The sequence below is a fragment of the Dermacentor andersoni genome, chromosome 3 (assembly GCF_023375885.2).
Source record: "Dermacentor andersoni chromosome 3, qqDerAnde1_hic_scaffold, whole genome shotgun sequence".
Taxonomy (NCBI): domain Eukaryota; kingdom Metazoa; phylum Arthropoda; class Arachnida; order Ixodida; family Ixodidae; genus Dermacentor; species Dermacentor andersoni.
Window position 1 is genome coordinate 87,151,137 of NC_092816.1, and position 144,179 is coordinate 87,295,315.

Consider the following 144,179-nt stretch of genomic DNA (forward strand, 5'->3'; position numbering starts at 1 on the left):
GAGAAGTGGACAACACTCGGCGTTCGTGTTGTCCACTTCTCTACTGTTGTGTCCTGGCGGCACGCCCCAGCTCTATTTTTTGCATAATGAATGCTTACCAACTAGCTCGGCTTTCTCTCGTTCTAAACACCTCTCGCCTGTGTTTTCGTGGTTTCTTTCTTATAAATGGACCAAAACAATAAATACCGACGAAGGATATTGAATCAAAGTAAATTGAAGTATTTCACGCCAAGCTACTACGTACGCCCGCTACAACTGTACAGTCAAAGCCCACCAGCCTCTCCACCACTGGCGAGAGGGATATTAGTATGAAGTACTATAAAACACTAACAACACAATTGCTTCCACGTTGCAATAGTGATAGCTTAAATCACTATTATCACCGGATCATTTGGTTTTCCGTCATTGTGAGAGGTAGGTAATACGCATTATCTGTTTAGTATATAACTGTTTTGCCAGTATACGCAGGCTGAGCTACCTAAGTGCTGCTTTCGGCGTAAGACATAACGCTGTGTAATATGGTTAGCTATTGGTATACAGCATAATGCATCTTGAAAATATGAGAAATGAACGCTGGGCGATGTAGACCTAAAACGTCGCAGTGGTCGCAGGAGTGTCGCTACAGCCAACGTTTCCACAAGTGGGCTTATCTTCGTAAGGGTCCGTAACACGCGACAAAGACAAGCCCGTTTGTTAAAACATTGGCTCCAACGACATCAGTTGTTTTAACACTGGTGAATGTGGCCTATAAGAAAAACCAAAACATAACCTAAAGCATCCCTTACGCCTTCCCATGTCTTCTCTTTCCATAGATATTGTCTCCTCATGCACTGGAAAAAGTAAAATGTACATGGTTGTTAGCAACGCAATATCGTCTAATGTGAGGTATGACAATTATTGCAATAAAGTGGCACAACCAACAAGCGACAAATCACCATGTTAGCTACTACTAACGTAAAACATGTAGGTCACTCCAATGTTCTGCTATTATCAGTATACCTCCAAGCTGCAAAACGCATTACAACACAACCGATCACTCCATGCTGGAAAGTTTCGCTCTGTTGCTTAATTCTCATTCATCCTGCTATAGCGTCATGGTATAGATAACGCTCTTGGCCGAGAAAGTGTACCTCAAAGGGAGTGGTACCGATTGGGGCCGACTCCGGCTGCATACTTGCATGTGAATGTGAGGTTCCGCATTTCTTTTATGAAAATAGTTTAGGCAGGTGCTCCACCGTGCCGTAACCATCAAAGCTTGTTGCATGGAAGGAACACGGCATGGCATATTATTTTCTCAATATGCCGTATTTGGTTACACAATTAGTGACATCTAATTTGCAAGTCATAGGAGTTTCAGCTTTCATTTTGCTTACGAATACCTGAAAGGCGGAGCCACCATTCACACATTTTTGGATTGAGTTGCTGCTAAGCAACGCTATGTCATCAAGAGTAATCTCAGGGTTGTTCAATACTTTGCGTCTGGCCGTGTAACATCGCCGAAAGTTTCATAGAGCGACAGAAGCTGGCACCAGAGACGCTGGCGTAAGTAGAAGGTTCTGGCGCCATGTAGCTTGGGGCAATGTAGCTAGGCGCAATGGAAAAGAAACCTGCTATGAGTAACTACTTAGGAGGAAAAAGCAAAAACAGGAAAGAAACAATTTATGATAACTCAAGGGGAAGCTGATTATTTTTCGAAGCAAGATCACGATGCCTCAGAACACGCGTTTATAAAGCGACATGTAAGAAGGAACAAGTAGCATGTGCTTGCTGTGGTAAAGGTGAGGAAACGATGTACCATGTTTTATTAGAATGTGAATATTCCCAGTGGTGGATTTAGGCACCTCTGGCCTCCTTGAAGGTCTCGGGTTCAGCGAAAGCCGGGGGAAAGTAAACAAGTCCGCAGTAGAGATTAGTAAGGGGCGATAGGAAGATTGGTGGAAGAAAAGTAGGGAAACGACAAGAATGGAGGCGTACAAAAACAAAGTTCACAATAGGCGATCAGAAAGTTTGCGTATAGGAATTGTTCGTGGGTTCTTTTTTTCAATTTCTTTTTTTTAAACATACGCAGGTCATTAGGCAATATAATAACTGGAAGGTAATATTGGCGCAAACCACCGCCCCGTCCCAAAGGAGAAGCTTATAACGTCCGTCCGTCTGTCCGTCCGTCCGTCCATCCATCCATCCATCCATCCATCCATCCATCCATCCATCCATCCATCCATCCATCCATCCATCCATCCATGCATCCATGCATCCATGCATCCATGCATCCATCTATCCATCCGTCCATCCATCCATCCATCCATTCATCCATCCATCCATCCATCCATCCATCCATGCATCCATCCATGCATCCATCCATCCATCCATCCATCCGTCCATCCTTCCATCCATCCATCCATCCATCCATCCATCCATCCATCCATCCATCCATCCATCCATCCATCCATCCATCCATCCATCCATCCATCTGCCGAACAACCTCCCGCGCCAAATGGCCGGGCTGCGCGATCATGCAAATCTCTCACGAGAAAAGCCGCCTCTCCCAAATTTATTTAAAATGTTGTAGAGGGACCATGCAACTGGAACTTTCGGCTAATTATTTTAATGTGCTATGCGCTTGTGTTTAAAATACACACGACACCGTTTGATGATTCACGTCGTCCTCCTTCCCACTAGTAGCCTTCCTTGCACGAACTGTTTCGTTCGGCTGTGGCTATTCGCACTTTGTCCAGTTAGTTACTTGGAAAAGTCAGGTATATTTGGTTAGCTAGTTCAGTGTGTCAGGTATTAGTTGATTACTTAGTAAAATATCTAAATTTGCTTAGTTGTCATAGGTAGGTTAGTAGCGAATAATTTTGTTATTTCCTTTAGACAACTTGGTTAAGCAGCTAGCTTTCTTAGTTTGATTAGTTAATTGGTTTTGTTAGTTACCTTATTTATTTATTACCGCATTACGTATATTATTTATTGTGTGATTACTTGTGTCTTGTTAGTGTAGTTTGTTACGTTACACATAGAGTTTGGTCAGTTAATGTAGTTGTTAGATTACTTACTAAATTATGTTGTTCAGATATTAGTTTGATAATGAGTTAATAATTACCTATTTAGTTAGGTAATCAGTTGGTTAACTGTGTCAGTTTATTTATCAACATTATTGGTTAGTAATTATTCTGGTAATTATTAGTGATGATTTAGTTATCAAATAATTTAGTAATGAGTAATAAATTTAGTAATTTGGTAATTTGTTGAGTGATTATTTCGTAAACATTTGGCTACGTTTGTTGCTTTAGCAATTACCTATTTGAATGATTTGTTAAATAGTTCGTTATATTTGGAAGTTTGAAACGCAGGTTTCTAACGCGCAATTACATAAAACTGCGACCTGAGCTTGCTCCGTAGTCGATTTCTAACAAGCCGCTGTTGAGAACGCAGATGAACCTGGAAATCAAACAAGGCGTTGTGGTTGCTTCGAAATGGCTGGCGTTTATGTTCCTCAACGCTATACTGAACGATGCCGGCGATTTGCACGTTGTGTCGACAATATTCGGACGCCGATACAGGGAGGAGATTAGCCTTGCGAAATAGCGAGCGTACGCACAGAACACTTGTGGCGTCTGTTCGGTGTCCGCTCCAGTCCAACTTCTACTCGCCCCAGCAGCGCGCTGCGTCCACTGCGGGCGCTATACGAAGCTCTCGCGCAGCATTGTACGGAAGTTTCGTGACCAGATAGAATGTATTGAAGGACCCTATATAGAAATCGGTAGCCCTCCACTAAGGCGTTCTCCCTAATCTACCGTTACTACAGTTACAAGTTAACTTTGTTGTCTTAAATTTAACAAAGCGAATGCGATTGCGTTGGCCTAGATCTGGAAAGCTCGGAAAAACGTTTAATAGCAGCGAGCACAGAACGTATTTCGCAAAGTGCAGCTAAAATTATGTGCTGCCAACAAAGAAAAAGGTTACGCATGTCGAAAATATGACAAGCACTACATACATCACACGCTGTGCTTGACACAAGCATTGCTGATTCCTGTAGATTTTATACCATTAAACGATACCATTCACCTTCGAAAAGCAAAAGTATTGCTTTTATATTTCTGTTTACGTTTATGTTACGCGATAAACTATGTGCGGCACGCGCAGATGCCGCAGTTGTCGTGCCACGCATAATAGAATCGGGGCTAAATATACTGCTTTAATCAGCGTAGAATGAGGCGCGTTTTTCAGCTGGACGTTTGCGTAGCCTAGCCGAATTGGTCGCTCATGACAGAGTTGACTGCTGCCTCAGTAGGTAGAATTATAATCCGTGAAACTCAAATCTGTGCTCGTAAGGTGTTATAGGGCCTTCGAATGTGCAAGTTTTAGCTGAAATTTCATGCTTGCTTGGCGACATCGTCCTAGCGTTCGGCACGAAGGGTCCACAAATGGCTTGAAGATGCTCAGGCAGCAAGACAGAGGGATGCAAATTTTGCGCCTGCCAGCTTAATGACCATGGTGCGCCCACTACGAATCGAAAGCGAGCATGATTGCGAGATTACATCATATGACGCCGCACTTGCTGCTTCGTTAGTTAAGCGCGAAAGCTTTCTAATACGTGAATAGTTGTCGTAGGCCTTAAGTTTGGTATAGTTGTGTAGAGGAAAGAAGCGATTTGTAGTAGAGGAAATGCAGTTCAGCGAACAAGGCTTACGTGCGGAGGCCGAAACGTCTAACCACTTCGAGAACAGCGTTTTGGTTGGCGTTCTGCGAACTATGTTTCTAATAAGAATCTGTATTTTCCGACCAGATGGGATGGTGTGCAAATATTAATTTCAATGGAGCCGTTATGCAGTCACGCATGTGTTCCGTGTGTACTCTGCGCTGTTGTCGATCTGCGCAGAGCTAAATTAGTTTTGAAGAAAGACTCTCAAACATCAATGAAGATAAATGGACTGGCAAAGGGCACAAATGTATGTACAGCGAAAGCGTCGACACAATGGAGGACGATGTCAAGAAAATTTCAGACAAGTAGATGGCGTTTGAAAGTGTAGTTAGTCAACGAGGAGTCATCAAAAAGAAAGTGAAAGTAACAGATACAGTAAATTGTATGCAAACGCCGGAAACGAAGGAGAGCATGGAGATTTACAAGAGTAACCAGAAATGAATTAGAAAGGAGAATCTGTACGATAACTCCAAGGGCAGTGGCTTGCTAGATAAGTCTCGAGCTGGTTGCCTGAAGACAAAACCATACCGGCGCAACCGAATGACACGCGTATCTGCTACGGCAAAGATACTGAGACAACTCAGTACATTCTATTGTAATGCAACAGTATTCATTCTGCAAGACCATAGGTGAAACAGCTTCGAGAAGCGCTCGTTTAAAGTGGATAGAAGCATTAACAGGTCAGCAGAAAATTTACAAACAATTAAAGTATTTCTGTAAAATAAAAAGAACATGAACCATTTCATCCTTTGAAGGTGGATAACCAGCGAGGCAGTTGAAAACCACCCCTCCAACTGCTGAGGGTGGTATGCAAGGCTTTATGGGTTCAGAGTAGTGGTAGTAGCGCTATGTTAGAGTAATCGTAGGAATGCGAGTAATCGTAATTCTGACAGCCCGCCGCCACCCATAGTGGTGCTGCAACAACACTGAAATCAGTTGCTTGGCCGGTTATTTTATGTGCGAAAGGCTAGTTACATCATAGCCCATGTAGGAAAGCTGGCGTCGCCGCATCATCTTGCGCAACAGGAATCTTTACCGCGAATCGTTTGCGGGGAGAGCCACATACTTCGAATAGCTATTGCGAGCACCTTTTCATCAATTATGTGGATCGGATGCTTTATTTAGCTTGTTACTTATTGAAACGTGTGCTGTTCTGTATGATGTACGCGTGATTTTCTATGTTTCCGCCCCTCCTTTCTGAAGAGTAGGCAGGCCTTGTGCCCCTTACGTTGGCAGTTGCAAGCCTACTCCTCGCTTCCCCTTTCCTGTCAAGTATATAAATGTTATCAAAACAAAACAAATAATATGCACTGTTCGCTGCACTGTGCTTAGTGATTGTAGCCTCTGCCTTACGGGGGTATGAGCCATTGTATTTTTGCTTGCTTACGAGGGTATGAGCCATTGAAGATGACAGTTTTCGACACGTTCTTCTGTATGTTATGTGCGTGATTCCAAAGAACGTAAGCACTGTTCGCTTTCTATTGCTGCGTGCTTGTAGCCTCTGCCTTAGGGGACTATGAGCGATAACACAAGCAGCGAACTAAATGGCTCGCTAAAAAAGCACGCCCGCTACGGAAAGGCAGTGTACAGGACTGCGAAATGACCGTACGATTGTCACAAGCTGTAACATAAGCAAGAGAGGTAACATTTTTTAATGCGCGAATGAATCTAACTAGTGTATGCCGTTACCCGGTTGCTGTACCTGAGTGCCCATGCGCCGTCTATCCATAGTCTGCCCGATTACACTGTGCCTGGTCATCCTTTCGCCTATACTCAGTATCAGGCCACAGTATACTCTAGCCTAGATGAATTATCCGTGTTGTTCCCGCCGGATACGCAGCGGTGGCGTAGAGGTAGAACACCCGCCTCGCGTGCAAGAGGTCCGTGGTTCGAATCCCGGTGCAGGCAATTTTCCACCGGATTAAAAAAAAAATCCGCGTGTTGATAAAATTTCATAAACAGGCCTGGAGTGTGGCCTGATCCCGGTGACCAGAACCGGTAACGCACTCCCTCACAAGAGCAGGATTGGCCACCCTGGTGCAGTACTTGGCCACAACCTCCTATATGAAGAACACAATCAAACCCCGGCCCTCAGTCCCCAGCAGCTGTGAAGCAACTGACCACGGCGGCGGTCAGACCTGCGACGCAGCAGAGGGTGCTAAGAATCACTGGCTCCGGACAGGCCGCCATTGGAATATGAACCTGGCAACGTTTAACGCTGGAACGTTATCTAGTGAGGCGAGTCTAGCAGTGCTATTGGAGGAATTAGAGGGCAGTAAATGGGATATAACAGGGCTCAGTGAAGTTAGGAGGCCAAAAGAAGCACATACAGTGCTTAAAAGCGGGCACATCCTGTGCTACCGGGACTTAGCGGAGAGAAGAGAACTAGGCGTCGGATTCCTGATTAATAAGAATATAGCTGGTAACATATAGGACCTCTATAGCATTAACGAGAGGGTGGCAGGTCTTGTTGTGAAACTTAATAAGAGGTACAAAATGAAGATTGTACAGGTCTACGCCCCTACATCCAGTCATGACGACCAGGAAGTCATCATGACTTCCTGGTCATGACCAGGAAGACGTGGAATCGGCGATGGGTAGAGTGAAAACTAAATACACTATACTAATGGCCGACTTTAATGCCAAGGTAGGCAAGAAGCAGGCTGGAGACAAGGCAGTGGGGGAATATGGCATAGGCCCTAGGAATATCAGGGGGCAGTTATTAGTAGAGTTTGCAGAACAGAATAATATGAGGATAATGAATACCTTCTTCCGCAAGCGGGATAGCCGAAAGTGGACGTGGAGCAGCCCGAACGGCGAGACTAGAAATCAAATAGACCTCATACTCTGCGCTAACCCTGGCATCATACAAGATGTGGACGTGCTCGGCAAGGTGCGCAGCAGTGACCACAGGATGGTAAGAACTCGAATTAGCCTAGACCTGAGAAGGGAACGGAAGAAACTGGTACATAAGAAGCCGATCAATGAGTTAGCGGTAATAGGGAAAATAGAGGAATTCCAGATCAAGCTACAGAACAAGTATTCGGCTTTAACTCGGGAAGAGGACCTTAGTGTTGAAGTAATGAACGACAATCTTGTGGGCATCATTAAGGAGTGTGCAGTGGAAGTCGGTAGCAACTCCGTTAGGCATGATACCAGTAAACTATCGCATGAAACGAAAGATCTGATCAAGAAACGCCAATGTATGAAAGCCTCTAACCCTACAGCTAGAATAGAACTGGCACAACTTTCGAAGTTAATCAACAAGCGTAAGACAGCTGACATAAGGAAGTATAATATGGATAGAATTGAACATGCTCTCAGGAACGGAGGAAGCCTAAAAACAGTGAAGAAGAAACTAGGAATTGGCAAGAATCAGATGTATGCGTTACTAATATGGATTACTAATATGGATGAGATAGAACAAGTGGCTGAGGAGTTCTATAGAGATTTATGCAGTACCAGTGGCACCCACGACGATAATGGAAGAGAAAATAGTCTAGAGGAATTTGAAATCCAACAGGTAACGCCGGAAGAAGTAAAGAAAGCTTTGGGAGATATGCAAAGGGAGAAGGCATCTGGGGAGGATCAGGTAACAGCAGATTTGTTGAAGGATGGTGGGCAGATTGTTCTAGAGAAACTGGCCACCCTGTATACGCAATGCCTCATAACGTCGAGCGTACCGGAATCTTGGAAAAACGCTAACATAATCCTAATCCATAAGAAAGGGGACGCCAAAGACTTGAAAAATTATAGACCGATCAGCTTACTGTCCGTTGCCTACAAACTATTTACTAAGGTAATCGCCAATAGAATCAGGAACACCTTAGACTTCTGTCAAGCAAAGGACCAGGCAGGATTCCGTAAAGGCTACTCAACAATAGATCACATTCACACTATCAATCAGGTGATAGAGAAATGTGCGGAATATAACCAACCCTTATATATAGCCTTCATTGATTACGAAAAAGCAATTGATTGATGAAGGCACTACGGAATCAGGGTGTAGACGTGCCGTATGTAATAATACTGAAAGATATCTATAGCAGCTCCACAGCCACCGTAGTCCTCCATAAAGAAAGCATCAAAATCCCAATAAAGAAAGGCGTCAGGCAGGGAGATACGATCTCTCCAATGCTATTCACAGCCTGTTTACAGGAGGTATTCAGAGACCTGGATTGGGAAGAAATGGGGATAAAAGTTAATGGAGAATACCTTATTACCTTGCTATTCGCTGATGATATTGCTTTGCTTACTAACTCAGGGGACCAACTGCAATGCATGCTCACTGACCTGGAGAGGCAAAGCAGAAGAGTGGGTCTAAAAATTAATCTGCAGAAAACTAAAGTAATGTTTAACAGTCTCGGAAGAGAACAGCAATTTACAATAGGCAGCGAGGCACTGGAAGTCGTAAGGGAATACATCTACTTAGTGCAGGTAGTGACTGCGGATCCGGATCATGAGACGGAAATAATCAGAAGAATAAGAATGGGCTGGGGTGCGTTTGGCAGGCATTCTCAGATCATGAACAGCAGGTTGCCATTATCCCTCAAGATAAAAGTGTATAATAGCTGTGTCTTACCAGTACTCACCTACGGGGCAGAAACCTGGAGGCTTACGAAAAGGATTCTACTCAAATTCAGGACGACGCAACGAGCTATCGAAAGAAGAATGACAGGTGTAACGTGAAGGGATAAGAAAAGAGCAGATTGGGTGAGGGAACAAACGCGAGTTAATGACATCTTAGTTGAAATCAAGAAAAAGAAATGGGCATGGGCAGGACATGTAATGAGGAGGGAAGATAACCGATGGTCATTAAGGGTTACGGACTGGATTCCAAGGGAAGGGAAGCGTAGCAGGGGATGGCAGAAAGTTAGGTGGGCGGATGAGATTAAGAAGTTTGCAGGGACGGCATGGCCACAATTAGTACATGACCGGGGTTGTCGGAGAAATATGGGAGAGACCTTTGCCCTGCAGTGGGCGTAACCAGGCTGATGATGAAGACGCTTTTCTCGAAGTATTCCGGTGGCTTCCGTTTCACGAAAACTATAAGTCATTGCACGACACGGCCTAACAGGATAGAACACATAAAACGTCATGAGGCATTCCACTATGTGAAGACGTTTGACCAGCGAAGCTGTTTAGCACACGTCACAAAGGTCACACATAATTTAGAACAAAGGCGGGAACTCATTTCTTGTCTTTATGGGTGGTCATCGTAACGAAAGGCATGCACACTCATTTATTGTCTTGATCAGTGGTCATTATTTCACTCGCAAGGGCAATCGCATTCTTTGATAATGTCAAATGGATTGACGTACGCCGCTGGGTGTTCAGTTGGACCGGATCAGTGTGGCGTCACAGGGGATATGTCTGCAACATGGAACGCATAAACCGCTCCTCTTTCGGTACTGACACATCCCCATTCAAATCACCAACAACGACAACAGGGGCAGTGTCATCGCAGCTAACTCACGCAAAGTGAGTAGCCATGAACCTTACGGCATTCTGAGTCATTGAATTCTTTGCTTGCTCACGGGGGTATGAGCCTATGATGATGACAGTTTTAGACGTGCTGTTCTGTACGTCGTATGCGTCATTATAGTCATTATAAGCACTGTTCGCTACACTTTGCAGAGTGCTCGTAGCCTCTGCCTTACGGGCCTATGAGCCGTTGCATATTTTGCTTGCTAACGGGAGCATGAATGTTAACGGGGGTATGAGCCATTAATGATAATAGTCTTCATTCACGGAGAACTAAAACTGCACGCAACCGCAGCCATATACAGTTTCACTTTAAAACCAGTTGGCGCAGGCGTGGCGTACACACAGTGGAAGAGAGACGTTAACCAACGCTACAGATCAGTTGGTTGCCACTTCTTTTCTATGCGACACTATCCAACGAAAGTACAAACGCTGCCTAAAGAATATTTTCACTGCGACAAATACAAGCTTTCCAGGGAATCATTCCTGTTGACCAACCTGCTGTCGTACGCGTGTCATCTACACCATCGGAAGCAAGCCGCCATAATCAACTGTTTACTCCATCGACCATCAGTGACAGATCCGTGACGTCACCTACCTATGCCGATATGAGAGGGCATCTTCATAATTTCACCTTCAATTGGCACGGCGGACATGGCGGAAGCATGGTTCTAACAAAGTCGTTCTTTTACCTTGCACAGCTTAGTTTTGATTATTATTCCATTCGTAGTGACTGCCGTTTTTTAGTTGTACTGCTGTGCCCACACATGTTTTTGATGGCAGTACCAGAGCGTTTCCATGCTCTTAAAATACCTTTGTGTGGGAATGTTGAACTTAACACCGGTCCTACATACCCTGATCTGCTGCGAAAAGTTCTTGATGACGAAAAGGCGCTAAGGGATCAAATAGCTGAACTTACCGCCAAAACAGATGCAATGATCACTGATTTTTCACGCTCACTTAGAAGTTTGGATGATGCTGTTAAACATTCTAAACTTCCATGGCTTATCAGGCTCGTAAGCTAAATGATATCAAAAATAAAAGCAGACGCTCGAACCTTATAACTTATGGGCTACCTGAGGAGTCAGGTGAAACAAAGGACGACTTCAGGCATAAGGTAATCACTGATACACTTGAGGGAAAGATTGAGGTGAAGTGTTCATCTGATGGCCGCCTTCACAGAGTTGGAAAGACGGCTTCGAAAAGACCTGTCATAATCTTTCTTCAAAATTTCAATGAAAAGGCAATAGGAGTTCATGTGTGACATAATGCAAAATTAGTTTTAGCATTACTTTTGCGCATGTATATAGTTGTGGCGATTTCGCAAATAAAGATCAGTTGAAGTCAGCGCCTATGTTGTGTTCGTCCTTCAGTCCTCGTCTTTCGCGCTTTGCAAACATGTCGAAAAGGTATTCGTTTTTATGAATGATGGCAAATTTAGAGGAACACATATTTTTCTACAGAATTTCTATTCGCGTAATACCTTTAGGAAAAGGAGCCGGCTTTGCGAGAATGCTCAATCAGACAAACGGAAAGGCAAGAAAGTGTCACGGATGCACGAAAAATTGCGGATCAATGGCGTCTCGTTTTTCTGAGACGACACAAAGAATAAGCGTAAGAATGTTTCAATTGGTCATGCAATAGCATGGTCTTCGTCAAATTCTTCTCCTAATAACATCAAGAATATAAATCTCAACGCACGTAGCCTTATTAATAAAACAGACCAGCTTGAGGCGGTCCTTCTCGCTCTCTATCCACACGTCACCCTCGTCGCGGAGACTTGGCTGCACAAGGATATTTGTGATGATGTCTTGATTTCGCCTTCACACAAAAGATACCGCCATGACAGACCATCTAGATGTGGCGGAGTTGCTGTAGTTGGGAAATATAGTATTGGGTGTATTGGAATACACGTAATTGCTGATGCTGAATGCTTACGCCTTAAGTTGAACCTCTCTGGTACTGTTTTTGTCTCTTGTGCTGCGAACAGACCCTGTGATTCATCGCCTGATGTATTAATTGCCTGACAAAATTATTTACTTCTACATAATAAACACAGAACCATATTTGTCGGTGACTTTACCTTCCAACAATAAACTGGAACCGCTTGCCTTACAATAAAAAATCTGCATGTAATGCAGATGTTATGTTTGATATTATCATTGATGACAACCTTGTGCAGATTGTCGAAGAATCCACATGAATTGCCAATATGTCATGTTCCGTTCTGTACACAGATTCATTTGAAACGCAGGGCCAAACGTTTCAGAAACCAGTGGTCTGTTTCACATGCATTGCAAGAAGTTCCAACAACACTCTCAGGCCCTTCAAAAACACCTTTACTTCACCACTATTTTGCCCAATTTTATTAAGTATAATCCTCAGAAGTTCTGAAGGTATATTAAGGCGCGCAAGTAAGCAGTACATATTTCGCATAAAAATGAAACGCAGGATGATTCGCACATTGTTGCTGATGATATAAATGTTCAATTTCATAGTGTATTTTCTGTCGCATCTATGAATAACTCCGCTGGTCTCTCATCAAATCTTTTTGATGTTAATCTTGTGTTTTTCGAAGGCGCGTTGAACATGCTGTTGAAACTAAAGCCAAAGTCGTCACCCGGAGCGGACAGTATACCCAACGCCTTCATTCCCCTCTACGCTGAACCATTAGCAAAATTTCTCGTATTTATATTGAAATCTTCCTTAAAAACCTCTCACGTCCCTCATGATTGGACTTTTCAAACGTCCCTCTCTCACGTCTCTCACGTGTAGTTCCAATTCTAAGGAAAGGAGATCCGTTGTCAGTTTTAATTACCGTCCCATATATATACCGTCTTCTCGCTGTAAGCTTCTCGAGCATATTGTGGCCACTAGCACAACAAAATTTTTAGGCGCCGATAACATATTATCATCACACCAACAAGGTTTTAGAAAAGGCTTTTCAACCTCTACTGAGCTGGCTTCTCTTGTTAATTTTTTTGGCTCACAATATAGGAAGGACGGGTCAAGGTGTAATCTTAGATTACAGCAAGCTATTTGATCGCGTTTCACACGACAAATTAATCCAGAAACTACATATCATTGCGTTTCCGGATTTCCTTTTTGCTTGGTTTCCGCCTACTTAAATGATCGCAGGCACTATCTTGAAATCAATGAAAAATAAAGGGCCCTTCACTCGGTGAAGAAGGATGACAAGCGAAGCACTGTATGTTAAACCCTTGATGGCGAACTGCACCTACGCGGCGGGTCGGCCCGGCATTGCACAATCTTCGGGTTCGGCACACGTATGGGGAGTGCTTAACGCCTGCTACACCTCCGCCGTGGGTCGGCCCGGCATTTCAGAATCTTCGGGATCGGCCCACGTAGGGGAGTGTTTAACGCGTGCTTCACTTCTGCCCCGAGTAGGGCCGGCATTGCAGAATCTTCGGGATTGGGCCACCTATGGGGAGTGTTCAACGCCTGCTCCACCTCCGCCGCGGGTCGGGCCGGTATTGCACTATCTCCGGGATCGGCCCACATATGGGGAGTCTTTTGCTTACAACGACACAAAAGTTTCAATGGATGGTAGAGGTACGCAACTTCGCTGTAAAAAATTCAGGCAATCTTCCGGTATTGTAAGGGGTGTCTCAGGGCCATGTCCAGGGGCCACTTTTGTTGTTTATTTACGTGAACTATTTATTCGCGGTTGTTATTGAGCCCATAAAGATCTGCTTAGTCGCAGATGATCGTGTTCTTTATATTGATATTGGTGTCGCCGGCGATCAAGTTGCCCTTAACATGGCCTTCTATAATGTCCTTACCCTGTGTGACGAATGCGGTATTATACTGAATAATAACAAAAGTGTGCTCCTTTGCGTCACAAAGCGACTTAGCCCCCTCAAATTATCTTATTTCATAGGTTCTAAACCCTTAACGGAGGTACGTGAGTATAATGACATAGGTGTCACACTGACAAGCTCCTTAAGCTGGAACAGCCATAAGGCAGGACACACTCTCCTGCTCCTCGCATACTATGCTTTTTACGTCGCAATGTTAAAAATGCACCACCATATATAAAATGTCTGGTGTATGAGCATTTGATTCGGCCTAACCTAGAGTATGCTTGCATTATATCGAATCCGCAGACTAATCTAAGATTACTGCAATTGAAAAAAATCCAGCGAAAGGCTGTGCGATTTATTTTCTCTTTATAAGGCCACCAGGATTGCGTCTCGTCAGTTATGGGGTGTGATCAGGTTCCCTCATTACAATCCTGGTGCAAAGATCAGCGTTTAAATTTTTTGTATTCATTATTTATTCGGAAGCTCGGGCTCTACCCAGCCCCGTACTTATCCCAACTTACTACCCAGCGTCATATGCACCCACTTTCTCTAACTCCTTATGCCAGAAAAATTGTATTGAAATTCTCATTTTTTCTGCAAACAATGACTGAACTAATCTGTCACCTGGCTGCCAATTTGCTATGTCTAATTAGAATCCCTTGTCTTTGCCAAATTTGCCACTTGATGATGTTACTATTTTGTACCACATTGTCTCAGTATTTCTTAGCTCTTGTGATAAACTGTTAGTTTAAATGTTGCAATTTATTTTGCCACTGGGACACGCGGTCTGCCGTATTTATGTGAATAAAATAAAATTAATTAACGGAATTGATTGATTTGGCTAATTTCAACCATTTTTATTTCTCGGGCTTCCCCAAACACGGCTGATTGCGGCGCACATTCGGCGCCCCACAGAAGCCCTCTGTGCGTCGTTTGTCGAGATGCGCGGTAATGTATATTTCAGCGCCATTTATTTGGAAACACATATCATCGACTACTTTCACTGTTCTTATGGCATTCAGACGGCCGGGCTTTCTGAGGTAACACAGTTTATTTTATGAATCAAAGAGCCCTAGTTTTTTTTAAATACTGAATTCGCTATGCTCTCTCAACAAGAACGGGCCAACATTTCGTTCTTAAAATTTTCATGAACTTGGCATCTTTGAAATTCTGTGGCAAAGGTAGCAGACGAAAAATGAGGAGCAACTGCTCCTAAGCGCATATGCTATTGGGTCTGGAGGAGAATCCCATCGCTGTCCCCCAGTTATTGGATCTTGCCGTTGAGTGCGGGAGTTGGCCGATGTTGAGGAGGATTTAGCGATGAAACGGAAGGTTTATTTACATTATTTACAGAAAAACATGAACTAATCAACAGTCCTGAAATCATTGATGGCCGGCAGCATGCCGGACGCTGCGGCCCTTGGCAAGAAGCACGAAAGAGATGAATGAATGAAGGAATCTTAGCCCTGCTCCCTGTCTCTGGCTTTTAATCCCTCCAGTTCTCGTGGCCACGTCACTTTCGGCGAATCGTCGAGCCCGCTCAGGTGTCGTCATTTTCGGCCAATGATAGGCGCCCGTGCAAGTGCAGTCACATTCGGCTCAGGGGGTCGCTCCGAGTGCTCCCTTGTTTGAGGGATGACTTGCCACATTTATTGCCTCCAGGTCTGCAACTGCCGTCGCAATGGGCAGATGGTGTGGCTCCGAGGGCTTCACGGTGACTTGCACCCGCGTTGTCTTGGTGTTGCATCCCCGTGTGAAAGCGCGCAGCTGGAGAAGACCGGTTGTTTTCCAACGAGCTTTCATTGCTGCAAAGCAGCTTTGCTCGGGTGCAGGATCAACTACCTGGAACCGTGCAGGCTCCCGTTGCACTTTCGGGAAGAGTCAAGCAGTGTGACAATAACTCCACGTGCGGCGCGTGAGGCGGGGGTCGCCAGCTTGTCTGGACATGCGACGCCTCGGGTAGGGGCCTCCCACTTGTCTGACAGGTCCGGGAACGTGTTAGACGCGCTTCTGTGCACCTTTAATTGGGTGCGACGGCAATTCGATGTGGTCTGGTGAATTCGAAGGATGCCAGGTAACGGGTCCGTATCTAACAATGGCTTACTAGTCCTTTGAACTTTGACACGTCTTTGTTTTTGCAACAAAGCTGTGATAAGTTATGGCTGTACGCCTTATATAGTGCACGCGAAAACTTTAATCTTTTCTCGTTTTTTTTTTCTTTCTTTTTTGTTTTCAACTATGACGATGTGGCTTGGCTTTCATTCGCGCTTTCGGGTTTGAAAGAAAAGTGTCAGTTCTGTAGCAGGACGGCAAGTGGACACGTGTTTTGGCCATAATGAAATCACTGTATTCGCGCAAATTCATGTTAGGGCTACCACAGGGGAATCTTGAAGCTGCAATGCTTGAGCCATCACTCGAACTAGGGTAGCAGATATATTGTTTTATGAGGTGGCAAACGATTAACCAAAAAAACGCGTTGAAGTCATTTTGTTGCAGGTTTATTTCTGTAGATATATAGTCGAAAATATGGAAGAGCACCATTTCAATGCATTAAATTTAAGTGGAGAAGCGAAGAACGACACTTTTTGAATACGCCTCCGCCTATATCTACAATATGCTTTCCAAGCAACAATGGCTAATTCGTTATAGCTTTATATATTGAAAAGGAAAAAAAAACAACCTATTTCTCTTAAATGATCTCAAACAGTGCATTGGTGGAAGGTAGAGACTAAATTAGGCTTACGCATGTTATACACGAATGCTGGGACACAAAACGCGCTTTATGAACGCTAATGTAAGGCTAGACAGCACAGTGGGAAGCCAGAAGGACGAAGTCAGAAAATGTGTTTAGTTCTCATTATCAATCTTTTTCATGAGCAGCCCTACTGGCGGTACACAGATACTAGCACAAAATTTTTCTGCAGTTCTTTTAGGACGAAGCATTTTGGGAACATAACTGTCAACATGCCATTTTGCCAGCTTATCAGGTTTATTCCACTGAATGAAATGAGCCAAGCACCAGTCCGGGCTGGCGTGAACGAGAACGAAAAATCTACTTACCAGCTTCTGAAATTGAGTAAAGAAGGATATTCGACAAAATCAATATATTATTTAGCCGTATTCTCGAGTGCTAAAAGCAAATACATGTAATTCACTTCAATGATGGCACAAATGTTTGGCCTTGCGACTCAGGTCGAAGACAACTTAGAGACGCTCAAAAACTCTCTCGAACCATGCTATGTTACAAAGAGTTAGTTGGCAGAAACAGAACGCGGAGAGACGCACTGTGTTTGTGGGTATTCAAGGCATGGATAAAGAAATTAATTTTGTTAAATTAAAAAAAATGTGCGTTTGACGAACCTTTTCACGAACAGTTGAACAAGTGAGTATGTGTTAATTAATCGCCACAATTTAAATCCACTGCAGCCATAACGCCAAAAGCCTGTACACTTGTTGGATAGTGACTCCCTCGCGCCGCTACCATATAGAAAGAATGAAAGAAAGAAAGCCTGCAGAGATTTCTCTTTCGCAACACGATTAGGCACGCCTGAAGACGCCGAGACAAGCCACGTTAACCTCGCGTAGACTATCGCTGCCTAACTGCCGCAGGGTAAACGTTATGGAACCTCAGTTTTATTAAAATATCCTTATAATTTATTCATTCAACAGGAGCTCTAATATTGCCTGATACATATGTGTTACTGCGCTGCTTTTACTGCGCATGCTGCATTTGCGAAGTGGAATAACTGTAGCTGAATCTGAAAATTCCTGTTTTATTCTTTTGTTCCCAACACCACTACTGTATTTCGAGGACTGATGTTGGCACATCGGCGCCGAGTGGCCTCAGCGTCTTCTTTCGAAGCACATTGCCGGTGAACTCATTTTACACTGTAATGCCCGATGTATCATATATAGGCATACCATGCTGATTTCGGTACCTCAAGAGTGTGACTTAGGCACGGGAAACCTAACACATACCCTATCGTAGCGTGTTTGAAGTGATGGAGCAACTTTTCAGTCAAGCATAGTTCCGGAAGCCACAACTTAATAAATATGTTGCTGTACAAATTAGACTTTAGCGCTCATTAACACATCGTTGTCTTTATACGAATGTGCTCTCCGTTGCCACTTAAAAGGGTGAACAAGTCCTTTTGATTTTCCTTCATGGGGAACTGGCTTTCGCAAGTACACTTTTTTGCCTCTTTTGCCATTTTTCATGGTGCGTGGTCGGCGGCCATACTTCAAGCGTGTTCCCGCGCAACCCACTTTCGGGGCGCGTTTGACGCCTAACGTTTGTGCGAGTGCTCTGAGACGTCGGTTCAGCTGCCGGGATCAAGCGCTCATGGAGGCATATCAGGCCTTTCTTCGGCATTTTTAGTAGACAAAATGGTGTCTGCAATAACTACATATTCGCTTTCATGCTTCCAGAACACGCCTTAGTTCAACCTTGAAGTTCCAGACGCCAACGTGCACTTACTATCCTTTTAATAGTTCGAATTTTTAAGTTATGAGCGCGAAACCCAACACATAGTCCGCGTATAGTCTAGCGCATTTGATACGCAGTAGAGATATTTCAGTAGCCTATAGATGCACAAACCATTAACAAGGAATATTTCCTGCACTAATTAGGTTACAGCTATACTAACACTTCGTTTGATGGTTTTGTGACAATGTACTTTCCATGACCATCATGTACCGCAATTGCACTATTCTAACGCGCACCTTTTTTGATCAAGAGGTGCGTTCAAATTTCCATGCGCGTTACAAACGTAACCAATCCTACTCAAAATAAAAACTAAATCGACAGTGACTAAAAAAAAAGCTCAATGCAAGCCACGCTGAAGAAAGCGACGCTGCGAAACATCGCAACGTGGGTCCGTGGAGAGTGAAAGACACTCCCGCAGACAATGGTTGCCCGCGCCTTCAAAAAGTGTGGCATTTCTAATGCATTAAGTGGAACTGAAGATGACTTTTTGTGGTCGGTACACAGCGAAGAGGAGGCGTCGTAGGAATCCGATAGCGACTAGCCGCTTAGATTCAGCTGCGTGCTTGTCTGTGTGCCTTTGTAGGTTCCATAAAATCGTTGAAACGCGGTACGCGTCGACTCAGGTTTCCTTACTTCATGTGCGCGGTAGAATCGACACCAAGTTTTTTTTTTATATTGGGCTGGTAATGTAACTGCGCGTTACAATCGGTGGCGTAGTAGAATCGTGCAAATAGTAGCTGAGTGTGAGATTCGAATTCTCAATTACGATGAGCCCACATAAAAAGTTAGTTGAAAAGTTATTTTATAGAATTTTCGTAATTAGTAACTAATTAAGCTCTATCACCCTTCGCGGCGTGGTCACCCCCACTGACGGCATATTTCCGAAGCAACTGACATTTTATTTCAATATGGCTATTCGTAAATGTCACTTCATGTCTACGTAGAAACACACTCTATATTAGCTGCTTGTGTTGTCTCATGTGCCTTGTAGGTCAATGTTGTTCTGCCTAAGCTGAAATCAAATCGTAGTAGCAGGTCCGGCATAACGCAAGGCTATTCCACTATGTTTTTGTTACAAATCCGCCATCAGCCCTGTGTGTGGGGTCAAAATGGCTCGGGTTGTGCCCGTTTCGGCGTGGCGCCCGCCCCTTATGGACTCGACTCGATCTATTCTGACTTATCGCGGAGGGCTAACGGCGAATTTGAAATCAAAATAGACTGGAATAGTTTTACGCTATACTGGTCCAGATATATATTTCTGTCGGTGCACACATGTCTTTGCCGAGCACTGCCATCAGCCATTCTCGTCTCCAACAGCGCTTCTTCTGAGAGGCCGTCGTTGAATGGGTCTTTCCAGATATTGTACGCGATATGTCTTTCCCAAAAAGAACGTCCGGAATTGAAATTCCTTAGACACTTACGTCTAGGTAGCAATTGTAAAGGTACAGAGGCGCCGTGAAGAACTCGTAGGTGACGACGAACATCTTGATGCAAAGTCCCCATAGCATCATATTTAGGGATTTCTGTAGGAAGGAGAACAAACGCATAAACATAAGATTTGGCTCTGAATATACAAGGTTCAACGTAGATACACATGAAATAACAGAAGTTAGCCATAAGGAAATACACATGCGAATGGCTGGCAGCATGGATGTCGGTCTCTATGTGTGTGAGCATCTGTGTGTGCGCGCGCGTGTGTGTGTGCCGGGACCTTGTGCTATTAACCAGTGCCATTTGTTGTAGGAGCGGGATTTCTGCGCTCCGCTGAAGAAACGCCGCACCGAAAGACAATACCATGGCGACTACGCGTGGGAAAACGATGGCACAGGATGGCACCGTGAGCATAGCTGTATTACAGTTCGTTACAGCAAGCAAGGCTGTATAACCTGAGGCTTTAGAATACACCTGCTGCTGTGCATCAGTCTGTGCTATAGGAGCAGCAGAAGCTTGATGTGGGCGAGTTGGTTTTGCATACTTGATGAAAAGAGCGCTACGAAGACGAGGACTAAAAGAACAACATGTACGACGGACAAGGTGCTATAGCGCCTTGTCCGTCTATAGCGCCTTGTCCGTCTATAGGTGCTATGGCGCCTATATATAACTGGCCACCCTGCATACGCACTGCTTTATGACCTCGAGCGTGCCGGAATCTTGGAAGAACGCCAACATAATCGTAATTCATAAGAATAAGAAGCGGACGCCAAAGACGTGAAAAATTATAGACCGATCAGATTAGCGTCCGTTGCCTACGAAGTATTTACTAAGGTAATCGCTAATAGAATCAGAAACACCTTAGACTTCCGTCAACCAAAGGACCAGGCAGGATTCCGTAAAGGTTACTCCACAATAGACCATATTCACAATATCAATCAGGTGATAGAGAAATGTGCGCAATATAACCAACCCTTATGTATAGCTTTCATTGACTCCGAGAAAGCGTTCGATTCAGTCGAAACCTCCGCAGTCATGCAGGCATTACGGAATCAGGGTGTAAACGAGCCATATGTATAAATACTGAAATACTATATAGCGGCTCCACAGCCACCGTTGTCCTTCATAAAGAATGCAAAAAAATATCCCAACAAAGAAGGGTGTCAGGCAGGGAGATACGATCTCTTCAATGCTATTCACAGCATGTTTACAGGAGCTATGCAGAGACCTGTATTGGGAAGAATTGGGGATAAGAGTTAATGGAGAATATCTTAGTAACTTGCGATTAGCTGATGATATTGCCTTGCTTAGTAACTCAGGGGATCAATTGCAAAGCATGCTCACTGACCTGGAGAGGCAAAGCAGAAGGTGGGTCTAAGAATTATTCTGCAGAAAACTAAAGTAATGTTTAACAGTCTCAGAAGTGAACAGCAGTTTACGAGAGGTAGCGAGGCACCGGAAATGGTAAGGGCAGGTAGTGACCGCGGATACGGATCATGAGACTGAAATAATCAAGAATAAGAATGGGCTGGGGTGCGTTTGGCAAGCATTCTAAGATCATGAAGAGCAGTTTGCCACTATCCCTCAAAAGAAAACTGTATAACAGCTGTGTCTTATCAGTATTCACCTACGGTGCAGAAACCTGGAGGCTTACGAAAAGGATTCTACTTAAATTGAGGACGACGCAACGAGCTATGGAAAGAAGAATGATGGGTGTAACGTTAAGGGCTAAGAAAAGAGCAGATTGGGTGAGGGAACAAACGCGAGTTAATGACATCTTAGGTGAAATCAAGAAATATCAATGGGCATGGGCAGGACATGTAATGAGGAGGGATGATAACCGATAGTCGTTAAAGTTACAGGCTGGATTCCAAGAGAAGGGAAGCGTAGCAGGGGGCGGAATAAAGTGAGGTGGGCGGATGAGATTAAGAAGTTGGCAGGGACAACATTGCCACAATTAGCATGTAAACGGGGTAGTTCGAGAAGTATGAAAGAGGCCTTTGCCCTGCCGCGGGCGTAGCCAGGCTGATGATGTATATATATATATATATATATATATATATATATATATATATATATATATATATATATATATATATATAAACGGGCGGAGACATAAGGCTAAATGGGACTGTGTTTACTCTAAAGAAGATAGAAGATATGGCCGGTACAACCAGTGTGGCCGAACCTAAGGTTAGCGTCGCTACATTGTCTCTTTTGTCTTGTTAGCGATCGTCGGCTTTGCCGCTCTCATGGCACCATGACAATATATATATGTGTGTGTGTATATTGGCACGCACTAGTTACGCTAGAGGTCGAGGAAGAAGTGTGCGTGGTAGCTGCTGCAAACACGAACTGTAAACGGCTGTTCGCTTAGAACTGACTGACTGGCTTTTCCTCTCGTGACAAACTGGTGGAGGTGCTGGGTACGCGTCCATCGTATGCCTACGGGTCCTGAACCAGAAGCTACCGACGCCAGTACCTCGGGGACGGCAGAAATCTATCGAAGCAGCCGTCGCCTCCAAGGTCTTCCACCGCAATACAGTCCCCTGGCAAGCTCCGTGAGGAAGATGTCAACAACTACCGCAAGCCAAACCGAGGTGATCCCAAATGCTCCCGTACCATGCATTCTCAACGCGCCTCGCACGCCTAACCCGTTCCATGGCGACCCCTTTGAGGACGTCGAAGACTTGTTGGACCATTTCGACCGGGTCGCCGCCTTTAATGACTGGGACGATCGCCGTAAGTTGAAGAACGTCTACTTTTCCCTTTTAGACGCGGCGAGAGTATGGTACGAGAACCACGAAGCCTCATTTACCAGCTGGCAGGAGTTTTACCGACTGCTATGCGAAGCCTTCTGCACTCCCGAAAGGAAAGAAAGAGCCGAACAGGCACTGTCTTCGAGGTTCCAAATGCCAAACGAAACCGTCGCCATGTTCGTCGAAGACATGACGCGATTGTTCCGTCGGGCCGACCCACTAATGCCAGAAGGCAAGAAGGTGCGTCTGTTAATGCGAGGCGTAAAGGAACAGCTTTTCGCGGGCCTCGTGCGTAATCCTCCTATAACAGTCTCTCAGTTCGTTCGTGAGGCAACAGTCTTGGAACGTATGCTTCGGCAGCGGCTCTCGCAGTATGAACGCCAGACCACCATGACTGCTGCATGCTCTCTCGTACCTGCAAATGATGACAGGGAGTCACTTACCGAGCTAATACGACAAATTGTTCGAGAAGAACTGCAGAAGTCCTATGCATCGGCTCCGACACCTCCCAGTGCCGCGGTTCTTACGGATGTCATTCGAGAAGAAATCGGCAAAGTGGTTCATCCCTCGCCACCAACACGACCCGAACCTCCCACGTTCTCGTACGCGGATGCTCTTCGGGCTTGCGCGCCGTCTACGGGCCGTTTTTCGCAGCCGCCTGCTGGGATTTCTCGACGCTTCCCAAGTCCGATCCACCGCACGAATCCGCAAGCACCCTTTCATCCTGGTCCGCGCAAATCTACAGTATGGCGCGCCCCCGACAACAGTCCGTTGTGCTATCACTGCGGGGAGGCTGGTCACATGTATCGCGATTGCCAGTACCGACGGATTGGTCTGCGGGGATACCATCCGGACGCCCGTTGCCCGCGCTATGGCGAACGCCCGCACGAAATCGAGAAATACTTAGAAAGTAACCGGCTTCCTCCTGCCCAACAGCGAAGACAGTCACGGTCGCCTTCACCTCGTCGGTACGCGTCACCGAACCGTGCTCGACCCGCCTTTGATTCCGCTGGAGTCAACGGTGGAAGCCCGCACCGGGGAAACTGAAAACGGCGACCTCCGGGGGTGAGGCCGCTGTCATGCGAACCACTCAAATATCCTCCGCCGACGCCATCCCCTCGCGACGTACCACTGACGCCTTCATTCGCAACTGCAAAAAAAAAAAAAACTTCTGCTGCTATTACTGCTTCAATCGACGGTTATCTAGTAACTGCACTTGTAGATACGGGAGCTGACTACTCGGTTATGAGTGCCTCACTGGCGACTCGGCTACGCAAGGTGCTGACAGCGTGGGACGGCCCACATCTGATTACGGCCGGAGGACACCTCGTGTCACCCATTGGACGATGCACCGCCAGACTTGCAATTTCTACTTCGACTTTCGTAGCGTCTTTCCTTGTGCTGCCCAAGTGTTCTCGGCTAGTTATACTGGGCATGGATTTTCTCCAGGAATATGGGGCGATCATTAACCTTCGTGACTTGTTCGTGACTTTTTCTAACTATGTTTCTTCGGATTCGTATGTGGCGGATGATGAAAATATATATATGTATATATATATATATATATATATATATATATATATATATATATGTGTGTGTGTTTGTGTGTGTGTGTGTGTGTGTGTGTGTGTGTGTGTTTGTGTGTGTGTGTGTTCGAAACATCATGGCGACCAATGGTCCTGATGGCACATATCGGCCCTCATTTCTAGGCTGCAAAATCTCCCGGATCGTCCCACAGGAAGAAGCTCAATTTTGCCTTTAAAATGTGGTAGTACCACCCGAAGGACGAAGCAGTGACGTTGATTGGAAGCTGGGACTCCGCGAGCAGTGTTCCGACTTCACGTGGTTGCACGGTGGTTGTCGCGAGGCAGCACGCGAGGCAACTCCTTCTGAGTGGAGAAGACAGCGTCCTGGCACCAATAGCCACCTCAAAATGCTTCTCTGATGCGTAGCGTTGCCGTTGGAGGGGTCGCACCCTTAGGGTGTAGGAGCTGCGACCACTGGGAAACTGTCGGCGTTGGATTAGAGCCCGATGAAGTATTAAGCCTTCTCAGGTGCGTGAAATCAGTACTTATACATATGGCTCGTTTTTGCTACACTTTTTTCCCAAATGAACTGTGATTTGTGTCGCTTGATTGCAGTGCAGGAAGCGACAGACGGGGTGAGTAATGGCTGTGAAAAAAAAATTATATCGCCGCTGCCGTGTCACTTTCATTTATGTGTGGCACGGCAGAATTCTCTTTCATCGTGCCATGTAAGCGCGTAATGACATCTGAATGTTCAGATTTCGCTGGCTTTCTTTATGACGCGGTAAAATGTTTGCATAATTGCGAATTTCAATGCTCCTGAATGGGGTAGTTTCCAGAACGCTGTACGATCTCCTCATTGGAAGTTTGCCTGTAAATGTTGTGATATTATGGACGGTAGGTAAATATTATGGACGGTAGCGTCTTCATTTGCACATAACCATCACCATCGCTTCGTGTCATCTTCGGGTTGCTACCTGGTGATTTTACATTGAAGCTGTTTATGCGGACCCTGTGGCGTCGTTGTAGGACTTCGCTAAAAAGGGGCCACGTGACCTAGCGGGGGAGAAAAACAAGATCTCAACAGGGAGAAAAGGCTTGAAGTGACCCCTTTCTCCTTGTGAGAATGCAATCTTATACGCAACTCTTATACAGCTGTGACAAGGCGCATTTTCGGCGATTAAGCCAGGTGGACATAGACTTTTTCAACGATTGATTCGACCCTGCTGCGAAAGAAACAAATATTGTGCTGGCGGTTTGCGGTCAACGAACAGCGCCCAGCGATTTGAACGCGATACTAGGAGCGCGTGGCTGCCGGCACTTCTTGCGCTACCAAGAAGTGCCGGTAGCCACGTCAATCGTCAAACTAATCCAACCAATCGTCAAAACAATTGCCGCGACCGCATTTCCAGTGGTGGGCCTCGCGCGCAATATACGTAGCTTTGGATTAGTGGTTCCGCACATTCCAACGTAGGTACCACTGAGGGAAGACACCAACTAGTGCATACTCCCGAGGAAGAAGCTGCCTACCGCCTTGGCGAAAATTAGGCGAAATAATGGTGCAACAATATATTTAAAGTATAGACTGCTTACGAAGTTTGACTTGCATAGTGTAACACTCGGTGAAACTAACAGACCCCCGATATTCTACCATCTTCACGGACTGCAAGGGGCTGTAATTTTTTTTAATAAACGTTGCTTCAACCGTACTTTTGCTCAAAAGGGGGGTTGGGGGGGGGGGGTAAGTTGAGCACTGCAGAAATGCGAGTCGGGATGCGTGCCTCGTTTGTTAATAACTTGGCTCAGAAATTTATTCTTTGCAACAGTGAATCGGCAGTTCTCGTTCTTTAATTGAAGACCACCATTTGATGGCACGGAAGCACTTCGTTGAGACACTGCAAATGCTCAGTGAAAATAGAAGAATAGACGATAGTGTCGTCAATAAAATATGGGCAGGTTATCCACTTGAGGCCACGAAGAAGAAGGTAAATTATTTTTTCAAGCGTGGCGGAACCATCATATAAGCCAAAAGGCATTACGTTGAACTCGTGAAGGCCATCCAGAGTAGAAAAGGCGGTCTTTTCTTTGTCAGCTTCGGGCATTGGAATCTGCCGATAGCCACAACGAAGGTTTAGGCTGCAAAAGTATTGAGCCCCTTGCAATATAGGAATCTGGAGGTGAATAATAGGATTTGGATATCTATGCAAATAACGAGAGTGCAGAAATTTCGTAATGTATTTCTTACGAGTGCCTGTCAAGGCGCTTTTCTTGTCGCGTCTTCCTACATTGCCCCTCGAATATCTATTTTTCAAACCTTGACTGGCTGAGACGACATTTGTGCAACAGGGTGTTATAATTCCGAATGCATTATATGTCCCAGGAGGCAGAAAATCTGACGTTGTCCGCACCAAGTGGTAACAAACATCATCATCATCAGATACGTCATTATAGTCTTGTATGAGGTCAGTAGTAATTCAGAATGAACATTAGAACAAGTTAGAATAAGGTGGAGCAAAGTGAATTAAGGTGAAGTAAGGTGGATGAAGGTGAAATAAAGTGGGTTAAGAGTCGTTCAAACTAGAGCATGGTTGATTGCGATGTATTAAAGTGTATTAAGTTTAGTACGAATTTGAGCAAGGTTGATTCAGGTGGATTAACATAAAATATGGTAGGTACAATGTAAAGCAAAGTGGATTAAGGTGAGTTAAAATGAAACACGGTCGGTAAAAATTAAACCAAGGTCGATTAAGATGGCGGATTAAGGTAATGTCGTGAGGGACACGTGAGAATGTATGACGTCGCGTGTAATGGCAGTAACCAGTCAATCAGAGAAATCATCATGCGTTCGCATGCAAATCATGTATGAATAATTAAGTAACTCGTTTTTTTTTCGACTGTGTCATGAAAAGAGCAAACTTGATACATTATCGTGGTTTGGAAAGGCTATGGTGCAACGTGATGAGAGCGGTGTGACTGAACTATGTGAACGTCATGAAACATTCTAATCAACACCCATATACTTCCTGCATGAATGATTTTGCTATGCGAAAAATGTATCAAACCTTCGACAATAAGGTTTATGTCAACTCTTGGTCTCGAACTGTTGGCAAGAAAACTCAAAGGAAAAAAAAAATAAAATAAGAATACAAGAAGTGACAGCTGTTCCGCTCACGCGCCGCCTGCAGGCAGGCACCTAATTCGAGGAATTATTATGTTTCCAAAATTGTCATGTTATTCTCATTGCGCCTGATTAATCTCTCAGGCTCTAGCATCGCTAGGTGCTGATGTCTTTTAATGTCCCTCTTTCCTAAAATCACCCTATTTCTACATCATGACTTTCAAATTTGAAGAACAGAAGAAATCCCTGAAAGCGAATGCTAGCGAAGCTAATCAGTTCACATCAAGTCGATTTTGTGCCCGCGTACATAACTCTCTTGAGAGGAGCTCATCTCATGCTTCTCCTGAGGTGACATGAATGGCTGAATGGCTCTCAATAAAACTTAGAGCAAGTCTCATTGTTAACTCGAGAAAGGCGACCTGGCGAATGAAATAGACTGGAAAAAAGTGTAACTTACATTCAATGAGCCGCCAATGCCCATCGCGTTTATTTGAGGGCCCTGCGCAAAATGAGAATATACATCGAATTACATTGCGCTGCTTGTACGCCGTGAACGTGTGCAGCACACCAGCCATCTTATACAATTCAACAAGTGACAGCAGCGCCGTGCCACGGAGCTACCGGCAAAGGTCGTGCCGGTGCAAGAAAGGTCACCCGCTGACAATGGATGTGTTGACTTCGCATATTATATATATATATATATATATACATATTAGTCATATCATAAGAAGCCAACAAACTAATAATATGACTAATAAAAAATCGGGACCCTCGGTTAACCCCCTATCTTCACGTTTATATATATATATATATATATATATATATATATATATATATATATGCATATATATATATATATGTGTGTGTGTGTGTGTGTGTGTGTGTTGTGCGCGCGACTCCTGATTGACTCTTCATCTCCACACATCATCATCCCTTGTACAAATTCCTCATCTGTAATTATCATCATCAGCCGCACAGCTTGTTCGTCGTAGCGCGAACTCGGCTGGATTAAGCAGTTCTTCATTAGTGGTGGAAGGTGCTTTTCGTTCCTTGCGACCTTTCGCCCTTCTCACTGCAGCTCCGCTCGGCTCACCGCTTACCACCTATTGCCATGCTTGCTCAAGACAATCCGAGCACGTCGACTACTTCCACCCCAGACAGCCTTCGCCATCCGTCATGGCCATCCACAACCTTCACCGTGACCCACCAGTCTTCGCTGGCCTGCGGGGAGATGACGTCGAGGAATGACTCTAAACCTACACCCTGGAAAGCGACTTCAGTTAGTGGGATAACTCACAGAAATTGCACAATGTCCCCTTCTACCTCACCGATGTCGCGAAAACCTGGTTTTGGAAGCATCAACCTCATCTCTTCGACTGGGAAACGTTCACACAGCAACTTCATCAGACTTTCGGCCTTTCCGTTGTCCGCACTGAAGTCGCGAAGAAGAAGCTCGGTGAGCGCGTCCAGTTCTTCGGGGAATCGTACAGATCCTACATTGAGGATGCGCTAGCTTTGTGAAAACGTGTCAATGCGACCATGTCCCAAACCGACCCCATACGGCATATTCTTAAAGGCATAAACACCGTCGCCTTTAGCGCACACGTCACACAATATCCTACCACCATCCAAGATCTAATAGCCGCTTGCCAGCACCTAGAGGAACTTCAATCTCTACAGCTATACACGGACAGCACAGACCATCGTTTGCCTTCAGCAGTAGAATTTCGCACGATCATACATGTTATCGTTCGGGAGGAACTTCACGGATGGTGCTCTTCCTGTGCGCCAGAACCTTGCGTCGCCTCTTCTCCGACCGGGTTACGCGAGATAACATGGCAAGAGATCGCCTCTGCGGCGCGTCTAACGTGCTCCGACGGCCCCTGCACTCAACAGGTGCCTACATATGCCAATGTCGCGCCACTCCCTCCGGTCACCGCGGCGCCTCTACAAACGGGCCACTATGTCCCTGTGGCTTCATTGTCGCCGCCAGTGTGTGTACAGCCTTACCGCTCCGCTCAGTTTCCTGCTCAATCAATTTGCTATTACTGTGGCTACCACGGGCATATGTCCCGGTTCTGTCAACGGCGTCAACAGGATGAGCAACGTGGTTAAATATCCGAAGAGCGAACACGCGTCCGTCGTGCAACGGGCTACAAGAGAACCTCCTACTGCTCTTCGTTTCGCTGATCAGCCTCTCCTCAGTACCCTACCAACACGCGTCTGAATTCTTGAGAATTTCGCCGCAGGTCGCCTTCTCCACGTCGTGGTTCCGTATCACCTTTCCGACCTGCTCCTGATCTGTCCGACGCACACTCGGAAAACCCTCCGATGCAGTTTTAGGAGGGGAAGCTGCATCCACCGGATAGCCTACAAATCCTCCAGAGCGACCGTCCAACCTGATGTCAGTGGTTGCGGAAGGTGTGCCCGTCGAAGCTCTAATGGACACAGGTGCCGCCATTTCGATTATTCTGGCAGACTTTTGTTTCCGCCTCCGTAAAGTGATGACACCTTACTGCGGCCCGTCTCTTCGTGCAGCGGCCAACGCCGTTCTTTGTCCCACTGCACAATGCGCAGTTCGAGTATTCACTGACGGAATACATCATCACATTGTTTTTGCTGTGTTTCCCGATTGTTCCCAGGAAGTTGTTTTAGGATGGGATTTCCTTTCTTTTGCGTCCACTGCTATCTCTTGTTGTGAGCGACTGACTGACCTGAATACTACTGGTTACTTCCTTCCTGATTTCAAGGACGCATGCGCCTCGTCACCTCCTCCGATTATGTTCTTCGGCCATCAAGGAAGGAAATTATGTGTCAATCCCAGTGACATTCAGAATGGCGACGCTTCATTCTTCCCTATGGTCATACGCTATCTAGAGGAATTCTTATTACAACTGGCCTTGTGTTCGCTGCTCTCATCACTCTGCATTCTTCACCGTGTTAAACCAAACTACATAACCTCGACTGCTACCCCATGGATCAAGTGTCACTTGCGCTGTGACAGCGTAATGCAGTTGTTGCCCTTTCGACTGTGATACCAGAGCCAGGTTCGTCGCCACCCACTGCCTCTTCTACACCGCTATCGGCAACCATAAGCACTGACGTGACCCCTGCCCAGAGTGGCGAGCTGCTCGAACTATTGTAAAAACACTTGGTTCCTTGGTCGGCATCAATTCGCCAGCCCTGGATATGACGGCTGCTGCGACTCATCGCCTACACACTGACGGATCCCGCATTGTTCAACGGCTGCCATATCGCGTGTCTCAAAGGAGCGCGAAATCATCGACGAAAATGTATTGGACATGCTTCGTCAGTATAGAACACGACCTTCCTCGAGCCCCTGGTCCTCTCCAGTTATAGCGCAGAAGAAAGACGGTTCAGTGCGTTTTTGTGTCGATTACCATGCCCTGGTAGGAAGGTTTCGCATACTGATGAAACGGCGCTGGCATTTGTGCGCACGGAATGACCGGTACGGTTACAAGTCCATACAGATATGTTATTTACAAAGTTGCTTGTTCGCTGATTGCGATAAAACAAACTTCTATAGATTTCGAAATCTAAACGTGTTTATCTTTCATATCAGTCAGCTACCTTTCTTTTATATTGGAGCACTCCTAATTGGAAAGCGATAAAAAGACGTTTAAACCGTTATTTATGCATCAATACATGCCTTTGTTTGCCTAACCGGTAGCTATTTAGCTAGTTAGCACTGATAATTGAGCGGACGCGTAAGCTAAATATCAACTGTAACTTATATAGTATTATTGCTCACCAATAGGCAATACTTTGTATAAGTTTGTTTCCTTTTTAAAGCTAAGGTTTCTGTATTTACTGCAACGTGAAAATAAATCTTAAGACGTTTCTGTCAGGTCTTAAGAAAGAACGTACCTGAGACGCGGCAGACGTGAGAAGCAAGAGGTCACCACAAAGGCTCAGTCCGGTAACAGCGATGTCGGCGAACTTGAGGAGACCTGACAGAGCTGCACAGGAAAAAGAAGATGCAACCCAATTTAGAGTGTTTCATATTCGGATCATGAACATACCGTTAGTGCATCGTTTCTTGCAGCAGAGTGTAATTTCACGAAATTTCAAAAGGAGTGGAGCACATTCCTTCAATCGTTTGAATAGACGTTGTGTTTCGGACTTCTTATATATAGCGCACAGAACACGAGCGCCAAAATAAAAAGAAATAGTGACATACCACGCGCTGACTTTCAACAGAAATTTATTTCACGACAAAGCTTGTGCGTGTGCACACGCAAACATACATATGCATGCAATCACACACACACACGCACATACATACATACATACATACATACATACATACATACATACATACATACATACATACATACATACATACATACATACATACATACATACATACATACATCAAATTTATTATTACATAAAAATAATACACAGATACAAGTATACAGAAGGAGATCCCATTGTTAAAATTACATACATACATACATACATACATACATACATACATACATACATACATACATACATACATACATACATACATACATACATGCATGCATGCATACAGACAGACAGACAGACAGACAGACAGACAGACAGACAGACAGACAGATAGACAGATAGATAGATAGATAGATAGATAGATAGATAGATAGATAGATAGATAGATAGATAGATAGATAGATAGATAGATAGATAGATAGATAGATAGATAGATAGATAGATTTAGCCGCCTTTGATTACCGTATTCAGAGCTTCAAAAAAGCTATCTTTTCTGATTGTGCGATAGATGGATTTGACACACGTCTATAATCTGTCTGATCACCTGGTTACGGTTGCTCTCGACAATGATCCCCCCCCCCCCATTTAAATATGGTCGGGAGCCACAAACTATGTATTGAATGTCAAGAAACCCTGAATTTGTCTTGCTGAGGCGTTCATCATGTTCACTAAGCCGATCTTAAACGCATGTAGCTGTTTTGTCCACATAAACCAAACCACATGACAAACGTACGGGATAAATGACCGGCTCTGCTCAACCAATTAATTTGTTCTTGTGAGCTTCTTCACAAATGTGAATAAGGGGAAAAAGGGGACGTAGTGTAGCGGGCATTACCCCTGTAGCTTATTGGGCGCTGAGAATACGATCTTCGATGAAAGCGCACTGCAAGATTTTTACCTTGCCAGACACGAGGTGAATAAGAATATCACGGCGTATTCTTTGGTTTTTCTGTAGCTGTAGGCGGATCATAATTAAGTTTCCCACAATATATCTCCAAAAGAACTTGTGATACGAGGTCTGGGACGTGATCATAATAACTTGCACTAAATAAGAGTGCCATTTTTCTTCGAAAGAAACACGAAGGAGAGGTGAATATAATTTTTGAAAAGCATTCACGAAACTCAACCTAACGACGGCTCCTTTTTTTTTTTTTTGCTTCAATTGGGCTGCCTCGTAATGCAACAATGGCTTATTCGAACCTTGCCAATGGCTTGGAACCTATGTAGCATATATATTCATCTTTTGAAATTAGTATTGCAGTTCCGCAAAAACAAATCGCCATGCACATAGATAAAACTTTGATTCCATTTGCCTGGTCCATGAACGCAGAAATGTCTGTTTTAGTTTCAGCTAAAATGAACTTGTTGCGGACGGGTGCCAAGATAGAAACAACAGACACTCCTTGTTTTTGAAGGTATGTCCAGCCGTCCTTCCGAATAAAAGTTGTCAACAGCTAAAAACCTTATTAGTTGTAGAATGTTCGCATTTGAAATCCATACTATTCTAGCAACGCGCAAGCAGACAAATATGCCAAGACCTGCTTCAACATATCTCGGCAACCCAGAGTAAGTTAACCAGTAGTAAAACTAGGCCACATCAAGCAGAAGCGTATGTAAGTCGCTGTTGTTCTGCGTTCTCAGTAAGTCTAGAACTTCAAAAATCCTTACTTGAAGAATGGATAATGCTAAGTTGGCCCACTTTCTCGCAGATAAAGCGCAGAAAATTTTTCGATGTGTGGTTCACCGATATACTGTCCTTTAGCCGAATATCGACTTTTTGTGTTTTCGCACTGAAGAAAACGTCGAGCCGATCACGACGGATGTTCTCTATGTCACAGAAAATTCCATATGGTTTTATAATCCTGCAAAGCTCCTTCCGCAAAAACTATGAATTTCTAATTCTTTAAATTGGTGTTTATCAGTTGATTCTGCGTGGTGTCCTTCCACCGTGGACGAAATCTCAACCACGGATTTGTGTCCAGAACCCCAAGGTTTCCTTATGTGCTGGCAGAATATACATTGAAAAGAGCACATAGGGACCTCGTTTTTGATGCACTACTATATGAAGTCAAGAAGTACCAACTTGGCCAAACCACCTGACTTGTGAGGCACTTAAATTAAGTCAACTAATCAGTGTTTGCTGACATTTGCTTCAAGGACGCGACTTTTCTTGCCCTAGGCTCACCCGCCCAAAAATGAAAAAAACAGCCTTTGCATTGTCATCGTTCTCGCCACGTAACTTCTTGAAATGTCAGTCAGTCAGCGCCTTATATATAAAGCGAATTCTTAATGCACCAATTTTAAGACCTATACTTCCACTTGGTTTTCGTTGGGAAAGTGTGCGTTGCAGAAGAAGTCGCAGTTTCGCAAGGCGAAACACCGATTGCGATAGAAAATTAGCAGACAATCATACGAAGCACCTTTGTTGGCCGCATGAGCTGGCATAACATTCGCTTGCTAACAGAAAACGTAAACATACAACACTCGGTGACCGCAGACACTCGCTGTTGAAACGCTGGCGTGAGCAAGCACGGCAGCAGCTGCCATCGAAGCGACCTTCGTGCTGTCTAGCGCTTCAACGCAAGCTGAGCGCGGAGAACACTGAGCACGCACAAAGCTACGAGCCGTCGACGCACCTAAGCTCTGCCCCCGACGCAGATCGCTCTCAACATACCGCAGCGCGCAGTCGCCACATAAGCAGTTGGAGACGGAGTCGAACGGCTCCAACCTAGCTGCCCTCACCTGGTGCCTCGCAAAGTTGGGTGGTTGCGCGAGGCATGTCTAACTGATAGAAGACGGCACTACTGTAGGTTAAATGAGGCATAGCATTCCTGACTTCCTAGAGCATAGGCCAGCAGCGTTCCCGGGAAACTACGGGGCCAGTTCCCCCCTCCCCGATTTCTCCCTTCTCATTAGCTGTAGTATAAACGCTGTACAAAGATGCAGAAAGCCCGAAGTCACCTAGAAATTGTCAAGGTCGTCTGCTTTGCGCGAGGGTTAGAGCCGTATTGTTCTGCGCGGCCCGTCTCGCCGCTCTTAGTATTTACACGGGAGTGCAAGTTTCGGACGGCAAGAGCGAAGCAGACACGACAACAAGCGGACGATACGCGGCTCTGGGTTTCTCGGTAATCACGTAAAACTTTTTTTCCTTTTTCTCATTTTTTTCACACAAGCTTTAAGCGCTGTCCAAATTCGCCGCAAGTATATCGCGTACCTAGGTGCGTTCAAGGCCGCATGCGTACTTGAGATTCGGGCAACACGATTTTAGGACCACTGAGAATTGACACTGTATCTTGCAATCTATGACGCAGAGGGCGGACACCGCAGAGGGAGGACGAATCGACGGATCTCTTAGGCATGTGGGGCCCTCTGGGTTGTACTTCGCGGCGAGGAAGAGAAAAAACTATGTGAATCCTTGCAGTATCACGCAAACAATAAGAAATAAATAACGTAACCTCAACAGTTGCAAAGTTCACATACAGGTTTTGATCAAGTAAAAAAAAAAAAGAAAGAAACTTGTAGTTCGCGTCGAGTTATTTCTTCTACATTTTCAACTTATAAGCGTTTTCGCGGGTTCCCGTTTGTACACCTGTAGATCACGAGCATGTATTCGTAACTGTCAATGGTTGTCGGTACGCCTCTAGGGTTTGCCTAGGCGAGTTCGCGGCCGTATGCGCACAAGCCATTCCGGAGCTACGAGGCCAGGACCCTTTAGAAATCCTTCTATATTGAGTTACTCATCGCGATCAGGAAAACACACCTATCGCGGATAAATCAAAGAAGTTTTTGGGCATGTAAGGCCCTCTGGGCTGCACTTGTGGGCGATAAGGTAGCCTCACTGCCTGCGCTATTATCTGACTGAGCTATGTCTAATGCTCGGTTGCCATAGTCGGAAGTTCCAATCCGTCTATAAGGATTTTGTTTGACGATGCTGAATTTGAAATTCACCTCCTTCAGTTCACAACATCTACAGGCTTGTAGTGACGCCTGTCACCGGGAAAAGATGCCGAGAGCGGGTGGGGCAATACTAATCCAGGTACAACCAAGTTAGCAAGGCCCACAAAGCTTCAACAACCTAATCCAGGTACAACCAAGTTAGCAAGGCCCACAAAGCTTCAACAAGACATAATTCAACCTCGCCATAACAGGAATTGGCCTCCCTGGTGCACTATTCGACCGCTCTCTCCCTCATGATTCCTACAATTAACCAATGGCCCTGAGCTCGCAGCAGCTGCGGAGCAGCTGACCAAGGCGGCGGTCAGACCTGTGACGCAGCAGAGGGTCCTATGAATCTCGGTACTCGAACAGGCCGCCAATGGAAACTTACCCTGGCAAACTTTAACAGCCGAACTCTGTCGAGTGAGGCTAGCTTACGAAGACTCTTTCAGGAACTATCAAATATTGCTTGGGATATTATTGACCTTCGCCACAAATGAAGAACTGGTGAGGCTTATACAGTGCTGACATACGGCCATGTCCTGTGCTATAGGCGTCTCGCAGATAAGAATCAATACAGGGTAGGATTCCTTATCCATGAGGACATAGCAGGCAACATTGACGAATTATACAGCATAAATGAGTGGGTAGCAGTAGTCGTAATCAAACTTAATAAGAAGTATAGACTAAAGGTAGTACAAGCCTGCGCTCCAACATCCAGTCACAATGATAATAACGTACACCAGTTTTATGAAGATCAATTAGCGATGAGAAAAGTGTAAACTCAGTATACTGTAGCAATGGGCCACTTCAATGCAAAAGTGGGGGAAAAGCAAGCTAGTGAACAAGCAATTGGCAACTACGGCGTCGAATCTAGGAACGCTGGAGGAGAGATGCCGGTAGAATTCACATAACGGAACAAGCTTCGAATAATGAATACCTTTTCCAGGAAGCGTAGCAACAGCAAGTGGACCTTGAAAATTCCTAATGCTGAAACAAGAAATGTAATTGATTTCATACTTTCTGCCAATTCCAGCACACTGCAGGATGTAGAAGGGAGAGGAAGGGTAGAGTGCAGTGATCATAGGTTAGTGAAATCTGGTAGTGAAAACTGGTCCAGAAGAAACAAGTCAACCTCGAGGCAGTAAGAATGAAAGCAGTCAAATTCACGCTGGCACTTGCAAGTAAATATACAGCTTTAGAACAGAGCGATGAAGATAACATAGCGGTAATGAATGGAACCGTAACTAGGGTGGCTTCAGAGGCAACAATTGAAGTTGGAGGCAAGGCAACAAGGCAACCAGTAGGCAAGCTCTCCCAAGTAACAAATAAAATAATAAAGAAACGACAAAGACTGAAAGTGACCAACTCAAGATAGAATTCGCGGAACTGTCAAAACTGATCAACAAGGCGAAAATAGGTGATATTCAATAAGTGATATTCGAAATTCTAACGTGAGTAATACTGAAAGCCGTAAGAAATGGACGCAGCCTGAAATCAGTGAGAAGGAAACTTGGCACAGCACAAACCAAAATGTATGCACTGAAAGATAAGCGGGGTAACATCATCAGCATCTCGAAAGTATAGTAAAAGCAGTGGATGAATTTTATACTGATTTGTACAGTACCCAGAGGATTCAGGATAACTCCATTCGAAACAGTAATAAAGAGGATGCACAAACTCCTCCTATAACTAGCGATGAGGTCAGAAGGGCCTTGCAAGACATGAAACGGCGAACAGTGGCAGAAGAAGGTGGAATATCAATCGATTTAATCACAGATCGAGGACACATAATGCTTGAAAAACTGGTGGCTCTCTATACGAAGTGTCCATCGACAGCAAGGGTACCAGAAAACTGGAAGAATGCAAACATTATACTAATGCAGAAAAAAGGGAGACGTTAAAGAATTGAAACGTTTATAAGCCCATTAGCTTACTCCTAGTATTATATAAAATATTCTCCAAGATAATCTCCAACAGAATAAGGGCAACAGTGGAGTTTAGTCAACCAAGGGAACAGGGAGGTTTCAGGAAGGAATACTCAACAATGGATCCCATCCATGTCACCACTCAGGTAATCAAGAAATCCACCAGAGTACAATCAGCCTCTCTATATGGCGTTTCAGAGATTTCGAAAAAACATTTATTCAGTAGAGATACTAGCAGTTATAGAGGCATTACGTAATCAAGGAGTGCTGACCACTTACGTAAATATCTACAGAGATCTACAAAGATTCCACAGCTACCTTAATTCTACACAAGAAAAGTAGGAAGATACCTATAAAGAAAGGGGTTGGACAAGGGGCCCTATAACATAAAACTATTCCAATATGTTTCTATTCCAATCTCTTGACGTCAAATTTGCGTAACCACCGACGCAAGCACCGGGCGGTCACCCGCAGGGTTGTCTGAACAGACCAATCATACGCTCTCTTCGTTCATAGGAGGTCACTTTTGTTTGCTTGAAAAACGAATAACATTACCTACACTGAGCGGCTTGTCGTATCTATTTGGCTGACAAGAGGCGAGGAGAACGCTCAAGTGGAGAGGGATTCACTGGGGCAGAGCCAGTGCACTGAAAATCGATAACCGGATGAAGAGGGTGGTGCCGGCGTCTGCGATTGGTCGGCTTTCCCTTACTTAGCTTGTGGTGGCCGGTCGAAAATTACGGCCGCATGCAACGGAAGCTTAAGAATGACGCTAAAACTGACCCTCAGCAAAGAAGAGTTGGCAGAATGAGGTGATAAACGTGCCGAAGGGACTCGAAAACTTTACACGGCCACGCAAGAAGTTTTATTATACGCAAATACACCCATGCTCTCCGGCAGGTGCGAGTAGCCAGCGTCTCAGCGATCGGCGGCAGCCAACTTTTATTCCTTTCGGAACGGGGTAGCCTGCGGTTATTCCGAAGAAAATTCAGTTTTGTTCGACATATTAATGCATCTTTATCGCGTACACGTCACTTTGACGCGGTCAGTTTGTGCGGTTTTTTGACGTCGCGTTACAGGCAGGTGAAGTGGGTGAAGCCCGAAAACATTTTACCAATAGCCGAGGGCTAATGCCGAAAAGGGGTCGAATCAGAAATAACTTTTCCTTTTTTCTGTCAAATCATGCATAATCAGTGTGTACACATCATATCAGATGGGGAGGTATCGCAGTTTTCGTGACGTCGCGTGACAGACAGGTGAAGTGGACGTGGTCGAGAAAAAGTTTTCGACCAATCGTGGAGGGCTGATAGCCGAATTGGAATAGAAAAGTTTGGAATAGTTTTACGTTATAGCGCCCAAGGAGACACAATTTCGTCAATGCTATTCGCTGCGTGGTAGGAAGAAGTATTCAAGCTATTAAACTGGGAAGGCTTAGGAGTCTGGATCGACGGCGAATACCTCAGCAACCTTCGGTTTGCCGATGACATTGTTCTATCCAGCAACACTGCAGACGAGTTACAACAAATGATTGAGGACCTTAACCGAGAGAGTGTAAGAGTGGGCTTGAATAATAATATGCAGAAGACGAAGGTTATAATGGATAACCGGGCAAGGGTACAAGAGTTCAGGCTACCCAGTCAGCCTCTAGAGTCTGTGAAGGAGTACGTTTACCCAGGTCAATTAATCACAGGGACCCCTGATGATGAGAAGGAACTTCATAGAAGAATAAAAATGGGTTGGATGACATACGGCCGACATTGTCAACTCCTGACTGGAAGCTTACCATTATCATTGAAAAGGAAGGTCCACAATCACTGCATTTTACCGGTGCTGACATATGGGGCAGGGACTTGGAGACAACAAAGAAGCTTGTGGAGAAGTTGACGACTGCGCAAAGAGCGATGGAATGAAGAATGCTAGGCATAACTTGAGATACAGAAAGAGAGCTTTTTGGATCAGAGAGCAAACGGGCTTAGCCGATATTCTTATTGACATTAAGAGAAAAAAATGGCGCTGGGCCGGTCATGTAATGCACAGGTTAGATAACCGTTGGAAATTAGGGTTACAGGATGGTTACCAAGAGTAGAGAAGCGCAGTAGAGGATGGCAGATGACTTGATGGTGCAATGAAATTAGGAAATTCGAGAGTCCTAGTTGAAAACGGTTGGCGCAGGGCAGGGGCAATAGTCGGTCACAGGGAGAGGCCTTCGTCGCACAGTGGATAGAAAATAGGTGGATGATGATGATGATGATGCGCGGGAAGGAAGACGGTGTGCTTCCTTCCCGTTCTCCTCTCGCGCGAAGGAGACTGAGCCAGGATCATTGGCTCCCCTCGCACGCTTTCACTCGCCCATACAGCGTAGGGAGCGCGGTGACGGTGTTATTGCTCGGACTTTATACGGAACGGCAGAAATGCAGCTCGAGTGGCCATATAACTGCTGTCGCAATAGAAAGTGGCGAACCTGCAACAAACACTACGTTCACTTAGTGTCATTCTCTTCCACAGTGCACAATGGCCATCACTGAAGCCAAGCTTCGGGTTTGACGTTATATCACGGATACAAAAGGTAAATTTTATCCGAAATCAGTCTTTCGTAAATATGACTCTAGGCGACGGCTGCTGGTAGGCAACTACATGGTGCCTATAGCCTTGGAAAAATTGAGACACTTATATTGCATTACACATTGCTTACGTAGGTTCATTGCATCTGCACGAAGCGAGACTTGTGATGGCGTGGCTGAAGAAATCCTCCTGAGATGAGGCATCTTCATGTAGTCGAGCAAGAGCAAACATAAAAATATGGAAGTTTCCTAACCAACGTGCAGAGGAATGTTCCATTGAACCTTTCAAATTTGGCGACCTTACGATGTAAAGCTACAAATTTAGAGTGCGTAGCTCTCTATCCATATTGGAACTTCAGCATGACGGAATAACCGCATCAAATCATTTGGCTTTGAACTCGTGACATCTATGGGAGAAACTTTTCTTTTTTGTTGTTGTTGTTGTGTCCACTGCGGCAAAATCGAAAAACGCTCGTGTACTTTGGCATAGTTGCACGTTAAAGAACCCCAGCTGGTCTAAATTATACCGAAATCCTCCATTACTGCGTGCTTCAGAATCTCATTGTGGTTTTGGCTCGTCCAAAAACAAAATTTATTGTGCGTGCATGTTGTAAAGGCAGAGCAAATAAAATGGTATGCGAAGCAGCAAATTAACTGGTAAGATAAAAATTTCGTAAATTATCTGCTTCTCAGTAACATGGTTAGTGCGTTAGTGAGTGCGCTGTTGGCCGGAATTATAAAAACAAACCGCAGTTTCGCCCCAAACGCGAAGCGCTGATAGCGATAATAAATTATTTAGCTATAAAATGTGAGGTTCGTAGTTATATCGGCCGCAGATATACTTCAGTAAACATTCGTCTAATATATAGGTCTACAAGCACGTTGTGACAGGCACATCGCCGGACATGAACACATCTCCCTCGATGACCATCGACTCTCGCTGTCAAAGTGTTAGCGCGGTAAAGAGCGAACTTCAACGCGAACTCGGCGTCCGATAACACAGTTCAAAAGAAGCCATCAGGCATCTCCGCTTGCCTAGTTTATGAGCCCACCACAGATTACCTTCAAGGGGGCCGCGGCCGGAGAAAAGAGGAGTTTCTTGCTGACCAGCGCTGCATTATTGGAGATATTCCTTGCTTGAAGGTGTTGTACAAAGCCGCACTTACGCCGTCAGGGTCAGGTGACTTCCCGGCATTTAGGTCATCGATCGCCTTCTCTACCTCCCCTATCGAGATTGAGAGTTTTGATCTAACCTTTGTGTCGCCATCTTATTGTGGCATGAATGACAATACTTCCCTTTTGAAATGGTCGCTATCTACCATACGTAACGAAAACAAAGCACTATAGTACTCGCAAAAGGCTTGCTCAGTCTCACCTTTCGCTCTTGTCACGACACGGTTATATACGATTTATGATATTGCATTACATTGCGTGTAACTTTTTTCCGCGCCTAGTGCGCACTTTGTAGGCCTTTCTGTTATTATCGTTTTCTCTGCTTTCGCTCTTGCAAGTGCACCTCGAAATCTTTCAATGTCTAATAACTCCAAAGTTTCTTTCACCACACGGATATACGAGGCGTTAGACTCTCTTCTTTGACAAGAGTTTGCAAGTTCGTAGGTAACAGTTTCTCATGAATTCATTCTCTTGTTTCAGTATGCTGCTTCTTTCTACAGCTTTCATTTTAATATTTTGCTTACATGTTTCCCAATTCCACCCAATGTCTGAGGGATTAGCTTGGTACAGTTCTTCAATGAATCCCAGTTAAATATTCCTTGTCTTTCTTTTTTACTGCAAATGCTCAACATCACGATGTAATGGTCAGTGAAGGAGAGAGCGGTTACGCAATAATCTTTACACAGAGGCAAAATATCCATCAACACATATGCGCGGTTTCAGCGTGCGTGATTAGAACCTTGATAATGTGTGAATTGTTTGTTATGCCCACTGGAATTACATTCTCCGACATCTTCGAGAACGAAGCCGTTGATGACATCTATTAACGTTACCTTTCTAGTATCACGATGCTGCGTACTACTCATTTTGTCTCGTGATGAGCATACACAATTAAAATCGCCGAAAAGGCTAAATACGCCATCAGTGTTACAATACTCATTAATTTTGCAGAAGAAACCTAAATGTTGTGCAACGTCAGTTGAAGAATACAGACAAACCACGCGCCACTCATTGTAGGCAAAACCAAAATCACCGACTACAAAGTGGCCCATTGGACAGCCTGTAACCCAATGTATGACGATCCCTAAGGAACTACGTACAAACAGAACACACCCTCCTGACTTCCCAACCGCATGACTGACGCACATATAGTAATGCACCCAGAAAGGGCGCAACGTACCACCGGTCTGGTCTTCGCCTTGAACTTTTGTTTCCTGCATTGCGACTATATCTAATCCTTGTTTTGTCGCAATACGATACAGCTGATTTTTCTTCCTTTAAGTCGTTAATCCGCGGACATTCATTGCTCCTACGTGCAAGGACCTTTCCAAGGAGACATTTTTCTTGCTGGACGAGAACGCCGGCAAGACACGCGCATCACCCATTTGAACCTTTGTGCACACGCCGTAGTGGCGTCGAAAGGCTGGCCTCTTTTGCCGCCCCTTGTAAGGGATGATGCGCGAGTCCGAACGGCTCTGCGAGGTTTATTCTTCACCCCATTCGCATCCAGCGATGCTTCAACCGGTCTCAGACGCTGCTCCAGCGACACCGCCACCACATAATCATGGCGACGCTTTGCCGGGGTTGACTCCGTGTGCCTCCGTGTTGACTCCGTGTATTTCCACTGCATTTTCGTCGACTACTGGCTTTGTGCTTGCTACCTGCTGTGTCTGAGAGACGCTAGTCGTGTCCGTGGACTTTCTCGTTGGTTCCTCATCCTGCAGCACCGGAACGACGCCGGCCAGGTTCCCTGAGCGGTCTCTTGGTGCTCACCACCGCCGAGCCCGGTCGTGGCCGACGTTTCCAGCCCGGAGGCGCTGCCTTCCTTGTCTGCCCTTGAGCGGTTCCGCTCTTGTGAGTTGTACTAGGTGCTGCAGCTTTCTCTGGCTCTTCCCTCGTCCTTGAGAAGCCCACTTTGACCTACAAGCGCAGATCTGCCGACAGCTTTGGCGTAGCTGCGAGTGTATGCCTCCTCACCGTGGCGAAACGCGTGACATTGGACGCACTTCGGAACCCTACAATCTCGCCGTATATGACCCGTGTGCTTGCAACGAAGGCACAGAGGGGCTCGACCTGGTGCCACAATAGACACTGCACTGCTGTCAAGACGCATTGGGTGCAGTATGTGGTCCAGTGTGATAGCCTCCTTCAAAAACAGTCAGCACATTCGAAGCGCTCCGCTTTCCACCTATTATTGGTCACCTCCTTCCCTCCACGATATTCACTGAATGCCCTCCGAACGTAATCGTTCTTGACATCCAAAGCCACCCAATGCAACTCCAGACGCACCTCTTGCCTGTTAGTGGTCATGACGATGCAAAGATGGTACTTGACGACCAAGTGTCATGCTTCTATAGGCTTCTTTTTAGCTCCATCCGCCGGTAAGTTAATGAGCCAGACGTGGTAAATCTGGTAGGCACCTATCCCAGCAACATCCTTAATGACGCCGACGTCTTGCAGGGGCTTTAGGAAGTCTTCAATGCGATACGGACGACCTGACATGTCGCAGTGCAGCATGACTGCACGCTTCATAGCTTCACCTGATGAAACAATGGGCAGGATAATCGTTTTGTCCTTGTGCACGGAAAAAAGTGGGCGACCACGGCCGTTGACGAGCGCTGTCGCAGTTAACTCGGAGTCAATCATCCTGCAAGCATACGCGTCGGTGACCGCATGAACACGGCCGCTGTGTGGCATGAAGAATGCTTTCGCCCCAGACGCATGCATCGGCAAGCCACAGGAAACGCCTTTATGAATTATTCGCAGGCAAGCCAGGGCCTTGAGGTGCTTGGCGCGTTTCGATTTGGTCGCCTCGAGACGCTGAGCCGTTGCAATTTGTAGCGATTGTGCGTGTTCGCAGCGTCTTCTGCACTTCGAAAAATGTTGGCTCCTCTGAAATTTACGACAATGGATGCGTATAACGCGCAATAAAACAAGCCGCATGAACATCTAAACCTACAAGCATGGAGATCAGACAATTCGAAGTACTTGCCATCATTTCCACGTTGGTTGAATGATTGCAGCGCCAGAATTCCCTCTAGTCATTATTGTAATAAATTGTATGGCCCGGAGTGCCCATGTCATTGCTAGCGCAATAGAAAAAGAGTGATGCACTAATTGCGATAGCAATTGGTTTAAGGCGGCACTTTAACACCTCGGATAGTGTTTTAACTATATCTTGGGTGTCTTTCCTTTTGCACGTCAAATCACTTTACTGAAGCAGATAAGGCCAAGGTTCGAACTTGTATTGCGGCGAGCCGCCAGACGGGTGCGCTGCAAGCCGATTGGAACGGTTTGCGAAGCTCCTGGCGAAAAATGGTCCATAACCAATTGTCAGCCACCCCAACAAGGGCCGTTATGGGAGGAGTGAATGACGCCCAACTATTGATCCTTTTCACGAAGCAGTTTGCTTTACAGAAACGGGATGGCGCTTTCGGCGGCGCGGCGCACGTTGCTTCGGCGAAAGCGCTGGAATACGAAATTATTACGTCTTCTGGCCTGCTTCTGTGCGATCAGGGGCGGGAAATGCAGCTGGATTTTCGCTTACGCACTGCTCCACACCTGCTACAAAATATAGAGCGATGGAGTGACGACGTGGGCAGTAGCGGGCTGCAAAAATTGTCATTGGCATATTAGGGAATGAAATGAATCTGTGTGTCCAAATTCACGGACCTCTGCTACATAAGGACTGCCTTTGTTGCCGGCTCTTCGCGATGAACAGCTTCAGCCTCGAGGATAAAATAGTTCGCTCATCCGCCAGCGTTGTAGGCTTAACCTCCAACGAAAGGACTGCAACATGAGAACGTCTGGATGAGTGATTACCGGTCGTTTTACATAAAAAAAAGTGATAGTGTAGCTTCTTGGCAGCACGAACTAGGCGCAAGTTTCTCGCACGTTTTCTACGCATATCCACCCCAACTCACAATCAAACGTACGCCTACCCTATGGCGAGGTTATTAAGAACAAGTGAACGGGCGCACTGTTGCTTTAGTGTTCCGAAGCATGGGTGGCGGTGACTACACCGGCCGTACACTAGTGTTCGAAGCTGAGCGTTTCGTAACGGTACACACATTAAGCGGTTCACACAGTAAGCAAAATACTAGCAATAATATGTATTTGATACAAGCTATTACGATGCACAAGACATCTACGTTACAAACCTTGTGTCCACCAAGAACAATTCTATCGTAACTCAGCACAGCCACGTGCGTTAGGGGGAAAGTAGGCACTCTGAGAGTGACCGCACAGAGGAACGTTACTGAATCAGGAAGATGACACCCTGCTGCTTCAAAGTGTTTGCAAATAAAGAATGATTGATAGTCATTCAATTCATAAACGGAAAGGTATGATAGCTTCGGTTACATTTTGGCCCCGCTTTAATTACAAGCATCGTAAAAGCTGCGCGCGCCGTTTGGATAAAGCGTGCCCTTAACGTGTCCTTTGAAACTAGTCAAAGCTTCGCGTGGCGTCCAGCTAGTCACCGCCTACGATATCGGCCGAAACAGAAGTTTCCATAGCCGCACTGGCATCCTGTGCATCCATTGTAAAGACAGAAGTAACGGTGGCAGTTGAGGCAAGCAGTGGACTCGTCGCCATGTGATCAAACATTGCAGCGCCCACGGGATCGCCGTGAAAAGGGTTGTTAGGTGAGGTAGGAACAAACATTAGTGCAGAAAAACTTATTTTTATTAAAGAACAATGCACAACTTGAACTTAATTAAATAAACAATATGCCTAGTGAACTTTATATGGAAAGGTGACAAGGAAATTAAAAAAAATTGTAAATGTTTTAGTTACGAATGGATACCTGTTTTAACCACCCTCCCCAAGAAAGGGTGTTTGCGCCGCCATCAGTTGCAATTCCATGTAGCTTGTGTAATTTGGAGAAAGACACGCTCCTAAAGCTTTGCGCTTTAAGCTAAATGTATTCCAAACTGCTTCTATTTAATTTCTCAATCAGACCTCGATGATTGTACAAAAACTGTTCTGGATCTTCCCGCTTTGCATCTGCGTCATGCGACGTCATGAAAACTGTGAGAACCCCCTTAAGATATGTGTTCGCGCTGCTTATGCATTATTAGACCGAACAAAGGAAGAATTATTGCTTCCGATTGCAGACGAAATCCACCTTTAGCCCTCCGCGATGGGCCACAAGGTTTCGGGATGCGCTCCCTTCGCCTTTCTGCCTCGCGACGTCACGAAACCGCGAATCAGCCCTCGATGATTGTTCAAAAACTGTTCTGGATCTTCCCGCTTTGCATCTGCGTCACGCGACGTCATGAAAACTGTGAGAACCCCCTTAAGATATGTGTCCGCGCTGCTTATGCATTATTAGACCGAACAAAGGAAGAATTATTGCTTCCGATTGCAGACGAATTTCACCTTTAGCCCTCCGCAATGGGTCACAAGGTTTCGGGATGCGCTCCCTTCGCCTTTCTGCTTCGCGACATCACAAAACCGCGAATCTGCCCTCGATGATTGTACAAAAACTGTTCTGGATCTTCCCGCTTTGCATCTGCGTCACGCGACGTCATTAAAACTGTGAGAACCCCGTTAAGATATGTGTCCGCGCTGCTTATGCATTATTAGACCAAACAAAAGAAGAATTATTGCTTCCAATTCCAGACGAATTTCACCTTTAGCCCTCCGCGATGGGCCACAAGGTTTCGGGATGTGCTCCCTTCGCCTTTCTGCCTCGCGACGTCACAAAACCGCGAATCAGCCCTCGATGATTGTTCAAAAACTGTTCTGGATCTTCCCGCTTTGCATCGGCGTCACGCTACGTCATGAAAACTGTGAGAACCCCCTTAAGATATGTGTCCGCGCTGCTTATGCATTATTAGACCGAACAAAGGAAGAATTATTGCTTCCGATTGCAGACGAATTTCACCTTTAGCCCTCCGCGATGGGCCACAAGTTTTCGGGATGCGCTCCCTTCGCCTTTCTGCCTCGCGACGTCACAAAACCGCGAATCAGCCCTCGGTGATTGTTCAAAAACTGTTCTGGATCTTCCCGCTTTGCATCTGCGTCACGCGACGTAATGAAAACTGTAAGAACCCCCTTAAGATATGTGTCCGCGCTGCTTATGCATTATTAGACCGAACAAAAGAAGAATTATTGCTTCCGATTCCAGACGAAATCCACCTTTAGCCCTCCGCGATGGGCCACAAGGTTTCGGGATGCGCTCCCTTCGCCTTTCTGCCTCGCGACGTCACGAAACCGCGAATCAGCCCTCGATGATTGTTCAAAAACTGTTCTGGATCTTCCCGCTTTGCATCTGCGTCACGCGACGTCATGAAAACTGTGAGAACCCCCTTAAGATATGTGTCCGCGCTGCTTATGCATTATTAGACCGAACAAAAGAAGAATTATTGCTTCCGATTCCAGACGAATTTCACCTTTAGCCCTCCGCGATGGGCCACAAGGCTGCCCCGTTTCTAGTGGAATAGAAGTCTGCCCACCAATCGCTTTGGCACTGGCTGCTTGAAGCTACGGGGCAGAACGGACTTATTTACGCATATTTAACTTTTTTTTACGTGGCGATGAAACGTTGCCAAGCCCTTTCGGCACGCATTTAATGTGGCTCTGCCAATTATTCTCCGGTGAGGATCCGTATTAGCGGCACTTTTGACCTTCAGTTACACACGGCCGCGATTTTTTCGAGCAGCCACCGCAAGCTAAGCAAAGGGAAGCGTACCAATCTTAGACGCCGCTCCTTCTTCCTGAACGGCCCTCCTCCTCCTCATCCCTCATCTTTAATAGGTTGTCAACTTTCACGCTCTAGTCAACCTCACTGAAACACTCGCCACCTTTGCGCGCTCCTCGCGTCTTGTCAGCCAATTAGATAAGAAAAAAGGTGTAGTGACGTTTGACTTCGCGAACGCGGGTGACACGCAAGCGTATGGATGCAATGGCGCACACCAAGCTATCGGCCGTCGATGCGCCTAAGTGCCTAGACTGTCGGCATCGCAGAACAACTTCAATATAAGGCTCGCGCCGCCGCGTCATACGCCGCAGCCTCTGGAGTAGAACGCCCCTCCCCCACACCCCAGCGGGCTCAGGCACACATGAACACATACTCGATGACCGCGGTCACTCGCTGTCAAAACCCTAGCGTGAGGAAGCGAGCCAGCAGCAGGGAGCGAAGTGACCTTCGTGGTGTCATCGCTTCAACGCAAACTGAGCGGCGAGAGCATAGCACGGACAACATTATGAGCCGTCGGCGCACCTATACTCTGCCCTCAACGCAGATCAATTTCAAGATTAGGCGCGCACGACCGCGCGGCCTCGCAATGCGCATTTGCTGCCAAAGTGCAACACCGCGACCCCGTTGAGAAGACGGCGCGCTTTCTCCCTGCTTTCTTCACTTGTGCGCGCGAGATTGAGCCGCCATCGTCGGGTCCCCTGCCGTATCCCTTCACTCCCACTATACAGCATATATCGTGCGTGTACGGTGTTATGAATCGACGAACCCGGTACGTTCTTCCCGCAGACGGCACCCGTAGCGACTGCAAGAGGAGGTCTACCCAACACGCAGCTGCCTACCCTCCTCCTCCGTTACGCTTCGCGTCTTTTCTCCTACCCAGCTTCGCTCAACGCCACGTGGACTTTTTTCCTGGACTTTCCTCTAAGTGGCGTTGCTTTCCCGCGCGCGTGCTCTAGCGCGCTGGGATTCGCGCCTGTTGTAACGAATCTGGTATAGAACAGTCCATCGCGTCACTTCGAAAGTTTGCCCTTTTATGTTTTCCAATTCGATGGGTTCTGAATCCTTAGCTGAACTAGGTGGGAGAAGATAATTACCTAGTTGCTACTTGTACAACAAATTAAGCTGGAACAGCCACATCGCTAATAGATGTAATTGATGCCTTCGCAATCCTCCGTGGTTGCTCAGTGGCTATGTTGTTGGTCTGCTGAGCGCGCGATCGCGGGATCGAAGAGAAAGCGTCTCAGATAAAAGAACAACCGCATCTGCGAAATGCATGGAGTGATTTTTATAAGACGGCACTATTTCCGTAGCGTCTGCAAGTATTGCCCGCGAAGTATGAAGCGTAATAGAAACCACGCACAAGCTCGGGGTTTTCGCAACAGAGTTCTGTAGTTTGTGAGGAGCTGTAGTACGGGCGACCACTTACGCTTATGGAGCCATCCCTTGCTCGAAGTCTACAAATACGTAAGCCAGGGACATATCAGAAAGTGATTTTTTTTTTTGATACCACATCCCCCCCCCCATTTCAGGATATTGCTTTCAACTGAAGAGTTTTCTCGGCCGCACGTTGTAGTATTAGCGCGCCTAGAGGCTGCATAAGAAACGTGACAACACGACAGGTGCCTCTTGCGCCAAGAGACATATCGATGACAGTGATACGATGAGGTGACTGACGGCCACTGTCAAAAAGTAAAACAATGCATGCGTGATAACATCGTGCACTGACGTATTCACTGGCTGCTCAGGCATGGCACAGACACCACGGGCAAAAGCTGCGTGGGTGATGTCGCTTGAAAACTATGCATACAGCTCCCTGAACTATTTCCATCGTCCTCGCACTACGTGCAAACCAAGTTTAATAATGGGCTCTGGCGTTTCAGAGTGAACGTAGTGCCAGGGCGATCAGGGCAATGGACAAGAACGAGAGAACGTTGAAGGAATACGACACTGCAACATGTTTGAAGTCAAGGGTCTGACGGAATCCCGTCTGCTCGGTATGGTACATGACGAAAATTAGATAGCACCGACAAAAAACCGAATGACGTTTCGGCTCCCCTACGGGAGCCTTGTTCACAATGGGCTGGCACCGACCAAAAAAAAAAAAAAGTAAGGATGGAGTGACGTTGCGTTAATAAATTTTTCCTTATTTTGGTTGCTGCACTCTAAAAACAAAGAGTTCCAGGCACTCTCTTTGAGGGAGTATCTGCTTGTCCCATATTTCACTCTCTTTTCGAAAGTAGATTGACCCTCTATGAGAGAGAGTAGGTCAACTCCTCCCGACAGAGTATAGTTACTCCACCGGAAGGGAGTGCTAGTACTCTTCGGCAGAGTGCTAATACTCTCCCCACATGGGTAATAGCACTCCCCGAGACCGAGTACTTCTACTCCTCCAAACCGAGTACTTCTCCTCCAAGCCGAGTTTTTATACTCCGCCTATTAGAGTGCTAGTAATCTTCCCAATAGTGTGAAATCACGATGTAGATCCATGGTCCCGTTAGAAGGGAATCTCAATACTTACATGAGGGGAATACTTGATTCCTTCAAAAGCAGCTCCTGCACTTGTGCTTGGTGAATGGCATGTAATCTCTAGTCGCCGAGTAACTCAAATGAAAAGTTTTCTCTCTTTAAAGGTCAAAATATTTATTGATCAGTCACAAGACAAACTGTATATTATTTTAGGAAACGCACTGACAAACATATAAAATCATATTACAATGATGTCCATGAACTTTAGAACATATCTTGTAAAAAACATAAGTAAGTTCTCTAAAGTTTCAGCAGAATTACAGTGTAGAAATATACTTTAATTTCAACTGGCTCCTTCCTTTCAAAAATGAAGTGTACAATGGAAAGTTAAACAGAACAAACGTGTGCAAACTCACAAGGAGTTGACACTGTGATCGAAGAGAAATATCCACCACAATTACTGGTCAGCAAACGCATTCCTGGCACAAAACGCATGCACGTATATGGCAGATGTTACCAGATGAGCTGCTAATCATGGGGCTGGTAATGTAGATAAATTCTAAAGAAACGTTTTGCGTGCTATATTCTAAGACGGCAGCTCATTTGATAACGTCCTGTACAGCGTGTGGATGTTCCTGAGAGTATAGTGCATTGAGAAATGTGTTGTATATTCTCATGTAAGGCCGCATGTCTAGCTAGCTTGGTGTGACATACCGTCTATTGAAAGTTTTCTTGACATTTAGTGAAATATGGCATACCCATTATACCTACATTCTAGTTTTCTCATCCAAATTGCATGGCAGTGTATTTTGATTCTTTGGTGTGCGCTCCTCTCCACTACGGGCAGTCGCGCTGGGCTGGCTCTTTGACATCCTTGTGTCCTTGCAACTGCCTTGTTGCGTTATAGAAAGCGGGTGCCTGAAAAATATAATGTGCAGAAGTGAACACGAGGACAAGGTGTAAAATGTTAAGGCAGTCAAGAAGTAAGGTCATTGCACTAAACGAAAGTCTTAGCTCTTAGTCGCCCTACTCAAATGCATGGAGACATCTAAATGGCTGCGACACTCAACTGCTAAACTTCAATCTTAAATTTGATCAAAATAGAAATAACCGACAGATCGTCCTCGTTCAGCACCAATGTTAAAATACTACTACTAATAAATAGAATATTGGTCATTGTCAGATGTCGTAAGTCTGTCATTAGTCTGGTGTGTCACAAACACCACTTGTGGCACATCCTAAGCACGTGCCCAGTGTGCCCCCGCACCATCTCTCGTTTCACTGCCCAAGCCATAATATGAGGATCATATCTGCAAACATGATGCTCAGTAGGGATGAAAATATGGTCTTCAGTTCAATGGATATGACTGGATGTGCCTGTAAGAAAGGGCAACAAGGCTTGTTATGGCAAGCTTACCCAGATTTCAATACCAACAAGAAAGTTCACTGCGGCGTGAATCTATGCTACTAAAATTCATGAGCTTATTTTCATTTATGAGGTGCCCAATGAAGTTCATTTTTGACAGACTCGACTACTGCTGCAGTTTGAAATCTAGTATTTTACATTCTTGACGGCATGTAAAAGTTGCAGTTAGACCACAGTTAGTCTATTAGACCAATCTTTGTCTTTGTACGACAGACGACTGGTTATACGGAACTAAAGCAACGTTTTATTTTTATACTTTATTTCTCCACTACATTAAAGCGATAAATACATTTTAATCTGCCATGCGCATTAGCAAGATGCACACATTACGCTTGTAACCCCAGAGGAAGGCTGATTTAGCGGTTCATATGATATAACTCTGAAAGAGCAACTCATATTGGCAAATGCACAGGCATGTCCAAAACAATAAGCGTATGCAATGCGGCACTGCAATTGTAATTCCACACAGCAGCCGTTATATTCGATGCCGATGCATAACTCGCTGCTTAACAATTGACAGATTTCGTAGACATAATCACACTTTCAGATTCGCACCGTGCTTGAAAACCGCAACAGGAGACAAAATCAGACGCATAATCACACCATTTCAATACATGAGCAAACACAGTTCCGTCTTGGAGTTCAACCCCATGAGGGAGATTTAGTACGCGACGGCGACGAGCGACGGCTTCGAGCGACAAAACGGGCCGTCGCTCGAACAGATCGCTCGGTTCTGGAAATCTCGAATTCGTCACGCGTTGCCCGGAGGTGCTATGAGCGACCAGCCCATAGCGCGAAGCCGGAATTGGATGTACATAGCTTAAATACTACCAAGTGTCGCGCCGAACAAGCAAACAATAGAATTATTATGCGTGTCAAGGATAAGAACCTACTGCGAGTCCTTCGGAAATATTTTATGCTACTTTTTATAGTAAAATACGCCAACTTAAATTACTAAAGCACGTGTCGCGTACGCTAGTTTTGACGCATATTTGCAGCCTTCATACCGGCAACACCGGCGAGACGTCGCTTAAAATCATCGCTCGCAAGGAGTACGGCTTCTTGGCGACGAGCGAACACGACAGTCATCTCCATGGCATCGCTTGTAAATGTCACGAGCAAGATCGCTTATATCGGATTTACACTTTATTCAGCATAAAACATGGTTTCCGCATGCGTTCTCAGTAAGTTCAAGATAACGCGCCCAACTGACCTCTTGCAGCATGCAGCTGAATGCTTGTGGCAAAGTTTCTAACACTGGCGCTGCACGTAACTTCAGAGGTCGCAGATAACCCATGGGCGAGACACCGTCAAGCGCGCAGCTTATTTATAACTAAAGCATGCCGCCAGCAAAATGACGCCTTCTGTTATGTGACTCCTTAATTCAACACCTTTGTGTACAGGGTAGACTGCCAAATTGAATAAATTGAAACACACAAAACGCACGCCAAGCACGCTCTGCATAGGCTCTGAATCATGGGCTGGTGAACAAACCATTTTAAGTGTCCTCTCGCCTCACGTCTTCTTGAACATACCATGGTTCTGGCAGCGATTGCGATTTTCAAAGCTCTTACCGATGGCGGCAAATGATAAAATCGCGTGCAGTTATCGCGACGATTGGCCTTTTCGATATACATCGAGAGAAATAGCGCTTGCCTAGTCCGTTGTCAATCGCGTCGGCTAAGAGCCGCTACGACTTCCTAGCGATAGCCTGTCATATAGGCAGGATGTGCACTTAAGTTAGAATTCACTTACCGTGGAGCATTTGTTATATCCAACGAATGACGAACGACTGTCGTATTTTCGCGACGACGCGAGGTGGCTGACACATGATCTCCCTTGGATGGCTTTCGTTGCTGCTTGGACGGATCACCTTTCTCCGGTGCTGTGCTATTCCGCGATGTTGAGCGCTCACTCGGTGGAGCAACTCCGATTGTAAAAGTAGAGCGCTCGCTCCGCGTTCCTTTGAACTGTGGCTGCCAGTCCTCTTAGAAGCAAAACGGTGTGTTCTTTGCTCAGCGTGCGTGAGTGATACATCGCCATGTTTGGGGCCAGCCAACTACAGTGGAAGCAGAAGCTTACGCTACGTTTTGTTCTCTATTGCCGCAAGAACAGGCATTCTACTCTCTCTCAGAAGGGCGGAGTGAAAAGCACATTTCACTCTCTCCTTGCTGGCGAAGTCAGCAATGCATTTCACTCCATGCGACATTTTGCGAGAGTGAAACAACACTTTGAAGAGTAAATCGGCCGCTTCACTCCTGCGATACCCTCCCTAGTTTTTAGAGTGTGCTACCTAATTTTTATCACACTGGAACATAATATTATGGTACTGCTCTTTGCTTCTGAAAACACTTTGGCGACAAATCAGATATGACGTCGACATGTGCAGGTATAGATACTTACGGAAGTCATTAGCAGCAATACTTGGCAGAGATGTGAATATACTAAGTGCGTTCATTACCTGAAACGACAATAATAAAAATTGTTCAAAAATTTTGCAGGAATCGCTGACGATCAAAGTAAGCCAATGACAAACGGTTGCATACGGCTATTTACTTTATTAGAGGATTGACGCGGTTTATGGGGCACATTTGCTGCAGTCAGAAATATATTCAGGAAGTATTTTTAATTTCACCGCGTAATTCCGTAGAACACAGTCTCATTTGAAGTGGCGGTACAGGTGGCTTTACATAAAGCCAATTTGTCATGTGTGCGATGTGTCAAGCGGCGAACCTACCCATCCTACCCGCATGTTTTTGTGTCTTTAGAAGAGCCGGTCAGGCGGTCAGTGCGCGAGTAACTAAGAAGACCCAAAAAGCATCAGTTGAAAAAATGACTTGAGGGGCGTAGCATCAATGCGTCGGGTAATATCGCATCAGGTAACATGGCGACAACGAGTCTGGGTGAAATGCGTTGGGTAGCTAGAAGGCAGCGGCATGATCTTTCAAGGGACGTTAGCGCGAGTAGCTCAACGTAGGTGTCGTCACGGCGGTATACAGATGTGGCGATACCCTGTGTGCATAGAGAAAGAAATTCAACGAGAGGGGACACTCGGCGAAAACTGGCAACAGGAAACACGTCACGCCTAGTGTTAATCCAATCCATTAGTTGACGCGAGCATCGGGAAAAAAAATGTGAAATGAACTTATAGAGAACGTTTCATATTTTTGATTCTTTCCCGCTAAAACTAAACAGTTTTGCACATAAATGAACTTATATTTCTCGGCCTATTTTTGTTGTGTTACCTAGCAACAAGCTAGCGGCGCGCCAGACGCGCCACATGATGCGTCATGCGCAGCAAGACGTGCCACTGAAGCGAGCGATGCCGGCTGCGCATGTGAAGTTCGTCTGTTCGGCGACCCGTCCATTTTGGATGTAGCCCGTTTCATTTCATTTTATTACCTTAAACACCCCACTCGGGGTATTACATACGGGGTGGTTAACATGTGGACACAAGAAAAGGCAGGTGTTACAATGAAATAAAAGTTTGAACACTTTCGAGAAATTGTGAATGACATGTGACGGCTGCAACATTGAAGGGTAGGTCGTTCCAGTCCTTGCAGCTCGAGGAAAAAATGATTTAAAGGTGACAGTTCGTGTTCGAGGATGAGACACTTGGAGTTGATGGCTGGTGCGCTGTGACATCCGTGAAGATGATGGGATGACGTAAGGTGAGCGGCTTAGTGAGCTGTAAAAAGTTGTGATAAAAAGAGAGCGTGGCGATGCGATGACTAAAAGCAAGAGATGTCAAGCTAGATTGTGCTTTTAAATGTGAAATGCTGATCTTATATGAATAAGAAGAATGGATGAATCTAGTCGCACGATTCTGAACTGACTCGAATGCATTGATGATATATGTTTGATCAGGGTTCCCGATGGCGGCGGCATATTCCAGTTGTGGTCTGAAAATGATTTGTATGCGAGTAGTTTGACGTGCTGTGGAGCATGACGAAGGTGACGCCTCATGAACCCACGGATCTTGTTCGCTGACGAAATTACGTTAGTCGCATGCGCATTCCAGGAAAGGTTGTGGGACAGGGTTACGCCTAAGTACTTATGGGCACGTTGCAAGTGCTAGGTGACGCCTTGTCTTTCGGATCCCTAGCGCTATCTGACGAATAGTTGCTCGAATGCGGTAGGATTGCTCACGGCGTAAGCAGCTCGCGCTGCGTGTTTGGAGCCCTGTCTGACGGTAGTGATGGCGCGAAATAGAGTGCCGATATTAATTTTAGCCGGGTTTCGGGAATTACAAGATCTTGACAACCTTTTTCGTGAAAAAAATTCACAGAAAGGAAGTCGTCTATTCGACGTGAGGGAAGTGTTGAACTCGCACTTATCGGAAGTGACTGCTAGGTGTATTCCGCAAAGAAAAAATAACGCACCAGCGAGATGCGTGAAGCTCAGCGTAAGTTACTTCGTTACCTACGGTGCGGACGCATGAAATTATACGTGACATTGATTCTTGAAGATCGGCGATAGCAGACAAATCCTAGCGGGGAGCTGCGATTGCCGTGCGGGCATCGCAGGGAAGTGCAAGCACGCCGCGGTAGTTTCCCTGTACATACACGACAGCAAATGCGAATCCAACACATCGCATCCAAGAACGTCGTATTTTTATGCTGTTGTGATTTTTCAGTGCGTGCAAAGGAGGTTCCAATAAACCACGCCGTCAAATATTTTGGTGATCTCAACTGCCCCTTAGTTGATATGCTGGGCGCAGAAGGGTGCATGCCAGCTGAGCCAGCTGTAACCCCTCCTCGTAGCTCTCAGCAAGAACTGGCGCTGTTTGAATGGGAGAAGATTGAGAAAGAGTTCCCCAGCTTCGCTGCAGTACAGTGAGGAAACAAACTACTTTGTTTGCTACATATCCTGGTGCGCACTGCAGGTGTCCGGTTGCGTCCATCATTGCTGTAAAAGCAACGAATTCAGCGTTAGCGCACTTGGCATAACGCCGGAACATTAAACAGCCGTCGGACGAGCGCGATCCAGTGTTGACGCCGTTCTGCTTCATACGTTCGGCTCGTGAACCTGTAAATTTTGTTCCTCCTGAGTTGGTGTACGGGCTGTTGCAGCTCACTGCGCAACAGCTCGGGTTGCACTTCGGCATATTGCTCAGAAAAGGCAACACCTACGCGCGAAATAGTGCACAGACAGGCTTTCCGAACGCAAGCGGGCCAGTCGTATCCTGCCGAGTGCGTGCTCGCCACCGCGAGGGGTGGCCCAGTAGGCGCGGAAACTACGTTCGCAACCTGCCTATAGGCTAGAACTGATTCTACTGCGACGTTTGCAATTGTGTAAATAGAGAGATAAGGATTACGACGGCGGGAAATCGAAATAAATTTGTACTTATTAGGGTTCAAGGCCACTTGCCAACGGTTGCACCAGTCCTTCACGTTATGAGGTCATTCTGGAGATATGCTGGGTCAGAGGTGTTAGTCACAGACCGATGAATCACACAGTCGTCAGCGAACATGCGAATATGTCAGAAACCATGCGGTGGAAGGTCGTTAATGTATATTAGGAAAAGAAGCGGTCCTAAGACTGAGCCTTGAGAGAAACCTGAAGTGACAGGGAAGGGTTCGGAGGAGACGTTATTGACAAGGACGAACTGGGAGCGATTAGTAAGGAATTCTTTTCCCCATTGTACTACGTGAGGATCCAAGTTCCATCTGGATAATTTTAGTAGCAAGTGGTTATGAGGCACTGTGTCAAAATCTTTAGAGTAGCTTAGAAAGATGGCGTCGGTTTGAACGTTATCAAGATTAACGTGGATATAGCTAGTTGAGTTTCGCATGAAAGCCCTTTACGAAAACGATGTTGAGAAGGGTGAAATAAGTTTCCCGAGTCTGAAAAGTTCATGATATGTGAATATACGACATGTTCCATGATTTCGCAAGGAACACTAGTTAACGAAATGCGGTGGTAGTATAAGGGGGATCTTTGCTACCTGCTTTGAATACTGGAACGACCTTTCCCACTTTCCAATCATCCGGTAAAGTACCTGTAGACAGTGATTGCGAGTACAACAGAGTAAAACAAAGAGTGAGGCATTGTTCAATGTTATTTGCCGGTTTGCACGATGGTGTGCTGGAAGTGTTCTTATAGCTAGTACAGCCTTCAGTATTAGACCTTTAGGGATTGTATTGTTCCCTGTACAGACTGTGTAGGTTTTCAGAAAGGAGGTGTAGCTCGCACGATTTTTGGTAAGTGTTCTAGCCTGTAAGAATTCGGTGCTACGTGGCAGAGAAGAGTTATTGACTTGCGATGGCTGTCACTTATTTGCCTTTTGCGGATAGATCTGCGTGGGGTGTGTTTCTGTTTCGAAGGTTTCTTGCAGAATGCGTCGCTTAATTCCAGCTCGGTTTCTGTTTGACTTTGTGCGTGTACAGGTGGGCGTGCGGGTGCCTGTGTGAACACTTCGGTTGTGGATTTTCTGTTGACTGTTAGAGTTGTGTTTGTTTAAGTTTGTGTCGTTTTCGCTGTAGTGTGTGTCTTGCGACTTCTTTCACATTCCGCTTTCTGTGTTTCGAGGGTTCCTGAGGTGACTGTCGCGCTTGTGTTGTTCGGGGCGGCCCGGTCGGCAGAGGCGGCGGGGGTGGTATCTGTGGTAGATTTAAAGAATGCTTTTTCTGTACTTCCATGTTTATAACCTTTATACCAAAGAAACAACGAAGGAACTCAAAAGTGTGTTGAAATGTATTGAAACGGCATTGAAATGTATGTTGCCCATGGAAGACGAGTGTATTCTAGATCGTTCAGACAAGAGACTCGCAGTGTATTTGAAGGGGAAGCACAACCCGCTACCGTTAGCCTAGGGGTCGCCGCAATGTGATACAGCCCCACACATCTCAACTTTCAGACGCAAGGAAGCTTGACAGCAGCAGCACTCAGTCCTCAATGCATACAAGGTGTCCCACGCAACTTGCGCCAAACCTTTAACATAAGCAAATGCCACGCAGCTGGACAGAACCAAGGTAATATTGTTTGCCGTCGCTTGAAGATACTCAGATTACTTCTCAATTCTACATAAATAGTTAGAATTACTTAATAAACTTCTCAAATATTATAATTAGATCAATAGTGTTAATGAGAAAATAATAGAGCAACATGAAACACTCCCGATACAGCTTCCTTTGCTCAATACGTGCTACGTAAGTGTTTTTCCGAGCGTGAAAGGAGCCCGCGAATACATTCAACGTGCCGCGAGTGGCCAGTCGCTCGGCAATTTTGCGTGCATTCGCGGGCTTATTTCACGCAAGGAAAACACTTTTATGCAGCACGTATTGCGTAACAGAAAGCTTTGTAGGGAGTTTCTCATGTTGCTCTTCCAATTTCTCATCTACACTTTTCATCTAATCATAATACTTGAGAAGGTGAAGAAAATAATTTAGACTAAATATCGAATTAGGCCGAATGAAAAAAAATATAATCTGAGTATCTCCAAGCGACGACAAACATTACGCTGGTTCTGTCCAGGCACGTGTCATTGGCATATGTTTAATACTTGGCTAAAATTACGTGGGACACGCTGTATAGTTGGCGTTCGGCTACAAATGTGCTTCGCCATTTTGCAGTGCGAGACCAAGTGTCCCTATCGTAACAAGTCCGAGTATGAAAATGCGAGGGAAAGAGCGATACAAGCCAAGGATACCAACTCGACTCGATAAAATAACGATGCGCTTCCCTACGTATGTATAGCGACAATATTTAGGTTGCGTTTCTCTCATTGCAGTATGCTGTAGAGGTCAGAGCCCGTGACTGACTGGTCTGTAGCTGTAGCACACGTGGCTATAGGTGTACGCCGAATCAGTATATGTCTGCTGTTCTGTGTTGAGCAATCTCATGCAATGACGTTGTTTTCGTGAAATGAAAGGCTGCGAGAGACTACGTGAAAAACAACTCCTGGGTAACACAAGCAAACGCATCGAGTGCTGATGCATCTTTCACGCATGCAGAGTGTTCGAAATTTAATAGCACAAAAACTGAAGAATAGGTTAAGAAGCTGTTGATGTAGGATCATGAATTTGTTACTGGAAGACAAACAGCGGCATAGCCTTTCTTTATCTTTTTTTTTTTTTGCAAAGCTTATTGCACAGAAGGGTACGCTATGGAAATGGTAGAGGGACTTGTAGAGTAGTTGTTCCATACAAAGCTTGGGAGGACAAACAAATTCAGGGGCACCTCCCTGAACAGGAACTCTCCCAGATATGTGTAGCATTATATGGCGGTTGGCATGGCGCATAATGTGTTATGCGTGTTAATATGTGTGGGGGTTATACTGGTGTAGTATGGGTTATTTTCTCATTGATGCTTGATTAGTAACACCATACAGATGTAGAGAGAAACGTTGTGGCTGTTGCTAGTCCTGCTTGACGTGTGCTCGTAGTCCAGCCTGGCCACTACACATAACTCGGGCGGCTTCTAAGGCGTCTTTGTCGTTCATATTGCTGTTTTGTCATTTGTCGTCGTCTTTCCTTGCTCTGTCGGTGTTAGTTGGTCTTCAGTGTGTATCAGGTTTTTTAGGGTGACCCACTCTGACTGATGCTCCGGTTGAGCACACTTTTTCTTCGCATTGGTTCGACGCATCCCCTCGGTTTCGGTCTCTTTAGTCACCTCTCAACCTCAATGGTCGTATGTTCACCAGGGCGTCCCATAGTGCTTGCTATCCCCTTTTTAGTATCGGCTTAAGCATTTACGAAGTTGGTGTAACGCTTCTTTTCTACTGGCGGCATACGAAGAACGGCGCATACGGACGTTTTCGTGGAATGTTCTGCGCCGGCGCCTCTATTGCTATGGAGGACAGTGGTTTGTCTGTCAATGTACTCCGGATGGCAGCTATCAACCGTGCACAAGAATGGGCTTAACCTGCGCAATCTCGCCCTGTTTTGGGAAAGAGAGCTTTGTGGCTTTAGATGGAGTGTTCTGACCAGCTGGCCATATAATGCTACGCATAAAACGTTCCAGATTTGAGTGACCTGGCATATTCTCACTGCCCAATTTAAGACCCCGCCGTTTCTTTGCAGCAGTTGCACCAAAGCTTCAGTTGCTGAAAATGGAATTCAATACTCTATAACCATGTCTGCGTTTGTTTCGCCGTTTGAAACCTTAACCACATGCCACGCTTTCAAAGACCTTCATAAGTTTTTTTTTCTTTTATTACAGAAGGTTGTTTTTGATCCACACATAATTGAATTCGCATACAAATCTGCTATAGCATTCTGTCGGGATTTTTGATCTCGGAGATATTTATTGCTTTGCTAGGGAAAAATACGAAGCTATGCATCTTTCTTAAAACACTAATAACGCCCAGGGTCGCTTTCTTATATTGACACGTGTACTTCGTTATCTTTCTCGGGTGACCGCTTTTCAACGCCTAACAATTGTTATCGCACAGTGCAGGACGCGCCTGCATGTATCGGAAATTTCACGAATGTTATCGGTCGTTCTATCCGCTGTGTGTTGTCACCGAATCTTGTATAATCTGATTTCATGTAGGCACTACGCGAATGGTGTAGAACTTTCTGGAAGACACGCGAGCACCATCGATTACTCTGGAGCGTTCGATGACTGGTGTATGAAAGCTGATGCGTTTGACCCGCGGATCAGATTTCCACGATCGCCGAATGTGTTCACTGCTATCGTTGCGTTTTGAGCATAGCCTGTTTTTGTAGGCCCAGCGTCGCCCAATAAAAAGTTATATTCACCATTCACAGTTTCATCATTGCTACTGTGTTCTTCACCGTCACTACCACGTAGGAATATGAAATTTACTTTTAAAGCCGTAGCTTATCCACATAATTCGAGCTTCGCCTACACGGATTCCATAACGTGGCTCAAATTTTCATGCAAAGTAAGCAATGTGCTTGAATAGTTTAGCCAAGACGCCGGACATCACGGAACACGTCATATTTACGCAGTATATGAAGTAATGTAGAAAAAGTACTGTAACTATTAAAGGAGAATCAGACATCCAACAGTTCATAGCAATTGCTTCAAAGGAAACCCACACCAGTTGCTCGAAAGACTTCAGTAAATATTCACGAATTTGTCCCGGACCAGGACGAATTTTTTGTCAGCTGTGAGGCTTTTCTTTGGAGGAACCCGTATTGGTTTCCTTTGTAGCAATTGCTACGAACGGGTGGATGTGTGATTCTCCTTCATTAATTACTTCTCTCCACCTTTCGGGTTTCCGCAGAACTATCACGTCAAACGCTTGCCTTTGCTTCGAGTTGTTCACAAATTCGACTTCGCCCTGCCATCGGCTAGCCGCCTAGTTAGCTTAGATGGTAGAGCGGCTGCCCCGGGAAGAGGGTGGTCCCGAGTTCTTTTCCCGCACCAGGACGCATTTTTCTTCAACTGTACGGCTTTTCTTTCGAGGAACCCGTATGGGTTTCCTTTGCTCCAATTGTAACGAACGGGTGGATTCCTGATTCCCATTTATTAATTACTTCTCTCCACCTTGCGGGTTTCCGCAGAACTATTAGTAGGTCGAAAAATACTGTAATAATCTAGGTTCAATAAATATTTACTGTGTTCCTAATTATTGAACTAACATTAAGGTTTCGCTATACATTACACCTATAATGATTCCTGTTTCAACCAAATATAAACTTGGCGTAACGTAGAGATCGCTTCAGATGCATTTTTCAATTCCATATTCCAATTTTTCAAATTTCAATTTTTCAAACTCGGGGGCATTTGTATTTGCTCCAGGGCAGCAGCGTAAATCTCGTGCAGCTCATGAAACAACTTCAAAACGCTCCGGAGTGCTTGAACCCGTATAATACTGCTAATACCCCCACATTAACACACTACATACTTTGCCTTCTTTGTATTTCGTTAACAATTAAAAAGACGCTCCAAGTGATCTTTTTGCCGATGCCGCCGCCGTCGTTGGCGGCGTCGCCGTAAGGTTCCGTACATATTTAGGCGAATGTATGCGACATGCCATGCCATGCTATATCACAGGCGGTGTATGCCGGCTATATTGGCACACCATCCTATTGTTAAGTTGCTCATCATCATCATCATCATCATCATCATCATCAGCCTAGTTACGCCCACTGCAGGGCAAAGGCCTCTCCCATACTTCTCCAACTACCCCGGTCATGTACTAATTGTGGCCATGTTGTCCCTGCAAACGTCTTAATGTCATGCGCCCACCTAACTTTCTGCCGCCCCCTACTACGCTTCCCTTCCCTTGGAATCCAGTCCGTAACCCTTAATGACCATCGGTTATCTTCCCTCCTCATTACATGTCCGGCCCATGCCCATTTCTTTTTCTTGATTTCAACTAAGATGTCATTTACCCGCGTTTGTTCCCTCACCCAATCTGCTCTTTTCTTATCCCTTAACGTTACACCTATCATTCTTCTTTCCATAGCTCGTTGCGTCGTCCTCAATTTCAGAAGAACCCTTTCCGTAAGCCTCCAGGTTTCTGCCCCGTAGGTGAGTACTGGTAAGACACAGCTGTTATACACTTTCCTCTTGAGGGATAGTGGCAACCTGCTGTTCATGATCTGACAATGCCTGCCAAACACACCCCAGCCCACTCTTATTCTGGTTATTTCAGTCTCATGATCCGGATCCGTGGTCACTACCTGCCCTAAGTAGATGTATTCCCTTACCACTTCCAGTGCCTAGCTACCTATCGTAAACTGCTGTTCTCTCCCGAGACTATTAAACATTACTTTAGTTTTCTGTAGATTGATTTTCAGACCCACCCTTCTACTTTGCCTCTCCAGGTCAGTGAGCATACATTGCAATTGGTCTCCTGAGTTACTAATCAAGGCAATATCATCAGCGAATCGCAAGTTCCTAAGGTATTCTCCATCAACTTTTATCCCCAATTCTTCCCACTCCAGGTCTCTGAATACCTCCTGTAAACATGCTGTGAATAGCATTGGAGATATCGTATCTCCCTGTCTAACGCCTTTCTTTATTGGGATTTTGTTGCTTTCTTTGTGGAGGATTACGGTGGCTGTGGAACCGCTATAGATAGCTTCCAGTATCTTTACATATGGCTCATCTACACCCTGATTCCGTAGTGCCTTCATGACTGCTGAGGTTTCGACTGAATCAAATGCTTTTTCGTAATCAATGAAGGCTATATATAAGGGTAAGTTATATTCCGCACATTTCTCTATCACCTGATTGATAGTGTGAATATGGTCTATTGTTGAGTAGCCTTTACGGAATCCTGCCTGGTCCTTTGGCTGACAGAAGTCTAAGGTATTCGTGATTCTATTTGCGATTACCTTAGTAAATACTTTGTAGGCAACGGACAGTAAGCTGATCGGTCTATAATTTTTCAAGTCTTTGGCGTCCCCTTTCTTATGGATTAGCATTATGTTAGCGTTCTTCCAAGATTCCGGTACGTTCGAGGTCATGAGGCATTGTGTATATAGGGCGGCCAACCTTTCTAGAACAGTGCTCCCACAATCCTTCAACAAATCTGCTGTTACCTGATCCTCCCCAGCTGCCTTCCCCCTTTGCATAGCTCCCAAGGCGTTCTTTACCTCTTCCGGTGTTACTTGTGGGATTTCAAGTTCCTCTAGACTATTCTCTCTCACCTTATCGTCGTGGCTGTTACTGGTACTGTATAAATCTCTATAAAACTCTTCAGCCACTTGAACTATCTCATCCATATTAGTAACGATATTGCCGGCTTTGTCTCTTAACGCATACATCTGATTCTTGCCTATTCCTAGTTTCTTCTTTAATGCTTTTAGGCTTCCTCCGTTCCTGATAGCCTGTTCAATTCTATCCATATTATAGTTCCTTATGTCCGCTGTCTTACGCTAGTTTATTAATTTAGAAAGTTCTGCCAGTTCTATTCTAGCTGAAGGGTTAGAGGCTTTCATACATTGGCGTTTCTTGATCAGGTCTTTCGTCTCCTGCGATGGCTGACTGGTTTCCTGTTTAACGGCGTTACCACCGACTTCTATTGCGCACTCCTTAATGATGCCCATAAGATTGTCGTTCATTGCTTCAACAGTATGGTCCTCTTCCTGGGTTAAAGCCGAATACCTGTTCTGTACCTTGATCCGGAATTCCTCTAGTTTCCCTCTTACCGCTAACTCACCGATTGGTTTCTTATGTAGCAGTTTCTTCCGTTCCCTCCTCAAGTCAAGGCTAATTCGAGTTCTTACCATCCTATGGTCACAGCAGCGCACCTTGCCGAGCACGTCTACATCTTGTATGATGCCAGGGTTCGCGCAGAGTATAAAGTCGATTTCATTTCTAGTCTCACCATTCGGGCTCCTCCACGTCCACTTTCGGCTAACCCGCTTGCGGAAAAAGGTATTCATTATACGCATATTATTCTGTTCTGCAAACTCTACTAATAACTCTCCTCTGCTATTCCTAGAGCCTATGCCATATTCCCCCACTGCCTTGTCTCCGGCCTGCTTCTTGCCTACCCTGGCATTGAAATCGCCCATCAGTATACTGTATTTTGTTTTGACTTTACCCATCGCCGATTCCACGTCTTCATAGAAGCTTTCGACTTCCTGGTCATCATGACTAGATGTAGGGGCGTAGACCTGTACAACCTTCATTTTGTACCTCTAATTAAGTTTCACAACAAGACATGCCACCCTCTCGTTAATGCTATAGAATTCCTGTATGTTACCAGCTATGTTCTTATTAATTAGGAATCCGACTCCTAGTTCTCGTCTCTCTGCTAAGCCCCGGTAGCACAGGACGTGCCCGCTTTTTAGCACTGTATATGCTTCTTTTGGCCTCCTAACTTCACTGAGCCCTATTATATCCCATTTACTGCCCTCTAATTCCTCCAATAGCACTGCTAGATTCGCCTCACTAGATAACGTTCTAGCGTTAAACGTTGCCTGGTTCATATTCCAATGGCGGCCTGTCCTCAGTTGCTCATACCAGGTCTTAGAGATTATTAGCCCACGAAGAAATGTGAGGAAACAAAAGACCGAAATCGCATGCCTTTTACCTAAAATCTTCTCAAGCATGAAACATTAAAAGTATGAAACAATAACTGAGCTCAAATGGAAAAATTATGTAATTTTATAGGTGCAGCTGTGTACTACGTCGAAGATCGGCCCAGCAAAAAGATTGTAACATACCCGATGCCGAAAAGTGGTGGTAAAGTCGCTTAGAAAGAAATTACCTTTAATTAATAAACCTAAACGAAATTACCTGATGGTAGGAATACAACAGAGGACCACTAGCACAACAGATCGCTTTTACTCAGTCAGCTTACGTCTACTTCAATTCATATCGCCACTGCAGCCGCGAGTCTTACACTTAAAGTAATACTTAAACACGTAGCTATCACATTCATTGATTCATCCTTGCGGCGAAACAGTGACATTTTTGTCCATAACATGACCCTTATTTTCAACAATTATGAAGAAGCTGCCTCAATTTGTTAGCCAAAAACATTGGGGAAATCAATTACGAAGCTTTCTTAACGCATGAGAATACGCAAAATGCGAGGCTTCGGCAAATATTCACGAAGCTTCCGTTCAAGGTAGGAAGGTTAGAGTTTTTCCATATATTTAACAAATACACGCCCCGTTTTTCGCGTTGACAGTTTCGCCGCGAAGCAACTACGTTGTAAAAGGCTCAGAGCTAGGCTTTACTGACTTAACAGATCCTAGGACGATGGCTCTAGGTGGTGTCGAAGGACCACACTATTTTCGTCGCCTCAACAGCGTCGCCTGCCAGGTTCGCAAACGGAGTGCACTGGCCAGATGCACGTCCGAAATGTTGTAGGGTACACTCAACTCGTAACGCTGCCGTTTCCTGGATGATCAGTGATCCCACGAACACGACGAAGGACGGGTTCATTTTTTTAATCATGTTTGTTACGGCTAGAAAAGAACTCGGCTACTGGACACTCCTATCGCTGTCGATTGCACTTTCTCCCACATCTCTCCTCCTCGTCTCCTAGTAACTTTACATATTGGTTTATTAAAAACCGTCCTGGTCCCCAAGGTTGATAGATTTGGGGGGGGGGGGGGGGGATATTGCTTGAGAGCAGTTAATGAAAGCTAGACATAATGAAGAAGAGCTCAAACTTGGTACAATAAAATTAGTAGCAGGGAGTGAACATCTTGCAATGGCCGGTGGCATAATCCTCACGAAGCTTATACATTCCTAAAGGGCCGTATTTCAACATCGGCGTAATTACCATGCAAACCTAAAGATATATCGGAGTATAAACGCAGTATCAATAAAATAAATAATGAGCTACTTAAAATGCCTAAATAGTCATTGCCATTCGTGTTACTGTAACGTTCAAACAAAACGCACAAAGAAAAAAGAAGCAAGTAGTACAAATGTTGTCTCATATTTCCCTCTTCACTAGAACATACGCCCAAATATGTTGCCGCCGCGCAGACAATGAAGGAAGCACAAGCGAGTAGTACACCATAGGAAGAATGAGCAGCCGTAATCTATTCCTGGTAGAAAGAAGACCTCGACACCGCTAAACGCGGCAGCCCAGTGCACGCGACAAGACGTTATGAAATTGAGTTCCTCGCTGGTCGATGCTTGCTAAAGTGAGCAGCGAGCGGCCCATATTGATATGAGTGAAAGGACATGGACTCGCCGGAAGAACCCAGATGCCGCGCTGCAAGGCTACTTTTACTCCTCAGCGCTTACCGCGGTCAGTGTTGAATTTGATTGTTTATTGAGTACTCTGCCATGAATTTACAATCGGGAGGTCAGTAAAGGGATGTACTGTACACGACAAAAGGGTACTCTTGTATGTTTTGTTCCATGCTCGCGAATGAAACGAGGTGGAAAAGCTGCCAAGTCGTGAGGGATAGTGGAGCCACTCATATGCGCTCATGAATCAACAGAATATGAAAAAAACAGCGTTCTCCTCCTGCGTCCGCGTGAGACACCACCAGCGTTCGTGTCGTTGAGTATGCACCGTGATTGACGCGGTCCTATTAGAATGAGACATCATTGCTTTGGCCGATCCCGAAGACAGTGCGGCGGAGGTGAAGCCGGAGTTAAGCATTCCCCATACGTGGGCCGTTCCCGAATATTGTGAAACGCCGGGCTGACTCACGGCGGAGGTGAAGCAGGAGTTAAGCATTCCTCATACGTGGGCCGGTCCCGGAGATAGCGTAATGCCGGGCAGACCTGTGCCTGAGGTGGAGCAGGCCTTAAGCAATCCCCGTACACTCGCCGATCCGGAACATAGTGCAATACCGGGCCGAGCCGCGGCTAGGGTGGAGTTTGCCATTAAGGGGCCCACATACATAGCTTCGCTGGCCATCCTTCTTCGCAGAGCGGAAGGGCACTGAGTTTTTTTTTTTTTATTAACCTGATGCCGCGTGTCATTGGTCTTGCCTGGTATTAGTGGCTTAATAAGTAGCTATAACTTTCACACCGATTATTTGTCCTCGCTGAGCACTTCTGCGGGACATTTTATTAAGCCGTTACACCGAGCCTTCCAGGTGATCCACACGTTAGCGTTCATATACTTCGAAGAGCTATGCAAATCTGAAAACTCGCAGGTTTCCTTGCAGGCTGTAGTTTTGATTCTTGTTGGCAGCGAATGAGAACTCATCGATACCGAATGAATAAGTACGATAAGCTTACCGCACAAAAGCCGGATATTCCCGTCACAAACGAAGAGCCGGCCATGTTGCTTCTCTCCCTGGGCCTTCGTTTTCCTCTTCGTCTTTGTCGTCTTTGCTGTCCTGCAATTCGTCCAGAATAAACTGTCATCTTCCTAATTCGGATAGAATTTGAGGATTTCGTGAATATGAGCGAAAACGTGAAGCAAAAGCTGTTTGAGATTTTTTATGTCAGGACGTTCGGTATAAGCATCTGTTACTTGCTGATACGACCTTTGTTATTGATTACAACCGGTTGTGCTTTTCAAACTATGATAGAGGCGGACAGTTCGTATATGCTGTTTTGATGGGGATGGGCATGGATTTCTTTACAAAGCCTAAACGGCGACCAACAGCGCACGATTTTCAACCTCTTATTTTTTAGCTCCCCCGCTTGATGCGGCATGCGAAATTTTCCCAAGCGGCAGATGAAAGTCGCGGAATTCGTTAAAAGGGCCTATCTTTGTAGTGCCTGAAACACTATTTTATGCCTATTTCTATGACCACTGCAAGACGAAGGCCTCTCCCTACGATATCCTATTACCCCTGTCTTGCGCTAGCTGATTCCACTTGCGCCTGAAAAATTCCTTATTTTATCAACTCACCTACTTTTCTGCCGTTTTCGACTGCGCTTTCTTTCCCTTGGCCCTCATTTTGTGACTTTCTGGTCCATCGGTTATCTACCCTAGACTCTCTGGTCCAACGGTTATCTACCCTCCGAGACAAGAACTTGGCAAAGCTTTACAAAAACTGGACGATCGGCCGCTTTCTGTGCCGGTACTGCTGGAACACCGCCCACATTGCCCGTCGGCCCATAAAGCGGTGAAGGCGCTTTTTTGCTTCTTAAGGACGACGGGCTTGTGCGACCATCTGTGACTATTAATGCCATTTCTGTAAGGCCACACACGTCAGCGAACTCACCGCAACTTCCTTCTTTCCTTCCCTCCTCTCTCTCCCTGTGATCTTTGTTTTCCCCTTTCCCAATCTCCCGGTGTAGGGCAGCCAACCGGACGTTATTCTGGTTAACCTCCCTGCCGTCTGCTTTTCTTTTTCGTCCTCCCTACAATACACATAACATGGCTTGCCTAGCTACATCTTTTGTCTAATAATGCCAACTGGAATATCAGCTGTCCCAGTTTGCTCGTTGATCCACACACCTCTCTTTGTGTTGGATTATGGGAGCAAGAAAAATACAGAGGATAGAGTTTACTCCGTGTGTCGTAACATCATAAAATTTAGATATAACAGAATTATTTCCCTTGAATATTCTGCTCGTAGCTTGTGAACATGTGGAGAAATATCTTTTAAAGCTCCGTTTTACAAAGGCAATGCTTTCACTTTTTACAGCAAGGGATTTAGTAATTTCTCTATTCGAAGTTGTTCTTATTTTTGGCACTGAAGTTACGAGCAGCCTTGCGCAAGTTTCTGTAGCCCGGACTACCACAGCCTTGCAGGCATCTGGCGCTTTGCTGTGGCGGCCTCCTTCATTGCCTCTTCGGTAGTTATTGTAGATGGACATCCATATAAATAAATAATTTACCGAGACAAGGGATGTACATGCACGCTAATATAGGTGCCATTCTGCATTCTGGCAGTCATTTAAGGAGCTTTCCGTGTAAGCACAACTAATTTTCAACGAAAGGAATTTATTAAGACGCCATTATAATAATAATTATTATTATTATTTCACTTTAATAGCAAACAGATAAGCAATTTCGGGGTTGAATTTAGTTCTACTTCGCGGCAGTGAAGATGAGCTCCGCCGCCGTCAGTCGTAGCTGTCTCGCCGTCGCCGACGAAACCGACCAACCCAGTTCAATTATATGAATATCATTTTCGACGTAATTGTTCTGCTGAGACCTGCCATGTGGAAAGAAGTAATCAATAAAAGGAACATGAGACGTCCACCCAAAGGTAGCGAAGGCTACAAAGGAAACCCATACGGTTTCCTCGAAAGAGAAGCTTCGCAGTTGAAGAAAAATTCGTGCTGGTCCGGGACAACTTCCCTCCACCTTGCGGGTTGCCGCAGAACTATTGCGTCAAACGCTTGCCTTTGCTTCAGAGTTGTTGATGAGTTCGACTTCGCCCTATCTTCTGCTAGCCGCCTGGTTAGCTGAGATTGTAGAGCAGCTGCCCCGGAAAAGCGTTGGTCCCGGGTTCGCGTCCCGCACAAGGACGACTTCTCCTTCAACTCCCCTTGTGCAGAGTAGCAGGCTGGAGCGCGTTAGCTCAGGCCGACATCAATGCCTCCTTTGAAATAAATTATCTCTCTCTCTCCCACAGCTACGTTTGGGTGGATGTCTCATTTTCCCTTTGATAATGTCATTTTCGTTTCTTTCACGTAGTAATAAAAGTTGTTTTATATTTTAATTGTACTAGCTATAAAGACACCGCAACAGCAAGAACAATAGACACATCTTTGTTTATGCAATCTCTGCATTTATGTTTTATTTAACAGTCGTTCGCGGTGAGGGTGACTCGGAATGCGAAAACAAAACTAGTGGTAGCTTTCCCCCGGTTGCTCCTGAGCTGACAAGGCAGTGAGGTGCCAGAACGCAGGAGCGCACGCGCTCCCTACAACTCGCGTTGTCATGCATCATCATCATCATCATCCCCCTACCCATGTCCACTGCAGGACGAAGGCCCTGCGATCTCCAATTACCCCTGTCCTGCGCCAACCGATACCAAGTAGCACCCGCAAATTTCCTAATTTCGTCATACCATATAGTCGTCTGCCGTCCTCTACTGCGCTTCCTTTCTCTTGGTACCCATTCTGTTACCCTAATGGGCCAACGGTTGTCTAGTCTGCGCATTACATGACCTGCCCAGCGCCATTTTTTTCTCCTAATGTCTATTAGAATATCGTCTATGCCCGTTTGCTTTCTGATCCAAACTTCTCTCTTTCTGTCTCCTAAAGTTATGTCTAGCATTCTTCGCTCCATCGCTCTTTGCGCAGTCCTTAGCTTGTTCTCAAGCTTTTTGTCAGCCTCCAAGTCTCTTCGCCGTATGTCAGCACCGGTAAAATGCACTGATTGAATACTTTTCTTTTCAATGATAACCGTAATCTCCCATTCAGGAGCATACCATGAGCTAAACTTCGATGAAGCATCGGGTGAAAGCGAACGTTGATGCAGGCCTGGATTTGTTATTGCTCGAAACGTGCCGTTCTTGTGGACTGCCTACCGGACGGTGTCTACGTATTTCAGTTGCACAGTTAAACTACCGTACCAATTTTTGGCCAGCGGTGGTTCCTTCACACCCAGAAAATTGATGCTCAGGAGGGTTTTACATGTACTACAAAATAAGCAAGATTTAGTTAATGAAATAAATTCTGGGGTTATATGTCCCAAAACCACGGTCTGATCATGAGGAACACCGTAGCGGGCTACTCCGATTTAATTTGAACCACCTGGTGTTCTTTGTTGTGCACCCAGTGCATGGCTATGTGCCAGGCCACAAAGGCGCTGGTGCGTTTCTTGAAATGCACCAGCCTGTATGATCAAATGTGACTAACTAAGCGTCGCTTTTGTGTGTAACCGTGCAAACGGTGAACTTCTTGCTTCCTTTTCCTCGTTCAATCCCGTTTCCCCTTTCCCCATTGCAAGGTAGCCTACTGAGCTCAGCCCTCCCTACCTTTCCCTTATGACCTCTCTCTCTCTCTCTCTCTCTCTATATATATATATATATATATATATATATATATATATATATCAAAACACGGCATACAAGGGTCTTTTTGCATTTCACCCCCATCGAAATGCGGCCGCCGCGGCCAGGTTTTGATCCCGAGACCTCGTGGTCAGCAGCGCAATGCCAAAGCCATTAAGCAACCACGAAGGGTAAAAGGCAAAACTTCGTCACAGTTCGCGTGGTCAACGGCAACACACACTTGACATTTATCTACGCGTTTACAGATCGATCTGGTTAGACTGGTGCAACCTTAACCACTCTAACTTTACCTCGCAGCAGCTACTCATTTTATTGCTATAACACTTGTATGGCCACTCCAGGCTTATTCTCGCCGTAGCTATGACATTCCCTATAAAATCCAAGTGCGATAACATCGCGGTCACACGCCGTATCCTGTAAGTGCGAGAGAATACTTGCAAAGGGGAACCGAGGTGTACGCCGCTTGAAGCGGCGGTGTCTTCTAACGCTAGCAATGGGCGAAGGCTGGAAGGGTGCGCGCCGTCTAAAACCCCTTAAACTTCGTACAGTAGCGACTCTCTCGTCCTCCACCTTCACTCCTCCTCAGTTCTCCTCTCTTTCGCGCGCCCTCCCTGACCGTGGCGCCGCCTACACCGCTCGAGCGTCACAGATGACCTTTTGCACACTGACTGCACGCATAGCAAGGCCTATTCAAATACATGTAAAACGCAAAAACGTTTTTCTGAGACAGCCCCTGGACTAATTTTAATAAAATTTGTTGCATTTGAGCGAAAACGTTAAATTCCAGTGACTGTTGGAAGCGGAATTTCGATTTAGGGCCTGAATTTTGTTAAAAAGATTTTCAAGTATTCGACCATTTGAAAAAAATAGAAGCACTAAGTTTACAAATTCATAGCTCTGTATCAAGAACAGATATCGCGGTTCTGTAAACGGTATCCATTAGATCATTCAAAGCGGACAAGTTCGTTATGTCATTTTACATCTTACGTGAATTTGTTACGTTTGCTACAAGGGTTCTGCAAAAGCTGTATTTCCATATTCCATATTCATGTGTAACATATAAATTTTGTCTGCTTTAGATGTAATATTTGATGCAGTTCACAGAATTGTATTGTCTTTATTCGTTGTTGAGTTGCAGAGTTGTAAACTTGATAGTTTCGTTTTTTGAAGATTTTCGATATTTGCCAATATTTAATACAACATTAACGACCTAAATCAAGAATTCGAAACGAGCAGTCACTAGATTTTAAGCTTTTCTTTTAAATGCACCAAACCTCGTCAAATTCGGTGCAGTGGTCACCACGAAAAATCAATTCTACTTTTACATGTATTTAGATAGGAGCACCCGAGCTAAAGCTTCTTCTTAAGCGTTAGCATTGGCTTTCTAACTCCGAGTAACTTCGTGTACAGCATAGAATTTGTATATGGACGGTAGTACAAATTCAGCGTTGGCAGGTTATTCTTCCTGTTTTGGTAACTATCTTTTAAAGGTATTTGAACGACCGCTAACGCTGTGCCATGACGACTTCAAATGTATTGCGTGCGCTACAGTGAGGTACGCAACATTTGTCAAGCACGTGTCGGAAGATCTTCTTACCAATGGTTGTAAATAACACATTTACGATCGAATGCCAATATCCTGACCTCCAGCAAGCCCTTTGTAGCCTAAATAATCCGCGCCGTCCTTGCAATGCTAATTCGCGGCGCGTATCACCTATGACGCACAAAGGCTTGCAGAGGGCACGAATAATCACTGCTCTGAAGGTTCGAAAGAGTATTACAAGCTACAGTGCTGCCAACGTGAGTACTTGCCAATTTTCTAAGCACGCGAAAAGGCTCAGAGGTGGGCGCTGGTGCTATTACGTTTCTCGTGCCCGGAAGTCCACAGAAATACGCACAGCCGATCATCGAGTCGGGATTCGGTGCATACAGAAAATGAAATCACGTTTTAGTATTCGCTCGCGAAGCGCGAGCCCGGTAACAGCACTTCATTTGGGCTTAAACAAGTGCATTATTTTTTTTTTCAGGTTAGTTACTCATCACGAATAACATTTCATGCTGCATGAGCTCGTCCGTCCACGAAGTACTTGTCGCGAACCGAGTTGCACTAAGGTGCGTGTATAGAGGACGATTCCGATCGCTGCGAAATAACATTTGCGAAATAAGACCACTGGAGTGATGGCCTCGAAAAGAATTGCCGGGCTATGACGTGGCTGAAATTGCGGTAAGTAGAATGATGCGGTCGTTCATATTGAGACACCATATGTTGTCCCATTACGTATGTCTCAGTACATAGTGGTCGAACGAGCTAATAGTTGAACGAACGAGTGCACGAACGACTAAACGAACGAGCGAACGACGACTAAACCAGCCAATGAACGAGCACGCTGCCGCAGGTTTTCTTTGTGAGTGTTCCACCACTGCATCTTAACCTACAGAAACTTTAAAGCTGGCAAGAATTAACACATACCTTTCAAAGACTTTAATGCTGTAGTTTGGCGACAAACTTGGTTTCGGGAGCGCACGCGCACTTTTCCTTTGTATCGCAAATCCACCGGGCGACTGCCAATGAAGAACACTAACAAAAAAGGCAAACAAAGCTATTCACTCCAAACAAGGCTAGTTAGCAACTACAAAATGCAGAGAGTTGCTTTCCTAAGATGAGTTTTCACGCTCAAGGCTCAAATTTTGTCAAAAGGAACGCACTGAATCTTAAAGGTTTAGTAATCACGTTTTCGCACGCAGCCTCACGTACCCGCGAATTCAAGCCTGTTGGCGTAGAATACGATAAGGCGCACCAAATACGAGCACGTACTGCTTATATAAACAAAGTACACGACGCGAAGGAATCGTGTTGAAGCATGCAGACAAATGGCACTGTCCTCAGTGAACTGTGCAATATTTACTACCTTATGGCCCGCAACAAATTACGCAAACCTGACCCATACTACACGATTTTAGTATGACAGACTCGCAACTACCTCGTATAGTCGTCTGGAGAATGTTAATCTGAAGTTCTCCCTACCAATGCGATGAATCTATGTCTTTCTTCTGAGGCCGTAGCGCATAGCGGGCGGTATTGAGAAGAGCTTCTTGTGTTTGCTGAAGCTATCTTGGCATATGAAGGCGCAGCAGCGATAGAAAATGCCGTGAAGCGACGTCGCAAACGCCAGAAAACTTAGTTCAAGGCGTTCGCAAACCAAAACAACAGAGAAGAGCAACGGCGCCAACATGCGCCCCTCGTCACTGCGCAGATGTTTCTCAAGCGAAAATGGCGCTGAAGCGCGACTGTAAACAGACGAAGCCGGCCCAAGGGCCTACGTGGTGCCATTAGGCCAATAGCGCCGTGGCGTCGGCCTCGGCCAAAGCATGCGAGGAGGAGGCGGCATTCTTCAAAGCGCGGCGCTACTTTACGAAGTCTAAGGGACTTTAGCACTGTCTTCTCACGCGCGCAGGATGAGGAGCGGAGATGTGCGTGCGCTAGGTTGGGGGGGGAGGGGTAAGAGGCCAAAATATTGCACATGTCCTCCTCTACTCCAGCTGCGGCGGTTGTGTGCGGCCGCGCGCGTACTATTTTGAAGGCAAACTGCGCTGGGTTCAAAGGCTAGACGACCGGATATATATGATGGATTCGTGTACGCTGTGTTCTCACGCCCCTAGTTCGCGTTGAAGGGAGAGGCGGTATGAAGGGGAATCCGCTCGCCGCTGCTGCCACTCTTCTTCACGCCAGGTCGTGGAGTGAAATGCGTTCACGTTTGCCTGTACTCGCGTGACAACATGCGTATTAACTTGTTTCGCCAGAGAATGTTTACACAAGATTATGCAGCTGATAAAACGAGTAACCTTACCTCGCAGTCTAATAATTTCTACCGCAATGCATGCTTCGCCTGTCGGGCGAAAATACAACTATTTAAACTTTCAACACATGAGCCAACGTTTCGACATGGGTCATCAGTACACTGAAACGTATGCATCTCGAAACACTGGCTCCATAAACAACTCCTTTTCTACTGGTGTTGGTCACTTCGGGTATCCGTCGACCTCTAAACGTCTGTACAGAGGGGACCTGGAGGACACACAATGCCGATGCTTGTCCATTGGTGCCCATGTGCACGACAAAATTTTGCCGCAATCTAGCGGATTTCTTGATGACTAATTGCCACCCGTACACTCACACGACCAGCTGAGCAATATAGATTGGAATAATGATTAACGCGTGCTTGCTAATGGCACTAGAAAGCAGCTGAAAGACCTTGGTTTTGTACGCCTACATAGCGTCGTAAATTTATAACACGAAACTAGATTCCACGCGCCTGCTATGTAGAGATACTGAAAGGAGAGCCTGTGCGATTTCGGGTTGAATGAAATGTGTTACAAGGAAAATAACTCCATGCTCGCGGAATATACCGAATAGATCAAAATGTGTGTGTGTGTGCGTATGAGCAAGCGACACTGTTAAATAGGAGGGGTCTTTAGGAAGTAACGAAACTACACACTTGTTCAGCAGGTCTAATGGATGTGGTGTTTTCAGTGCAGTTTACTACCAAACAGCGAAAAAAAAAAGGAATAGGATTGGGACAAAGCTCAAGGAAAAGAAAGACGGAGGCGAGCACTGGGCGCTGCACTTTGTGAAATATTTCCAACCTTTATGGCAAGTCCTGGGGCCCTATACCATAAAATGATTCCAATATGTTTTAATTCCAATCTCGTGACGTCAAATTTGCGTAACCGCCGATGCAACCATCGGGTGGTGACCCGCAGGCTTGTCTAAAGAGACCAATCAAACGCTCTCCTCGTTTATAGGCGGTAACTATTGTTTGCTTTAAAAACTAATATCATTTGCTAAACTGAACGGCTTGTCTTGTCTTATTGGCTGATAAGAGGCGAGGAGCACGCTCAAGTGGAGAGAGATACGATGGGGCCGAGTCAGTGCGTTGAAAATCGATAACCGTATGAAGAGGGTGGTGCCGGCGTGTGTGATTGGTTCGTTTTTCCCTACTTAGCTTGTGGTAGCTTGCCGAAAATCGTGGTGGCATGCAGCGGAAGGTTAAGATTGCCGCTAAAGAGGATCCTCAGCAAAGAAAAATAGGCTGAACGTGGTCGTAAACAGGCCGAAAGTGCTCGAAAACGTTAGATGGCCTCGCAATAAGTTTTATTGTACGCAAATAAACCGATGATCTACGGCATGTGCGAGTAGCTAGCCAGCGCCTGAGCTACCGACGGCAGCCATCTTTTATTCCTTTCGCAACGGGGCAGCCTGCGGCTATTCAGGGAAAAATTCAGTTTTGTTCGGCATATTAATGCATCTTTAATGCGTACGCGTCACTTTGAAGCGATGAGTTTTTGCAGTTTTTGACAGGCAGGTGAAGTGGATGCAGCCCGAAAACTTTAAGCCAATGGCAGAGGACTAATGGCGAGAAGGCGTCGAATCAGAAATAGCTACTTTTCTTTTGTTCAGTCCAATGATGCACAATCAAAATCAGAGTGTACACGTCATATCAGATGGGGAGCTATCGAGCTTTGCGTGGCGTCGCGTGACTGCACAGGCGAAGTGAGGGGGGCGAAAAAGTTTTTGACCTATGGCGGAGGGCCGATCGCAGAATTCGAATAGAAACGTTTGCAATACTTTTACTATATAACGCCCTTGTTTCGCGTCATGCATTAGTTTTATTTCTTTAACTCTGCGATCTCACCTCTTTAACGTTGCGATTGGCATGTGCGTATCGGCGTGACATGGCATTCATTCCGCACTGAAAGGCAGCGGTACAGAGTATTAAATAACGTAACTGCACGCAAGACTGGTGAGAATTATTTCTGCAGATTCAAATCAACCCCAAAAGCAGTGAAATTTTTTTAATGTCTACCTCAAACGACCGTTAATTTCTATTGCGCTGTTAATACTGAATAATCGTTTTTTAATTAATGGGGAATAGATTAGGTACGTACATGGAATAGACGAGGACAAGCACTTGGCCTCGTCTGTTGCACCTTCGCTTTAAAAGAACGAGAAAGATCGCCTTCGCGCATCCACGGTGGCATTGGATCAACGTCTCTACAATGCCTGAATAAGGCTTTCCTTCTCACTTTGTGCGGACATGTCCGTGTGTAATGTATTCGCGCGTAGTTTTCAAATGAGGATGTCAGACGAAGTAGCCCAACAGATAGTGCTTAATAATGTTTCACATAAGGAATTCTAGAGGAGCACCTGTCCCGGCAATTTTCTCACCAGCCATCGCATTCGTGCGTACGGTTTATTTTTATACCATATTGCATGTATTCACTGTGGGATAGCGCTGCTATCCCTTCACTCTTATAGAACAGTTCTGGCCGAGATATTAATAGACTGGACTTAAAATACGGCCCATAAAACATGCGCTTGACGTTCTTGTATATATAATAAACAACCTATCTAACATCTCGTTCTACAAGTGCCTTTCTAGAAAAATGCTGTATACGAAAGTAACGCTCTTGTCAAAGAGCGCCAATAACTTTTTTTTTTTATTTGCTGACATGTTTCTGTTCGCGCATTTTTTTTTAGAGAGTCTCGTCACAAGAGTCGTCTTCTCCAGCAAACAAGACTCCTTTATTAAATGCGATATTTCGCCTTTTGCCACAACATACACACAAATCTTGCTATGCTGATGCGGAATAAAATAACACCACAATTAAGGCTTCCATTTAAAGAAATTAATGCCAAACATTGTTGTACATTTCTCCATGGTGTTCGATAGAACTGAATAGATATTTGAAAATTATTTGGCAGACTGTAACCCGATGGCTTCAGTGGTCCGCTTCTTTCCCTCCTGTCGTCATATTAAAACATTAAGAACAGGCAGTAGCAATCACAAATGAACGTACTCTCTGCTAAATAATATAAAAGCGCCTTTCAAAGGCGATTTCTATAAATCATATTTCTTGCATGTACATAAGTATATTGTAAAGACTCCAGTGTGCGCATTGTTGCACTTGCTGATGGCTCGAATTCGTGCACGCGTATGATGTTCATGAACGCTATTGCTTAGCAAACACTTCGAAGCTTCACGCGTGGACTATCGGAAATTCGCTATAAACTAATACCATAAAGAAACAACGTTTTAATCAGGCCATTTCAATGTCCAATGAACAAAATAATTTATTAGTATCTCGAAACTAAAAAACATCCGATCCTTGTAAGTCGGGCTAATACGCTAAGAACGCTTTTCACCGACCACCTAAGCTCAGCGTCTCCAACGACCTTGTCGTACATTTCTCGGGCTGCGTCAACCTCTGCAGATCAATATTAAATTACTGTTCTGTAAAAATCTCATAGATCTTGCATTAGCAATTGTACAATGTGGTATTGTGTTGTATTTCACTGTACAAGGGCAACTACATTATGCATATAGGGACATCCAATACATGTATTTCGTTGAAAGTGAAAGGGCCAAGTGTCATAGATCTGATTTACTACGATTACAATTCAAAGGACGTACTCTTATAATACACTTATTTTACATGCATTATAAACGTCTATGTTATTTTTATGATATTGTCACGTGGTGGTGACGTAGAAGAACACAGTAGCAATACTGTGAACGAGAAAACTAACTTTTATTGGGCGAACTTGTGCCCACAAAACAGGCTACACTTATAGCACAACGAAAGCGGCGAACACAGTCGGCGATCGTCGGAAATCTGATCAGCGGGTCATGCGCGTCGGCTTTTATAGTGCAGTCGTCGAATGTTCCAGACTAATCGTTCGGACCCGCGTGCCTTCCACAAAGTTCTACACCATTCGAGTCTGGCGAATAAATCAGATAACAGAAGGTTCGTCGACAACAGACTGTGGATAGAAGCATCGATAACTTTCCAGAAACTTCGGATACATGCAAGCGCGTCCCGCGCTGTGCGATAAGATTTGTTAGGCGGCGAAACGTGGTCGCCCGATAAATATAAGTACACGTGTCAATACCCCCCTCTTAAAAAGCATCGTCCCGATGCTACAAATATAAGAGAGCGACACACAAAAGGACACTTATTAAACATAAGTAACAAAACAACGAAAAGAAATCAAGTCTAAAAGTCAGTTACGCGAAGTCCCAAAGTTCGTCAACGCTGGTGGTACGGCTTGAGTCGCACAACGTGGACAATTTCAGGTCGTGAGCGACGCCGCTGTGACAGCGAAATGCCGTCTGGCACGACCTCATAGTCCAGTACGCCAATACGTCGGATGATCTTGTACGGTCCGAAATAGCGACGCAAGAGCTTCTCGCTCAGTCCTCGTCGGCGTATAGGGGTCCAAACCCAAACACGGTCACCGGGCTGGTACTCGATAAAGCGTCGTCGGAGGTTGTAGCGTCGGCTGTCGGTCCTCTGCTGGCTCTTGATCCGGAGGCGGGCGAGCTGTCGGGCTTCTTCGGCGCGCTGGAGATAGCTAGCGACGTCAACATTCTCTTCGTCAATGACGTGGGGCAGCATGGCGTCGAGCGTCGTCGTCGGGTTCCTGCCGTAAACCAGCTTAAACGGCGTGATCTGTGTTGTTTCTTGCACCGCCGTGTTGTAAGCGAAGGTTACATACGGCAGGACCGCGTCCCACGTCTTGTGCTCAACGTCGACGTACATCGCTAGCATGTCGGCGAGGGTCTTATTCAGGCGCTCCGTGAGACCATTAGTTTGCGGATGGTAGGCAGTTGTCCTCCTGTGGCTTGTCTGGCTATATTGCAGAATGGCTTGGGTGAGCTCTGCTGTAAAAGCCGTTCCTCTGTCGGTGATGAGGACTTCTGGGGCGCCATGTCGCAGCAGGATGTTCTCGACGAAAAATTTCGCCACCTCGGCTGCGCTGCCTTTCGGTAGAGCTTTTGTTTCAGCGAATCGGGTGAGATAGTCCGTCGCCACGACGATCCACTTATTCCCGGATGTTGACGTCGGAAACGGCCCCAACAAATCCATCCCAATCTGCTCGAATGGTCGACGAGGAGGTTCAATCGGCTGTAGTAACCCTGCTGGCCTTGTCGGTGGTGTCTTGCGTCGTTGACAGTCTCGGCATGTCTTGACGTAACGGGCGACGTCGGCGGTAAGACGCGGCCAGTAATACCTTTCATGTATCCTCGACAGCGTCCGGGAGAATCCGAGGTGCCCAGCAGTGGGATCGTCGTGTAAGGCGTGCAGTACTTCTGGACGCAGCGCCGACGGAACAACAAGAAGGTAGTTGGCGCGGACTGGTGAAAAGTTTTTCTTCACGAGTAGGTTGTTTTGAAGCGTGAACGAAGATAATCCACGCTTAAATGCCCTAGGGACAACGTCGGTGTGCCCTTCCAAATACTCGACTAGGGCTTTTAGCTCCGGGTCCCCTCGTTGTTGATCAGCGAAGTCTTCCGCGCTTATTATTCCAAGGAAGGCGTCGTCGTCCTCGTTATCTTGCGGCGGCGGGTCAATGGGGGCGCGTGATAGGCAATCGGCATCTGAGTGTTTTCGACCGGACTTGTATGTTACAGTGATGTCGTATTCTTGTAGTCTGAGGCTCCACCGTGCCAGCCGTCCTGAAGGGTCCTTTAAGTTAGCTAGCCAACACAACGCGTGATGGTCGCTGACCACTCTGAATGGCCTGCCATATAGGTAGGGGCGAAATTTCGCTGTAGCCCAAACGATGGCGAGGCATTCCTTTTCTGTTGTGGAATAATTGCGTTCTGCTTTTGACAACGACCGGCTAGCGTAACCTATCACGTGTTCATGTCCATCTTTTCTCTGGACTAGGACGGCACCGAGGCCTAGGCTACTGGCGTCAGTGTGGATTTCGGTATCGGCGAGCTCGTCGAAGTGCGCAAGTACGGGCGGCGACTGCATGCGTCGTTTGAGTTCTTCAAATGCGTCGGCCTGCGGCGTTTCCCACTTGAACTCGATGTCACATTTAGTTAGCTGTGTCAGCGGCTCAGCGATGCGTGAAAAGTCCTTGACAAATCGCCTGTAGTAGGCACACATGCCAAGAAATCTACGCACTGCCTTCTTGTCGGTGGGCTGCGGGAACTTTGCGATGGCAGCTGTCTTCTGCGGGTCGGGGCGGACTCCAGACTTGCTGATGACGTGGCCTAGGAACAGAAGCTCATCGTAGGCGAAGCGGCACTTTTCTGGCTTCAGAGTGAGCCCTGATGACTTGATGGCCTCGAGTACTGTTGCGAGCCGCCTAAGGTGTTCGTCGAAATTTTCGGCGAAGACAACGACGTCATCCAAGTAAACGAGACAGGTCTGCCACTTCAATCCTGCTAAAACCGTGTCCATCACGCGCTGGAACGTTGCAGGCGCCGAGCACAGTCCAAATGGCATAACCTTGAACTCGTAGAGGCCGTCTGGGGTGATGAAGGCGGTCTTTTCGCGATCTCTTTCGTCGACTTCAATTTGCCAATAGCCAGACTTGAGGTCCATCGACGAGAAGTATTTAGCGTTGCAGAGCCGATCTAATGCGTCGTCTATCCGTGGGAGGGGGTATACATCCTTCTTCGTGATCTTGTTCAGTCGACGATAATCGACACAGAAACGTAGGGTTCCGTCCTTTTTCTTTACCAGGACAACAGGGGATGCCCACGGGCTTTTCGACGGCTGGATGATGTCGTCGCGCAGCATTTCGTCGACTTGTTCTCTTATAGCTTCACGTTCCCGCGTCGAAACTCGGTAAGGGCTCTGGCGTAGTGGTCGAGCGCATTCTTCGGTTATTATGCGATGCTTTGCGACTGGTGTTTGTCGAATCCTCGATGACGTCGAAAAGCAGCCTTTGTATCGTCGAAGCAGACTTCTGAGCTGTTGCTGCTTAATCACGGGGAGACTTGGACTTATGTCGAAGTCTGGCTCGGGAACTACGGTTGTCGGGGTAGATGCGATAGAATCCGAGAGGACAAAGGCATCGCTGGTTTCCACAATTTCCTCGATGTATGCGATCGTCGTGCCCTTGTTGATGTGCTTGAACTCCTTGCTGAAGTTTGTCAGCAACACTTTCGTGTTTCCTCCGTGCAGTCGAGCGATCCCTCTTGCGACGCAAATTTCACGGTCGAGCAGTAGACGTTGGTCGCCTTCGATGACGCCTTCTACGTCAGCGGGTGTTTCGGTGCCGACCAAGATAACAATGCTGGAGCGAGGCGGGATGCTCACTTGATCTTCAAGCACACTCAAGGCGTGGTGACTTCGAGGGGTCTCCGGCGGTATTGCATGATCTTCCGACAGCGTTATTGACTTCGACTTCAGGTCGATGACTGCGCCGTGTTGGTTGAGGAAGTCCATGCCGAGAATGACGTCTCGTGAACACTGTTGGAGGATAACGAAGGTGACAGGGTAAGTCCGGTCGTGAATGGTAATTCTTGCCGTGCACATTCCTGTCGGCGTAATCAGGTGTCCTCCAGCGGTCCGAATTTGAGGGCCTTCCCATGCAGTCTTAACCTTCTTCAACTGGACGGCGATGTGTCCACTCATTACGGAGTAATCGGCCCCTGTGTCGACTAAGGCAGTGACTGCGTGGCCGTCGAGAAGCACGTCGAGGTCGGTGGTTCTTTGTCTGGCGTTGCAGTTGGGTCTTGGCGTCGGATCACGGCTGCGTCGTGTTGATCTGAAGCTGGAACGTCGCGTCGTCAAGTCGTCTTTCGTCGGTGTAGTCTTGGCTTCCCGACTTCTTCGGGACGGCGGCGTGTCGTCATGAAGTCGTCGAGATGGTTTCTTCGTCGTCTTCGTCGGCGGCGGAGGATCTTCGTCAGTTCGACGAACAGCAACCGCACCTCCATCGGTTGCTGCTTTTAGTTTTCCGGATATGGGCTGACGGACCGGCCCCGGGCTGGGCCAGTGTATGGTCGGCGCTGCGGCGACAGGTAGCGGCCTGGTGACGGCGAACGGGAAGCTCGTCGAGGGCTCCACTGAGTGGCGGCGAGGTAGTCGGCGATATCGCGAGGTCGTTCGCCAATCTGTGGCCGCGGCGCGTTAACGGCGAAACCTCGCAGTCCCATCTCCCGGTATGGGCATCGGCGGTAGATGTGCCCCGCTTCTCCGCAGTGGTAGCAGAGCGGGCGGTGGTCAGGAGCGCGCCAAATGTCCGTCTTCCTCGCGTAGGTCCGCTGGGCGACGGGTGGTCGTGCTGGCGCTGGCGGCGGCGGACGACGGAACTGCGGCGTGACAGGGCCCTGGCGCGGTCGCGGAGGGGGACCTTGACGGCGTGCGACGGCGGCGTAGGTCATCGCTTGCGGCTCAGGCTGGGGCGATACAGGGGCTACTCCAAGTTGTTGTTGGAGCTCTTCACGCACGGCGTCGGCAATCGAAGCCACTTGAGGCTGTGATGGTGGGAACAGCTTTTGTAGCTCCTCCCGCACGACCGCTCGGATAGCCTCGCGCAGGTCGTCGGCGGCCAGTGATTGAACTCCGGCGTAGTTCGTCGAGTTTGTGCGGCGGTCGAATTGCCGGTTTCGGATCTCGAGTGTCTTCTCGATGCTGGTGGCCTCGCGAAGAAACTCGTCCACGGTCTTCGGTGGGCTTCGTACCATTCCGGCAAAAAGTTCCTCCTTCACACCACGCATCAGCAGGCGGACTTTCTTCTCCTCGGGCATTTCAGGGTCGGCGTGGCGGAAGAGACGGCTCATTTCTTCCGTGTAGATCGCGGTCGTCTCATTAGGTAGCTGCACCCGGGTTTCTAATAGCGCTTGGGCTCGTTCTCGGCGTACGACGCTTGCGAACGTCTGCAGGAAGCCGCTTCGGAAAAGTTCCCAGGTCGTTAAGGTGGCTTCTCGGTTCTCGAACCACGTCCTGGCCGCGTCTTCCAAAGCGAAGAAGACATATCGCAGTTTGTCGTCGCTGTTCCAGTTGTTAAAGGTAGCGACTCTCTCGTACGTCTCGAGCCAGCTTTCCGGGTCCTCGAAAGTTGAACCGCGGAACGTCGGAGGCTCCCTGGGCTGCTGCAGCACGATGGGTGACGCTGGGGCTGCCATTGGGGTTGACGTGGTGGCCATCTTCCTAGTCGTCTCGGGCAAAAGTCCGTGCTCCGGGGGCAGTCCTTGCAGCCTGCGGCTACCTCGCTGGTTCTTGGCGACGTTGGTGTCTTCCGAGTGAGGGCTTGGGTCACGGCTTTGTGGGGGCGTCCGGTACATGAACGCAAAGCACCTCCACCAGATGTCACGTGGTGGTGACGTAGAAGAACACAGTAGCAATACTGTGAACGAGAAAACTAACTTTTATTGGGCGAACTTGTGCCCACAAAACAGGCTACACTTATAGCACAACGAAAGCGGCGAACACAGTCGGCGATCGTCGGAAATCTGATCAGCGGGTCATGCGCGTCGGCTTTTATAGTGCAGTCGTCGAATGTTCCAGACTAATCGTTCGGACCCGCGTGCCTTCCACAAAGTTCTACACCATTCGAGTCTGGCGAATAAATCAGATAACAGAAGGTTCGTCGACAACAGACTGTGGATAGAAGCATCGATAACTTTCCAGAAACTTCGGATACATGCAAGCGCGTCCCGCGCTGTGCGATAAGATTTGTTAGGCGGCGAAACGTGGTCGCCCGATAAATATAAGTACACGTGTCAATATCGCACCTGTTTCAAGCAGGACGGGGAACTATTTTTTGAATCATGTACTTTAGCATCTCTTTTGAAACATTTTTAAAATCTTGTTGCAGGTATGGGTGGCGTTAGGGCAAAGTGATCCACTGAGCCCATCGACGAATACGTCCAAAAGTACGAATGAAGGAAAAAGAGTTTATTTGACATTAGTTGCACGGCTCTAGTTAACGAGTCCCACTCCATGCAGGAGCATGTTAAACATCTGAATTCACATCAGGACATGTCGGCCCCTCTGCACGAAGTCTGCTTTTAATACCACCGTCTCCCCTAAGCGTCTCGAATAGGGAATCTGATTGTATCTCGGCCAATCACAATCGTCGAATCGGTGGCAATACCATGCTATGATATCGCATCGTTGCACTTAGTCCTCACCTCCAAAGCATCCTCACCCCCGAAGCATCCCCCACTTCCGATGGTATGGAATATGTTTCACTCACGTTTCCCCGTAACATTTGCAGTGCTGGGCATTGAAGAAAGAGCGGGAGCACCTCGAAGGGCATCAAACGCGATCTTCGGTTGCCATAACTGCGCTTCTGCTCCACGCGTTTAAGTATTTTTTGCTGGAAATTATTTCTGAAATTATCTAGTTTAACTTCAAGTGCATTTCCGGTCGTCGATAAAAAGCGTTTCAGTGTCCCTTCCAATTGAAGGAAAACGAATTGCGGGAATACGCGTTGACCCTCTAGGTAGTCTTGAAACCAACTGAGCGAGACATGTCTAACTAATTTTACCAGGCCCCACGTAAGGGAAATGGAGTGGCGATTCGCGAAGTTATTTTCTTCCTGCTTGGGGAATGCAAGGATGCTGAGATCAACATCGGGCAAGAGGCAATGAAAGCTCACTTTTAAAAACGCCTAGATTTATTCAAAGGGAGGGTGAACCATACTAACTTGGTTCCATTTTGGTATCGCACAGGCGCAGTTTTGAGGGCTTGAAGCAAGTAAGCTGACATGCTACCTATGCATAGCGTTTGTCAGTGAAATTATTTTTCTCTGGCATTGCCATACAAAAAAAGAAAAGTGGGGGTCTATTGAATTGTGTTTTGTTTGTGCCAATACTATATAGTGTGAATGAATGTACGACGAGGAATTACTGTTATTTACGACCTCAGAAATACATTCCCCCCCTCCCCCCCCCCCAAAAAAAAAAAAATTCCCGTGGCTGAGCACACTGTCTTATGTCGCGCGTGCACAGATGCGACAGCACGACGACGCTTCCTCTTCTCCTTTACGCCCGGTTTTTCGCACGCCCCTCTTGGTCCGTGGCGCGCGTACAGGCGGCATCAACGCCGCGCAGTCGCGGCCGCAGGTCCTCCCATCGGCATCGGGGCTCCCGGTGCGACCACTCCGCCGACTGGGTAGTAGAAGCCCGGCACCGGCTACAAGCGCGCGCCATGATAATTATGGGTCAGGATGCATTGTATTAAAGCGGCAGTTTTTATGGTTGTTCGGTCGAGTATGTCACCTTCCAAACGCCGGCGCCGCCGCCACACACACACACACACAAAAGAAAGAACAAGTTACCGCCTAATATTTGAATTGTACTGTTAAGAGAATGAATATTCTTCTTTATTTAATCAAGACATACCTACCTCTGCGCACGTTCAAGAAGTCGTTACCTGCGCTGCGACTAGCGGCGTTTCTATATATAGTACGAGTATGTGCTTCGATATGCCTCTAGAATTATGATGGTATAATTAAGGAGATTTTCGCTACTGTTCCTGCGCTTATACTGACAGTCTTTTTTCTTCCCTGCATAAGGAATGCCTTGCAACTACGTCACAAAGCTTTATTTTTTCTCGACGAAAGAAAGCTTAAAGGTGCTGGTAAAGCTTGGTGATGTCCTGTGTTGTATGTAGGTAACCTTACTCCTTTTATACGAAAATAGTTTCATTTATGTTATTTTTTCAGAAGTGACGAACGCAGATTCAAGGAGAACCTTTCATTGAAGTTTCAGCAAGAGTCATTCATGACCTATGCAATGCTAACTAAATCTGCCGCATTTGTTGATGTCCCTTCTCTGTACTACGTCTCTTTTAGACAAAAAAAGACGTTCGTCAATACCCAATGCTGCACGTGTGTCACTCGCAACACCCTTCGTTCATGAGGAACTCTCTTACTTGCGTATATTGATTAACTACAAGTGCTCCGCCCAAATCTTCACTCAAACCTGCCAACATATTTTATGTTGTTCGACTGCAAGGAAATTTAATCCAAATGAACAAAAGCTTCGGCTATCAAATTACCTGAATGGAATTTGCATTCCCGTGTAAATGTTCAGGTTCATCCTAAGCTTAGTAAAAAAAGTGTCGGTGGCTGTCAGCGTATCCTGATCCACCGAACATGAGGTAAATAAATAACAGCGATAAATCAAAGTTTTTTTTATTGTAACGGGAAAATAAAGCTTTTTTAGAAGTCGCTAGGGGTAAAAGAGCCTCCCTTCAACATTTTGTTAGACACGAAGCATTCTAACCGATCCTCAAGAACAACTCCGTTATTAAGACCTTGCCGATGTCACGTTACAGCCGCTTACCAGCTATTGCGGAACTCTCTAACCCAGGGCTATATAAGCCGACTGAGAGACCAAACTTTCAGTTACTCTGCAATGTGTTTACAGCAACCGTTTGTGCAGCCTGTGTATCTTTCACTGGCGTTTCACGTTGTGCTACTGGCTTCGCTTGACATTTATTGCGCAGCTTTATGTGGCGAGTCAGTCGGAAAGTTCCATGTGAAGCCAGAAAACCCATTTCTATATAGAAAGCAACAACGCGCACTTTAAGTGTTTAAGCCCAAACTTGATAGTTGCCATCGGCAGTACATGACAAACGACCCATTCTACGCGATAGCATTAGGCGTGCCGGCACAAAACATTATGCGAGCACGTCCGCTTTCTCTTACCTATGTGCCGTACGAAGAAAAGAGGCGTTGAATCTTGTCAATAGTTGCCCTCGCCTATACTAAAAGGAAAATAGCAAGCGATGTGGGACGCCCTGGTAAACACCCGACCAGTGCGAATGGAACGTGTCTAAAGGTAACCCAGAACGAGAGGATGCGCCATTTGTGCATTGATCACGCATCGAGTGGGGACGCGCCACCCTCCCCACTTCGATGCGTGTGACGTCATTAGCGCGTTGGGTATGTCCCGCCGGGGCATCGTGCAAACAATTCATGAGGAACTTCCCTGAAATGGAACTGTCGAAGTGTAGCATCCTGTGGTGGGCGGCTTGATGCGGAGTTATGTCCTCGGCGATGTAAGTAAGCGCATTTCTCTGCTCATACTCCTTACGCATACATAAGTAAGTATCGCGTGCTACATCAGCACAACCCCCGCCCCACAGATCATTACCCCTATAACACCTTACTCACGTCGCCGAGGGCCTTACAGTGCTACGCAGACCATCGATAGCTCCCGTTCAGGGAGGTTCCGGTTTTTCGTGTTGTTGACCCATTTATACCATTACAACACGCCATGTGCACCAAATCGCAGCGTCGAAGGCATCATACGCTTTTAGCACGTGCAGTTACTAAACACTTGTCTGGATCTTCAACGCTTTCCTCATGCCACGAATCATATAGTTGCAACTGTATTTATGAGGAAGACTATACGTGTGGTTTAACGGTCTGCGCACATAGACAGCTTATCTATATGTCCAAGTTGTAAAGTAAAACAAGATAGCATATACTCATTTCGTTGTCTTGAGCAGCACTTTGTAGGTGTGAACTCCAACTGCCGAACATCTTTCAATAATAAATCTACCATGAAGCGCTCAAATACTATTTAATCGCTAAGGCCAACACTTGCCCCGCCTTGACAGATGATGTGATGACCAAGTGAAATAATTGCGCGGCAGGCTCGCGCCGTAACACTTTGTACTACGACAATAGCGAGGAACCGCACAAATCCACTTGTAAGTCGAAGACGAAGCCTATGATGATTCCACCTCTCAAAAAAGTCACCTACTAAACCTGCCACAAAGTTTTTGACCGACGGCTAAACGAATTCATCGGACTTGACCGCAATAATACCAGGCAGAAGTGCACAAATCCACACTCGAAGTCTTTCAAGGACTATAGACAACGACCAGGAACTATATCAGCGCCAACAATGTCAAAATACGTCGCAGTTTCACCCGAAAAGCGAAGCATTGAGAGTGATATCGAAGTTTAGCGTTGCACTTGAAGTCCTAGGACGGCGTTCTAACTGTATTCTGCTGCGACATCTCGGAACGACGCAGGAGAAAATGCGAATCGTGCTGGGGCGAAGAAAGAGCACCCAGGAAGCTTCCAGGCGCCTCACGACGCTGGTGTGATGAGCGCCGCCAGTGGCGTTGCGGGCGTCGTACATCGATGGCGCATCATATGGGACTGACGGAGAACCGTAGCTCAGCCTCAATCAGCGCCCAATGTGATACTATGGGCTGTTAGCTGGATGCTTCAATACCGGGCTTTCTGCAAAGAGCTTCAGCGATTTAAAAGCAAAATAATCTGCGTGGGATAACGCTATTTCAGTCCTTGAGCTAGTGTACTCGAAAGGGCGGACATTGCTTGAACAAGAAATAAAAGTTTCTGATACACAAATTATTAAAATTGACAAATTATTTTTACCTAATCAACGTATGTCACATATTGCGATTTACAAATTGTAGCTCGTGAGACTGCACTGCACATCCACTTGAAGAGAATAAGGTAGATGACGTCATTTTCAAAATATGCAGCATGACGTTTTACTTACTTGTTTAAGAAAACGCCGTTTTATGCATTGAAGCACAAAAGTAACCACACCGCCAATGTATTTATCCGCAAAGTTCGGCCAACCCACCGTGGTTGCTTAGTGGTTATGGTGTTAGGCTGCTGAGCACGAGATCACGGGATCGAATCTCAGCCACGGCGGCCGCATTTCGATGGGGGCGAAGGGCGAAAACACCCGTGTACTTAGATTTAGGTTCGCGTTAAAAAAACCCAGGTATATCTAGATTTCCTGAATGCCCTACTCCGGCGTGCCTCATTATCAGATCGTGGTTTTGGCACGTAAAACCCCCTAATTTATTTTTTTTCCAAGTTCGGGAATTAACATCTCGAGACGGGTGCCCAACTCACAATTCGTTCCAATTTTGTATACCTTGTGAACTCCCAGCCTAGAATTGATAAGTAATACTGTGTGCTGCAAACTCATTCGTTAAAACTATATTTAGTAAATTGTTGTTAATCATTCAGTTGTACACTTGATTCCTTCGCCCAGATAATGGAGAATGTCAATCTGTTTGGTCCATCCAGCTCAAAGATTGTAACTGCGCTATCTGTCACAGATGACCTTTATAGATTCCTGAAAAAGATCGCATAAATACCCGGTATACTGCTCAGCACACACACAGAAGCTCAGCAGTTATGCTATGTGCGCGTATATAGTGCGCGTGCCTACACCGCTGGCTCTCTTCGACTGCGCCTCTTTGACAGTCCTGTACTGCCACGCAGACGAGGGGAAAGCATTGCCTACAGGGCAGTCCGGGACTGTCAGAGACAAATGACCGAACAGGCCTATTCGTGCCAACTGATGGTGATGATTCATGCCAGCAGCGGACATAGGAACGCTGCACTGGCTTCTCCAGCGAGGCACATATAACGTTCACGGCGCGTCCAATCCAGCCAAACGCATTTCACGTTTCTGGGGACTGTCTATAACCTTCCACGCGCGAGTCGTGCATGTGCATAACTTCCTTTGTTATATGTGGGGCTATGGCGTGTGCTGTTATGGGAACACCGCGACGACGGCCATGGCTGCGACGCCAACGGCGTCAATATGTCCCCACCGTTCGTATAATTGCTGTCGGGATAGAAACGCTATGCACATTCATGTCTCATCGAAAACTTATTAGATTTTTTTGAGGGGGGGGGGGGGATAACCAAGTTTAGGAGATTAACAAGAGGCTAAATGCCAAAAGACCTAAAGCACAAGCGCCTCTAGTGGCTGCAAGCTGAAAACAGGCACACAAGAATTCCGTCATAAATTTGTGATTATTCAGTCGTAATATGTGACACGTAGAAAGCAGAAGCTGTGCCATGTATGGCACGTGTGCGTCGGTGCTTTCTTTTACTACAAACACTTTGTGAAATGTAGGCACCTGCCACAGGTAGCACTTGGGAAATCTACAGCAATATTTCATGTTCGGCTATAAAAAAGAAGCTGGGAGTCTATCCCACCACCATGAGCTTAGCAGCGCAACCTCATAGCCACTAAAAAACATATTCCATTTTGCGACCCTGCTCGTTCGCTGTTAAATGCCGGCACTGTTGCTTGCACCTTTGCTGAAAACGTGTGAAATACCTGTAGGACATGCTGTGGGTAAGCCGGCAGGCTAAGTTCCTGCTTCTCAAAGATGTCCTCAAGGCCGTTAGAAGCTAGCGTTCCTTGCTGCCTGACGCCTTCGTAGTAGTCGTGAATGAAAAACAGCAATACGCCCTGCGCCATGAGACGAGAAAAAAATACAATTGGCGCAAGTAGAAGTAAAAGAAATGAAGAAAGCTGCAGAAGCACGAGTGCAATATTTTTACTGAAAATTTTGACCCGCCGACATAGCTTTCAAGAATGCCCGTGCTTTTTTAGCAGCTATGTATTAGGCACAAAAAGCAGCTGTCATGCTCCAACTTACAGTGATGGGACATTCTTGGTAACATGAACGTGGATGAAGTGAAACACAACAACATCGCAGGCATGCACTACAATTCTGTATAAGCTGATGCTGCCCGCAAGAATCTCAAACCGACACTCCTTGAAAGAAAGGTCAGCTTTCTGGGTATTTCGGTTTACTTGCAAAACCTCGTTGACTGTATGATATGGCCCAACACACTGCGCCTTGAATCACACTGGTTTCCACGTGTATCATAGCTGTAAAGAATATGGTGCTGAGATGTACCAATGACTGCGCATTTAAGCGTGCTTGCTTTCGCTGCGGCGAGGTTACTGACACAAATAATTTATATGGATCACTTTGCAGCGACGTGTTGTTCAGTGCGCGCCAATAAATTGCTGCCTCTTTTTACGTAACGAACAAAAGAACGGTTTTGTTAGTTACTTGCAGATTTGGGTAACTAGCCAAAAGGGTTTGTTGGTTACCCCAAACTGCGACGTTCTCATAGCATCCTGTTTTCTTGGCCGGTGCGATTACATCCGCCTTCACACTGCCGTATTTTGTCTCATTTTGAATATTTCAGCTGTCTGCGAGTGATGTTAAATTTACAATACTGTTTCCGCTTGCCTCCTGAGATATATATATATATATATATTTCGGGTATTCATAAACTAATTTGATAAATTTTTGCGGTAGAAGGTTCCTTAGAGGGCACGTTGTCATTTCGAGCGTATAACCAAAATTTGCTATGTGACCTGAAGAGGGGCCCTTTAAGTAGTCTTATAGCATGGACCACTACGTATTTGCTCATGGCCGTGTTGCCTTCTTAGTCGTTGAATTGTCGTCATTCCAGCTTTACCATTTTTCTCTTGCCGTGCCGTCGAAATCATGCCTTCTGGGATGACGCGGTGCCTTAAGTAGTCTTATAGTTAGAACAACTAGATGTTTCCTCAAGGCCGTGGTGCTATCATTGTCGTGGCATCGTCGCAGTTTCACCTTTGTTGTGCGATTTTTTTCATGCCGTCGTTGTCGCGCGGTCGTCGTTACACAGTCGTCATGCATTCGTGGTAATACCGCAATCATGATGCAGTTGCAAGGCCTTTCCAATGGAGTCATGCAATCTTTGTCATACCATCTTCGTGACGCAATGGTTGTCAACGCTTCGGGGTCCTACAGCTGTCTTCGCGCATTCGTTCTCATACCGTCGCAGTGATGTTGACATGGTCGTTCCATTGTCTAAATTATGACGTGGTGATTCAACCTCTTGTCATACCGTCGTGAGACCATTGTCGTCATGACGTCGTCAGTTTACTGCTTTCATCGCTCTATTGACGTCATTTCGTGTCACAATCACAATGCTGTCGTATCCCAATCGTGCTTAAGCTGCCGTTGCCAAACCATCGTCGTTAAAGCCTTGCCGTCCGTCAGTCTCTCCCAGGCATAACTTGTCGTGCATTGTAGTGATCTCGTCGTGAATGGGTCATCGTCGGCGTTCTAGGTTTGTCATGAATTCGGCAACAGTTGTCCGAAGACGACAACATTGCTGCAGCTCTCCGAGACACCTTCCACATTCTAAGGGAGAAAATGAATAAACCAAAAGGCCCAACCATAAATCCTCACCGTACTCCGTAGTTTTCTTGAGAAGTTGTTTAACAATCTGTACGCCCTTTTCACCTTGGCCGTTTGAGCGCGGGAAATTAGGGCTGGATGTTATATGTTCCAAGTCGTACCTTCTTGCGATGGCAGCGAAGTCATGCGAAGGGAATTAGAACCCGGTGTCAGTGTAGACATGCGCAGGAATGGCATACCGAGGTAAGATGAAAGATACCTTTAAAATCGTTTCCGTTCCTGTTGGTCCCATCAACCTTTCAACCTCTGGGAAGTTCGATTGGTCGTCATAAACTACCACGTACGAGATCTCTGCAAACTGGAACAGGTCAATTTCGAAGTGGTACCATGCTCGTTCGGGCGTAGGGCATAGTAGCAGGTGTTCGCTCGCTTGGCTGTAGCTGTATTTCCTACACACATAGCACGTTCATAACAAGTTCTTAATATCACTGCCGAGTCCTGGTGAAAAAAACCAGCATACGTGCCCTAGCCTTGCCCCTCTTCGGTTCCATGTGACCCTCGTGCATCCGCCGCCCGATTTGTGCTCATGGCTACGACAATCTTGCTTCACTTTAGCAGTACGCCTCCACTGCCGATAAGTCCGGTGTGAACGGCTTTAGTTCCCCTTTAATGGTCGCACCTTGGTTTATTTGTTCTACAACGCTGGTTAAATACGGATCTGTGCGCGCTTCTTCTTGCCGTCATTGCTTTGTTGGTTTGCTTACAAGACTTAAGACCGCTTGAATTGCGTGGTCATCCACGTTTCTTCAGCGCACCCAGGCGGCGTGGCAGCAAGGGACAGGATATGTGCGAGCAGTAAGTCTTTCCCAGAGATGAACGGCAAGATAAAATCGTATTTGAAAAGATGAAAGTAAAATGGTTGCAGCCTTGGTGGCATCTCCTAAACCCTCTTTGGGGCGATAGAAATCAGGGGCCTGTGATCACTTTCGACCGGGATCCTGCAGCCGTACACAACCTGATGAAACTTTAGTTCTCGTCATTTTCCTCAAAAACTATAGCGAGCACATCTTTTTCAATTAGAGCATAGCGCATGTCCCTCTCGCTCCGAACGCACGATGCTTACGAGACCATGCAGGCGCCATTCTCCGTGTTTTGCAGTAAGGCGGCGCCAATGCCGGTTCCCGAGGCGTCTAATATTACCCTAGTTTCTTTCCTTGAATCGAAAAGCGCTAGTAGCGATGTGTTTATCAGTACTTGGCAGATCGGAGCCCACTCATGCGCATGTGCTGATGTCCATTGGAACAGCACGCTTTCCTTCATAACGCAGTGAAGTAATGATGCCTTGACATTGGGCTAGGGTACATATATGCGAAAATAATTGACGACGCCCAACATTCTGGGAACCGTCTGCTAATCCTTCTGAGGTGGTATAACGTGTATGCCCTCGATTAACGGTGAACACCACTCTCGCTCCTCCCGTTCCCCAGAAATGTTATCTATTTCTAACAAAATACACATTTGTACGCATTAAATATCAGCCAGCTTGCTCCGGAACGGAGGGAACGGAAGAAACTGGTACATAAGAAGCCGATCAATGAGTTAGCAGTAAGAGCGAAAAAAAAGCAATTCCAGATCAAGCTGCAGAACAGGTATTCGGCCTTAACTCAAGAAGAGGACCTTAGTGTTGAAGCAATGAACGACAATCTTGTGGGCATGATTAAGGAGTGTGCAGTAGAAGTCGGTGGTAACTCCGTTATACAGGATGCCAGTAAGCTATCGCAGGAGACGAACGATCTGATCAAGAAACGCCAATGCATAAAAGCCTCTAACCCTAAAGATAGAATAGAACTGGCAGAACTTTCGAAGTTAATCAACAAGCGTAAGATAGCTGACATAAGGAAGTATAATATGGAGAGAATTGAACATGCTCTCACGAATGCAGGAAGCCTAAAAGCAGTGAAGAAGAAACTAGGAATTGGCAAGAATCAGATGTGTGGTTTAAGAGACAAAGCCGGCAATATCATTACTAATATGGATGCGATAATTCAAGTGGCTGAGGAGTTCTGAGTACCAGTGGCATCCACAACGATAATGGAAGAGAGGATAGTCTAGAGGAATTCGAAATCCCGCAAGTAACGCCGGAAGAAGTAAAGAAAGCCTTGGGAGCTATGCAAAGGGGCAAGGCAGCTGGGGAGGATCAGGTAACAGCAGATTTGTTGAAGGATGGTGGGCAGATTGTTCTAGAAAAACTGGCCACCCCGTATACGCTATGACTCATGACCTCGAGCGTACCGGAATCTTGGAAGAACGCTAACATAATCCTAATCCATAAGAAAGGGGACGCCAAAGACTTGAAAAATTATAGACCGATCAGCTTACTGTCCGTTGCCTACAAACTATTTACTAAGGTAATCGCCAATAGAATCAGGGACACCTTAGACTTCTGTCAAGCAATGGACCAGGCAGGATTCCGTAAAGGCTACTCAACAATAGACCATATTCACACTATCAATCAGGTGATAGAGAAATGTGCGGAATAGAACCAACCCTTATATATAGCTTTCATTAATTACGAGAAAGCGTTTGATTCTGTCGAAACCACAGCAGTCATGGAGGCATTACGGAATCGGGGTGTAGACGAGCCGTATGTAAAAAATACTGAAAGATATCTACAGCGGCTCCACCGCCACCATAGTCCTCCATAACGAAAGCAACAAAATCCCAATAATGAAAGGCGTCAGGCAGGGAGATACGATCTCTCCAATGCTATTCACAGCGTGTTTACAGGAGGTATTCAGAGACCTGGACTGGGAAGAATTGGGGATAAGAGTTAATGGAAAATACCTTAGTAACTTGCGATTCGCTGATGATATTGCCTTGCTTAGTAACTCAGGGGACCAACTGCAATCCATACTCACTGACCTGGAGAGGCAAAGCAGAGGAGTGGGTCTAAAAATTATTCTGCAGAAAACTAAAGTAATGTTTAACAGTCTCGGAAGGGAACAGCAGTTTACGATAGGTAGTGAGGCACTGGAAGTGGTAAGGGAATACATCTACTTAGGACAGGTAGTGACTGCGGATCCGGATCATGAGACTGAAATACTCAGAAGAATAAGAATGGGCTGGGGTGCGTTTGTCAGGCATTCTCAGATCATGAACAGCAGGTTGCCCTTATCCCTCACGAGAAAAGTTTATAACAGCTGTGTCTTACCAGTACTCACCTACGGGGCAGAAACCTGGAGGCTTACGAAAAGGGTTCTACTTAAATTGAGGACGACGCAACGAGCTATGGAAAGAAGAATGATGGGTGTAATGTTAAGGGATAAGAAGAGAGCAGATTGGTTGAGGGAACAAACGCGAGTCAATGACATCTTAGCTGAGATCAAGAAAAAGAAATGGGGCATGGGCAGGACATGTAATGAGGAGGGAAGATAACCGATGGTCATTAAGGGTTACGGACGGGATTCCAAGGCAAGGGAAGCGTAGCAGGGGGCGGCAGATAGTTAGGTGGGCGGATGAGATTAGGAAGTTTGCAGGAACGACATGGCCGCATTTAGTACATGACCGGGGTAGATTGAAAAGTATGGGAGAGGCCTTCGCCCTGCAGTGGGCGTAACCAGGCAGATGATGATGATTATTATTATTATTATTATTATTATTATTATGATGATGATGATGAGCTTGCTCCGCTCGCTTTAGTATGGCTTAAATCATGCTACTCTGTCGAGTGCCACCAGAGCAGAATGTCGTCAATGTATACGCGTACTCCTGTCAGGCGTTCAAAAACTGTTAACGTCCTGTGGAAGACCTCGCTCGCTGAAGAAATTCCAAACGGCAGCCGTAAGAACCTGTAGCGATCAAAGGGCGTTGTGAATGTGCGCACGCACGTCGTAGCGGATGTCGCTCCGTCCAGTGGTACCTGATGGAAACCAGCGTTTGCTTCATGCCGACAAAAGTAATTTGCGCCCATGATTTCGCTTTCAGTGTCCTCCAGCGTTGAGACTCCCACATTCTTGATAATGCTTCCATTAAATGCCTTTAAAACTGTTGTGCTTTTTCTTGGCTCTGTTGTTCGGTTGGTTATGCCTGAACGCAGGTTGGCTTGCGAGCCAGCGTGTGCTTTATATCGCAGTTCTTGGCCGGCTATCTTGCCGCGAACTGTCCCTGCTCCCGCACCACCAATCACGCGGCACACGCTGATATTCAGGGTATCGAAGTTATCATCAGACTTTTGTGCTTCATCCACTTGGTTTACCCGGCGACTTCTGCAAAACTCCGCGAAGTGATTCTTTTCCTTGCATACGTAGCAAAACATTACGCGAGTCGGACATTCTTCTGGCGCTTGAGATCTTCCGCATACACAGCATCGAGACTGTTTTTAACTGTGTCCGTTCAGTTCTTCTCGTGTACTCTACTTAAAAACTTTCCTTCGACGACGTTTCATTTTGCTGTGCAGAAACTTCGACTGCTTTGCACAGTTGGTCAGTTTTCAGCAAGCCAACGTTCTTCTCGCCAAGCAATCTGTCTCAGCTTTTTTTCGTTGATACCAAAGACCACTTGGTCCCTTATCATGGATTATTCAAGTACTCCTCATTTGCAGAGTTTTGCTTGCTTCTTCATATCGCGCAAAAGTATAAAAGGGTTCTGCCTCGCCCTGAACTCGAAGGCGGAACATGTGCCTTTCATGAACTTCATTCCCTTCCTGGACACAGTACTCTTCAAACTTTCCGACCACAGTTTCATAATCTGCTATGTTCTCACCATCGGCAAACACGAAGTTGTACGCGTGCAGGACATCGTCACCTGGGGTGCTGAGGTGAATTGCCGCTTTCAATTTGGCTTGTCTGACGACGTCGCGATGATGCAGAGTTTCAACTTCTGTTTAAACAGCAGCCAGTTTCTCAAGTTTCCGATAAGCTACAGCAGCTCCGGGCATTTGACGGCGTCCATTCTGCTGCCGACACAAACACTTCTGACACCATGTATCGTGGCCAAAGTAACGGACTGAGGTAACACATTGTTCAACAAGGAATGACCACCTAGTCGTATATTCATATCGCTTATGTATCTGCGTGGGTAGCCAGGAAATGGAAAAATCAGAGAAAGAAGACCAAAACGCTATCGGCGCACATACGCGATAGCCCATTCTGATACAGTGTGGTTCTTACGTATTTTTCACATTTAGCATTAAGTGGACTTACGAGAAGTTATTAGTGGTTCGACCATCAAGTGACAGTCTTGTCTCTTGCGCAGAACTTCTGGTTCACCTCCTGAGACGACCGGGGACGAAATAAAAGAAATATTAAATAGAAAAAATACCTAATACAGTACAAAATTCATGGGTTTCATTACAGATATGACATCAGAACATAAGTTTAGTTACAAGTTGAGTTACTAAAGTGTCCAGAATAATCAGAATTATTTAGAAATCACTTATTAGCGCAAACCAAAAGACACAATCGCAGACTTAGAGACCCGCCTCGTGAGCGCGACTTTGGTGAAATTCCTGGAAACCCGCATGTATAAAGTAGAAATAATGACATCACTAAAGACGTCAAGCACAAGAAGGTGGCATCATACTTAACTGGATAATTAATGGAAAGCACGTGCCAGGCATAGACTGAGCACCTGTCTAGCAGAGCCAATGTGACGTCACTCCCTCTCTCGAGTCTTTCCCGGCCCACACCTGCTCCCTGGATCGCTCGCTTACTTGCAACAGCTGCGCACGCGCGCTCGTTACGACAGCACCGGAGAGGCCAGCGTAAGCTGCGCTTCATGTACTGCTCGCTATGGGGCTACGCCCCACCAGGTGGCGCGTGCTGCGCGTCCTCCTCGCCCTCCTTCGCTCCTCGTCCGCATGTCGTGCCACGGGAAAGTTGTTCGCTCGCTTAATCTAAAGAACACCAATGGCGAGGTGCGAGTTAGAGCTTGTGCTCCGGTATGAACACTGTCTACTAGTTTCATGTGTTTTTTACATCTTCAAAAGTTGTAGGACATAATTATTGGTGTTTTAGCACAAGATCTTCAAAAAGAAAGCATAGAGAGACACAAACGGAACATGCACCATATTATATGCTTTTGAGTCGGCATATTTCCGATGACTTCACTTTGATATAAGCTGCTGTTTTTTAGCAAGGGCTCACAAATACTGCCGGTAACGCGGCCTAAAAGGGGCATTAAAGCTCGGTAGCATTTACCCTCTGTTTTCCAACATTTTGTTCCGTGTCTGAATTGCACAGTGTATACGAGCTTTCTTTAGCTTAGTTATTTCGCATCTCACGATGCTTTATATCTACCTCGGTCGAGTGAATGTCGCCATATAGTGCAGTCCCCTGTCTGCATTGCACATTGCGAAAAACACAATATTGTCCGCCATGCAGACTCACCTTAATGGCAGTGGCGATGGTAGCTCCACATAAAAACAGCGTTAAAACATGCTCCTGCATGAGAAAATAGTACACAATGTTGTCTAATGAGCACGCATCTTTGTTGAATTTTTTATGACCGAGTCTTTTTTTCTTGCAAGCACAATAATGTCTACCCGGCTTGGTCGTCGTATAAAGTTGGAGTTGTATATGTGAGCTATTGCTTGCACTGCCCCCCCCCCCCAAAAAAAAAAAAAAGAAAAGCTACCAAAGCTGCTGTACGTTTGAAACGCTGATCACTCATACTTTAGGCATGTTGGAACGCTGAATGATTAGGCAAAAAGAACTTTGTTCTTCAAAGCAATACTCTAATGCAAATGACGGAGAATCGCTTAGAAGAACCGTCTAAATTTATACTTTATTAACTGCTTGAAGCATTCTGTAAACAAAAATTCATCTTCGTAACTCGCGAGAATGAGGCATAATGAAACAGAGGGACTTTTAAATTAATAAATATGACAGTATCTTACGTATTATACGACTTTGTTAGCCCTTCACCTCACGTTGACGAGTATAGTCATGAAATTTTGTACCAATATAACGGATGGCGACTATAGTCGTCATAAACAAACATTTGTCACACAGTGAATCTGCGACGACTATACTCGTCCTATAACATTTAGTTGCTATTCCTGACACTTGATGACCACACTTGTCAATGTTATGCCAATAATTATATTGCCACCTCAGACAACCTTGCGTAAATCATGGCTGCCTCCTCGAAGCGAGACAATCAAAGCATGTGTAAAAGAAATTATTTTGACGATTCCTCCTTAGACAACAGCTCTGTAGGGTTTCGCTCGGAAGCGGGAAGTGCTGTGTTCTGACCTGATGAGTCTGATGGCCCGGAGCACCTAGCGGCTGACCGTAAGTCTACCAGACGAAGGCTGCTTACTAACTGCTTCAGGAGCTGCGTAAAAGTAGCTGCTATTTATATGCATGTTTTTGCAACGTTTAGGTTATTTTTTCTTCGTATTGTCTTTTTATTTTCATAGTGCGTCTAGCCCTGCAAGACGTCTTTCTGCAAGACACCAGGACAATGCAGTACACCGTTCTTCATACTACATTCTTACGCAAGTAGTGAAATAATGAAACCCTATTGGTTTGAAATGATGATGCCGTGGTATTCAGAAAGAGAAAAGCTCTACAGACTGAGGGAAACAGTTTCCGGTAAATTTGGTACAGTTTTCTTCTCGCGCTAGGGAAAGGGTCAGAATATGAGCTGAAAAAAATGAACACCAAAGCTATGCAAGCTGCACGAAAAGGTTCACTGCTTCAAAGCTTGGAGCAAAGGCTGCGCAGTCGTGCCAGTGATGGGCTAAGCCTACGTTCTTTCTCTTGTAGCGTGGTCTGCTTCAACATCCAGAGGGGATTTGGCGAAATCTTTTGAAGAGGACGTTCGGAAATTATAATTCCCACTGGCAGAGGCTGCACACCGTGTCAACGAATTCTTAGCGACGAGTGCTACGCAGCGTTCTACTGTGAAGTTCGTCAGCATTGTGAGCTACAGTGGTATGCTGAGGGATTCCGGGGAAAGAATCAGACGCATATATAGGAGTCCCTTGCGAAACTACGCAAAACCTATTGCTGGTAGAAAGTGAAAATATCTATAACTGTTACTGATGCAGCAATAATGGTTCTCAAGCGAACTTTTTTCGGTAAAAGAGCTTACACAACCCTATAGTCACGGCATGGACGAAAAAAATTAAGCACATGCTCATGAAACAAGTGAGCCTCAGACGAGTGTAGTTTGTTTTTCCATACACATCCACGACAATGACATTGCGGTTGTTATGAGTGACCACTTGGCTTCTTAGTAAATACTTGAAACCAAGGTAAGAAGATCTAGAGGCACGCTATGCACGCCAAAAAGTAAATGTGACATGACTCAGTGAGGACTCATTCTGCAAGTATAAAAAAAATTATTAAGTAACACACCTTCTTTTAAAGACCACTGCTGTTATTTTTGGAGCTCAACGAATCTGAATGTATTTTGCTCAGTGCGTTTTTCTACACGCTTCCGTCATTTCTTGAAAACATCAGGCCTTAAGCCTGCGCAGATGTTTTACAAATAAATTACGTTCATTCCATTGCACCACATTCCTTGCCTGCTCCTCAGCCGCTGGCCACATTGTGTTATGACGTAAAAGGCGGTATGCGCAGAACATGCTGGCAATGAATTGTAGCAGTAAATTAGTGACAGTGAGCTAGTGTTTGGTGTGAGAAGTTGCTGTCGCGAAAAAGGTACATTCTACGTGCACGGGTAAAAGATGGAAGACAAGTGGTGCTGCGTTATTGCCCTGGGAGAACTTCAGCCCTCACCGTCGCACTCAGAGTTGTGCCGATATCGATCGCGTTCAGTCGAGATTAAGCCTGTCACAACAGCCCAGTTCGTGCGACGACTGCTGGCGTACTACAGCGACTGACCTGAAGCTAATTAAGCCATTACGACGTAGAAAACTGCTTGTGTAGTTGACTCTTGACCGTACGGATTTGAAATAAGCTATTCTTCATTTCGTACAGTGCGCACACAAGCTACAAGCAGCGACATGGCGCGCTGTCAACATCGGTACGTTGCTGTTCTCGAAGGCTGCGACCCAGCATTCGCCGTCACTTCCCTAACCTAAATGTGACTACTTACGTGCGTGCATCTTTAAAGTATTGCCATGCTGACTCATTATTTGTCTTCCGAGGAGCACTGTTTCCCTCGTATCCAAAATGGGCCGCGAGCGTAGGCCCCCTCGATACAGCAGCGTAAACAACCACCTTGTTCAGCTACTAGCAGTGTCTATACTGGCATCGGCGTTCCCGCGAGAAAACTGGGCGAGAAATGCGCGCAATGTCCTCATCTATGTCTACTTTATGCAACACAATATATGTGTGCATGAACAAAATAAGAAGAATACGTACGCAGCATAACAACGCTCCCGTACGACGGTCTCCTGCTCGCTGTTTTCGAAGGTGTTTGGTCACTCATATATCAGTGCTCTCAGATTGATGCAGTGTGGTTTACATGCACAAAAATCGGCATGCTTTGCTATGTTCTGACATGAACTGATGTCATTGATGAGCGGCTAGCATTATATCCCTAACGAACGACGAGTGGTCGCGGTACCTGTCCATGTAAACAAATGCACCGGCCGATGCTTTGGAATGTCAGCGGTGTTCTTGCGGGATGAAAATATGGAAGGTCGTGCAGTAGAACATCTTATAGTGAGCATGCGAAGCACTTCCATGTGAAGAGGAAAACACCTCAAATAGCAAGCAGCACATATAAAATCAGGGGTTAGGGCTGCCCTCGGTGTTGAGAGTGCAGCCCTCTATGCATGGGCACCGGGTTTCGTGGTGGCGGGTTTAATGCGAACGGCAATTCGCGTCTTCCCCGCTAGCGTGCCTCTCGTGACGTCACACGAAGAGGTACATTCGCGGGCTCGGTCAGGTGTAGGTTTCATTGTTGCGCTTTTGTGTTTACTTAAAGTTGTTTTGCAATTTGCGGAGCAATTTTACTGTCAGATGCGTGACAGGGGGCTATCGGGATCCCAAATATTCCACTGCCTTGACATGGTAAAAAACAGTCACCGAACTTGTCTTTAAGCACTGCTGTCAGTGGATATGATTTATGCGAGTATGAATTATCTTAGTACACTAAGATCAGTGCTTTCAGACTTACCCCATCCTTTATGGTGTCGCTTGGGGGATTATTCTTTAGATACTGTAACGACAAACATTGCAAAAGTTCAGAAATAATGTTCTTGCAAAAGGCTAAATTGATGCCCTCGCTTTCGCGCACTAACTAAATCAACAAGCTCGGTGCCACGCTCGCACAGTGAAGCATGAACTCATCTCACTCGATAACCGAAGACACTCGCTGGTAGTGCGCTGGTTTGATGAAGAGCAGCACCAGGGGCAAGCGAACGCCCCCCTCTTGCTGCTTCTTACTTGAACGGGAACTCAGCGCGCCAAAGCACAGCGCACACGACGCCATCAGCCATCTTCGGTCGCCTATAGCCTCTGAACCCACCGCAGTTTACCTCCAAGACAGGGCCGCTGCTGCCGGTCAGAAGTTGCGCGCCAGCGTGCCCCGCTCCTAACAAGCGCGTTTCCTCGTTTCTCCATCCCACCTCTCTAAGAGCACGTGAGAAAACGGTGGACAACCCCTCCGCCTTCTTCCCTCTCCCGCGCAAGAAGGCGCCACTGCACGAAGGCACCATATTTCTCGGCCACGCCCGCACGCTTTCCTTATCACCTACAACATGCGGCACGCGGCCACGCTCCCTCACGGGTTGCAGAATCAAGCGTCTTTCCTTTCTTTAGATCGTATCAAGCTCTTATCGTAATTTGACTTTCTGCGGAACCTCACGGCCTCGGCGACGACGACGGCGTAAATTCCTTTTTAGTGCGCTCATAAGTGCTATCACAATTAAATATTTAACTACTTTGAGGCAGTGAGTACGAGTCACGGGGGAAGAATGTAAGTGAGACAAGTAAGGGGACACTGGTGCGCGTGTCTTAAATATGCAAAACGCAATTCCTCGCGAGGCGCGGCAGGCGCAAGGTGCGTACACGCTGTCTTGCCATGAGGCAGAGTGCACTGACCTGCTATCTAGGAGGCTTTTGCTTTAGCCGAGTGCTTAAGACAATTGGATTCTGAGCGCGTGGTCACAGGTTCAATATTCACTACCGCCAATGTCTTTTTTTTTCGAATTTATTCTGCCTTTCTATGTAGTATCTCATTATAGCGATTTCCGAGGCGAAGTTGGAACGCAGGCGAAAGCTTGCGCCGAAAAGGAACGCGTGAATAACATATATCCAAGAATAAAAGGGAGAGTGACGTGGCGTCGCGGCGATAGCCTCTCCCGTCCACACAACACCCGGCGTGCCAGCGGCGCAGCAGTTGTTCCCTTTCGCGAGCTCTTTGCAAATGAGAGTAGCACGTGACGTGACGTCGCGGCCAATGGGAATTGGTTGCGTGACGTTTCGATGGTGCAGACGCCGACTTTTTTGTCCAAAGAGCTATTTGTTGCTTTCGCGTCAAAAATAAAAGCAAAGAAAAAAAAACGAGTTGCTGGCACTGCCGTGGCGTAGGGGAGTGGCTTTTAGACATAAGATCGGAGCCCTAAATGACCGACCCTCGCGCAACTCCGGCTCCTTAAGAGGAGCCATATACGGTAACTCGAATAAACTTCGGCGCTCGACGCCGCGGTGCGCAACATCTGCCATCGCCCTCGACTGCTGGGCAAACAATTACTTCGCGAGTCTAGCCGATTGTGGCTGTTTCGGTGCGGTTTGAGCGTTAGACGGTGGTTCCAGTCTGACAGTGAGTATAAATAACATAGAAACAAATAAATTGATATAACCTATTGCTCCACGAAAACATTTGCGTCTACCGCTGTCTTTCTATTTCGAAAATACAGTTTTGTTCAGCAGATTACTGCCTAAGAACGGCGTAGACGTAACTTTCGCAGAGTAAGTTTTCATTTGTTTCTGACGTCACGTGACACACAGAAGATATAGGCCGGCCCCATAAGTTTTAAACAATAGCAGAGGTATAACAGCAACGAAGGGAAAGAATTCGAAACCTGTTTTAGTTTTGGGCAACGTAAATGCATAAGCAATTTGCACACGTCGTTTTCAGATCCACAGTTTTCACGGTCTTCGCGATGTCGCCTGACATACAGGAGTAGTTGGCGTGGCCCTAAAAATTTTGAGCCACCGCGGACGGATAATGGCACCAGTGGAAGAAAAACAGATTGGAATAGCTTTACGTCATGGCACCACTGGACATATCGCACGCTCGTTTGGTTTAATGTCGGTACTAGAGGTACCACATATGCATTATTAACCAGGTATCTGATGGATACGCTAATGAGCTACCAGTGCATGCAGGGTGAGTTACATGAAGATCTGCCTTCTAGACCATACGACATATTGCACATCAATCTCGACGATCACAAGATGATAACACGGCCTTATATGGCGCCCTACAGCTACACCACATTGTCTAAGTTGCACACAAAATAAAAAAACACCGGAGAATGCAGACTTGACATAGTACAACAATCGACCAATGAAAGCCGCTGAAGACAACGTTTCGATAAGCGAACTTTTTGTCGTAAGGGAAGAAAGTTACAAACACTAGTACGTTCGTCGAACGTTTTCTCGCGCGACATACGTTACTTGACCACTCGTGATCGTTACTTAAATTGAGGACGTCATTATTGACACATTTCTTACTTCTTGCCACTTCAGGTTGTTGCCATTTAAGTACCTGAGGCACTGCAACAGTCAAAAGGATATGGTTGTAAGCAGGATTTTCAAAGCCATAGTAAAGTACAATTGTTACAAGCACAAAGGGCCGCAGGCTGAGACCAACCAATGACAAAATGAAGATTGCTAAAGCAGCCTACTTGGAGGTTTACTTATGAAAGAGAAACTTCAACTAGTAGCAGCGTTTCTCTATTGGTAATCTACCTCCAAGCTGCAGAAGGGAACCGGTGAGCAGGTGATGAGCGTTTGCACTGTTAAATAATTTGCTCTCATCCTGCGATGAAGTCCTGGTACAAAGATGGGTTATCAAAGCAAGCAAAGCAAGCAAAGCAAGCAAAGCAAGTGCCTTATTTAGGAAAACCTTAACTTTACACGGCCTATTGTAGTGGCGCTTCTCACCTTCCTGTCCTCACTTTTATTTCGATCTTTTATTCTTTTTTGTCCCACTTCATCCTTTCTCTGCGCAGAGTTTCAGGCAAGAGGGTACCAGCTGAGGCTGACTTCTCGGCCTTTCGGTTAAAGATATTCTGTCTTGTAATTCAGCGAAAACTTCTTAAAATTTTTTTATTCCAATATATTTTTTTTAAATTTTCTAATAAACTTGGGCCGTTTATAACTTTGTCTCAAGTGCAGAAAATCGCACATATGGGATGGTTGTTCGTAAGCGGATGAGGTGGCTAGTTCTCCCAGCTGTGACAAACGTCGCTTTTCTAACGCAACGTTAAGAAATATTTTCGCTGCATCAAATCATTTTTAGCACAGAAATTTCCCTTCACTCGGTGTACTTATTTTTTGTTTCGGGTGTCAACCACAACAATAAAAAAAGGTGGTCACTTAATCGGGCTCTCGCTTGAGGTCTCGGGCTCGATAGGAAAACGAAAGTTTGTATACCTGCACGGTAAAGCTACACGTTTTTTATCCAGCATGGAAGCGCTGTATTTCAAAGGTTCGCGCTATAGATATTAAAGGAACAGCATCAAATGGAATGGTTTAGGTATCATTTGAAAACGATTATGACATTCTCATAGAATTTCGAATGAATTCAACGACAAAGGCTATTGTATCTCTATCCCCTAATTTTTCTTTATTTCACTTCTTCAGCGCTCTAGCTTTACAAGAATTAATGAAGTAGTAAATTGCTCTACATTCAGAATAAGGTATCTTGAAACAATTATTGCGTGCGTCGAAAGGAAGTACGACAGTTTTGCGTACGCATTGCGGCTAAACTTACGAGAGCGTTATAAATAGTATTTCCTAATTTGTAATCAATTTATATCTCCTAAACAAACATTTTGCTTCGTACTTCCCAGAAAATAATATTGTTGTAGAAGTTCGGTGCTAAATAAGACTAAATGAAGGCATACAAAAATGCCGGGGTACAATATTAGCTTCAAAAACATTAATGCAATACTTAAAAGCACCATGTGAACGCAGAAGGAAGAAGTAAAGCAAATCCATTTGTTACCCGTCATCTCTCTATGGCGTGAACATAAGAAACAATGGCACAGCAATTACCACCGAACTTGCTTGCATTTCTTTAGGAGAATACATTTTGCGGGCATAACATTAAAAATTTAGGATAATACATTTTGCGGGCATAACATTAAACATTCAAAGTCCGGAGCGACAGAGGATGCTGGCATAGAAAGAAACGAGCCAGAAACGAATCGGGAGAGGTTAAGGAGATCGAGGAAGGTACTTACCATCCTCTGAAATGGAGCAAACGCTTAAGATTTTATATCTGCATTTGATGAAATTGTTTCTGCAAATTTTGTGAGCAGCAGGTGGAAGTCGTAGTGACAGATTTTAGAGGTGGAACAAACAACGGTTCCTTTAAACAAACGTCACACTTGAATTGTAATCCCTCGAAACTACCGTCGCAGGAAGGTAGCTAATCATCCATCGGCTGCAGGTAACAAAGTGATGTCCTTATTTTGTGTTATTTAAGCCAGCGAACAATAAACGACTTCTCTAGACCGAGAAGGTGCGTTTGATGAGCCTCTCTTGACAGAGCAAGTTAGCTAGATATGCACTGTGCTAATGAATAATGGCTATATTTATCCGTTTCAGTACAACATTACTAAAAGCAGTTACTGGTGTCCGATTGTAGTTCAATTGTGCACTTTTGCGATAAAACAAATGGAGGACATTACAAAGTCGTTTAGTCTTTGCCCACATTGCGAAGAGTGATAGGCGCCGTTGGTGAATGACGGCTGTCATACGAACCTAGCGGACTTGAGCATTATTCAAAAGTGTGTGAAAATGATATTTAAGTAAGAGCTATAGAATTTTCCTACATTTGTTATTGTTCCCCTTTCACCACATGAGCAGTACAGCGCTCAGCGATTCAAACGCTCTACCCATAGCACATTGCTTCCGGGGCTTGCTCTGCACCGGTGGGCGCTGAGAAAACCGCCTGCGCACTGTGGTATAGGGTAAGGGAGAGACCGTTTCTGATTTGTGTTGAGTGTATCGGGGGCGCGAGGAAGATGGGGGGGGGGAGCGAGGCCGGTCAGCGCACAATATAACGGGTAACCTAGGGCGGGTTCTCCGCGGATATCGCCCCCATGACGACATTACGCGAAAGGAGTAAATCGGCAGTGGAAATGATACCGGTACTTACATCTTGGGCACAGTTGTAGCCGTCAAAAATCGCCGCAAAAAATTCGAAGGTAACGACAAGCGCCTTGGCACAGAGTGCCAGCCGCATTATCTTAAGAGTCCCCTGAAATAAGGAGACAAAATTGGGCATCGGCTTATGCTTTGACACTCAAGAGGCAGGACTCGGAGCGCACGCATATCGAATGGCTAAAAAGCAATAAGTGTTGAAATACGTATTTATCTAGCCCCATCACCGGATGCCGGCTACTGGGATGCAACGATGTCATTGCAGAGTTCATAAATTTATTCTTTCGTATACATTGGATATTTTATCTGAGAAGGTAGGCATTACTTCTAGTGACGAAGTTTTTCGTCCTACTTTATATTACGCAATACTCGAAAATTTCGCAGCTGTCTGCGTCAAAGATGGTTCAAAAACAGGACCTATGCATGCGAGACGTACAGCGGTGTACTTTTCGCTCGTTTGACTAAACACATATTGGTTGTGTGAGTAAATATTCCCACAGAAAGGCTTGTCCGCGCCAGTTCGTAACTCCGGAAGTGGTGGAGCGGCTGCTCGCTTATATGCAGACTTGTTGGAAGAAAGAAAAAAAGTTAGAAGAAACCCGCCGCCAGCCTTGGCAAGTGATCGAGCGCTCCGTGAAGCCAGTGGCGCTCAATGCCAGAGCGCTCACTCGCGGCCAAGCACGTGACCTCTTGCGCCGAGATCACCGGGCAAGAATAAACATTTTCTGTGACGTTTCGTTCCCAGTAGCTATGCCAGCAGTTTCTGTTTGGTGCGCGCTTGTGCGGCTGCACTTCCGTGTCTCTGCCTTCTGAGTCGGAACAATAAAACCATGAGCGCACTTTGACGTGTGAACACGTGCTGGGCCGACAGTTATGGCTTCGATCGCGTTGCGCGCTGTTCCCTGCTGTTTCCTTCCTCTATGTGGCCAGAGTTTGGCCGCACCTTATTGTGGGTGACAAACTAGGGAATGTTTATAAACTGCCACAACTTCCGCGGAAGCGAGAAAAACAGACTTTGTCTTGTCTATAAGTGTATCTTACATGTGGCAGCTAGAGGTGGTGAAATTCGGGAAACTGTCGGGTGGGAATGTAGACATATAGCTGCCAAAATAAGGTTGCACAAGAACAGCCTACGAACGATGTCTCTATGGTATCTGCCAAAGTGAAAAAAAAAAAAAAACTAGTGGACACCTAAGCATTAAGTTTGCCGCCATGCACCAGCTTGGTGTATGGGGGGGGGGGGGGGGGGGGGTGAAGCAGTGAAGCGGGGCACAGTAGGCCATTTGCCACCTCGCTTTCGAAAGCTATCACTGCTGGCTGCACAAGTGAAAAATTCAACATAGCAACAGCGCCAAGGTATCTTTCAGAATGACTCGCACGTAAGTATGCCATTGTAAATTCGTGTTCAGGCTCCGATACGCCAACGAGGTCTTAGAAGCTTCAGCGACGCTATTTCGGACCATACAAGGTCATCCTACATACTGGTTCACTAGATTATGAGGTCGGGCCAGACGGCATTTCGCAATCACAGCGGCGCCACGCACAACCTGAAGTCGTCCACGTGGTGCATTTTATGCCTTTCTGTGCCCACTGACCAACTTGAGGACTATGTTTCTTTGTTAGCATGTTGTTTTCTTCACAACGGGTAGTTTAGTTTTTCGCTCTTCCGTTTGCGCGCAACATCGCTACGATGCTTTTGAAGAGGGGCTGAGCTGACACGTGTACTTGTTTATCTTGCTCCAGCGACCACTCTTCGTCGGCTGACAAATGTTAAGCGCAATAGCTCAGGGCAAGACGGGCCTGCATGATTTGGAAGTTAGCGAAACTGGCTTCAGGAAAGGTGTGCGCTTTTCTAACGCTACGACCGCAATCTGAACATGCCTTAATCTAATCTTATCTGTTCATTCTATCTGTTGCGTATGTTTTCTCCGAACTTTGTGGAACCAGATTGTATGCCCGTCACCAATTGTGTAGCACTTTCTGGTAGACACCCGTGCACCAGATTAGGCTGGAATGCTCGACGAGCCACGTATAAAAAGTGACGGGCTTTACCCGAACGTCAGATTTCAACGATCGTCGACGGTGCTCGCCGCTATGTTTACGCTTCGAGTGTCACCCCTTTTTGTGGGCTAAGGTGCGCCCAATAAAAAAAAAAAGTTTCGAGATTTACAATTTTGCTAATGTGTTCTTCAACGCAAAAGGATAGACAGTTGGGCGAGTTGGTACGGTAACATGATTTTTGGCTTCTAGCGCGAAGTGAAACACGGACACAGAAAGGAGTGCTCGTCCTGTCTGCTCCTGTCTGTGTCCGTGTTTCACTTCGCGCTAGAAGCCAAAAATCGTGTTCTTCAACGTCACTACAACGTGAAAATATCTCGGTTTTCTTTTGTATAAATTCATATTGCCGCGACGCCATCTGTGCCCAACCACGCTGACGACGAGGACGACGACCTCGTGCGTGCAAGTGAGGGTGCTAGAGAAGACGAAGCCAAGACTGAACGCTTGTTCTAATTGTCTAGATAAAATACCGCTCTCCGCTCTTGTCTCAAGTGAGCCGTGACACTGGTGGACGTGCTGGGTATCGCATCATCGCCTAATGATAGGGACGACTCCTGCGAGTAGCCCTCCGTCCAGTCCTTCAAGACATCATCCACGCGTCGAGACACCTGTGCACCGCGCAAGCCGCCGCCTACAAGGTCTGTGCCCGGAATTCGGTCTCTTGCAACAAACTTCGTCAGCGACCTCACCGACTCAGGAAATGCCGATTGCGAGTCCAACACAGGTGACTATCCAAAACAATCTAGTCCCCACAAGCTTCCACGGTGACACGTACGAAGACGCCGAAGACTGGCTGGACCAGTACGAACGCGTAGCTAAGGTCAATCAGTGGCGTCCGGACCAGAAGCTTTCCAATGTGTACTTCGCTCTTGAAGGTAGCGCAAGGACGTGGTTCCAAAACCGCGAGGCACATTTGACAACGTGGGACGAATTTTGCCGTCGGCTACTTGACACCTTCGGAAGCACTGATCGCCGAGATAATGCACAACGCCTTCTCGAGTTGCGCATTCAGAAGCCCAATGAAAGTGTCTCCATGTTTGCCGAGGACATGTCTCGTTTGTTTCGCCGCGCGGATCCCAACATGCCGGATTCGAAGAAGCTGAGCCATCTCATGCGCGGCGTCAAAGAACAGCTATTCGCTGGTCTCGTGCGTAACCCGCCTACAACAGTGGAAGAATTCATTAAGGAAGCCACAGCAATCGAGCGGGCGCTCCAGCAGCGTTGTCGGCAATACGAACGCCTGACTAACGATGCGCCTGCAGGAGCCGCAGTACTCACAGTGACAGACGAGACCTCGCTGCGTCAACTGATAAGGGACATTGTGCGCGAGGAGATTGCGAAGCAAACTGTGACACCGAAGGAGTTTACTGTTGCTTCGGTCGCTGAAGTTGTTCGCCAAGAAATTCGGCAAGCATTAGCACCTCCTGAGCCACTCCCTGAACCGAGTCCCGGGCCTCGCTTCGAGCCACGCGCATATAGCTACGCAGACGCTGTCCGTCGCCCGCTTTCCACCATGCCGGTACAGCAGTACCACCAGCGGCCACCTGTTGCTGCCTGGATACAGAGGGAGCATTTCAGGCGACCACAGCTTCGCAGGACCGACGTATGGCGCACTGCTGATCACCGACCATTGTGTTTTCACTGTGGCGAACCAGGGCACATTTATCGTTTTTGCCCTCATCGCCAGGGTGGCATCCAGGAAATGTCACCTGCCACTCCGCGCCAGTTTCAAGAGAGACATCCACGCTTCGACGACAGTGTCACTCGGGAACAAGGCAGCTCAGCTAATCTTCGGTCGCGCTCGCCGTCTCCATTACGTTATTCTTCGCCGAACCGTCGCAGTTTCGCCGACGTGGTACGAGGCCGCTCTCCAAGCCCACGGCGGGTAAACTGAAATCAGCGACCTCCGGGGGGAAGGTTGCAAGTCATCGAACCGCCGAAAATCCCCCATTATCACTGAGAAACGAGCAGAGCAACCCGGAGAAACGGGACGCCGACGAATTTGTAAGTGCCGACCTACCCTTAATAATTGATGGGCACGACGTGACAGCTTTAGTCGATACTGGCGCAGACTTTTCGATAATGAGTGAACAGTTGGCAGACCGGCTTAAGAAAGTCAAAATGCAATGGACGGGCCCTTATATTCGAAATGCCGGGGGCCAGATAATGATACCTACAGGAAAATGTACTTCACGGCTCCAGATAGGAAATACAGCTTTTGTCGCCACTTTTATGATTTTAAAGGAGTGCTGCAGATCACTCATCCTTGGAATGGATTTCTTGCGGGAGTACGGCGCCGTGGTTAACATACGGGACGGCGAGATAACCTTGTCAACTAGTACAGACACGAGCCAAGACGAAGAGCGCCGACGTACATCGTTACGTGTAGCCGACGACGACGTCTGCATACCACCACTATCATGCAGTCTTGTCTCCGTAAGTTGCGGAGAACAGTTTGACAAGGACGGTGTAGCTGAACAACTAACTGCACTTCTGTTCCATCAAGGTATTGCCATCGCTCGGGGCATCGTCAGCCTAATCGGCGGTCGCACAGAGGTACTACTGATAAATTTTACCAATGAACGCCGGCACATCAGTAAAGGCACCGCTGTGGCGTACTTTGACGAAATTGACCCCGTCCAACACTGCTTTGCTGTAAAAGAGGAATCAACCACCGATACGATGCCATCTACACCCGTCGTCGACGTTGACCCAGGTTTAGCGCCGCAACAGAAACAAAGGCTCAGAGAACTGATTGACCATTTTAAGGACTGCTTCTCTACAACGTCCCGAGTGCGTCAAACACCACTGACGAAACACCGCATCATTACGGAGGAAACAGCAATACCCATCCGACAGCATCCGTATCGCGTAGCTGAGAAAGAGCGTGAAGCAATACAGCAGCAAGTCAAGAAAATGCCAGAAGATGATGTCATCCAGCCGTCGAAAAGTCCTTGGGCATCGCCCGTGGTACTCGTTAAGAAGAAGGATGGCAGTCTGAGGTTTTGTATCGATTATCGCAAGCTCAATCGGGTTACGAAAAAAGATGTGTATCCCTTACCACGCATCGACGATTCCCTCGACAGGCTACGGCATGCACGTTACTTCTCATCGATGGACTTAAAAAGTGGATACTGGCAAATAGAGGTCGATGAGCGGGATCGTGAAAAGACTGCGTTTGTGACGCCTGATGGGCTCTATGAATTCAAAGTTCTCCCTTTTGGTTTGTGCTCTGCCCCAGCCACGTTCCAAAGGCTAATGAATACGGTTCTCTCAGACCTTAAGTGGAAGACTTGCTTAGTGTACCTAGACGATGTGATTGTTTATTCTGCCCCATTTGATGAACATCTCAGTCGGCTACGGTCAGTTCTTCAAGCCATACGGTCCGCTGGGCTTACCTTAAAACCTGAAAAGTGCCACTTTGGCTATGAAGAACTACAGTTTTTGGGCCACAATGTAAGTCACACAGGTGTCAGACCTGATCCTGAGAAAATCGCAGCCGTTGCAAAGTTTTCAAGGCCTACGGACAAGAAGGCAGTCAGACGCTTCCTGGGCCTATGCTCATATTACCGACGATTTATTGCGGGTTTTGCACGCATCGCCTCACCGCTCACCTGCCTAACCAGAGAAGATGTCACGTTTGTGTGGGGCGAGGAGCAGGAGGCGGCATTTAACGAGTTCCGGCACCGTCTACAAACTCCACCTGTTCTTGCCCACTTTGACGTGGATGCGCCGACAATGATCCACACCGACGCCAGCAATGTCGGTCTAGGTGCCGTCCTTGTTCAGCGGCAAGACGGCGCTGAGCGAGTCATCGCCTACGCGAGTAGAACACTGTCACGTGCCGAGTCGAACTATTCTACCACAGAGAAGGAATGCTTGGCTGTAGTATGGGCCGTTACCAAGTTCCGTCCGTACATATATGGCCGCCCATTTCAAGTCATAAGTGACCACCATTCTCTCTGTTGGTTAACCAACATGAAAGATCCATCTGCACGTTTGGCACGCTGGAGCCTACGGCTTCAAGAGTATGACATGACAGTGGTCTATAAATCGGGAAGGCAGCACTTAGACGCTGACTGCCTCTCCAGATCACCGATCGAGTTGTCAGGCCGAGATGATGACGAATCCGCAGGCTTTTTAGGAGTTGTTGGTGCGGCTACCATCTCTCAACAGCAGCAAGAGGACCAGGAGCTCGCTTCACTAATTGATTTCTTACAAGGTCGCACCACAAACAAGCCCAGATTGTTCTCAAGGAACTTGTCATCATTCTGCATACGCAACAGTGTTCTTTTTAAGAGGAACTTCAATTCAACAGGGAAGCGATATCTACTGGTCATCCCTCAAACTCTCCGCAGTGAAATCTTGCAGGCCTGTCACGATGAAGCTACCTCGGGCCACCTAGGCTACACAAGAACATTAGCACGGATCAAAGAGAAATACTACTGGCCACGGCTCGCAACACAGGTGATGCACTACGTTCGAACGTGCCTGGACTGTCAGCGACGAAAAGTGCCACCTACGAAACCTGCCGGACTATTACATCCAGTTCAAGTGCCGGAAACACCGTTTGCACAAATTGGGATGGACCTTTTGGGCCCATTCCCAATATCAACTGCAGGACATAAGTGGATCATAGTTGCAACAGATTACCTTACGCGTTATGCAGAAACCAAGGCACTTCCGAGCAGCACAGCAGCCGAAGCCGCGCAGTTCTTCATCGAAAACGTCGTCCTCAGGCACGGGGCTCCAGCGGTCATCGTAACCGACAGGGGAACCGCGTTCACGGCTCAACTTTTGCGAACTGTAATAACGCTCAGTGGCACGGCACACAGAAGGACGACAGCTTATCACCCGCAAAGCAATGGACTTACGGAGCGCCTCAACAAGACTCTCGCAGACATGCTGTGCATGTATGTCGATGTGGGCCACAAGAACTGGGACCAAATATTACCCTACGTAACCTTTGCTTATAATACGGCTCGGCAAGAAACAACAAGAATGACGCCATTCCGTCTCCTCCATGGTCGAGAAGTAACTACAATGCTGGATGCTATGCTTCCTCATGATTCCAGCGATTCCGCGACTGACGCCGCAGATTTTACAGAGCGCGCCGAAGAAGCAAGACAGCTTGCGCGCGTTCGCATAACTAGCCAGCAAGACCGTGATGCGCGACGTTACAATCAACGCCATCGATGCGTCGTCTACCAGCCCGGCCAAAGAGTCTGGGTTTGGGCTCCAGTACGCCGCCGAGACCTCGCGGAGAAACTTCTGCGCCGATACTTCGGACCGTACAAGGTTCTACGACGCCTTAGCGACGTCAACTATGAAGTCATTCCTGACAGCCAATCCTGCTCGAGGCGCCGTCAGGACCTGCCTGAGACTGTGCACGTGGTGCGCATGAAACCTTATTTTGCTGAATGACATGGGCACTTGCTGGTCGGCTGGACACCGGGTGCTACCCGCCGAGCATCGGGACGATGCTCCTTTGAAGGGGGGGCAAATGCCGCGACGCCATCTGTGCCCAACCACGCTGACGACGAGGACGACGACCTCGTGCGTGCAAGTGAGGCTGCTAGAGAAGACGAAGCCAAGACTGAACGCTTGTTCTAATTGTCTAGATAAAATACCGCTCTCCGCTCTTGTCTCAAGTGAGCCGTGACAATATTGCGTTTGTATAACGTGTTTAATTTATCTTGTACTTTTTCACCCGTACACACTCCGGCTACGGCCCTTCCTGGACTGCAGTATGCTAGAATAAATAAATAAATAAATAAATAAAAGAATTAAAGCCCTCTACACCCAGTTCGTAAATTCACCGTTTATCTTCCACCTTCACACACATCAGACAAATGTGAAACACGTAGGTCGGGGCCAAAACCTTGCCACGAAACTTTCTCTCTCTCTCTCGCTCTCACTATATATATCAAAAGAGAGAGAGCGCAATGGTAATGGGGAAACTTGCCCACTCAGTAGAAAAATAAATGGTACATCACTGGTTATAAGCCGTCTTTTCAAAGACAACTATGGGTTTACGTTATCTACTAACTTTGCCTAAGCCTATTACAAGAAAAATTTGACAAGTGGAGAGGCTATGAACAGTACACGCTTCTTTGTAGCTGCCTACGACATAGCACTCCGGCCCATTGTATTCAAGAAAAAGAAAGTTACATCGCTGACGTAAAACTCCTGCGCAGAATGCATGTCAGTGTAACCACGAAGGACACGGTCCTTTATCGTCAGAAAGCCAGCGTGCCTATTAGAATTTTTTTTTTCATTAAACGGAATCTCAACTTACCTTCGGTACGCCGTCGTTACCAGTTGTGGCTGGTGGCATCGTGCTCTGCGCACACACACACAAAATGACTAAAAACATTTGCATTTAGCAACTGGTTGTTAAAATAATTTGTAAACGCAGGAAAATCAGCATACATAGCGCAGACACTTTGACGGAAGAGTTTGCTATGAGGTTTAGGTACATAGGAATAGGTAATATAGAGACATGCACGCTTCAACGTCCAAACTAATGCCTCGTTTACGAATTTGCTTTCTCGTAGGTAGGTGTAAAAATTTCTGAATAGATTCCGAAATCTAAACTTGTGCTCGACATATTCAGCGAATCCTTTTAAATAATAAAGCAGACATGATTCAAGGGTGCCCAAAGCGACGTTAACATTCTGGTAGCTGCGTCTTCGCGTGTTTATGTTTTTTTTTAATCAGGACGGGCAATTCAACGTAGGCTTAAGCTGACTCTGCGCACAAATGTATATCATTATATTGAGCACAACTGGCCTATGTTTTGTCCTTACTGCTTTTGAATTCCAATGTAAAAATAACACTGGTACTCACAGCTAATATTAAAAAAAATTAGGTTGTTTCTATCAGGCCTTAAGGAAAAACGTACTCCAAAGTAGACAGACTTGAGCAGCATGATGTCGCTCCCGAGGCTTAGTGTGGAAACAGCAGCGGTTACGAGGTTGAAGATTGTTGCGTTTCCTGCAGAGAAAACACGAAAACAAATTGCAGCTTGGAATGTGTCCTAATCTGCCCATTAAAATGCCATGAACGCGTTCTTTAGTGTCGTAAAATGTAAGCTTGCGAATTTGCAATATGCAAGTTCTTGCGGCAATAGCTTGGATCAAGGCCGTTGTTCTTGGAATTAGCCAAGCGTTGGGTGCATGGTCATGAATATCGTCTTAAATGTCTTGATGTCATTGTGCTAGGCATGCGTAAGCAAAATTACGCCAGAAGTTGATCGATCATGAATGCAACTCTATGTAGACGACACTTGATGGCAAGCAAAAAATGACGTTGCTAGAACTTTCAGAAAATTCATGGGATTATCTCGTATTACTCGTATTAGAAGCGGAACTTGTAATGGCGTATCGGTAGAAAGACTTATCAGATGGGGGCATCAGACGGGGCTACAGCAAAATATAAAAATATAGGGGCGCTTTAACCGAAGTGACGTTGAAATTTTCCACTGCACCTTCCAAGTTTTTCTACTCCGTAGTATTGCTATGTACGGGCTCGGATTTGCGCTTACACTAGCTTTGAAAACAGCCTCACTTTTCTCTTAGACGTGGTAGAGCAAGAACTACTAAAATGGGGACAAAACACAGCAGTATAATTGTAAAAATATTATTTTCAGCAGTGCTTGGAGATTGCTGGCACGAGCGCTACCGGCGCCTATTGAAAAAACGAGGTTACCCTCCTTCACGCACGGTTTTGAAGACGCACGCATTTGCTCGTGGCGCAGGCTAAAAGAGCATATTGATTGCATTTTACAGTGAAGCTGTAATGGCTAGTAATGGCTAGCCGATTTGTCCGTTCGTCCGTCTGCCCGTCGCCTGGACACCGAAAACACTTCCGGCGCAACCCCATGTCAATGCGCGAAAAAAAAGAGAGAAAGAGAGGTGCGTGATTAGTCAAAACCACCTAGATAGCCCAAGGCCTCTCTAACCCACTGCATGACGCCACGCTACCTGGCCCGAAATTTCCACTGATAAGGCCTGCGTGATGAAAGCGGTGAAGTCAAAAGACCGTTGCCTACTCAGGAGCATCCCCATCAGATTCTGTGGCTGTTGGGCCAGGTGACATAACGTCATGTATCTGAGTGAACGTGCCTTGTGCTATCTAGGTGGTGTTGGATTAGCTGCGCCAGTAGTGATTTCGTTGCTCTCCGTCGCAGCCGACCGCGCTCGCAGCACTTTCTCCCCGGCTCCGATATCGGTAGGCTACGAGTCATGCGCACTCCTAAGTAGCAGGCAGGTTGCCATCAGCAACACCGCGAGCAGAACCGGGAACGCGTTCGTCTACGCCGTGCCGGTGCTGCGGTCCGGGCACAAGAACAGGCTCGTGCTGCCGAGCGCAAGCAGCCACTGCGTACTGAGGATCCGGCAGCCTACCAAGCCGACGTTTGAGGAACCGTTGGGATTAACCCAATGGTAAACACCATGGCCGCACGTTTCAGCTTCGCTGGTTAACCATCTGTACATGGTGCTTGGGCGGTGATCTTTTATTAAGCCGGATCCGATAATTGATGCATATCTACTGCCGCTAAAAGGATAAGGGACAAAAATAGAGGCACTCAGGACGTGACAAGGCGCCTAGTTGTTTTAGCGCCAGTTAAATATGTCTCAATTCTAGAATACGCACATATTATTGCAAATTTAGTTTCCTAGTTGTAAATAGGGGCACCAGCTCATAGTATTCGGCGTAGACTTCTGCAGTTTGCGTGAAGCTGTGGCATTGGCAAGAGCTTACATATAAGAAAACCATGTTTGATTGATGTCAAAAATACAAAACCTACAAACCTAACAAAAATGTCGTTTTTTGTTCGGGTGGAACATTCGTTTCTGGCCAAAAGATTTTCGTGCACCATCATTCATGGCATTGCACCACCTTAGAACAAAATTTAGAACTAGTGCTTGGCTGTAAGCAACGCACTCACGGCTAGACCATTGAGGGCTATTGAGAAGATAAAAATAGAAATAAAGAGATAAGGCTCTGCAATATGATAACATGGTACTGCTTCTTATTTCCGAAAATGCTTCAGAGATAAAGCACCTCACACACTAGGTGGCCAACTACGCAGGCCCGGCTACTTACGTATGTAACCACCGCTAGCAGAATAGAGTTCGAATGCTATGTAGACGCAGTTGAGTACCTAAAAGATAAATAGTAAAAAAAAAAACGTGTAATACATAAACTGCTGTCGCATTTTACATGCCGAGTACTGAAATTTTTATACGCATACTATACTCACTTTTTCACATTCGCCTGTTTTGTTATCAACTTGTGACTTACAATACGCTTGCCATTTCAGATTTATTCCTTCTCTAGTACCTTTGTGACTATACGCGTTAGTATACTTATGTTGCCATAATTAAGTACAACATAAATAAATTTTGGCATTTTACGTATCACAACGACAATATGAATATAAGGCGTACCGAATATAGGGCGTACCGTACCGTAACTCTGTACTTATTTTGACCACCTTGCGTCCCTTACCGTGCGCCTTAATCCAAGCAGACGATTGCTTTTGCATTCAGTGCCCCATCGAAATGCGGCTGCCACGTAGAGGGTCGAACCAGCGACCCCGTGCTCAGCAGTGCAATGACATAGGAACTGTTCTAGACTAGGAGAATGCCAGCAAACTTGAAAATAGAAAAAATCGAGAAGCAGACATAGACAAAGCGAGAGGAAGGTGGCTGGATGAAGAAGCAGACAGAAGACTGTGCTACTTCGGGGGGGGGGGGGGGGAGGCTTCTACTTAAAGCTTCAAACAAAGACAAACGATTAATACAAGGCTTGATGGTATGTTACGTCGACAAATTATAATAGCAGTACATGACGGAGTTGTTGTGTAGAAACATCGCACCTAGGTTGGAAACTACGCTGCCCTGCAAAACGCGTGCAGTGGGACTTTATGAGCACTCTTTTTTTGCAGCTTCCACAGAGTTGCCTGGGAAGGTCGATAAGTAGTTGGATGTGTTGGATGTTCGATGCGTTGGATGTGTTAAGGAGTTACTTTGTACACATAATATTCCAGTTGCTTCGATGATCCGTGATCTCGCGAACATAAAGGACAGACACACCAGTTTATGAGATACATCTTTTGCGGCCAGAAAATGCCTCGGTTAAAAGGGACGTGCCTATGGCTTTCCACAGCGATTTTTTCCTCCTCGTTTCTCTCAATCCTTGCCCATAATTGAGCCCTTCTGAAATATTTAATGAGATGTTGTCAGGCTCCGACGTCAGTGAAGCAGGGTAAAACGGTTATATGTAAAAAAAAAAAGATGTGGTCAACTTGGTCAACAGCAGTACAATATTGAACGTTATACAATAGTTGGTGATCGAAGTCACAACCTGATTAGTTACGGTAAATGGCCGTAAATCAGCAACTGTGTCGTGCTCATGGATTGCTAACAATATACTACTACGTTGCTCACGTTATTCAGCAAATGGAACATGCAAATCAGGAAGCTACGTGCGAGCTCTTCGCTGACTTTCTGTGAATAGCACTTCTAATAATATAGTGACTACTGTAGCATCATTTTGAAATGGATGGCGAAACTCACACAAAATGTGAAGCGCGTAGCATGCCTTGCCTACATTGGCATTAGTTCTTTGATGGAAAAGTGATTCTACTTGTGGCAGCATGTTCCTGCTGCGATGTAATACTAGCAGTCCAGGCTCATAGGTTGCCGCTCATGGGCAGCTATACGGTCAAGTGGTCAGTATCCGGTGCGGTCCAAACATTCACATTGTTCTGCTATATATAGTGCTGAATTCGGTTTTCACAAAACTGTTTATATATCCTTTTTATCGGAAACTATAGCACAGTTTTCCTCTGCACCGAGGGAAAATAGTCAAAATGTAGTTCATGATATTTGGGATTGAATTATGCTGGTCTGCCATGCCGCGGCATTGTGGGAATATTGTGAGCTCTTTTTTGCCTCTTGAAAGATGCCTGCATTGCCAGCCCGAGTGTATAGGCGCAGTCGTAGACTCTATGACCACGGCACCTATTTGCTTTCTGTAACACTAGCTCGTAATACATGAATTCGGATCCTACGTGTTAATGCGCCGCAAGCACCTTTTACGCCAATGATTTAATCTCTCTTATGACTTATGCAGGCGCACGTTTGTTTAGACAGTACGGCCTGTTGGAGGAAGTGCTAGTGCTACGTTTCATGCTTGTTGATGGGGTGCGTCGTTCTCAAAGACTCGCGGATCCGTTGGCATGCCATAATTTAGACGTCCTATATTTGAAAGTGATAAGGTGTAGCTAACGAAGACATTAACTGGATGAGCTTACCGCGCAAATGCTGGATATGGCGGAGACAACGCTTTCATCGACCATTTCGCTTTTATCTTCGGCCCCTCGGGATCTTCTTCGTTATCTTCTTTGTTACCCTGCGAGTTTGGTGCCTCGTAACATGGATCGACCCACTCTGAGGATAGACCAGCAAATCAGTGACAGTAAACAAAGAAACTAAATAGACATATTATGTATATACATATATACATATGATGAACCACACTATAGGACGGCAGTAGCCGTTGGCAGATATCACAATTCTTGCTCATGAGCTCGTCTACTCGAAGTGGCGGACAATGTTCGCGCAAGGAATTGAAATGCAAGATCGACTAATTAATAGAAATCACTAATTAACTGCTTAACTAATTTCATTATGGCCCATATTCCAATTTGCTAATTCTTGCCGTGGAGTTCCCAAGGCGGATCCACTTGGAACGAATTCTCAGGTCGACACCAGTTTCGATATGCAAATTCCCGAATTTTGCGGAGAAATGCATTGTCGTTCCAGTTTATTTGTTGACAAAACGTCGTTTCATGCACTGAAGCACATAAATAACTGACGCCGTCCGACTCATCCATGCTCAGGACGTTGTTGAAGGGAGGAACGTGGTGTCGTCGAGAACGAGAACTACGGGGTTTATTTACGATATCTACGTGAGGAGTGGACAAACTACGTCTCGCCAGTCTAGCATGACTGAATTGAAGCACACTGAGGAGCCGAAAAAGTCTGCTTAAACCCTTCTGTCCTCCCTTGATACTTAGGCCAGGCAAAACTGCCACCCCACTTTCGTCCAAACGGGGCGTCCGAAGTCGCTGAAGGACCCGCGTTGAGCGCGAGGGTTCTCACAATCACTCCCGCATCTTAGTTCACTAAACACACAGAAAGGAGGGAGGCTTCGTAGGCCGGGATTGCCACGTTCGACTGAAAGTGGCGCGTCGTGCAATTGGTTCCTCGGATGACCCAGTAGTTAGCGGGAGCTTCTGTCAAATGTCCGTGGCGGTTATCGGAATCCGTGAGGAAACGCCGTAGAGCAGCCTTTTCCACGAGTTCTTCCTCCCATTGGTCCATGAAGGCGACAGTGAACCAACAAACACCACTCAATCCGCCAAGCATGTCTCGCCTTGATGGTACGCAGTTCTGTCCGAGGTGGGCGCATCGTTATCTTCAGGAAGTGGAGCAGTGGAGCAGGAGAGGCCAGAAGGTCACTACCGCCGCCAGCTGATCGTAACAATAGTAATTGGAAATACGTAACTGTAGAAAATAAATTAACTTCGTCCAAACATTATTTTACCGTCTAAAGTGACTATTTCATTGCAGTCAGGATTCCACTGCTTGTCTCCCAGTCACGGATTTCTGTTTCGTGATTTTGAAACCACACGCGCTGTTCCCGCCAATAAAAAAAAAAAAATGTTAACCTGCATCACTCTCGGATCCCACTAGTTGTGGCTGCTCACCCACGCATACATCTCTAGCTAGTCGTCGACGTTGGCGCCATCGGTGCCGCAGAAGGTTCCCGGATCACGCGGATGCTTGTGTACAAGAGTCGGCGCAGTAAACGGAGGCTTTGCGAAACAAGGCACCGTCCCCTGCAACAGCGGTGGCCACTGCGAAGCGCCGTTCTTAGTCGTTACCCCGCACCTCCACCAGATGTTGCCAAGAGGAAGCCCGGCGCACAAACGTATGTAAAACTATTTACGTAAGAAAAAGCTAGTGGTAAACGCACTGACTGGTACAAAGGTCACAGTTCCAGTAGACAGTCTACCACTCCCTCTTCGTGTCCCTCTTGCGCGCGCGGTCCCCTCCAAATGCACAATAACAATACAGACTGATGCGGCATATACAGACGGCCGCAGAAAAGATTAGCCAAGCTGTTTAAAAAAAAAAAACATTAAAATATCATGGTGCGAAATAGGGTTATTAGATTTGCGATGTTAAGTTGCAGCTTAAGATCGCAAAGGTCGGTTAGTTGTTAGACCTCTGACAAGTCAACGGGCTAACGACCGGACACCGTAGGTTTTAAAGTTGTATCTTGCGGCGCGTTTCTTCAACTTCTTTTTTCTTATCTTTTTCAGCAGCTTGGCTAACGCTAGAAGGGACGCTCTATCTCTGTGTTTGCTCCAGTAGCGCGAAAACCCTAGTTCAAAATTACTGCTGTTTTTCGTCATCCGCAACCGTAACGGAAAAAGGAAGCGGCGGGAGAATGGAGTATGCCACGCACACTTTCGGACACCCCAGAACTCTCGTGAGACAACGTGTGCGCATTAAAAAAAAAAAAAGGAAAAGAAAACGGTGTACTAGTTTGCAGCGGTAGATTTGTATCAGGGGCTGAAAGTGCGACCTTCACCGACCACGAAAGCGGCCAGAATAACCAAACAAAGCTATTCGCTTTAAAAACAAAGGTAACTGCCTTGAGCCAGCTCTTCGCTAGTTTAACGGGACATAACTTGAGCCTACTGGGCTCAATTTGTTTCCCTTCGGTGGTTTGTACAGCCTTCACGGCTTGAACTTCGTGACAGTTGACGCCATGATTCGGAATTTGTGGTGTCAATTCATCAGAAACTGCTGCGTCAAGAAAGCCCATTACTGCAGCATCCTGATGCACAAACAATCTATGAAAGGTCTAGTCTGTCTCTTGTACTAGCCATATCAGAAGTTTCCGAAGAGGTATTTAACTAACATTGAAGTAGTCAGCGATCTTTCTTCTTTCTTTTAAAAGAAACTCAGACGTTATCTTGAAATTGCTGCAAAGTACACGTCCCTTCAGATGAATTATCTCCATGGGTGGTCATCGTCCGCGAGAAATACATGCGGAATTTATTCACTAACCAAAGAACATTCAATAATTAATTTCTTAAGTACTAATTTTGCGGCATATGTTTACATTGCAAAGTTGAAGCACAAGGATCTTCATTAACGGCTAGTCACGTGTTTCTGCATTTCAAGATGACAATGTACACTGAAATAACGTCAAACTAGTTGTGTACTTCCCTGATTACGCGCTGTTAAGAATGGCCATACGGGGTGGCAACGTGCCAGCTTTCAGCCCGCTGCACGTGTTCCAAGCCCCCCAGTCGGTGCGCCCTTCCGAGAGCTGCGAACGGCCTGCAGCCACGAGGCGCGTGATCAACTCCGGAAATTGGTACTTGGCCGCACCACCCGGGACAAAGCAGTTCTACGAGGCCCTCTGACGTCGGCACTGAAAGCTGGGCAGTACCGAGAACTGCGGATGACCGGCAGCCACGTGGCGCGCGGTCAGCTCAGGCATGTGGCACTCCGCCGCGCCACACCAGACGGAGCAGTTCTACGAAGCCCTCGGTCGTCGACTCCGGAGCCTTTGTGTGTATGGTTTCGCACCTGTGTGTTTGCGTGTGTTTGGGCGATAAACGATAGTGCGGGGCGGCGACAAGTTTACAATGCTTGGACGAACCTTCCCGACCATTCCTGCTCCGACCCACCTCATCCTCCAAGCCAGCACACCTCGCCCTCCATTCCTGCTCCGTCCTCGTCCGAACGATGACGTCGAACTATGACGTCAAGCGGAGAGCTTATAAGCAGCGTTTGCCGGCTGCTAGGGAGTGCTCGTGTCGTGATCGTTGTCGGGAGCTGACTGCTCTGTCATACTAAAAATGTACTAGTGAGCTGTGTGCTCGTAAACTGTTTGCTGTATGTTAGTTTTGCCGGCTCCATATGGGAGTCGCGCTCGGCAGCCAATGTATGTCATGCTTTAAATGTAAATCCTGCAATTAAATCCTGCTCGCCCAGTCCTGTCGTCCCAAGTTCATCTCTACGACTACGACCGCTCCAAATCCAATAACTGAATGGCAGCGGTGAGATCGGACTACGGCTCCTAGATCGGCCTACGACTCGGAAACAGCAACGGCAGCTGACGGACGTTGGCACATGGTGACCGACCGGCATCCTGATCAAGTTGGAGGCGACTTGAGATTGACCACCTCTTGCAACTGACTGGATACGGCGGGGAAGGACTGGTGATATGGTGCTGCTTCAGTGGGTAAGCGTTTGGTTTTGGCTGTAAGATTTACCAGGCTTCAATTTCTCTGTGTTTTTGATTTGATTCGCTGGGATCTTTTACTTGTATTTTGATTTGCGTGGGTATCGCAACAAGTATTGTGTGACAGCAGAGCCAAAGCTTAAAGCAGCGACCATGGTCCTAATGTGTTTGACGAGAGCTGACCTGTTGTGGTTGTGTGAAGAGATCGAGGTAAACGTGGATGAGAACTTGAAGGAATCAGAGATTCGTAAAACCATTCTAGAAAGTAACAATGATTTGAAATTCATAGAACAAATGGGCAAACGAATTCTAACTAAAAGACAGAAACCACGTGTGCGTGAGCGTCACGAACGTGAGAATGAACGCGAACGTGAGTATCAGGAACGTAAGCGTGAGCGTGAGCAAAAGTATGAGAGAGAGAAGGCAGCACTGATCAAAGAGATACAGTATTGTGATCATTTATTGGCACAGAGACAACAGCGGCTTGAGAAATCTGTAGGCTGGACGCAGCGAAAGTGGCAGGAAGTAAATAGCAGATTTTGTTCAAAAGCCGAGGAAAGTAGTAGTACCTGTGAGAGTAGCAGCACGTTCATAGGTGAACTCGAAGTGCTAGCAGCTAACGAAGCCTTAGTGGCAGCAGAGGCCGTTAAAGGCCAGAGTGAGAGCGACGAGGTGCTGTGCCAACAGAGGACTGTAGAGACAGCTAGGCCAGCTGCGAACAAATTGGCACAGTTACCGCGCGTGTGCGTCGCATCTCATGGTAGCGAGGTCTTTAGCGAGGTACAGAATACTACGGACTTAGACGCGAGCACCCATGTCAGGTCAGATCTGCGTGCAGAAGTGAAGTGCGAGCTGGACGATGCAGTTGAGAATAGTTCTCGGGGTGGCGAGCTCCGTAGCTCACAAGAGAACAACTGCATTGTTCAGGGATCGGTGCGACTCTCCGCCAGTCTAGATAGCCTAGATAGGGATGATTCAGTTGTGAATCATTCGGACTGTGCGCGTGAGACAGCGATCGATACCGACGGGCTGTGTGCAGATGCACAGCGTGAGCTGGGCAATGTAGTAGAGGGCAGTTCGCAAGAGTGCGAGTAGTCTAACTCGAGTAAAGCCTGCTGCATTGTGCCAGAGTCGGTTGAGCTGTCTGCCAGTCGAGGCAGAGAGAATGTTGATTTAAAGGAAAATCACTCAGACTGTGCGGGTAAGAGACCGATGCGGGCCGACGAAATGTGTACCGGCCAGCACGAGGCACGAGAAGGCGACATGAAAGTGAGTGCGAAGAGAAAGCGCCGTAAAAAGAAGCGCGATGAAGACCGAAAGACGGTAACTAATGTAGCGCCGCCAAAGATGGCGAGAAACCCAAAAGGGCAGGGCGCGAGGAAAAAGGTGCGGTCGTCACTGACGATGTTGACGCATCGAAAACGTTCGAGCCACCGGTCAAAGGGGGACCGAGAAGCTTGTTCTGCACGGACGCGGACAAAGGGCACGGGGCAGTCAAATTCCTGTCGTTCCGTCGTTCTCTTCGAAGCTCAGCGTGCAGTACAAAGAAGCGCAAGGTGGCAAGACGAGACCAGGTGGGGAGTAGCGACGCGGTCAGTCGAGGTCATGTTGAAAGCGGGGCGCGAGGACGCAAATTGGCAGGAGACCGTAACGTCTTGGGGGAGCTGATAGTTAGTCAGCCCTTTTGTTGTTCCTCGGCAGCCAGGGTAGCTTTTAAACCGCGGCCACCTCAGGTCCGACTCAAAGTATGAGTCAGACGAAAGCGTTTGGAAAGGGAGGCCAAGACGTCCGTGGTAGTGTTGTTTTGTTTTATTTTTGAACATTTGCAGATTTTCGCGATTTGAGACTAGGATTTCTTTCAATAAGTAAGGTATGAGCTCTGTTTATGTTTTGTTTGAGGAGCTCGAGATTTGAAAGACGCGTTTAAAGTAAACCTGTAGTCTCGCGAGGTGTTCATTAATAAGTATATAGGCTTTCTTTTTTTGTGTGTAAGGAACCTGTGTGACAAGGTTATCGTTGAGAGGCCTATCGTAACGCGCGTGTGTGTTATTTAACCTTCTTTCTTTTTAAGTGTTTTTGAATTTTCTAAGGTTAAGCGCGTAAATTTTCAGTAAGTGCGTGATTTGCACTGAGAAGAGCTCTTAGGTCCATTAACGCGTGTCCTGTGCGGACGGAAGGAAGCAGAACGTTGATGACTGGGTTGCTCGTGTGTGTCGAAGGCAGCCGTATTCTGACTTCTCTAGTACGCGTGCGAAGAGCTAGTTAGTAGAAGACACATTTGTTCGAAGGTTCCTCTGTGTTGCGTAAGTTACGCAAATTTGGTTGTTTATTTAAGGAACGTGTCCTGTGTGGACTAAAGGAACAAATGTGAGTCAGCGTGATGAAAACTTTGTTGGATGCAAGCACGTGTTCGGAATAGGGACCCCAAACTTGGCGCGTTTGTGATGACGTACCTGTGGAGTTGGCCAGACGGTTCAGTGGCAGCCGTACGTGAGATAAGTACGCCACTGCGATAGGGTAAGAACAGGCTGTTCGCGAAGTTATGCTGCTGAGGTTATGCTTGAGTATTGGTGTTTGAAAGCCTTCGGTTTAATTCTGCGTAAACCTTTACTCTTGTGCAGCGCGACGGTCGGGTTTGGTCGAACTCAGGAGGAACGTGAACGCTCGCTTTGGCGGCACGAAATTTTGGGGCAAAATTTGGGATTCCCAGTTGAGTGACTTGCATGGAAATTGTGATAGGAGGCCTGGTTGGTTAGCAGCTAATTCCGGGCGTTTGAACGCTGAGCGGTATTGTGTTGCCGGGTCGACTCTTCTGTGCCAGTTGTTGTAAGATGGTTGAAGGCATTCCAAGTACGCTGGGGTTGCAGAGAGCAAAGCCATCGTCTTGCTCGCCAGCCATTCTCTTCCTGCCCAGCGGTTGCCTGCACTGGCCAGGCGAGATTTTCCGGGCCATGGAGGAGCTGTTAAGAATGGCCATACGGGGTGGCAACGTGCCAGCTTTCAGCCCGCTGCACGTGTTCCAAGCCCCCCAGTCGGTGCGCCCTTCCGAGAGCTGCGAACGGCCTGCAGCCACGAGGCGCGTGATCAACTCCGGAAATTGGTACTTGGCCGCACCACCCGGGACAAAGCAGTTCTACGAGGCCCTCTGACGTCGGCACTGAAAGCTGGGCAGTACCGAGAACTGCGGATGACCGGCAGCCACGTGGCGCGCGGTCAGCTCAGGCATGTGGCACTCCGCCGCGCCACACCAGACGGAGCAGTTCTACGAAGCCCTCGGTCGTCGACTCCGGAGCCTTTGTGTGTATGGTTTCGCACCTGTGTGTTTGCGTGTGTTTGGGCGATAAACGATACTGCGGGGCGGCGACAAGTTTACAATGCTTGGACGAACCTTCCCGACCATTCCTGCTCCGACCCACCTCATCCTCCAAGCCAGCGCACCTCACCCTCCATTCCTGCTCCGTCCTCGTCCGAACGATGACGTCGACCTATGACGTCAAGCGGAGAGCTTATAAGCAGCGTTTGCCGGCTGCTAGGGAGTGCTCGTGTCGTGATCGTTGTCGGGAGCTGACTGCTCTGTCATACTAAAAATGTACTAGTGAGCTGTGTGCTCGTAAACTGTTTGCTGGATGTTAGTTTTGCGGGCTCCATATGGGAGTCGCGCTAGTCTGCCAATGTATCTTGCTTTAAACTGTTAATATGTAAATAAATCCTGTTCACCGAGATCCTGTCTACGACCTTCATCTCCTTCAAATGGTGGCAGCGGCGAGATAGTCCGCCGACTCCTACATCTGGTCGACAGCGGTAGGACCGTCCGACAAATCTTACAGCGCGCAGCAAGAAGCGTGGCCCCTGGTGCAACCCTCTTTTGACGTGGCAATGCGGCGTAACGCGAAGCTTGGCTTATACTACGTGAGAAAGCGGCGAGTGTTGACCCCGTTGCTGAAGCGACTGTGCATCAAATCGGGAGTTGCGCACTGCGCCAATTCTAATAAGCTCATGGGACAAGGTAAGTGCGATGGCATGCTCATTTCACGCCACATCGTTATGCCACGGAGGAGTTTGGGCATAGACCCGCCCTACGCTGTGCTGCGTGCGTAATCAGGTAAATTGAACGTATAATTTAACCCCAGTTATTTAGGTATGCTCAGTTATTTCCCAATGTAGAAATATGTACCTAAACATCGATGGCAATACCCTCCAACTTGCCGAGGTAATGTCGCGAACTTTGTGACTAAAAGGTAATTAGCTTAATTAATTTGCCAATTCAGCCTGTGGCTTTGGTGGTTTTCGCAAATGACGTCTACTTGGGCCTGTACTTCATCTGTAGTCACGGAATTATCAATTAAATACTGTAGTCTTGTTTTTTTTAAAAAGTGTTGGAAGTAAAAAGTAGCGTAGTGCATCCACCAACGACACCAGCATACAAAATGCCAAGCACCGTAAATTCCCATTTTAGCGCTCGCTTTAAAATATGAGATTTCTCAGACAATTGTGTATTTGAGTTTTAATTTTATTAATACTTGAAAAGTCCGAGGCCATTGCATGAGGGATAGGTATTATCATCATCGGCCTATTTAATGTCCACTGCAGGACAAGTGCCTCTCCCTGCGATCTCAAATCACCCCTTCCTGCGCCAGCCGATTCCAAGTGTTGCCTGCGAATTTCTTCATTTCATCACCCCACCTACTCTTCTGCCGTCCTCGACTGCGCGTCCATTCTCATGGCACCCGTTCTGTAACCCTAAAAGTCCACTGGTTATCTAACCTACGTATTATATAACCTGTCCAGCTCCATTTTTTTCTCTCAGTGTCAATTAGAATATCGGCTATCCCCTCTGCTCTCCGATCCACACCGCTCTGTTCCTGCCGCTTACCGTTATGTCAAACATTATTCAATCTGCCGCTCTTTGCACGGTCCTTAACTTGTTCTCAAGCTTCTTTGTCACTTTCCAAGCTTCCACCCCCTATTTAGCACCGGTAAATACACAGATTGTACACCTTTTCTATGATAAGGATAAGCTTCCAGTCAGGATCTGACAATGCCCTCCGTGTGCACTCCAAGCCGTTTTTATTTTTTTGTAAATTTCCTTCGCCTGATCAGGGTCCCCTGTGAATAATTGACCAAGGTAAACCTACTCCTTCACAGACTCAAGAGGCTGACTGGCGATCCTGAACTCTTGTTCCCTTGCACGGCTATTGATCATTGTCTTTTTCTTCTGCGTATTAATCTTCAACCCCACTCTTACACTCTCTCTGTTAAGATCCTCAATCATTTGTTGTAACTCGTCCCCAGTGTTACTAAACAATGTCCGACGACAAGTGAAAAAGACATTCTAGACAAAATCCGGAACGATTTCCGGCGCCGGGGGTTCCTTTGGTCGGCAGTGCATGAAAGCACGAAAAAATTTAGGGGGGGAGGGGGGGGGTGGCTGAAGCCCCATAAGCTCCCCCGCCCCTGGCGACGCCCCTGCTCCTGGCCGCTCCTGGCTAGACACCTTGCCAGACGTGGCTTTGTAATGGGTTGTTGACTGCGCTTTAATATGCGAAATTTCGCACTGGCTACTATCAGTCAGTCAAACAGGTGCACGACAATGCTGGTACACGACGTAGCACGGTCAGACAGGGGCACATGAGCGCGAGCGCGCACTCTAGTCCTGTGATCGACATGGCAAGCGCTTCGTTTGCAATTTGCACTACAGTTCCTTGCAGCTGCGCCTGCTGCTTAGCGTGGGGGCCGTGGCTGCCACGGGGTGGCGCGAAGAACCTACTCACTGTAAAGGACTTTAGCTCACTGTAAGGTCCCTGAATTAAACTAAAAGCTAGCGACATTCCTTCTCGCCGGGCCTCTCCTTCTCCTTGCCTGCTCACAGCCGGCTCTTTCTCTTGTACCTCGCCATCGCAGCTTGGTCGTTACACGAGATGAAACAACAAAATTGTTGTTGGGTATTTCCGCATGAATTTTCACAGTACTTAAGGCTTGATTATTGTGTACTCGGCTAGGAGCGATGATGGAACGCTATGAAACTGGCCGAACCGGATGTCCTTTGTGCTTTTTCCGCGCGTAACTTTGCGCTCGTTTTGTGGCTTCGGGTTGGCTGCCTGCTTCTAGTTAGAAGAATACTTTTCAGGATAGTTTGGTGGACAAATTTATTTTGCTGTCTCGTACTAGCACAAAAATCAGAATTTTGTCTCGCCAATTATGCATACGCAATGTTCACGATGTTTACAACATGCCAGAGCTTTGTTTGCGTATTATGTCATCTACGGCCATGCATTGTACTCGTAGCCAAAAACACTGTCGCGGCTGGCACAGATCAACCCGCTTCAGGAGTTATTTCTATTGCATTGATCAGATTCTTTATTTCGCTTTGTAAGGACACTTGCCCGGCGTGAAAGAGCTCAAATGAAGGTGTCGCCGGTACACGTCAAAGGCGATGCACTCGCGTGTGTGCCGCACTATATAGCTGCCGATTCAACTCCGATGCGTTTGCGGTGCTCAAAGTGCGTACGTGTGTACGTGCGTGTACCCAGTCGACTGCCGTCTGTGCAGCTTCACAATTTAATAATCTTAGTACCATGATGACCGAACGCAAGGCGTATGATATATTCGCCTGAATAACGCGCGCATCATGTAGAAACGTGCGCGATCAACGCGGAACCTCTCAGCTACTCTCGTCGTTTCGTCATGACGCTGGCGTGTCTTTTGCAGTGAACCTGGTCCTACGTTTTTATGACAAACTGGTGCCGTTAGCTCTCAATCGCAAACATCACAGCGGAACCTGTACTTCATTTTTCAACAAAGTGCATGCAAGGACGAAAGTTACACATAGAAATGGTTTCTATCAATGAGGACATTCCCCCTTTTCCTTACGCAGTTCCAAGTCAATATGAGCTAACAAACTCCTCATCGTCATCATCATCAGCCTGGTTACGCCAACTGCAGGTCAAAAGCCTGTCCCATACTTCTCCAACTACCCCAGTCATGTACTAATTGTGGCCATGTTTTCCTTTCAAACTTCTTTATCTCATCCGCCCACCTAACTATCTGCCGCCCTCTGGTAAGCTTCCCTTTCCTTGGAATCCCGTCCGTAACCCTTAATGGCCATCGGTTATCTTCCCTCCTCATTACATGTCCTGCCCATGCCCATTTCTTTTTCTTGATCTCAACTAAGATGTCATTCACTCGCGTTTGTTCCCTCAACCAATCTGCTCTCTTCTTATCCCTTAACGTTACACCCATCATTCTTCTTTCCATAGCTCGTTGCGTCGTCCTCAATTTACGTAGAACCCTTTTCGTAACCTTCCAGGTTTCTGCCCCGTAGGTGAGTACTGGTAAGACACAGCTATTATACACTTTTCTCTTGAGGGATAATGACAACCTGCTGTTCATGATCTCAGAATGCCTGCCAACTGCACCCCAGCCCGTTCTTATTCTTCTGATTATTTCCGTCTCATGATCCGGATCCGCAGTCACTACCTGCCCTAAGTAGATGTATTCCCTTACCACTTCCAGTGCCTCGCTACCTATCTTAAACTGCTGTTCTCTTCCCAGACTGTGAAATATTACTTTGGTTTTCTGCAGATTAATTTTTAGACCCACCCTTTTTCTTTGCCTCTCCAGGTCAGTGAGCATGCATTGCAATTGGTCCCCTGACTTATTAAGCAAGGCAATATCATCAGCGAATCGCTAGTTACTAAGGCATTCTCCATTAACTCTCATCCCCAATGAACTCGTGCACTACTTTATACTGCCGAGACGGCGAAGCGGAGAAGCCAACTCACAATAGTCAATATCATTAGCTTGACCTCGCAAAATATATTTTCAGCGCCTAACAAAGCATGGACTGACAAAGCTATGCACTCTCAGTACTACAGCAATAACACATGTTACGTTTCTGCCACGATATATGACAGAACACAGCCTTCGCACTCAATAGCTTCATACGCCTGTCGACGATAGGGCGAACAGGAAAGCAGATCTGAACGAGCACCGAGAATAGCACCCGTGCATAAGCTTACTCATGCCTGAGCTCCGTATCGCGTCGACAGAGAAAAAGGCTCCATCCGTACACGTTTGCACGTCCAGTACTCTTAAAATCAATCCCTAAAATAAAACAAAAACTGAGTTCTTCAATGACTCGTTTAGCCACGAAACTTAGCCAAGACATACGAAATCCCTTGCGAAAGCTTCGCCGCGGAAACCCAACGGCGAACTGTCATGGTGGTGAGTGCGCCGAGGCGCGGAAAAGACAAAAAAATAGAGAAAAAGGCGCGAAAAATACCACATGACGGCGCTCAGCCAATTAGGAGACGCAGACCTCTCCTGCCTCCTTGCATACTCCTGGCACCAGCGGCGCGGCAAGATAAAAGCATGTCGCTACCTTTTAGTTTTATTCATGGACGTTAGCTCACTGTAAAGATCACTGAGCTCTCTGCGCTTCGCTAATGATAAACACGTGCTCCGACTGGTATCTGGGGGTGACGATATGGCTCCAGCCGCATGGCGAGCCGGCACGAACATCCGACTGGAGCAGCTCGTCTACTTCCCGAGTTGCACATCTTCGAGGTGCGTCGCCATCATGGTAGACGCTCGTTAGCTTAGGAATCTTTTCAACCCGAGTCCGCAGTACGGCATCCGTCGCTTGCTCAATGTAGCAATGTAGGCACTGCTGGCGTAGTCGAATGAGCGAACCTAATTACGGCGTATCGTTTGACCCTCAGAAATGCAGTGATTGCTGTAACGATAACTACGAAAGGGAAATCTGCCAGTTGCCTCTCGGTGCGAGGAAATATAGCCGCACGTAACCATCCAATACTCTGGAGCAAAGCAGAGTATTGAATGAGACCCTGTGTAAGTTGAGGGATAACCTTCGAGTTAGGCGTGCCCCAAATTAAGTAGCAGCGGTATCTACGGGGACTTCTAACATCAAATTTGAATAGCCTGCCCCGGTAACGTTCAGCAGGCGGAGCGTTTCGCGCATGCCCCTTCCCGTCGTAGCATTAGTAGTGCTGGGCAGCTAGGTATTGAAGAAGGAGCGGGAGAACCACGAAGAGCAACAAAAGCGATCTTTGATTACCAGTAACTGTGTAACCGAGAAAGTGTTCGTCAAGATCATCTTGTACAAGTAAGGGACTGCGTTCGCGAAATGTAGCCTGTACAGATTCGTCAGCTGCAGTTTACATGCTTTTGTGTGTGCTGGTTGGCCCGCGTCGGTCTTGCTTGCTGCGCTCCACTCTTCCGCCCTCAAAGGTAGGACAGGAAAGATATGTTGAGCCTTCCTCACTGCGCAGCTATCGTTCGCGTTCGTGTGCGCGGCCGAGAGCTCGACGGCCACGCAACACAACCGCACTCTTGCACAGCTCAGATGACGAGCGCAACAACGAGAAAGCACGCCGAGAGAGACACCCGTCAACTTGCATATGTTGGGCGAGCAATGTGTCTGGGCGCCTAGGTTCAACTGAGAGAACAGAAGCCGTGTGCAGTTCTGGTACTTGCGCTATATCCGCATCGCTATCGTTCACCATCACGGGCATGCGTCGTCCGCTTAGGAGCTATTTAAAGGCTAATAATATGAAAATTACACTATTGACAGCCCTGCAGCTTTCCCCACATTGTATTGATACTATATTATTGCAGTAAATGTAGCCGCATGAATGAAAGTAGTACTGTGAGCGCAAGGAATGAAAAAAGAAAAATTGAAGGACGCTTAAGCTTCGCCTTTAAGAGTGGAACGCGATAGCATTCAAAAACCCTGACTGCATTTCATGCTACCCGGCAAGTGCAGCTTATGTAAGCTTAACGTTTACTGGGAAACGCTGTCGGCGAACGCTATGCACGAAGGCAAGCTTTCTATTAAAAACGCTGCCTCTTGAGTGGGTCGATCTCCTGTTATTGCTTCGCACTTTTTTGTTTCGGTGTGAGAAGAACTAACAAAAGATATGCGCTGTAGGCGTTCTTTTTTCGTTATTTGTTTGTGGGCTACCGTTTTCAAAATTTCGAGTAATATCTTGTAAATATTGATTAGAAAGGTATGAGCAAGTTTGGTGGTAGAAGAGTGGTTAGGTATGCATGGTTCGGAATTTGGTTCCAAATACTATGTGCCGAAGCGACGGCTAACGCGGGACGCCGACGCCTATGCCGGATTTTCTGCTACACGGGGCCCCTTAACGCTATCACGTTAAAACAGACGTATTCCCTGTCCGAGACTCAGACTGGCACTCATGCGGCTGCATTTACCGTAATAATAAGGTATGTATTTATTGTCTTTTCGGCCCAAGCGCAGTTTTGTTGCAGTGGGTCTTTAATAATTTAGTACACTGGCTACGTATGGATGACCTCTCGAAACATACCGTAGGAGTTTTAAGGTGGGCATTTAAGGCGTGGGTTATGTTGCGTACCATCCCGTCGTTTCACCTGGGTTCGTCCGCCCGTCTTCTGTTAGTCGGTCGCTGGTTGCGTTCTTAACGAATTGGTTTCTACATTCTTTCTCACCTTTCAAGAAAACAAAGCGCTTGTGGCGGCAGGATTCCCAACATGGCATCCCAGCACAGCAGATCGATGGTTTAATAGCTACGTCACAAGTTTCTTTTTTCTCTATTTTTGCTCAGATAAATAAGATGCATCAAAAATACGGGCCATGTTATGGGCAGTATCTAGGTAGAGCTCAAGGTGTGTGGAGTGGTTGCAGGCTTTGCAGTAAATTACGCACGCGAAAAAAATGGCTTTTACAGAATATAAAAAGATGCTTGATTCAGCAGTGATATTAGGATTCATGGATGCATTGCGTAATCAATGAGTACAGGAGGCATACAAGAACATTTTGGGAAACATCTACGTTTGTTCAACAGTTACCTTGTTTCTCCACAAGAAAAGTAAAAAAAAAACATCAAGAATGGAGACACAATCTCTCCAATGCAATTCACTGCATGCTTAAAAGAAGTATTCAAGCTGTTGGACTGGGAAGGCTTAGGAGTGAGCATCAGCGTCGAAACCTTTGGTTTACAGATGACGCTGTCCTGTTCAGCAACCATGCGAAAGAACTGCAGCAAATCTTTGAGGACTATAACCCAGAACGTATAAGAGTATGGTTCAATATTATTCTGCAGACAACAAAGGTAATGTTCAATAGGAAGGCACGGGAACAAGAATTCATGACCGCCAGTCAGCCTCTAGAGTCTGTGCAGACGTACGTTTATCTAGATCAATCACTCACAGCGGACTTTGAGCAGGTCAACGAAATGTACAGAAAAAATAAACATAGATGCAGCTCATAGAGCATGCATTTAGAACTATTGACGGGGAACTCACCACTGTTGTAGAAAATAAAGGTGGTTAATCATCGTACTCTACCAGTAACTAACATATGGGAATGGAATGGAAAAACTTTATTTCTCTATATCTCAGAGAGATTGGCGGTGGGCCGGTGTCTTCATGTTTTGAGTCCTGGCCGCTTCACAACGTCGGCGCCCCTATTCCAGGGCACCGCTGAGTCTTGCTGCCTCGCAGGCGTGGTGCACAATTGCCCGTTGGGCTGCGAGCTCGCTGCTGGTGAGCAGACCCTCCCATTGTTCCGCACTTGGGTTATTTACTTTATGGAATGCGAAATTACGCTTGCATTCCCGCGTGATGTGGTATAACGTGGGGGTTGTTCCGCACCACGGACATGTATCCCTGTACTGGGTAGGGAACATTTTGTGTAATGTGTGCAGGTTGAAGAACGTACCTGCTTGCAGTCTTCGCCAGCTTACTGCCTCATGTTGTGTGAGCGATGTGTGGGGTGGGGGGTATTTAAGTCTCCTTCCTCTGTAGTAGTTAAGTATTTCTGCATACGTCGGCTCCACCGTTAAGGGGGCCTCTAGGGTTTCCGACTGCCCTGCTCGGTGCGTGAGTTCGCGAACTAGGCGGTCCACCCTTGAGTTGCCCTCTATCCCGGTGTGTGCCGGTATCCAGAAGATCCTATGTTTTATCTTTTTGTTAGGAGGCTCTGTTTTGAGGAGGATTCTCAGTGCTTCCTTACTAACTCTGCCTTGTGTGTAGTTCCTGCATGTTGCTTTGGAGTCCGTTAGAATTATCAGAGATTTGTTCCTGCGGTAACCATCAACCGCCGCTAGAGCTACGGCGACTTCCTCCCCCTCCGTTACCGTGCAGTTTCTCAGGGTCGCGCAGCTAATTGGTTCTCCCGTGTGGTTTACCACTGCTGCCGCGACTCTAAACATTCTAGTGTTGCGGTCCCATGGATATAACAAACTTCGAGGATAAGAATTCTTGAACTTCGAGGACAAGTTAAGGACCACGCTAAGAGCGATGGAAGGGAAAGTGTTTGGCGTAACATTAAGACACAGGTAGAGAGCGGTGTGGATCGAAGAAGCGGGGATAACCAATATTATAGTTTGTAACGAGAAAAAAAAAAAACGTAACTGCGCAGGCCATGCGCAGCTCCATTAGAGTTACGGAATGGTGCCAACGAAAAGAAAGCGCAGTCGCGGATGGCACAAAATTAATTGGGGTGATGAACTAAGGAATATTACAGGAGCAAGTTGGGATTAACTGGCGGAAGGCAGGGGTAATTGGAGATCGCTGGAAGAGGCCTTCGTCTTGCAGTGGACATAAAAATAAACTGTAAATAACGATTGCGATCATGTATGCAAGTACTCTGCAAAGTTATGTGTTTTACGAGAGGCACAAAATTTAGCTTGCTTTGCTGCCATAACTAAAACTGCCACCGAGATCAAACTTGGTGCAAAGGGGGGAAATATTATGGCAAGTTTGTCTGGCGAGTGTGCTCAGTGAACTCTGGTGTAATTGAGGAACTAAACAAAGAACCTTGTTTATTTCTGTTTAAAATTAGGTGCAGAAAATTGGTATGTGCAAAAGAAGTTCAAAGCTTGTGGAATACATTCGCGGCCTTACATGTAAATTACGTATGCGCGCAATCTGGGGCAATCTAAGTGTGCTTCACGAACGCCGAATTTATCCCTCTGCTCTGGGTGAACTATGAACGAAATCAAAATAAATTCAGCGCATAGGTGGTAAGATTTCACTTTTCCAGGGGGTGGGGGGAGTGAATGGCTGTGGCCCTACCAGATTTCCGCACCCCACCGATATACAAGGTGTACTGCTAAACTTAGTGTCTAAGTATATGCCAATGCAATCTGGGGGAGACGACGTGACCAAATGCAAGTTGCTAATTCTTGTATGGGGTTAATCACACTATATTTTTGTAATCTGCTTCATTGCATAATTCGCAAAGCTTATTTACGAACTTCGGAAGCAACGAAATTAGGCTCCAAAAATTCCAATTGCGAAGTTGTAGAGCGCTTAGCGAAACGTCCGATTATGCAGTTTCTAACTTTCTATCTATTAGGCATTTGCGCTTTTCCGCTTATTGCAGGTGCCCGCGAAATACAAAAAAAATGGCTGTAAAACCGCCGCGAGGGAAGCACATCGGTGGCGTAAATTGCACAGCCCACACCTGCGTCCCTTCCTTGTCGCCCTTTTAAGCAGCAGCACACCTTAATACATGCTATGTTCATTTGTACGGGAAACGTTTGAGCGTGCTGCAATCACGATGCACAAGCGGGCATGTCACGTGGCATTTTTTTTTTTTATTTCGCGGGCATCTGCAAGGAACGGAAAAATACTAATTCCTAATAGATAGAAAGTTGGAAACTACTTAATTCGACGTTTTGCAAAGCGCTCCGCAGCCTTCTAATTGGAACTTTGCCTGCCTTCGTTCCTTCAGAAGTTCGTTAATTAACGTTCACTAATTATGCAATTAAGCAGTATACAAAAACACGACAAACATTTCACTCCGTAAAGATGTAATGGCAGCGAAAGCTGACGATAGTCTCAAAGCTCTAAAACGAAAAGCAAAGTGCTATCGTTGCCATTCCTTCACAGAGTGGAATGGTTGTCATTTTTTGCGTTGCGAGTCTGGTGTCGTACGTCGCTCTTTCAGAGGTGCCTGGGCTCGCCATTGTCGTTTTCGTTCGGCATCGCGAACGAAAAACAAAACGAAATTGAAATCGTGATGGTTGCTGCGCCACGTAGCGGCGAAATAAGAAAAGCGAAGCTCGTGTACAAAGTAACTGCTTATGAGAATACAGGTCATTCCTTCAACATCTAGGGCGGTTCAAGAAATGTGCGAGACAACCCAGTGGCACCGGCGGCACATTAGAAAATTATTGCAATTTTTCGATACTCCTACTCGGCCTTTTTGTGAGTAAGTGGTTTTAAGTGCCTGGGATGATGCCAGTATTGACATACGTTTAGCATAAGCTAGGATATGTCCTCCGAGGTAACAGCCGAATGCCGCCTGAGAGCCCGAAAGGATATGAAGCTATATCGATTTGGCCCAGCCGGTATGGCCAGGGCAATGAAAGCCTCCTTCGATGCCGCGGTGGTGGTGTTCTGGAAGGGCGCCGAGTTTACTTCCTTCAAGTTAACGACGCTCACCGTGTGGCCACCGTAGGGGTGCCTGACGGCTTGTTCTCGGACGCGTTGGCGGTAGGAGTGACGCTGAACGTTTATGTTGCGGGGAACGGAAAGAATGCGAAGGAGTTCTCTTGCATTTGGTTGTATTCGTAGGGGTAGAGGAGGCCCTTGTCGATTAGCGAGCCATCAGCTAAACAAAAACATGATATATTATTTTTTCAAGTGCGTATTTGAGTTCTTGAGTGATGGCGTATTGCTGAATACTATCAACCATTTGTTGCACGGTGTCGTATTCCTCCATTGACCCTCGGTTCGGTCAGAGGGATAGGTCGCATGGTTGGGCTGGGGAATGACTTGCCCACCTAGAACCATTGTATCCATTACGGATGCCAGTGATCTTTAAAATGCCCTTGACAAGCATGTTACCTGATATCTGTTTTCTTCTATTTTCGTTTTCTTTTTTTGTTTCCACTCTCTTCCGCAACGTCCTACAGGCCCTGAAGATATTTAAATAAAGAAACAGAGACTGAGTGGGTGAGGGTCTGCCAAAATCACCACGTTAAAGAGTGCATGCTACAGGACTAGCATTAGGAGGAAGCTTTTGTTGGATGCTAAGAGGGTTGTAGTATGGGGGGAGCGGGGAGGTATGTCGGTGCCGGTCATTGCCGTACGGCATAAAAGAGAGGCCAGGATGCAGTTATGCGTGCGCTCGCCACTCCCGGTTTTATTTCGGTGTTTTAGATGATGGTGTAGTAAACATTGTCAAACGCCCCCTTGACATCTATATCTAGGATTATCTTAGTGCCTGGCCAGGTGATGATGCCCAAAACTTCCTCAATGGCTTGAAGGGAAACGTACTGCGTCGATGCATGCTGACTCTCTGTGAGCCCCTTTTAGCCTGATTGAGGGAACATGGCGAAGTAAGCGAAATGGGGTCAGGGGGAGGGGGGGAAGTTAGTGAGTCTGGTAGTTTTTATATGCATGGGGAAAGGAAGCAGGCTGAGACAATCACCTAGAATATCAGGCAAAGAAAGCTCCACGTAAAAACACAAATACATTTCCTGAAGAGCAGAGTCAATAATGGAAAGTTGGTTTCATTTCCGTAGCGCATATGTGGATCATTACAGCTTCGCATCTTGAATGAAACACTCTGTATGCATAGCACCTATCAGTGCAATTCTTCGAAGATGGTAATATAAAAAATTTACAGGCCGGCGCGGCACACCAAAATCAATCACAGCGTAAGCTGGAAGAGTGACTCCATAGCAGCTAATTTTGGCAGCACGCACTAGAGGGTCTCCACGACGAAGTCTCTTTGCGTCGTTTTCAGGAGAACGACCTGAACTGTCCACGATCTCACAACCTTCGCATTTCGCGTGCGATGCTCTACCAATTGAGCTTTCGCGGCGTCATTTCTCCATCCACTTTCTTGGGTATTTATGTTTTGTAATAGAACCCTGGGAGTGTTAGCCAGCGCCACCACTCAAAGACTTTGGCGGCGGACGCGGAACGTCCTTTCTGCCGCAGACGTCACAAGAGCGTGATCGTTTTGGTTGAAGGCGACTGGTCAATAAGCCCACACATGCTACCTGAAGGCATCAATGTTGCCGGATTGCAGACCCTCGTTATTTAATAAACGAGATGGAAGGGGATTAACCGAGGAGCCCGATTTTTTTATTGGTCATATCATAAGGCAGGTCGCGGAAAAGATCAAACTATAATGCCTCATTCGGAAAATATACAAATCAGCCATAGGGCTACCGATCAGTACCAGCACGGATAAGTTGCTACAATTAGGCCTCCACAACACAATAGACGAGTTCATTGAAGCGCTATGTACGGCACAATATGAACGCCTCTCTAAGACTAGAGCCGGCAGACCCATCCTAGGGAGATGAGACATAGGTTACCACACACAGCACGGTGTCAAGGTAGACATACCGAGAGAGACGAAGGAAGCAATGGTAATACCACCAATACCAAAGAACATGCAATCAGAACACAATAAGGACAGACAAGAGAACAGAGCGAAGCAGATACAAAAGAAATTCGGCAGAGACAAGGACGCAGTCTTCGTAGACGCAGCTCGATACAGTCGCAGACGAGGGTTTACTGCAGCCGTAGTCGATAGCGAGAAACAGTGTAAGACGTGCGCGACGATACACACCACAAGTAACGAGACAGCGGAAGAAGTAGCCATAGCGCTCGCAGTAGCTCAGACTAACGCAACCGTGATAGTCAGCGACTCTCAGACGGCAATAAGAAACTTTGCCAACGGTCGAATCTCCCCGGAGGCACTACACATTCTTCTTGCAAGAGGTCAAAATTTCAAAACAAAGGTGTACATCACATGGACACCCGCGCACGCCCTCGCGAAGGACGGCAACAACGAGGCGGCACACGACGCGGCTCGAGGACTTACGGACCGAGCCGCAGTCGCAAGTGACGCCCCGACACCATCCGGACGTGACGGTGCAGTAAATGAGTGGGAGTGGGAGGACAGAATGTCAACATATATTGACCTTACGAAACACTATAGGTTACAGAGGAGCATATTCCCACGACCTCACCCAAAATTGACAAAAAAAGCAGTCTGTCGCATGGCGGCAGTTACAAAGTAGGGCGCCGCGCTGCTCTGCCACGCCCTCGAGGATAAACTATGGGCCGTCCAGCGGGCCGAGGATGCCGCCAGGACTCACGAAGTCCTGAGCGTCACCTGGGTGGGGCCTTTGGCCGTCCCCACCAACTCGCAGGACACGAAATAAGGTCATTTCCTCCTCCTCCTCATATCATAAGAAGCCATCAAACACTGACACAAAGGACAACATAGGGTAATTACGTTTGGTTAATAAATGAAATAAACAAACGATAAATTAATGGAAATAAAAGTGGATGAAGAAACTTGCCGCTGGTGGGGACCGAAGCCACAACCTTCGCCTTTCGCGTGCGATGCTCTACCAATTGAGCTACCGGGGCGCCGTTTTCCCTTCCATTTTCTTGGGTTTTTATGTTTCCTATAGTCGGACACAATTTTAGAAGAAAGGGGGCGTTTACTCCTCCGAGGCGGAGGCACACGAGCACCCACCAATGGGCACGCACTCTGGACTAACATCATGAGCCGGACAGCCGGTCAGACCGCCGACGGAGAAGATGGTCGCCCGCGCTTCGAACTGGGCGAGGTTAC

At 46.5% G+C, this 144,179-nt stretch overlaps 1 protein-coding gene across 2 annotated transcripts; it reads right to left on the reverse strand.

The window, feature by feature from the left end:
* Nucleotides 1-19,926: 19,926 nt before the first annotated feature.
* LOC126524972 (uncharacterized) lies at nucleotides 19,927-118,205 on the reverse strand. Of its 2 annotated transcripts, XR_011893026.1 has the most exons (10): nucleotides 118,125-118,205; nucleotides 117,519-117,563; nucleotides 109,158-109,259; nucleotides 103,938-103,979; nucleotides 100,229-100,282; nucleotides 91,970-92,104; nucleotides 68,395-68,495; nucleotides 31,222-31,313; nucleotides 27,791-27,832; nucleotides 19,927-20,022 (listed from the first exon to the last, which is right to left on the reverse strand). XR_011893026.1 is itself a non-coding variant. In XM_072286730.1 (7 exons), exons 1-7 carry the CDS (start codon nucleotides 118,149-118,151, stop codon nucleotides 68,418-68,420), a joined length of 483 nt encoding a protein of 160 aa, XP_072142831.1. In that variant the 5' UTR covers nucleotides 118,152-118,205; the 3' UTR covers nucleotides 67,768-68,417. The 2 variants fall into 2 exon arrangements, 1 of the variants encoding a protein (XP_072142831.1); XM_072286730.1 differs by lacking the exons at nucleotides 19,927-20,022; nucleotides 27,791-27,832; nucleotides 31,222-31,313 and having other exon boundaries at nucleotides 67,768-68,495.
* Nucleotides 118,206-144,179: the final 25,974 nt, after the last annotated feature.

Excerpts from the sequence above, each read along its gene's own strand:
- LOC126524972 (XM_072286730.1), bottom strand. The coding sequence starts at position 118,151 with ATGCTGCTCAAGTCTGTCTACTTTGGA. Across the intron at positions 109,260-117,518 it reads GTAACGACGGCGTACCGAAG|GGGACTCTTAAGATAATGCG; the intron begins GTAAGTTGAGAT and ends TCCTTATTTCAG. Across the intron at positions 92,105-100,228 it reads CCATCGCCACTGCCATTAAG|GGCGTATTGCTGTTTTTCAT; the intron begins GTGAGTCTGCAT and ends CTCATGGCGCAG.